The sequence below is a fragment of the Pieris rapae genome, chromosome 11 (assembly GCF_905147795.1).
Source record: "Pieris rapae chromosome 11, ilPieRapa1.1, whole genome shotgun sequence".
NCBI classification, from domain to species: Eukaryota; Metazoa; Arthropoda; class Insecta; order Lepidoptera; family Pieridae; genus Pieris; species Pieris rapae.
This window is the reverse complement of record NC_059519.1, coordinates 8,919,057-9,063,235: the sequence shown is the minus strand read 5'-3', so window position 1 is coordinate 9,063,235 and position 144,179 is coordinate 8,919,057. Positions and strand designations below refer to the sequence as shown.

General features: G+C 32.2%; 1 protein-coding gene across 2 annotated transcripts; it reads left to right on the top strand.

Moving 5' to 3' along the window:
- The first annotated feature begins 55,592 nt into the window (after nucleotides 1-55,592).
- LOC110995364 lies at nucleotides 55,593-125,456 on the top strand. 2 transcript variants are annotated; one of them, XM_022262491.2, is made up of 5 exons: nucleotides 55,593-55,612; nucleotides 97,800-98,352; nucleotides 110,580-110,692; nucleotides 123,431-123,599; nucleotides 123,811-125,456. In XM_022262491.2, the coding sequence occupies exons 2-5, from the start codon at nucleotides 97,819-97,821 to the stop codon at nucleotides 124,432-124,434; spliced, it is 1,440 nt and encodes a 479-aa protein (XP_022118183.2). In that variant the 5' UTR covers nucleotides 55,593-55,612; nucleotides 97,800-97,818; the 3' UTR covers nucleotides 124,435-125,456. The 2 variants fall into 2 exon arrangements, with proteins under 2 accessions (XP_022118183.2, XP_045486144.1); XM_045630188.1 differs by lacking the exon at nucleotides 55,593-55,612 and adding an exon at nucleotides 91,440-91,574.
- The last annotated feature ends 18,723 nt before the right edge of the window (nucleotides 125,457-144,179 follow it).

The following is a 144,179-nucleotide window of genomic DNA, read 5'->3' as shown; positions in this document are numbered from 1 at the left end:
CTATCGAAGTCATTAACTTCGGAGTGATGTTAAATGTACTGCTCTATTTAAGGCAAGTTTATACATCATGATCTGGGAACATCGTGATTACGTAGCACGACGAGGGTAGATATTGACGTCTCTATCATCTATTAAATTTAGATAGAGAGAGTTCTAATGCTTTGTTTCAATCGTAGTCATGAAATCGTTGATGGCTTCTATCAATCAGCGAGTTCTGTTGATTCGTTATTCAATTGTTATCTTAGAAAATATACACCTATTTCAATCGGTATTGCAATACATGAAAGATACACAATTTATTTTATTTATAAGTAATATATACCTACACATATCCATATTATACATGAAAAAATTTAAACAAAACCAAAAAGATATTACATTGATAAACAAAATATATAAACAAGAAGTATATTAATAGATATAAAAAAATAAGTGTAATTTAACATTAGACCAACGATAAAATAATATTTTTGAGGAAAAACCTTAATGATACATATAATATGTAATGTATGATAATAATTACAAACTAAAAATATATCTAATATATAATAATTATATGTTAAATAATAATAATTTTAGTGTATTGCTACCTTATACCTTTTTACCGTACCACAGTTATTAATATTATATATGTTTTGTAAACTACGCAATAATAATTGTTACAAATGTCAAATAACTTCTTCACACGCCAAATGTAAAATGTCGTTCTTCAACTTTAGCTCTAAAGTGAAATGGTACTTTAAAAATATTAATGTATTTTAAGATTTGTTAATTATTGTACCAAGTACAAATACAATAATTGTATGAAATGTTTTTATTTAAACACTCCATTAATTTAAACTAACCACAGATCAGCTCCGTTGATACCGAGTGCCAAATATTATTTAAATATATAATGATTATATCAATTTCAATCACAACATATAAAACCTTTGTAGTTAAAAAACGCCAAAGTAAATTAGAAATAGCTTCTATTAAAATTTTATCGTTTTTTAATTCGGATTCCGATTCAATGATTTCAAAAACATAAGCGGATTTTTTACTATTCAAGTTTCATTGCGCATAAACTGGGGTTGTCACTCGCAAAAAGCTCGATTTACCGTGAAATCCTGAGGATAAAAGTATAAAATTCTACCTGAGTAGTAAAAAGTTAATGCTTTGTAGTTTTGAACAGATTAAAGTTCTTGGGGCGTCTTAAGCCATACAAGATTAGGGTTTTTTTACGAACTATTATTAAACTAGAATTTTATTAGAAAAATTCAAAACATGAGTGAATTTGTATTACAACAATATATTTACACGTATTATTTATGAAATGTCGTAGAGAAAACTTTGTATTGACATATGATTATTATTGCCATCTCAATTGAAATAATCTACAAATTAATAATCTCCTCAATTTTTTCCAGAAGGTTAATATAACAACACAAAGCGCTTATAACATATATGCCGGTCTTTTAGATGGGTTAAAGACCCATCTAAAAGACCGGCATCGCACTCGCGAGTATAAAGTAGTATGGGCGGCGGTAGCACTTAGTATCAGATTAGACTCGTCTGCCTCCTTTTATATAAAAATATCCTATATATTAATTGTCATATAATTTAAAACACCAGCTAAATAGAAATACATATATATAAAGCTTATAATATATTCGTCCATAATAATTAATAAGATAGGGTAAAAACCATTATAAAACATTTCATGCATGCAACGTGGCAGTTGACAGCCCTTAAACTTTCTTTAAAAAAAAAAGAAATTTCAAAGCCACATACTTTCATAACTAAAACAAAAGCGAGAATGGAGAAGGGGTCTGATTCTTGTGTCATATATTTTTACAAGAGAATTGATGAAGGGCCTATAGAAATATCTTGGACCGGTATGAAACATGTAACTCGATTCTTCGGCATCATGATGTTTATTTACCAATGGGACAACACACCGTCTCTTATTCACTTTTCGCAATACGGTCTGCAAAATAATATTTTTAATTTTTAGTCTTGCCACATTTTTGCTTGATCTGTTAAGAATATCCTTTTGATACATACTTCACCAGCTTGCTTCCAGCCATCAAGGTAATCCAGTCTTTCACGTTCCTCTTCACAAGATTCTTTCTTTTGCTAACCGTGGTGTTATTCCCTGGGGCATACGACTTCCAACTGTTTTAAAGATAATACTCCTCAAAGGCCGAACACCGTACCCATTAAAATAGAGTTCTATGACTGCTCTTTTTGGATGTCACAAAGGCTCGCTTACCCCTATTTGCAATAAAAATTCCTAATATTTTACGCAAATTATCTATCGATATAGATTTTGCACAATTCATTACGATCTATAAAAGAAAATCGTTTATTGAGATATATTATGTATGTATTTAGAAAACATACAATTGAAATCCAAAAACTCTTTTAATAAACTAACCAAAAAAAAATCGTGAACCTTTTTTGCCGACGCTATACTTTGAAGCCCTCGCTTAAATATGATACCCTCTGGAGTGGATTGCTAACAAAAGCCTATTCTGATTTTGTTTTGACTAAAATCGAGGCTAGAGGCAGATCACATTACACTAAACTCGTTTGCGATGATACACAATATTTTATTGAAACCTTATTTATTTTAGGGAGCTTTTGGAAGCTTTTCTGTTTGCGAGGTATTTTCAACTTCTAACATCACCTTTATTATAATTCAATCACTGCTTAAGGGACACACAGATTTTAGACATATAGCTTCACGACGTACTATTTACTGATTTTAATTTTTAATGGCATTTAGATTAACTAGATAATTTTCAAACAAAACAATATACTTAATGGGCGGATAGGTGTAACAACTGACAACATAATATGTCTAACTGATATAATTAAAAAACATCCTTTAACGTGTCTATCAGACTGTTAGTAGTAGATCAAAAGGTACTGCTCTATTGCAGTTAAAAAAATACCTAATAATATTTCCTCGACGAAGCGACTCGCCTAGAAAATTTGTACCGTTAGAAAACTATTTCTTCATAATTAATAATACTATGAACACTATTCTTACAGATTTAGCCAATCCGATTTATCCAACACACTCTTAGAACTCCTTGTTTGTGATTTTTTTTAAGTGTAACAGATGTTTGTGGTCCAGTTCCATAGATAAAAAATCTGGTATCTTTAGCAAGAATTAATCACGCCAAACCGGATGGTTTTTGAAAGGTAGATAATGCCCAGAGGTTAGCTAACAATTGTATGAATACTCCGGAAGCAGAGAGATTCACTAGACGACAGTAAATATTGTCTTGCATTGTACAGTACAATAACACGATGTATGAAAGGACTGAGGCAACTTGTGTCGATTTTTTGTCAGGATATACGGTTTTCGTTTTTTATTATCCGTTCCGTATTTATTGATATATTGAAATACCGCCAGTACTTATGTATGTATATATATTTTTTTTAAGATAGTTTGCGTAGAATTCGTAAGAATAAAATGAACCATATGAAATGAAATTGTATGTGTGACGTTGGCATATTTAAAGATTATTATCAAATTTAAAGAAATATATAGTTTTGTAGTTATGTAAACCACACATTTTGTACTGCGACAGTGTAGCGTACTATTGGAAGCGAAACTCGTTATTCCCACGCGCAATAAAATATTAGCTATTGATTATGATTTATTTCTTAGTCACTCCTTAACTAGGGGACCGCACCATATACACCTAAAAATTTCATAGGTTTTTCAAAACTTTCAACTAAATTTAGTTACTTATACATGATAAATTGTATGAAATCTCGTCTTAAATGGCGTTATTAAATCATATTTAATAAATAAAAAAGCCTAAAATAAACATGTTTTAATTAATTTAACCTTTGGACTTCTAAGAATGAAGATAATGAAAGACGAATTCACTGTAATTTCATAAAACTAAAACTTTTCTATGTAATTAAGACACAACGTAATAAACTCGAACGAATATCGTTATTCTGATACATAACGTTATAATAACGTCATAGAAACGTTCTCAAGAACTTAATATAGATCAATACTGAGTGCATTACACCGTTGAAGTAATATTTAAAACTCAATTTCCATAAGCTGGCGTCCATTTAAGAGCTTTTACAGATTAAAAAATCACTTGAGTATGGTCATAAATCATTCGTAAATAGATGCTAGTTACTTCGAGAGGTTAATGTAATATCTGGTGTATTGTTTTTAAGTTATAATACCATCCCATGGGGAGAGGTGTCTTTTGGTTCATTCATGATGGAGTACTATTTGTTTAGAACAATACGAACATTGCTTCATTATTGTGCATTTCAAGTGGCCTAGAATAGTATTATTTATGATATTTTTTTTTTACTGATTCGAAACTTTACACAAAATTATTTAAGAAGTATTTTATTCTTAAAAGTTATATCAGATCAACAAGGTACGTGTGAATTTTTACTTTTCTTTCCTAGTTATTTTTGTTTAGGCTTGGCATTGCTCATTGCTCATCAACTTAGGATCCTTCAAGAAAAGAGCGTACCAATTTTTGAAATGCCGGCAACGCATTCGCGAGCCCTCTGGCATTGAGCGCGTCCATGGGCGGCGGTATCACTTAACATCAGGTGAGCTTCCTCGTTTGCCCCCTGTTCTATAAAAAACGAATCTTTAAGCGATTTAAGTCTTTATTCTGTAACTTCCAATACTGATATGGACAGCGATTCCAATCTCAATAATGGGTGTTCCGCGCGACCCTAAACTTGCGACATATACGGATATTAAAACAAATACAGCCTGCATAAAATAACTAAAGTATCACTATTAAAAGTTACAGAGTAAGGGTGCTGATTTCGATTTTATTATAAGTTGACCTACTACATAATTCACACTGCACATTATAAAGTTACATGGAAATTCGGTTTTGGCCTGACATGATTAAGACATTCAAATCGTTATTCGTTTTAAGAACCGGCTTAAAATTAGAATATATTATAAATAAAACCAAGATAAGTAAGATGTCTCATTCTCAAAGTCGTCACTATTTTATTGGTCACATTTAATTCCTATTTATGCGACTCAACATTGCATTGAGAGCATTATTACGCATATTTAAGCATTAGTTGATACTTGTAACGTAATCTTGTCGTAAAATATCGTTATCAGAATAAGTATGCTACTTATATTAAATAATATTTAGTATTTACGAGTCTGTTATTGGAGTTTATACTTCATTTTAAACTAACTGTAAACGTATATTTGTTGGTTACATTAGGTAAATAAAAATATATATATATATTTATAATAAACATTAACACATGTTATTATAATATTGATGTGTATGTATAAAATTTATGAGGTTATATTTTCTTGTATACTTTAAACAAACAATGTTTTAGGACTTACAAATACATAAAGAAACTGCGTAACTGCGCAATAATTAAAAAAAAAAACATTACGAGACAGAGGGTCTCTAACGCGAAGTCCTCCAGGCAACCTTGTAATCAAAATTCAAAAAAAACTTCAATTCTTAAGCTTATGATTTTTGTTTCAGGTAAGTGGACACTGGACATACATATAAATAAACAACAAACAGTAAGAGAACACCTGCAGCACTAGTACTCGACCTTATTTACAAACGAACCAGCTGAAATTATGACCTAAGTCATCAGACACCCTGACCAAATAACTGGTTGCCCAAGAAAAAATCATTACCAATTATTTGTAATCATCTTGTTTGTCAGAGAATAAGTTTGTATTTATTATATGATACAATTAGTTAAATAACGATTACTCGCGCTTAATGAAACGACAGAGCTAATAACATGTACATATATAAATTAAATATTATTCTCATTCAACATCACATATCAAACACTTTTAGTACGATTATGTTTAAGCAGACCGTATGTATATTAAACATTTTCTCCGTTTTACCTATGCATAACGAATTACGAAAGAATTTTAACCCTCGTAATGTTGACATGTGCCATGCGGTCCATTCGACCAGGTAGCTCACTTCCTACTGTCATGGTTGTTAAATGTGACATGGATGTATGAGATATTTTTGACAATAAGAATTATCAACTGTCATTCCTTTGATGATACGATATTTTATTTATGTTTGCGATAATTCTGTAATATAGTTTTATTCTTTATTGAATATTATTAATACATATAGTAACATATGTTAATACATGAAAATAGTTTAGCTATATACAAATATGTATTACATGAAGACAAAACGAATCATTTAACTTTATAATGATTGAAAATAAATCTTACATGTATACTTAAATATTATATTGTTAAAGAGTTTAGTTAGAAATATCTTACCACTGATTATAATATAAAATTATTTTATGCCCTATGTCAAAGAATATCTCTACAGAACCATTGACAATACCATACATAAGCTTAGGTACGAACAAATTCTGTGAAAATAATACTTTACTTTGATTCATTTTGATACATCTGTAATTAGCATTAATTATCTATAAATAAATAATAACAAACATTCTCCAACTGATACATATTAACGAGACATAAATGAAATTTTATTCGTACTATATAATTTATCATCTAAAAATGGATGTATGTGAAACCGTAGGCGTAGTTCTCGTACTGAAACGTGATAAACTTATGGCTAAATTGTGTAAAGCTCTCAAGGAGCTTTCGTAAGCAATTTTAGAGCAATTTTCAATAAAAGCTTTCTAAATCGTTCCGCATTCATAAGCGCTGATTTTCATACTTTTGAATGCAATTTGAATAAAAAAATAAAAAGTAGGTCAGCATATCCTCAAATATTAATAGCGAAAAATGGGAATGTCGCGGTGTGGGATTGTTATGAATTATGTTTGATTTTACTTGGGTTTTAGTGTATTTTGTATTTATTGCAAGCTCTTTAAGTTAGAAAACTGACTTATATAAAAACAATCTATAATACCTTTGTGCGAAAAATTATATAACTATAGCTTGTATTGAGAGCACAGGAAAGATTTGAGGCTTACGGTAATAATCTTATTTGTATACGGAAATAATATCATGAGCCTTTTGCTATAATATTATTTCTCTTGCTATTCATTTTGGACTTAAAATTTAAAAATTCTAGGCATGAAGAGACTACAAAAAATATACCCTGCACATACTTGAACTCCTAATAGAGTTCAATCAGCATAAAAAGCTTTTAAAAAAGCTGCAGTTGTGTCAACTGATATTTTATTTGCTCAGCTTGTCACTACAAATGTTGGTTCATGCAACTCCATGTATTGGGGTAATGTTCCTTAAATAAATATTTTATATACTAAAATATATATTATTCACTGATAAATACGTGGTTTGTAATAAAATAAAATTCACAAATTGATATATCGCTATTCTCACACAAGGGAACATCTTTGTGGATGCTAATTATTCTGTGGTACATTGCGCATGTAAAACAATTTTAAGAAGAAGTAGTATTAGTGTTACAAGTAAGTAAAGTATAAGACATGAAGTATGCGACTTGCGGAAGACTTGTTGTATGCGTGCGATGACTCTATAAATTTTAGAAGTTATACTTCTTTAATATAATGAGAGTACATCTCAAAAAAACGACACCCTGAAGTTGGCTACAGTCAACATTTTAGGTTTTTCAATTCTTACCTTTTTCTTATTCTAATAAGGCAAAAGATAAAAAAAAATATCTTGTTACGCCAATGAAGTATAACTTCTAACGAGTGTACGTACATAATTTTTTTTGGAACCTCAGTCATACTAGAATACGTAGTAGAATCGAAATTGTATTTATTTCTGTTAACTACTAGTTGCGTAACTTTGCGAATTCGTTCTGGGAATATATAAATATATCGATCTTTTCGGAAGTGTTCAGCCCTCGCAACGCCTTTGTTTACTTTACAAAGTAACAGCAAAAGTACTATTACACAGGTTCTTCTGTTTGTATCGTGTCCAAAAATAAAATTATTTAGCAAGTAGCACCGTATAAGTTTTGTGTAAGTTGTCATGATACTTTGCTAGCTTTGATAGTATATTTTAAAACAAAACGTCATACATTTGGCACCGTCAAGTTTTTTGATTGGTGTGTTATATATTTGTAAATATAATTGTTTGTATGTTTGTATGTATTTTACGTTAATGATTTGCTAACCAAGTAGGTTAGCAAATCCTTGTAAATAAGTTTGTTTACCATACACGTTACATACATTTTTCTTCTCTGAGTATAGGCACAACTACTGCCTACATACCGATACTGCTAATCTTATTGAAACAGTTTTGAGTTAAGCTATATGAAATGCGGCTAAATATAAATTAGCGAAGGTTAGCATTTTCACATAAAATGTATGAATAGAAAAACCTTAACTTCGTGCTGAATTAATTTCTCGTTAAATAAGCTATTAATTAAAATCCAAGCTGAATGTGAACCCTAAGATTGAAATTTCAAATGGCTAAATTACCTTGAAATACACCTAAGATTAATTGTAAACAAATTTACGATTTAAAATTCAATGGCTGACCTCCATATGAAACCTTTTCAGTAATTTTAATTTTTAATTTCATGATATTTATGTCATCACGTATTTGACACGAATTGAAGAAGATTATAAATGCGTTTGGATTGGATAATTTAAACTCTTAATTATAAATTAATATTACATTTTTAAAACGATTTTTTAGACTTTTGACGAAAACCATAAATGGCCATTACATGACATGATTTCAAATAAAATTTGTTCCAACTCATTTCTAGAAAAAATGCACTTTCATGTTTCTGCCTAGTGTTTACCCATGGATATACCCTCACTTTCACACCACACAGCACAGCCGACACAGACATTAAATCATTTTTATAGATTATTTCCTTCAGTATAAAATATTTGAACCTTTTTGTAAATAATTTATGTTAGCCGTAGAAACGAAATAAATAAGTAAAAATACATTCTTCCTCCGTCTTGTCTGTCTGTCAAACTGTATTAACTCTTTGATGTAAAGAAACATTTAGTTATAACAATGTAATGAAATTGATTGTTTTATAAATATCTTTCTAAGTATTAATATAACAGCGACATACCAGCGAGGTCACTTGCATTATTAACAGCCTTTTGCTTTATTATGAATCACTTATAAAAAACAATTGTAAAATTGTAACATGGCTTAAAAAGCTACGACAAAAGTAACCTTTTTCTCTTCTCTATGCCTATTTACATCTTATTAATTATTTGTACTCAGGCTTTTACACTATCAGAGAAAATTTATTCCACTTTTATCGATTGGAAGGGGCATTAAGAGCCTCTTAAAACGTCTTTAAGTGTAATTATTGCCGAGGAACGAGAATTACTAGATTCATTTGACTCAATGAAGATACCTGCTGCCTGCATTTAATTACTAAAGCGAAATATACATCTTAAAGACGCAAAATTGATGCAGTATTCCAATAGGGAACGGGGTTTTGATCCTTGTGTGAAATGTGTTAAGGCCTATAATCCTATACTGTTTTAATAGAAGAATGCAAGTTGCGTAGGCAGTTTCGCTACTTAATAGCAATTACTTGTGGCTTTAAATTCTAGGAAAGTTTCTTTAGTGAGATTAAATTGTCATTAGATTTTATGCTTTTTGTAATGGCTTTGTTAACGTGTGTGATATTGCTAATTTATGGTTTAATTAATACACAAGCTCTAAGTGCATAAATTAAAGATATCTCGTGGTTTCTAATGTCAAATTAATTATATAGATTACTCTCCAGTATTTTTTACCACCACTATGTGGAACCAACTGCCCACAGAAGTATTTCCGAACCTTCGAGTTAGGGAACCTATTTCAAGAATAGTGCGTCAAATTTTTAAAAGGCCGGCAATGCACTTGCGAGCCTGCAGGCATTGTAAGTATCCATGGGCTCCTGCCTGTTTGCCTTCATTTCTATAAGGCAAAGGAGCAAGACGCACATCAGAGGTTAAGTGACACCGCCGCTTTCTATTAAATAAAGAAAATCTCAATAACCATATACAGGATTTGAGTGCCCATGGGCGGCTGTATCTTAACTGGATGATAGTTATATTGCAGCCATAGTTGGTGTTAATACTTAACGGTGTTATGAAATTTAAATACATAAATAATTTTATCGTCCTGTCACGTTCATTACATAATTATCATTTGGTTCTCTAGAGTTTACAAATTGCATGCAATTAATTGAAATTATCAGTTGAAATGTCATTGTCATTTTGTTAAATTAATTAACAAACCATAACGTAACTGTATATATATTAAAATGCATGTAGCAATTACAATTTTAATAAAAACGTCAAACAAACGCCACCTTAGAGACTTTTACACAGAGTTTTTTAAGTCTCATTCAGGCATAAAATTATTATCTGAGCATATTTATATGTATTTTATTATTGGGTATAATTTGACGACTCAAAAAGCTTTTTTTTTTAATTCTTGCTTACATAAATATACTACTTACTGACATAAGGCTGATCTTGAATTAAATTATTATACTTACTTGTTTTTCATGTATTCTGTATCAATTTAGTTTTTTTTTTTCTTAATAACTATATTATGTATGTTTCTATCACGGCTGTCTGGAAGAGATCGCTCGAAAGCGATAAGGCCACCAGCTGCCCTCCTAAGCATTTAAATTTGTTCACTTTTTATATTGTAATGCAACGAAGTGGAATAAATACCTAAACGTAAAAAAATTACCAAACCTAAAAAAATTAGTACAAAAATAACCAAACCTATAGTTGTTAAACCTGAAGGCGTATTTAACAGAAAAAAATATTTTAAATTACAATTTTATTAAAAAACAATCAATAAAAATAATTTGCATGTTGTTTTTTTATTCGTATAGGATATAACATTATTCAAGTTCTGTTTACTAGTATTGTAACAACTCGAGCAAAACATTAATAAGTTTAGAAAAGAAAGTAAATCTGTAGATTCCCTTCAGCATAAAGTAAAAAAAACTTAATCATATTTCTCACTCAAGAGCCACATCTCTGTCAGTTTTTTATTGATAGAAAGGGACAGTAAATACGCTACCATATTTATCAATTTGTAAATATGTCGCGACGTATTTTATTAAGTGGAAGGATGTAATGGATTAGGACACGTGGTTTTTGATAAGGTATGATCGATCGGTTTGTCCAGAAGGTATCCTTGATAACAATCCTTTTCGTTGACAGTGGAATTAATGGATATGGGTTGGGTATTAATTTTAGTTTAAAGGCTACAAGGCTTTTAACTGTAGTTGCAATTTTATACCTAAAACGCATGAAATTGTTTTTAGTCCTAAATACTAAATCAAAAATAGAACATTTGTGCTATAAAATTTTAAGGGCCTGAATCTAATATGTGATGAATAGGCTAATAGGTGATCAGCCTCCCGCGCCTGAACACGCCGACTTTTTGGATCTAAGGCATGCCGGTTTCCTTACGATGTTTTCCTTCACTCTTCGAGGGAATGTGAATGCCGGGGATCGAACCTACGACCTTAGGGATGATAGTCGTATGCTGAAGCCAACGTGCGTCTTCTTGAGATGATACAACTGAATGAAGCCTTGAAAACAACTTTTTAATTTTCAAAACAAAAATGTAATTAATTCTGTTTATCATTCATTTTTGCTGTTTTTTTTTTTGTATATCTTAAAGAGGTCGGGGCGTGGTCACGACAACGTACGCGAAACATCGGAAAAATTTAAAATTATGTAAAATAATTATAAATTTATACATAGGTTCAATCCGTTGGAAACCGTTTTCTGTAAATGTGTAAAAGTTATGTTAATAAAAGACAATACTACCTTTATAATTCGAATTTCAAAAAAAAAAATCTTGTTTTCTTTTTGTGTTGTCTAATTATTAGATGTTTTTTATAATTTTTAAATAATTAGCCTTCAGTTTCTTGCCTGCTATTGTACTTTTATACTATTATAATACATATTATTAATAAACATTATGTATATTGAATTCGTATATTTTATCATATAAATGTTGTAGTAGTCTTAATAAGAAATAAATATTTTACTTTACATAAATGTTTTTGTGTGTCTTCGTAGTTACTCGTAAAAGTTACAACCAAAATTAAATGCAACGAATTAAAATACGTCATAAAGCGCTTTACGCTTCACAATTTCATTTTTAATATCGAGGAGTGTGGCTGGGATTATTTGAACAATGCTGTCAAGGAAATGGCTGAATAACAGCGCTTATGAATGGCAGATATGCCGAGATTTTATAGACGAGAAATGTAAATTATGCTCGATGTTTTTAATATTTCAAATTGTCTTACCTGGTCGGGTATTCTTTGATTAATGTTTGTCTTATTTATACAAATATAACAGAAACATAATATTTTGTATTCAGTATAATACCATCAATATGATTGAACCGTTTAGACTTAGGAACTCATCCGTCTCTTTTCATCAACGTAAACTCAATGTGACAGACAGAGACAGTATTATATGCAATAAACAGTCAAATGAATTAGTGCACTAGTTTTCAATTTCAAAACCGTAAATACTAGTAGTTTGTTTGAAAGACTTAATTTGCTATATTTGTTTTAAAATAAGTATTGTTTGATGATTTGCTTTTTTGAAAGAGTACCGAGAGATTTTTACACCAGCTTTTCTCTCGGCCTACACCCTCTGTCTTCTATGCCGATGAGTAGGGATGCCTACAGGTTCAAATTTAATGACGTGGAATAAGTTATACCTGTCTATCTTATGTTCCATGATAAACGTATTTAATTTTTATTTTTAGACCTAGTAATAGTGGCAAAAAGTAAAAAGACTGATTAACAGTTATGAATTGTAAAATCATAATTTAAAAGTAAGTTTTAACTGTAAAATAAAAATACTTAAAGCATCAAATCACGAGCAATCTATCTAAAGACCGAAGACTATAAAAATATAATTCGTTTCCAATGAAGACGTGGACCAATTTAAAAGCGACAAGCGTGTTTTATTAACAAAATATTTTCACTTTGAAACGACACTTTTCAATGCATTTTTTAAAGTCGTACACAATACAAACAATTAGTAGTAAACTGGTCAGCAAAACAACTTTTCTTAGACTATTTTCAATAGTAGTAGCATTGCAGCCTATAAATACATTGCTTCATTGCAAAATATATTTAAAGAATATTAAAACTTTATTCTTAGTTGTGAAAAATTCATCTAACGCTAGTCCACACAATAGCCCCTGTGTTCTGAGTACACTACTAGTTTGTGTATTACAATTATTCTGTAGTATATGGTGCATGTTAGTGTTAGTGTGACATCCAATCAAACAAGAGTCGTGAAGACCATAAGTATGCCTGAATGTATGAGTATGTATGTGTATAACGCACTCTGTATTTGAGTGTTGCTAAGAGGTTTTAGAGGTGTGCGCTATGTCTCTGTTAGTATTTGGAAAATAGTCACGCCAAAATATCTAGTCAGGCCTCTGTAGAATCGAAATCCAATTTAGCTAGCATAATTTGATGCGTTTTGTGAGATTATTTCTCGGATCTCGATACTTTGATGATTACCCATTGTGAAAGCAAGAAAGCGTTTATTTACTATGAAATACGATATAATTTATATAATATCTAATCTCTACAGCGTTTGACAAGTACCACAGCCCCCGAGATGCCTGAATCAACGGGGTCGACCTAATATCTCAGAAAGGCTACCTAAACTTGTATCATAATGAAATAAAATTACTAAAACAACCAATATGAAACGTAGCTATGAGGAATTTTGATGAGACGGGTTAAAATTTCGATATTAAATTCTGCTAATATTGATAATTAATTTTGATAGCCTGACAAATACTATGAGTTTTTCATTCATCGTGATATTCCTATAATATCGTAATTTTCGTAATATGTGTTAATGACATAGATAAATTCCGCATTTAAATTAGAATTATACATTCACAACTTTAAGTTTATAAAATACATATATTACTTTACAAGAGCAGTGTTGGCCTAGTGGCTGTGGCTAGCGTGGTCGTAGGGTCGATCCCCGGCTGTGCACCAATGGACTTTCTTTCTGTGTGCGCATTTAATATTTGCTCGAACGGTGAAGGACAACATCGTGAGGAAACCGTCTTAGACCCAAAAAGTCCACGACGTGTGTCAGGCACTGGAGGCTGAACACCTACTTGCCTATTAGATTTAAAAATGATTATGAAACAGATTCAGAAATCTGAGACCCAAAGAGGTTGTATCGACACAGATTTATTTATTTTTTATATAACTTTACAGTACTGAACTGTTTTTACTGTACATTTTCAGAAACAAAAGTTACTTCTTAGTGAATTTTGTTTTTATGTACTCTTAGTTTAACAAAACACCCATAACGAAATCATACTGTGTCTTTTAGTGATCAGCTAAGAGAGTGGCGGTACAATCACGCATTTTTCAACGTCCCAACCAACACATCAATCGTTAAATGAACAAACCTGTTCCCTAACGATTAAGTGATCTCCCCGCTAACACCAATTTTACGTTAATCTCTTCATTTTGTTTCCGAGACCGTTTCGGATCGAACGAGCAATTTTTCTAATGGACGACGAAAATGTACCTGTTATTCGAACGCTTTCTTTGTAATTGCCTTACCCGTTTGACAAGTTGAAAAGTTACATGGATGCAAGATGATAGTGGATGTTTTCTGCTTGAATTGATGGGATGGGTTTCATACATATTTAGATCTCGCCCGTTTTACACCAAAAATAACGGACTTTGATGATTAATAACGCTATTTACACATACAAAAAAAATAATATATGTTTAATTATTATATAAAATAATTAAATTTTAAGGGTGTGTTTCACAATGTCCCGATAAGTTCCAAATAAGCTATTTATTAATTATCGGTAAGATAAACAGTATTTTTGCGTTTCACGACTGTCATATAGCGCTATTCGTCATGAAACGCGAAGTATCTTATTCGGAATTTATCTTTCAAATAATGTATGTGTTGCATAGCTATTTGGTACTTTATAAATAAGTAAATTGTGAAAAAGGCCCTTAATAATATTTTGACTTTTGTAAATATTAATTACAAAAATGTTATTGGATTACCAATTTAAAATATCTAAATTTACCTGTTAAAAATACTGTATTACCAAAGAGCTAGATGAAATGAAGCTTAGTAAATTATCCATACATTGTGAAACAGGCCCTAAATGTTGAATATTTATACATAAATATAGAAAAATGGGTCATGTTTTTGATGTTTATAAAGAAAACAATCTAAGACGTTGATACCCCAAATTTGCGGAAACGAGGCAATTACTATACCAAGAACAAAGAGTGATGGGGAAAAAACTAAGTTAGCCAAAAGCTATTCACTCACGGTTCGACACAACTATTTTGGGAAAACGTTTTCGTAGATTGAATAACATACAATTTCTATTTAGGCAACTAAATTTATTGTTGAGAGATTTTATATTGACTTTTTGTATACTTGAGTTTTGTGTAGGATAAAATGTACTACCTTTCCTATAGGTATAAATGACTAATCCTTATAAATCCTTACTACTGACTAATCTTTGTTTTTTGATTTATTTTATTATTATGAATTTCTTAAGATGTCATGTGTGTAAAACAAAAAAAAACTTGGCGATTAAAAATAGTGGCAGAGAGTTTATTTTCAGTTCTCTTCCGTTCTACGCCCTTGGTTTGAGAACTGGCAATAAATATGAAATTCGAAGCATTTAATATAATTAAATTTCTGTTTAGCCGTACATTGTGTCACCTATATGACTTTGAATTAAACGCGTCCAAACGCTCAATGCAAAATTCGATTCGTTTGTTTATTCTCTTTCGATTCAAATCAATTTCGAATCTGTCCTTTTCCTGTTTCGAATTGGCCCCAACATTAATCTTCGACAAGCCGTGACCTTGTCCGCATCTCGTCTTGGATTTCATTCGTGTTCTCGCGATCGAATCGTGATCGAGATGTCATTGTGATGTTTTTATCTACGAGCTCGTGCGTTTTTTGAACGTTTACGTCGATTTAGTTTGTTTGCTCTCGTATTTGTCTGATGGAATACCGATAAATTGTATCGAGTTACGGGTTGAGGTCGGTGATTGACTAGAAAAAACTTCATGGTAGATTTCATTTCGTCTTTAAAATTGTTAGAATTTCCGTAAGATTTATAATTTAAACTGTGTGAGACGCAAGGTTGTGTGTTTTAACTGACTTCAAAAACCAGAGAATTTTATCAAGGTGTATTTTTTTGTTCCATTTATGTGAACAACGAAAACTAAATATTTGCCACAAATATTTACGAAATGCCTAAGATATAAGAAATTGTAGCGTATAAGTTTAAACTTTGGGAATAAGATAACGATACAATAATATATGTTAAGCAACCACTCAACCACAGAGGAAGATTTAAATCATCCTATTAAAATAAGGATATATTAGGTTGGCCTAATTAGTAATTCAATGTGCGACTCTCGTCCCTAGGTTCGATCCCTGGCTGTGCACTAATAACACTTTCCATCTATGTGCACATGCGTTCGAACGATGAAGGATAACATTGTGATGAAACCGGCTTGCCTTAGACCCAAAAAGTGGAAGGTGTGTCAGGCACAAGAGGCTGATCACCTACTAACTCTATTAGATTAACAAACGATCATGAAACAGAAACAAAAATCTGAGGCCCAGACCTAAAAAGGTTATAACGCCACTTATTTATTTTTATTAACATATACTATACGCTGACTTCAAGCCGTGGTCGACGAACCACTACCACACCAAGTAGATAGGTAATTATTATTATATAAGATTTTTTAATATTAACGCCATCTATTGACGCAAACTTGAAAGTTCCACTGGGGTACAAAACTTATTGTGCCTTCTTAGTTACTGTTCATTTCATTTAGTACATTAAACTTCACGAACTCATTAAACGCCAGTGTTTAGGTATAACTTATTTAGTATAACAGTCACATCCCGACTTTTCTCCATCCGTCTGTAGGATCTATGACTAATCAAAAGAAACACCAATTTCAAGTTATAGTATAAACAAAAAAATCATAAACTAACGGTAGATGTCAGAATGAAGAGAATGCCAAAGTACATATGAATCTTGAACAGCATTGTACCAAGCGTATCACAAGATAGACGGGCATCTTAAGAATTCAACGTGCCGTTAAACGAATGAATCAAACGTCAAAGCTAGGGTCAAATATGTTAACGAAGCTATATAAAGTAACAAAATTCAAAAGACTTTAATATCCGTAAAATGAAGCGTTTTATTAACACCAATCGGCTTAGTAATTAGTTGGTTTCTTATGACCTTACCGAACTGTGAAATTGGAAGATAAGCTTTCGAATTTCGAAGTCGGCTCAAATTCATTTGATAAATCTATAATTTTACTAAATGTAGCCGAATTAACAGTTTTTGGTTTTAATATTTATATTATAAATTATATATTTGGTATAATATTTTTGAAGTTACTTACTTCTTTTGGCGCGATGGTGAAAAATGATGAGAGTGAATTTTTACGATGCGCGCACACCGACACCTGAATTCTACATAGTAAAGCTAAGCTAGGTCTAGGTGGCATGAAAATCGATAACTTTGTTCAAGTTGTACATTCTAGTATTTTTATATTTAGAACACGTGTTTCGTAACTGTACAATGAAACAGTGTGAAAAAATATTTTTTTTTACCACAATTGTGTTTTATTATAATTAGAAGTATAGGTAACTTCTCGGTTTATATAGAGAGTATTAGGGAGACGAACCAAGATTGCTTTTAAACATAGGCCAATTTTTTTTAAATAAACATTATAGAGTACAATTTGTCTACTGCTTCGAGTACTCTTACAGGCTGTATTTATAAAATATTATTATTATTATAAATACAAGTATGCAAGTCTAGTAAGTTAGGGAGGACTTATTATGTCACTGACTTTATGTTCTGATTTAGTGATCTTTTTTTTTTAAAAGCAAAGATCTCATCATATATACTATCATTACATTCTTATTCTTTTTGCGACTTAGGCGCAAACTAGCTGCAAGCTGCTGTGGTCTCTGGCAGAACCACCAACGCAGTGGAACACTGTTCCTCAGCATAATGCTGAGCCAATTACAACCACAGCACACAGACATTACATACTTAAAAAATACATACTTTTTTCTTTAAAATTGTCATCTCTTATTCTTTTATTTTATTACCATTTTTTGATCATTGTTATTTTTTATGTTTTTTGTGTGTGTGTTTTGTTAGTAATAAATGTAATGTCTATGTCTATGTATCTATCCATCTTCGGTGCCTGATACACGCCGTTGACTGTTATCTAGCCTACTAGATAATATACTACTGTTCTCCTATTCCACCGTACAAGCGCGTATTAAGTATCCATAGACAAGATGAGAGTAGAACCTTAATCGCATAGGGCATAAGATAAATACAAAAAGAATCCAACAGCGTTGATCGTTCCAAAGTTTCAATCTATTCGAAATCCTGTAAGCTATAAACAAGCTAACAAATGCCGATAAAGGCGATTTTACGATCCGCCACCTCGTTTATTACCAAGTGTCGAAGCTTAACAAAAGTAGAAACAAAATGGACTTAAATATTATTGCAGGTGACTTTATATAAAGTCCATGTCATTAATGTGTCCGACCTTTTACTCCGAATAGATTTATTTATGGCGCCATTCTCTAGATTTATTGTGTTTGTTTTGAATGGAATCGTTCTAGTTAGTAGTTTTAATTAATTTTATTCCTTTGGATTAATAATGAAGGCGATTTTAAAATCGAACGCTCATTACATGGTCCGCCTTATACTTGTATATATGGCGTTGTAAAAATATATTAATATATATAGAAAGATATGTCATTTCTATTCTATATATAATATTCTATATTATAACGATCAATGCATCTCACGATTTTTTTATTAATAGGTAGAACCTGTGATATGTGTTTATATTTGACTGTATATTCCGTTTTTAGATTTTGTGTGTAACGTTAATTTTTTGTGTAGGACACCAAAACAATTATATATACAATTATTAATTTTAACTTTGTTTCTGAAATTATTTGCTAATTTCCTGATATTTTTCTATTATTATTATTATATTTCTATTTATTTTTCTAATATCTGCTAGTTATAAATAATACGAATCAAGAAATTTCTCAATAAGAAAATGTGGGAGTGTAATGATGTAACCTTAATATTCAAATAGCAGTAAAATCTTATATTTTAATCCTTAGCAAATGGTCGAAAACACATGTAAGAAACCGCCTCCATTGATTTCTCAGTTATAATAATTATTGCTTCAAAATTGCCGTTTTGCCTTACTTTTAATAAGAATCTTATTTCCACTGTACAAAGTTGAAATTAGCTGGCACGATAGATATTCGATTAAAACCGTCCACACTCTAGGTTAATTAAGACGTGGATTATCAATCGTTTTGAGGCAGTAAATAAAGTTGTAATCTTTAAGTTTTAGAGTAAAGGCGTTTCTATAATATGCGTTATCGTAAATGTTAAGACTAACGCATAATGTTTTCTTTTGATCCCACCTACACGGTTAACTTAATATCCTTCTACTAATGCACTGTCAATTTTTAATGTACGCGATAAAGGAGATTCTATTGGAGCATCTTTAATGGAGTTTTGACATTGATCCCATTTGTCTCTTCCGGATAATCTGGTGTCCAGTGAATTGTAACGAACCATTGCTTGATACGTCTTGTTTAAAATGTTACAATATATACTAATAATAAAAACCACCTGAGCCCTCAATACTTCCTTAGTTGGCCAAGGCATTCATTCCACGAGATCGGGAACCCTTAGAGTGCTATATTCTCTATAATCGGTAAAATGCTATCCAAACTACAGACTATCAATATTATATGGATTTTAAGTCGAACTTCTTTAGGCGCATGAGGGTAACATTTTACGGATGAAACGTCACGAACATGTGCAGCGTTTCTGTCAAAGAAAAGGGAGAGAGAGTGAGAAAGGGAGATCGAGAAAATATACACGCTATTGCTTGATGCATTCGTTAAGTAATTACATATCAGAACTTTAAATAGCAATTCTGTCGCACAACGTCTTGTGCGGTAAATAGATTTTTCATTTATTTATATTATTAGGACGTATTCAAGGTGTAAACAGTGTGAATATAGATATACAAATACATGGAGTGATCATATACTGGTACATGATCATCTATTGGGGCTTTTACCTAAGTAATAATTAATTTACAAAGAAGTCTCACTTCTGACATGTGTACTTCGTATTTAATTATAGTTCGTCAATCAAATAAAACCTTTAAACCTTTTCCAAGGTTTTATCATTGAAATAAATAAAGCCTCTCTTAAGATGAGGATTCAAATATACGATTGCTAAGAATCGTTATTGTAATCGCATATTGGTTTAAATATATTATTTAGACACCAAGCTGTGAATCATCAAAAATATATATGCTAAGAGGGAAATAACATTGTTGTTTTAGTAAAGTGAGGAGTCCATTTCTTGTCTGATGGGTTTTCAAATATTGACCATTATCAATAAAGGTGGCCGCAGTCCTGTCTTTGATAAAACACATACCGACGCCGTTATTATGTTTATTTTTGTACTCTGGTCGGTCAATACACTATATATTAACGTACTAATTCATTAGCTATCTCAATTTAAATAAAATTTCTTATTCACATGTTTCAGTGCTTTCAGCGATCATGGTCAGCGAGAATCAAATCACGTACCTGCTTGTATGTGTAAGAAATCTGTTAAAATAAATAAATCTAATCAATAAAAAAATATCGATTTTAGTAAGTAACATAACTTTTACACATTTCAAGAAAAACAGACTTTTAACGGTAATGAAATATGAAAATAAAATGAAATTATGTATTATTGTAAACTTATAATTATTTAAACATAATGTTAAATTTAACCGACGTTTCGCGTGCTTTACAGCGTGCGTGGTCACGGTGACAAAAAATAAAATAAAATAATGTTTAAATAATTATAAGTTTACAATAATACATAACATCAATCCGTTAAAAAATGTTTTTCTTTAAATATAGATTTTGTAATTCGTGTATTTAACAATATAGTTAATATTGATTTGTATTATGTAACAAAAGAAATAAGATACGTTTGTATATGAAAATACATTTCAAATAAAATGTATTACGCATTCCATTTAAGGCTAACTTTCACTAAGACTAGTGATTCTTATTAAAATTGTCGTAAAGAGCAGTATAGGCCAAGTAGGTTGATCGTGCATCTCTCATAGCTGAGATCGTTGGAATCAAGGCTGTCTTAGACCAAAAACCAACGGAATTTCAGAAACAGAAGGTGATCACCCAATGGCCTTTAAAAAATAAAGTAATCAATGACAAGAGCAAGGTCGACCAGGGAGTGCTTGGAAGAATTACCTGCTAAATTCCAACACCCGGACGTCAAAGCAGAATGCATAATTCCGTCCTTTCCATCTCGACGCTTGCGTCAGCGTTGCACAGCGGTTACTGCCATTATTGCCTCTTTGTGGATCCAGCTGCCAGTAGAGGTGTTTTCAAACTGATACAACTGTGTGGCCATTAACTGCGTACCATTCCTTAAAACGACCTTTTAAAAGGTATCTGTGCGTCCCGTAGTTTGGCACATGTGCCAACCTATACTTTAAAAAAATACTTTATTCCTTCCTCAATACTTTGCACGTCTACTATGCTTCCCAAAAAAATCACTTTGTCTTTCGATGCGCAGGAGTCGATTTAACCTAATATCCCGTAAAGTTGTCCGAGTGTTGCGGCTGTTACGAAGCTTGATTTCCTGACCTCAGCTTAGCTTGAGAAAATATTATAATGCGTTATTCATGCCGCAAATCCCGCGACCGCAACTTAACTATAATAAAAAAATATAAATGTAATAAATCTGAAAGTTAACTCTCCCATGTGTTGAAACAACGTTCAGTAGTTATTAATTACGCACAGACAGACACCCGAGCCGAGGAGATATATACAGTGAATATTTCAACGGTTAATTAGAAACAAATGTTGAACTTTTTACCATCATTTGTTATGACGTGCAAATAAATAAAATGATAAATAGGAGGACGTTTTTGAAGAATGCGTATGCATAGTTGTCCTTTGCTGGTGGGTTAAAGAGTAACGATTTTGTTTAACTGATTGTCACAGCCGTAGCTTAATTTTGTTTCTTTGGAGTTTCTTGCTGGTTCTTCTTACACAATCCGAGCTGTAGTGATACAAATATATATTGTTAAAGTATTAACCTTAGACTTCAAAAATAGTGCAGCCAGCGATATCCGATGGTTCGGCATCCCATGAAATACAGCCCCAGCAAATTACAGTAAATAGGTACATGTCTATAATAAAGTGTCTCCATCCTTAGGAACAGGTTTTAATAGAAAATAAAATTGTAAGTTATTTACAGGTTTATCATTTGACGAATTAATAAAGTTATAAAAGTTTAATTAGCAGTAATTAATTACTCTATGTACATAAGATAATTTTGAGTAAGATTATTAATCTTTTAATGATTTTATAAGCGAATTTTCTGCATGGTGTGACATTAAAGAACACTAAACACTAATTAACATTACCTAAGTTTAATTTATTCACAATTAAGTCAACATAATATTACTTATTAGCCATAATTATTTTATAGGCTAGATTGTAATTCATGTGAAGTCGCTCACTCTTTGCGAACTTTATTGTAGGAACAAAAATACGGTAGATAACCACCAGGGAACCACAAGTTTCGTAGATATGTTAACATTCAACATCTCTGTACTAAGTACATTTTATATAAAAATTGTAGTACGAATAGCGAAATAAAATGAGAATTTGTTATGAGGAAGTGATATCAACAAGATCAGATTAATGAAATTATGAATGAGGCTGATTGCAAGAACTGTTGTTAGTGCTGCGTATGGAATGTCTGTATGATATTAAAGCTAAGGACAGGTGACAAAAAGTATTATAAATGCCGGGAGCGGATCGTTTTTGTTCAAAACTGGTTCCCGTTCAATACTTGGGAATGTCGGAGATTGCTGATGAGAAATCTTATGATTATGTGGCTATGAAACTGGATGCTCAACCACGATATGTTTTACTAATAATAATATTAATCGCTACAACGTTAAACGTATTGGCCACAGATTACGCTTCTTTGATATTTTTTTATATAAATTAAAATCAATCAAAATTAAAATTCGATTATTTAGTTGAGAATGTCAAAAACGTTTACAAAATTTGCGAACGAGAAGACTACGCCATCCGTTCGCAACACTACAGAGGCCTTGTTCTGAGAAGAATGGGCAAGAAAGCAGTTTAAACCTCCCTCTACATTACAATTATTCAAAGGAAAATTTCTTAAACCACAACGTCATTAAAGCCAGATAAATAAAATAAGCATTTGTTCTGTGATTTACCACATTCATTACACACATATTCACAACACTATGCCTATGTTTTTTTTAAAGACCAGGGGGCAAACAGGCAGGACGCTCACCTGATGTTTTTTTTTTTTTTATGGAACAGGGGGCAAACGGGCAGGAGGCTCACCTGATGTTAAGTGATACCACCGTTTTCCTCACAAAATTTTCCCTCACTATTCGAGGAAATGATTTACTGTTCTATGCGCTTGATGCCCAGTAAGTCTATTGCACATAAACAATAAGTCTATTGGTGCACAGTTGTAAGAGGGACACTCGCTGAAACCACTAGGCCAACACTGCTTGCTCATAGACAATATCTATATTCATTTATGACATTATATTTGATTTTTATTCGAGGATCAAGGTACCTGACCAGCTTATTCAAGTGCTGGAAGGAGTCTCTACAAACATTTTTTTTTATTTATTGTAGGAAGTCAACAGCTTTAGTAAACTTTAGTGCTATAAAGCACTTCATGAAAGTCCCTGTCGAAAGCTGACAAAGACAGAAACTTTCATATATTGACATTACAGTTAGCAGCGACATATTTAAATTGATTGCAAAAAACTTTCCTATCACTATTGTTTCATCATCGGGTTGCGTATATTAATATAATTTTATTATTAAATATTTAATCGTGCGTTTCTTAGCCTGACAAACGTAATAAGATACAATCGGTATTTAAAATGAAACAGAGACATGTAACTTATAAAAACTTGATAATGACACGTACTTGGCGGCTTTAAAGAAATTTAACAATTACTTTTAAAAGAATAGCATCCTGAAATCCTGCCAAACCGCTAACAGTTTGTTTACTCGTACCAGAATTGATTTTAATACATATTAAGCTTTATTACATTACCTCCATAACAGGGCTAGAAGCCTAGCTAGTACTTCTGAGCTCGAAAACTCTATAAAACATTAAAAAAATATATTAAAAGAAATTATTATTGAAGGTTTGATTTTAAATTTAATTATTATTCTTATGATTAATTATAATTATTCATAAGCCGGCAGCGCACTTGAAATTAAAAAGTTATGACTAACCTGTATCAAAGTTTAGCCTTTCTTTAAAAAAGTGAAGTAAACAGTTTTAAACTATATTTTTACTTTCGTTGATTAAACATTGTAATCGTAATTGATCTATAACAAAATATGCAATAAACTACTAAATAAGCAGGTGTTGAAATATTAATCTTGTATGGTTGGATCGATTCAATCCGATTATAACAATGTACTTAATTGGATAGCTATAAACAAGTTTGAATGTTGACTGTTTCAGACACAACTTGGATAAGAAACGACGGATAAGCGAGAAACTTCGTTTTGAAGGTTATTTTTGAACTAAATTATTCATTTAATAAGACTTTTTCATACTTATTATATATAAAAAGAAATTTAGCAAATGGTATTTTGTAGTTAATTAAAAACAGAAAGGAATACAAAAATGTATACATTAAATTCAAATTCAAAAATCATTTATTCATATAGGTAACATAATATACACTTATGAACGTCAAAAAAAGAAATATACATTAAATGCTTCTAATTTTACATTTACTGCCAGATCTCAAATCATGGGCGTAGAGAAGAACTGGCAATAAACTCTCCGCCACTCTTTTTTACTCTTGTTACTATCCTAATACATTGGCTTACTGAGACTAAGAGTCAAGAATTGTGGCACTAGACCTTAATTTCTTTATTGTTATTCTGTATAAAAAAATCGTTTATTAATTTAGTTCGATCCTAAAGCAAATTATTTCATTTCAAAGAATAATGTATTTGTAAGAAATATTACAGGAATCCCTAAAGCCTAGGTAACTAATGTAATAGATCAGAATCTGATGGGAATAAAATCTATGCATAATATTGGAGACAGCGAATCTAATTTACAAGTCAAACAAACATTAGGAACTCAGCACAGACTTCTAAGATTCGATTTCGATTAATCTCACGCTTGTAGTCGAACTTCATATTAGAGCCGCGGTAAGCCGTTCACAATAAGAGGAGGCAGCGATTAAGTACAGTTTTAAATTCAATTTTTGATGTGAAACTACTTTTTCGGCGTTGCTAATTTTTTTTACATACAGTCACATTTTTCTGTTACGCGTCACATTTTAACGTTACACGCCAAGTTTTTCTTGTCTACACGGTTGATTCTAAGGAATTCGAAGCCATTAATAACAAAAATATATAATAACGATAACAATGATAGTAATAATTATATTACAATTAATGAAATTCTGTAATAATATTAGTGGTAATTAGGTAAGATAAAATAATTGAATTATTTGTTTTCATGTCTATGAATAAACCTATTCTTAAAAATTATTTGTTTCGTATTTGTGTATTATGTTAAAATAGATAGATCAAGTATTTGTAACTTTTTGTTAGTCTGTCTTCTATTTATTGTACAGTTGAATATTAACGCCGTAATGTTTTTATTTAACAATATCAAACGCATCCATAAAGTTAAAATATCGTATATCTACATTGAAACATTAGAGCTCATAAAATCGCTGTTGTATATAAAAACGCTTGTCGCTGTTAATGTAACGCTGCCTCTAAACAAGTTTCGCTATGCATTAATGCCTTGCTTGAATTGGTTACATTTCATCGGTTCTCTTTTGATGCTAATCGAAGAATTTAAATATAAATTATTACTGATTGTGTGATTGGAATATGTTATTGTATCCAAGTTATACTTTACGTTTCTAATCAAGACGTTTTATGAGAGCATAAATTATTTATAAACGTCTCGTTAGTAACAACAATACTGTCAGCAGATCAATCATATATTTATCATTTAAACTACGTTGGACGAATATAAAGTACTTTTCAATATTTTGAAAGAATTATTTTAATCAGTAATATTGTTGCATTCATGATGGTGAAAGGGTTTTTAACGCCGATTTTGTAATCAATTATTTATATTTTTCCAGGTACTCTACCAAAATTGTTATTGTAAGTATGAACGAGGTTATTAGTTTTTTTAAATAAAACATAATCAGTTTTAAAGAGAACATTGTTTATATATAACATACATGATCCGCTGTTTTGCTCCGGTATTTTTTTTTGTTTAGGAAGTAGCAAAAAATACTAGTATTTTTATATGTTATATACATATCTTATTACTGTATTCTAATTTCTTGTAACATTTATCTTTTTATTTTATTTTATCAAAATATATAAGATAGGTTGATACATATACTAAACAAAATCTACCAAGAAACCAAAATTATGACAATTAAACAACTGTACGTATATAGCACCTGTATCTTGATAAAAAAAATTTTAAATAACTCAATCCATAGTTGCTTGTCGTTTAAAAAAATCAAACACACAACGACACGCAATACTCGTCGAGCGAGTTAGCTTATCTTACCGAAGCCGCGTACAAATTATTTGAAGAAATCTATTAGGTATGAAGGTGTGCAATTATTTAACCAATTACCATCTCAAATTCGTAATATTGGAGTGTTTGACAAATTCAAAAAGGCATTAAAGATGCATGTTAGAATGAACATAGCTGACTAAAATTGTTACGGCTAATGGCGACGTGTATCTCGCTCGTATATAATATTATATACATATTAATATTAAGTTTCTCATGTAAATAAAATATTTCTGTTTTGTAATGAGAAATAAAGTTCTTTAAACATTATATACCATAGATATAGCATTACGAATGATATGGTAAAATTCATATAAACACTTGTCATTTATAATAGAGTTTCGATCTCTAAAGCAAGATTAATTTATTTTATAGTTTCTAAATTTAAAACATCAGATGATAATAACGAGTATGATTAACAAAAAAATCTGTATGTGAAAAAAAGGGTCGAAATTTTAATTACTAGTATCAATAAACCATAGTTATCAGCCCGTAAACTTTAGAGGCGTCTACTCATTAACCTGAGGTCAAAAAACGTCAGATCTTTAATTATTATATGTAACGTCATAATCGTCCCGATCGTGAGCAATCATCGAACGCATGAATTAATGTGGACGTCCAATTAAATTAGACACTCAAATTACACTTCGAATACACCCAATATTCGTGCTTACGCTAGTCGAGTGCCCTGGATTTGAGATGCAAAGTGTCTTGTTAACATGGTCGGGAGATACTTAGATTATTACGTTAGTAAGATACTAGTTTACTTGTTCGAAACTCCCGCTGGGCTAAATGTGAGGCGTACAGTGCGCCACTTCGTCTGATTCTAAATCAGGTGTCAAATCATTATTAACTTTATGACGCTCGTAATAGATTCTAAAATGTTCAACGCCGCAACTTGCGTTATCCGTTGTACGAGCTGTTCCATTACAAGTTTTACATCATTTATCATACTTTACATTGCTATAATTTATTCTTGATGCCTCTCTTGTTTTATTTCGAGATTTCTTACATGGAGTTCTCGAATTTCTTGGGACGTGATGCGATTCTTGCATATAAAGTTGTTTGTGCCTTTATTATCGATAACAATATTTTACACGTCAACGAGAGCCGGTAAGGTGAAACCACGGCTTATTTATACGTTGTCGGGACCTTATGGATTTCTTTAAAGTGTTGGCGATTAATTATCTGCATATTCATTGAAATAAGAGAATTCAATTTAAACATATACAAACAAATAGCTTTAAATAAGGATCCAATTTTTCATTGACGAATTATAGTATAGTGTGCCTTTTTTTCTTATTTTAATTTTGATTGCGTCAACAAAAATATTGATGTGTTTTTTTAGAAAATTAACTCGTTTTTATATAACCGTTTTGTAATTATATAGTTTAAAAAAGTGTATATTAAAATTTATCTCCACTCATTCAACGTATATATACTATACACTGAGCTGATTTCTGTCCTTTCAGGAGCTACAACGCATTACTTTAATTAAAAAGCCTAAAATAGTACACCATACTCATTTTCAAATCCCCATAAAATTAAAATCGGACTACAACAACTCTTCAGATGGATGACATGCAACCATATTAGTAATGAGATTGTTATTATCAATGATTATCTGTACATAATCTCGCATTATCTCACCTCAATTATTACCTTTAACCATTAATTATAGTTTATTGATGCGGTCACATAAACAGTAATTGGATGATAATGTAAGCATTCGATTTGATCTAGAGATAGTTAATTTAGAACTATCAATACTAATTTCACTAATGTCTTGCTAGATACAGGTTGTAAACGATATGTATGTTGTATGATTACAGTTTAAATCTGATTACAAAGCACTATTTATTACTCATTACTGTATACTATTGTACGATTTCTATATTTGTAAATATGTGAGGAATTAACTAACAATACAATAATAGACATGTATAGTAATTTTATTCTATAGTACATTGTCTTCACATAAAATTATTTAACAAATATATACAAATATTGTAAATTCTATTTTAAAAGTGTAAGTGTGGAGTTTCTTGCTTATTCTTCTTCACACGAAGAGGGAAGAGGCAACAAGAATCATCTTCATATTTTATTTAACGTTCAAATGTGCCATTTAAGCTGGTCTAATTGGAATAAATGATTTGATTTATTCGTGTTATAACTGTCTTTAAGGTAGATATAATACATACATATTCAACAGACTATACCTTATATAAGGTATAAAATAAATAAATCAGTGGCGCTACAACCTCGTCAGGTCTTGGCCCCAGATTTCTGAATATGTTTCGTGATAAATTTTTTTTAAATCTAATAGGCAAGTGGGTGATCAGCCTCCGGTGCCTGACACACATCGTCGACTTTTTGGGTCTGAAACATGTCTGTTTCCTCACAATGTTTTCCTTCACCGTTCGAGCAAATGTTAAATGCGCACTTAGAAAGAAACTTTACAATGATACCTTCTTCTTCCATGGATCAATATTATTACTAAAGATTAAGGCAGCGTTGGCTTCAGCTATGTTACTCTCATTCCTAAGGTCGTAGGTTCGATCCCCGTATGTGCACCACTTCAATTTCTTTCTATGAGGGTATTTCACTAGAATGTTACATTCACTAGAATGTTTAAGACAATCATAGTGAGAAAACCGCCTGAGAGTGCCTGACACTTGCCATAGACCCAATAGTCTAAGGCGTATGTCAGACACAGGAGGCTGATCACCTACTTGCATCTTAGATTGACAAATGATCATGATACATATACAGGAATCTGAGGCCAGCAAACGCAACTGATTTATTTTTTTATTTTATAAGATTTGCGCTTATGATGAGACTAAATATGTTTTCTTTCTTAAAATACCCATGATGATTACTAAATTAAATCTTCATAGTTACTAGCATTCATATGTATTGTATGCTTACATTTAGTTACATGACATCTTTTTTTAAATATAATGTTCTTATCAATAATTGTCAATCTCCAAACAATAAATAAACATTACCATGACAAAAACTTATCGAAGAAGCGTTTCTTCAACCGTGCGATTGTTAAAAAGGGAAAAGATAAGGCATGTTTTACCTTACGGGGTCGGTAAAACCCCTTAATTTAAGTATTGGGATTAATGCTAAGTCATGAACGACTAAGTATTAGTGATCAAAAGCAATGTCCAATTTTAGTATAAACACATTAAACGGAAGAAAAGATTTCGTGATTTCGCTACTCTTTTTAATCGCCAAGTTTTTTTTTTACTTGTATCTTGGACGAATTATGCATATATTAATCATAATCGACATAGAGGACTTTAAATGCTATGTAGATACACACACACACACCTTTATGAACCGGGACATATCGCATTGTTATTACAGCATAAAATACTACATATACATAACGATTAATTTGTTACACCTTAAATTTCTTAAATACATCGAAATAAATTCTTCTACGAATACAATATATTTATAATTTCCCGTACCGTGCCAAGAGAGAACACTGCTTCACGAGTTTTCAGATAAAATTTCTGAGATCACATGTTCCGGAATAAGTTGGAGGTACGAAAACACAATTTTCCACATCAGTTGATTCTGTTAAAAGTATGGGCATACTTGGAACCCGCCCAGTATTATTTACATATTACCCACATATAATTTAGCTAATAAATTCTCATTTATATTGTTTCTGGTTCTACTTATATTTGATTAACTATGTTTGTATATTTCTATTATTTACGTAGTATGAAACTTTTCGTCGTCAAAGAGAAGTATGTATGCCAGAATATCATATAATTAATCATGTGTAATATTGTTATAATAGGCGCTCAAAATCATTTATTCATATAGGTAACACAAACTACACTTGTGAACGTCACAAAATAAATATATATTAAATGCTTCTAATTTTACTTTTACCATTAGTTCTCAAGTCCAGGGCGTAGAATGGAAGAGAAGAACTGGTAATAAACTCTAATAGTTTTGTCAAATTTAAATTCTCAAATATCGACTGTGTGCTTATATTTCATTATTGAAAAAATGTATTATACAAAAAAAATACTGGAAAATTATAAAGACAAAATTATGGTACGTGATGCATCTCTGATCCATATACTAACCATATGGACTAGGAAGAAAAAACTTCTGTAAAGTAGTGTTTGAAGTAGTACTGTTCATATTTTAAATTTAATTTCTACTTTGTTCAAGTGTAGTAAACCACAGAACTATTTTTTATTAGACACTGACTATAATCGCAAATTATTTTCACAATTTAAGTTGAGTTATTCCAAGTTTTACTTAAGATATTCAGTATATAACATATGCACATATATCATAAATAACAATCAGGAGAATAGGCCTTTCTAGCATATTACATCAATCAATGATGTGCCGATCTATTTATCAGTAGCAGCTTTGCATACAATAAATATACCAATATTTTCAATATGCTTAATACTTAATCTTGTTTTCACGATATTAATGAAGACATCATGTTTGCATAAGTGTGCGATAATAATCACTCCTGATACATTAGATGCTTCTAATTTTACATTTACTGCCAGTTTTTAAATCAAGGGCGAAGAACAGAAGAGAAGAATTGGTTACTCTCCGCTAGTCGTTTTAATCGCCAAGTATTTTTTTTACTTTTTTTTTTGTGTACCTACGAATGATGCATATAATAACTCAAGACATAAAAGACATTAAATGCTATTTAAATACGCACACACACCTTTATTCCTGCAGAATTTAATACACTTTTATCCCGCCACTTTTTTTACTTGGGTATCAAGAACTGCGTATCGTCAAAATTATATCACAATAACTGTGCTTACATTGAAATAGATTTTTTTAAATTACATTGCTGATTACGAAGTAGATGTCGTGGGAATCTGCTTTTGCCTTTTACGAATGAATCATTTATTAATATTAATGAATCGAAATTCTATATATCTATAAATTTATACAAACGAAGATTCGGTAATCGAACCATGGCTTTGGCAATTCGAGCCGCTTAAGTTGATCGGAACGTAATGGTGATTTTATTTAAATGAACGAAATATAAGATTTATGTCTTAATAAAGATTCCGGTTTTCGGCCAAGGTTGTTTTAACATATATACTTGCTCTTAGCAACTATTATTTTGCCCAATACATGTTTAATAACAGAAATACAATAATGAAATAGGTAATAAATATAATTTATCTAGTACAGAGGCCTTGGGCCAACACTTCACTACATAGTATAAAACAAAGTAGCTTTCTCTGTCCCTATGTCCCTTTGTATGCTTAAATCTTTGAAACTACGCAACGGATTTTGATGATGTTTTTTTTAATATGAGATTATTATAGACTAATTCAAGAGGAAGGTTTATATGTATAATAACATGCATTAAATAGTGGAGAAATACTGTTATTTTTGAGGTTTCTAATGTGATGTCTTAAATAATTACATTTTTTCCGCTTACATTGCAAACGGAGGCTGAACCCTAAAAGTTTTATCAAAATAATATACTAAGTATTGTACACATTGGAAAGGTCGACAGAAAAAACCGTGATGGTATATGTCTATCTCTTATGGATAACCCACATTTTTATATACAACGTTCACAGATTTTCGGTAGTGTATTTAGTATCAGCATTGCACCCGTGCGAAGCCGGGGCGGGTCGCTAGTTCCAAATAAAATAAACAATTTTTTAAGTCGAGTTTTTCAACTAACAATTTATTGTGAAACCACGTAGATTATTTTAGTGTTTAAGTCTTATAACAATATATTATTATCTAAAGAACGTTGTGTCTAGTGTTTACCAGTCAGAATTTTTTCGAAGTCTCTTTTGTGTGCCCCCGGGCTGTAGCCCCCTTAATCTGCCCTGGTATCAATCATTTACCTACAACTATTATAGGCGGTAGGGCGAAATTTCTATTTAAAAAAAATGTTGTAAGTTCATCTAAACTTTTTTAAAGACTCTAAATGTTGTAACATTTTTTTATTTAGCAAAGGATTCACCAATATTTTGTTACACTAAAATCTGATATCTACGAAAAACATAAGAAATAATACAATCTATTTTGCACCCTTTAAACATTGTAGCATGCTTTATACCTAAAACTGATACTAACTAACAGAATTCATACAAAATTTAAATATGTAATAACTTTGCCAAACTACTGTAAATTTCGAGAGAAAATTTATTAGATAACATCCCAGAAATAGCAGAGTTAGAACCAAGGACGGTTCTACGAAAGTCGTAAACTTCATGTATTAAAATATCAAAATTTTATAGATCTTATATGAACCCTTTAATGAAGAATTTAATATTTATCTACTAAAATTATTTATCTTCTTTAAATCGTTTTGTTTCCGAAAAAACCTTTACCAGCTGGTAAAGTATTCTTCTTCTAGAAAGGAGCGGACTAATTCTTAAAAGGCCGGCAACGCACTCGCGAGCCCTCTGGCATTGGGAGGGTGCATGGGCGGCGGTATTACTTAACATCACGTGAGCCATATTTAAAAGATTTTTTTATAGCACAGGGGGCAACCGGGCAGGAGGCTCACTTGATGAACCTATTCGATTTAGGATCCTTTATGAAAAGAACGTACAAATTCTTAAAGGCTGGCAACATACTCGCGATACCTCTAATTTTCCTGAATTTATTTTTATAGTACAATACATTTTTTCAATACTGAAACTATTCTTGAAGTATTTCCAATCCTTCTCTGGCATTGAGTGTCCATGGGCGTTGGTATCACTTAACATCAGGTGAGCCTCCTGCCTGTTTTAAAAAAAAACACCAGTCTATATCAACCTAAAATTAATGGATTTGTAAACAAGCATAAATCATCGCAAACTGAATATTAACTGTAGTTGCGTGGGCTTTTGCGTTTTTTTATTGGTTCATTAATAATTTTAAATTAATATTAAGGCAATAGGTAATTTGAGAAACTTTGTATAAAATATATTTTTCTCAACCACATCGGTGACAAATTAATCATTCTATTTTAAGCGTGACTTAAGAGATGTTTAAATGTTTCAAAATACATTGTATTTGTATTTTATATTACAACTCTAACAACTTATTTAATCCTGATAGTTCAATCGTTACTGTCTTAATAAACGATTAGATTGATCTTAAGTTTGTTTCCATAGTAACCACTCAATCTTATTTTATATGTCCGTATGTGATTCGTACTATTTTTCTGAATAGGCAAGTAGGTTATCAGCCACACACGCACTGTCGACTTTTGGATCTAAGGCATGCCCCAGTTTCCTCACATTTTTTTCTATAGTATAGAATGGCAAGATTAATACAACAAAGATACCTTAAAAATAATAGAAAAAATCATATAATAATGACGTTAACAGCTGACGCCGTCATCTGGGAGATATGAGGCGTTAACGCATCTCCAAATTACACGCCATTAATTGAAACGTCAGTTTGCGAAACAAAAAAATCATACTAATTTAGATATCAAGAGGCCGACAAATTGTTAGCTATACGTTCGAGGAATAAAGACATCGCTTTGTTGAGTTATTCTGGAATCTCTGTTGCGACTCAACCGCTGATACTAATGATCTATGAGAATAATCGTTGGTTTTGAGTTTCGATAATTATGTCTAGATAACTTTTATTTTACGCAAATCTTTTTTACTAATGAGCTTCAGGTGCGGGCAGATCTAAAGATGAATATATATCTTCTTCTTCTATGACATGCTCAACGAGATATTTCAAATAAACGAAAAAAGCCATGCCTTTATTATTTATTTTTGTGTAAAAATGATAAATTATACATAACAAGAAATAATTATATATTATGTCTTCCATCTTTGGAAGACATCTGCATTCTAATAATGCAGCCAAAGATGGAAGACATAATACATATAAGAATGTCAAATACGAAAGCAAAATAAAGGTAATACTTAATTCGGCTATGTTGTGTATGCGATTGATATGTGTGAGTATGTGTATGTGGGGTATGCTCGTGATGATTACAACTACTTAAACATTACCGCATTATATAGTATTGTAGATCCATCTTATCATTTTAAACAATTGTTACTTATGTGCATGTAATACCATTAATGTACAATATTTCATATAATAGCAATTTTATATGAAGCATATCATCATTATTAAATTGTTAAAAACATTCCTTTAAAACGAGAGGAAGATAAACGAATGTACGCGAATAACCCTGTCGGCTTGTTCAGAGGATATTTTTAGTTCTCGACGTTTCAATCGAGCGGTCAGAGTTTGGCGGTTTTTGTTGTGAAATTGTTGGTCCAATCCACCATTCCAGAGGGCAAGGGTTGAGTGGTCTTCAAAACTTCCAGGCAATTTTCCGCTTTGAGTCGATTGAGTGTTAATATCCGTGTAATACTATTATCTCTGAACAATTTTATTCGAAAAGCATAAATAAGAGGTAGTCTGAATCTCGACTGATGTTTTGGTTCGCTATTCAAGTAGGAATTTTAGAAATGTCGGTAAAGTTTAATTCTATTTTGATACTAGCGCACCCGACAGACGTTCTCCTTCATGGTATTTCAAGCGATTAGGATATTAAACAAAGTGTAAAAGTACTGACTACAGTGCCATCTGCCGGGCTGATTTGTGTATCTGCCCGAATGATTCAAAAAAATCTTTCAAATCGCATATATATTCTTAATATATATTATAAGCTAGCCTATCTTTTAAGTTAGATCAAACTGCACACGGTGTGCAAATTCGATTGAAATCGGTTAAGTAGTTTAGGAGTCCTTAGAGAACAAAGAAGTGAGGTAATACCGGCACTAACATTGGCAGAGTTGCTCGTAAGTATGTTGCAGCACTATTTTTTTAAAGGTTTTTAACCCTTAGTCGAAGTGGTTTGGAAATAACTGAGGCATGAAGTCCTTAGTCATGGAATAAGAAGAGCAGTCTGGGGCCTGGGCGACTACAACGATTCTAAGGGTCCCAGTGGTGTCCAAGAGAGGATTCCACCGCTTAGAGTGGGGGGTGCTCCTCGATAGTACTGGAGCCAGGAATCAGGAGGAGGTTGTCTATGATATTTCTGCACTTTTATATTTCTTAGGGATTGAAGTAAGAACGGGTATTTTTTAATTAACCATAGTAGCATAGTAGTCCTTATCAAAAGCCTTTTGCTTCTAATAAGGATAAAAGAGCTTTAAATATCCCCTACTTCGTGCTTGTTATATTTCTGAAAAATTATTCAAACCGGATTAAGTCGTCCCATATTTTATCATTAATATAGGCGAATACAAAAATACCTCATAAAAGCTTTATTTAAGGAGCGAAGCTTATTCCCCGAGATCTCAAGAATTAATGCAAAATAATACGATTTATTTGGGAATTGTCGTCATGTTCCTAAATCCACCCGCCATCATTGGACAGTATTTATTTTATTCTCTCATTTGAATAAAACAGTACTAAGACCTTTTATTACTTTGTTGAGATTTTTAGACAAATTAGCTTCGCAAAGGCTCTTTGTTGAGCAAATTTACCAACTCTTTGTCAAAAGAGTGGAATTGTAGTTAATTTAAACAACACGCATTTCTAGTCGACCTCTTGACCCTGACAGACCTGACAGACCCTGGAATGCCCAAGAGTCTTGGTTCGGCTGTCAGTTCTAAATAAAGATTCAGAGCGGCACCGTGAAAATAACCCGAACAACTCTGGGTTTCTTCTTTATAGTACAGGGATCTAACCGGAAGGAAGCTCACCCGATGTTAAGTGTTACCGCTGCCCATGGACACTTACACTGCCAGGGAGCTTTACGCAAAACGGACCAATTTCGAGTCTAGTTGCGGAAATTGAGCCCACCTACCTGCCAGGGAGCTTGCAAGTGCGTTGCCGGCCTTTAATTTGCATATTGCGAAATTGGAATTTCGTATTCTATTGACCGATAATGAAACTTAGCTGCAGGTCCGAACAACACCTCCAAACCTCTTCGTGGTAGATGAGGTGGAAGGTGCGGAGAGACTCGATATCTCTACTCAACGCCAAGGGAAGTGACTGGTCGTCGACGATTCTCCTTGCCCGCTCTACGCCCTTGACTTGCAACTCGTAGTAATTGTAAATGTAAATTTACAATTAATTTATTTTTTTGACGTTCATAAGTGTACTTGTTTACCTATATGAATAAAGATATATTGATTTGATTTGATTCGCTCTTAGTTGAATTTGCGCTTTATAGAGTTGCAAGCGGTATGAAGCTCCTCCCTGCTAATTAAGCCTTTCCCTCCAAATCCTCGAAACTAAAACGATCCATATATCAACTCCCAGTACTACGCTAGCTAGAGTGTCTTACCGAAGGGAGGAAAGGCGATGACAGGAGTTTTTGCTATCGTATTTGGATTTATTTGATACAAGCGTGCGTAATAATGAAATATATATCCTACCCTATAATATAGTAACTACTCGACGTTGGGAATATAGGTTAATGAATTTCGCGGTCGTCCCGCGTATTCTGCATCAGTGAACAATAAATCTCTTAAATCCGTCAAACACTGTGGTTTTGCATCTTTGTCTATTAAAATTGCGTATTTGAATTTACATTCTATAATATCCGGTATATCATGAAAGTATGTAATTAATAATGTCGTTTAACGATATTGTATAAAAATCATAATTTACAAATTTATCTTTAGGCGTATCTCTCGATATCTACATATTTAGTTCTTGTACCATCAAATACAGAAAAAACCTTGGAACCAAGGCAACAAACATTTTATAATACCTAAAAATTAAAATGTAATAATTAATCATATTTAAAGACTGTTAATAATATTAATTATAATAATAGCTTATGAAACTGAGCATTGTTGGCCTAGTGGCTTGCGTGCGACTCTCATCCTTGAGGTCGTAGGTTTGATCCCCGGCTGTACAGCAATGGCCTTTCTATGTGCGCATTTAACATTTGCTCGAACGGTGAAGGAAAACATCGTGAGGAAACCAGCTTACCTGAGACCCAAAAAGTCGCCGACGTCAAAAGTCACAGGAGGCTGATCACCTACTTGCCTATTATTTTTACAAATGATCACGAACAGAAATCTGAGGCCCAGTACTAAAAAGGTTGTAACCATCGATTTATTTTTTTCTGTTTTTGCTCTTAAAATTATTTCACTTATTTTGTATCTAGTTATATTTGTACATCTAAATCAAACTTTGAATTTAAACACACAAACACATACACATTTCAATTGTGCAACAAATAATTCACGTTGATAATTTCATAAATATAAATAACAACAACATGAACCGAAAAACTATTGAGTTTAATTTATCTAAAATATTTTCACTGTTTTTACAGTAATTATAGGTAGGTTACATGCCAATAGGCCACTTCATTACTTCAAATGTTAATTCTCCTTTAAAAGCCCTATTAAGCTTGATAAATGGGAAATGTCATTTTAAAACCATAAACGCGTACAAACAAAAATGCGGCAATCCATCATCGCACCGACTAATTATTGTTAGAAGCGTTAATAACTATGTCCATTATTAAACTTGTTTTTAAATAAGTTCGATAAAAATCTTGTTTTTTTATAATTACCTAGCTCTTTTTCTTCCCACAATCTTGATTATCTGTTTGTATGGTATTTTTCTTTTGAGTTAATTTGGTTGTCGGACGACTCTTGGAATGTTTAATTTTGTGATTTAGCGTTTGTTATCTGATAGCCTTTCTCGTATTTCTGGGAAGTCTGGGATAGTTGTGTAATCTTTGCATAGGGCATCAAGTTATTCTGTTCAGTGGGTTTCATATTATAAATACCTACTTCTGACTTCTTTTGAAATTGCATTAAGTATTTTAGAGTAAATAAATGTAGTAACTCATAGAATTTAAAATTATTTTAGAAGAAAACCATTAATATGCTCGCAGTCTGTCAGTACTGGACTTAAATTAATTAATCAATTTTTATTTTTTGCTAAAGATGCTGTTATTTAGCTAGTGTAAAAAGCTCTTCGGCGGATGTGATGCCGGTCGACTCCCGTACGTTCTGCTAGTACGACTTCTTCCGTCTTCCACGTCTCTTGGCTTTGCCCATCATTATAAGCTGCAACAAGTCGTATTATTATCCATCCAGTTATATTATCTATCCATATAGACGAAGTTTTGTGTCATAATTTGAATAGTCTGTATAAAAAAAAAAAGATTCGTCGAAGGACTCTTTAATTTTTCACTCTATAGATCCAGCTAAAGCTAATGCGAAGGTAATATACATCATAAAATATTCAAGGTGTCTTCTTGTGTATTCTGTAATAGTTCATGCCTTCAGCCGTATATAGTGGTTATTTGATTATTCAATTAATGTATGTTAATCTTAATATTTTCAAACCTTCATGTCTTATTATTAAACCGGCAACGCACTCGCGAGCCCTCTGGCATTGAGAGTGTCAATGAGCGGCGGTATCACTTAATATTAGGTGAGTCTAACCGTTTTCCCAGTTCTATAAAAAAATTTAAAGCTTGATTGGCATGTTAATACTTTGATTTTCATTAAAATATTTTAAAATGCACTCACTTCAACCCATTTAAATTTTCATTTTCAGTGCTGTCCAATTTATTCATGAAAATTTACAATTCTATAATACTTACGCAAGTTAGCTCGCACAGGGTAATAAATATTAATCACTCACTAACTCATATTTAAATGTTTCCTGCTACTGTAAGAAATGCCCAAATTAATGAAGCTTCATTAACATACGGTCCAAGCCTACCATGATTACGGCCATTGTTTGGGTTTTTTTGTTTTTGACGTCTTTCTTGTTGTTACATTAAATATGCAAGTTCGGTAGAAATGCAGATACGACATATTATTATAGTCAAATAATACTGTAGTTCTAAAATTTAATTTATAAACTTCAAGCAATTCTTTTTCAAATCACTAATGTTATACATTTAAATTTATAATATAATGGAGTACGCACATCAAAGTATCTAATCGATAAGGAAAGCAAAAAATAATAATTTGAAAAAAATAATTTTTAATCATCACAGAAAAAAATCATCTAATTATAAAAAAGTAAAAATTTGAGCCTAATTCGAATTGGTTCCAAAATACTTCACTGGGCAACAGGTTCCTTGACTTAGCCTCGCAGAGTTCAGTTCAGAAGGCCCTTGGGAATCTGTTGTCCGCCATTCGTTGCACATATTCCATTTGCAATTATCTGTAATATATTCTTTAAAGTATAGATCAAATACCGCGCAGGTGTAAAATTATTAAAAAAAAACAATCAATAAGAAAATTGACGACACAAATTATTACATAACTATACTCTGAAGACCCGTGATCCTTTAACGAGACAATTGTCCAGACACAAATGATAGATATTTTTATGACTATTGCTTAGCTAAACTAATACTTTCGTAATAGAATATAATAGGCATAGCTATACTCCGTGATACTCTAACGAGACAATGGGCCAGACACATATGATATATATTTATTATGGCTGTTGCTAAGCTGAACTAATACTTTCGTAATAGAAAAGGGATATAGAAGAAGCGAGTAACACCTTAATTATACATAAATTTTATTAAAATTCTAATTAAATTTAAATACACCGTCTCCTTACCATATAACTATAACTATGCATTTTAATACCTTATTCATTCGTTAACAACTTAATTGAAAGGATCTAATCTAGAATTATTTTAATTATGTTGCTTATCAGATCCGTCACGCTTTGATCACGTACGCGATAAAACATTTAAGTCGGTTCCAAACTGTTATCTTTACATGGGTACGAACCTACAATAGCAACATTTTGATCAATTGGAAAGACGCATTAGACGTAATCTTTTAATAATGTTCATGCGGATAAATGTGTACACTTCTTCGGTCTTTTTTTGTTTGGATTAAAATGAAAGGGTCTCCAATAGTCTACATATTACTGATGCAGACAAAATCATTAATTACTATTGCTTAAATAGTTTCATAGTTTGTAATGATTTTATTTTATAAAAAAGAGTGTGTGTACTTATAGTAGGGGAGCCCAAGAGGGGATTTCGGGATTTACTCAAGCGCGGCAGATTAATATACAGGGGGATATCTTGTACCCGGTTAAGTACCTCCACCAAATATGAGGCCCATATATAAGGCCGCCCGTGAAGGATACAGGATCAGATTAGTAAAAAAAAATTGATCATCAGACATTCTCGAGCGCGTCAGATTAAGGTAGTGTGAGTTAATCACATCCTAAAAAGTGTGTATTCCACTAATCTGACAATTTGAGAGGGACGTAAAGAGAGGGGAGGGCAGCAAAGTTGTAAAAAAAAAACGTCATCTTGACATTCTCGAGCGAAGCTAATTTTTTTTTAATTTTGAATGAAATAATTCAAGAATATTGAAAAATATATAATCTGACGATTTCCGCAAGCCGAAATAACAAATTTTCGTCGATAAAGTTCGTGCGATAAACGCGTGCAGCTGCGTGATGCCTACATTTCCTTCTCCGCGTTTCCCTCAAAATTAGATTTCATGTGAATTTGAACCGATGGGGACCGATAGATTTTGAGAAATTTTGAAAAATCTAAAAAAATAACAATTTGTTTTTTTGATAGTGTTTTTTTGCAATAACTTTTAAACGGCTTTATCCATCAACTTCAAAAAACTAATCCATCTTTAAGCTTGAAAAACGACGTCGATCGCCACCAAACTGGTCAAAATCGGTTGATTCGTTCGAGAGATATCGTGAACGAAAGAAAACCGAAAAACGTGTTTCTATCACATAACTTCGACATTTCATATCGGATTATCGTTTTTGATGAAATTAAATAATTAGAGCTTAAAAAATGCGTCGATCGCCGTCAACCGCGGGAAAATTGCTTGATCCATTCAAAAGTTATTGGGGTTTGAAAATTTCAAAAATAGTGTTCTATGAAACTTCTATCAGACTTTCGAGCTGGGAGAACTCAAACGCATAGAAATATTATTTCTTTGAACTCAGCGAGCTCATAAGTACAATTTTAAGCGCCCAGGAATGGAATTGCAGGCATGGCCTTTAGGGTGAACCGTTTTTCTAATATTTTTTTTGTCAGATCAGGCAAATCCCTCTAGATAATCGTCAGATTATGAGACAGTACGTTTAGAATATAAATCTGAACCATATATATCTTAATCTGACGCGCTCGAGTATTTCAAAATGGCGATTTTTTTTTGCACATTATAATAATGGCTGCGAGATTGCGTCAGCTCGAAATCGTCAGATTATTGAATGAGAGCTTTTTTTTTGGTGCACTTAACACCCCCTTAGAAAACCTGACGCGCTCGATTAAATTTTTTTTTTTTCATTTTTAACCCTTACGTACAACCACCCCCATCATGCAAATGATCAGATTAACATACGTACATTATTAAAAATACGTAGGACATTGATGCTATCAATATCTGACGCGCTCGAGTATGTCCATGCAACAGTTTTTTTTACATATTTAAACATCTATAGCCGCTTTCCCCACCGATGAAAAGGTATATATCATATAACATTTTTTTCTTCTTATCATCTAAGCTTTGCAACCCAATAGGTCTCCACGACGCTCGAGTAAATCCCCATTTAGCATCGTGGGCTCCCCTACCATTATGTACACGTGTCAGAAGTTATACTTCTTTGGCGTATGGAGAAAATAAAATGCAGTAGTGATTAACGATAAATATTAAAATTAATCAAAAAGATTTTATTTAAATAAATAAATTATTAGTAAATATTACACTGTCGTATATGAAATTGTTTTAAAATAAAAACACCAAAATATTATTTATTTATTCACACTGCTTAATTGTACTGCTAGGAAACACATGTTCTAAATATAAAAATACTAGAATACACTTGAACATTGTTATCGATTTCCATGCTACCTAGACCTAACTTTACGATGTAGAATTCAGGTGTCAGTGTGCGCGCGCATCATTAAAACTCACTCGCATCATTTTCTCCATCGCGCCAATAGAAGTATAACTACAATAAGAGATACATGAGCTGTCTTAAGTTAAGTGAATATGGGGCTCATATAAAGGCAGAATTCGAAAAATAAGATTTTGGGAAATCTCGTTTAAAAATTTGGTTTGGTTCCACATGGGCTAGCTTTTAAATAAAATGTTTTCTATTAATATTCAGGTCATCATCATAAAATAAAGTACTTCTTCTTTCTCAGTCAGCCATAACCGCTGGCTGTGGGTTATAACTATTCTTTGCCTTTTGTTGTACAAAAAATGGTTGGCGACGAGGTATGGAATGTAGTGGTATGTGAGCATGTAATGCTACAGAAGGACAGCAGAACGAAAGAGGGAGCGCTTTAGGGCGAGTCTAGTGGTAGAAGGCGGGGAGTAAATAGGAGAAGATATGTCCATCTTCTACCTCCTATGTAGTGTATACTTCACTGTAGTTTTTTGAGAGTAACATACTGTAGAGGTCCCGGTAGAATCCGACAGCGACCCCGGAGCTATATAACGCGGCTTTGTAGCTACTCGAGGTGGTTTTAGTAAGTATTGTTCACACAATCTTTGAATAGCAGAGATTTTAGTGTAGAGTCCCACATAGCCCTGCTGCTTTTGAGGACAGGGGAAGCAGGGGATAATGATTAGGCACCTTGGATAGAAAAAAAAGCCGTAACCGCTAGGCAATATATTTTGTGCCTTAAACTTAAAATCTCACTTCGTTAGTGAAGATGTCAATCGTAGCAGACAATTATAATTATTTTGTAACATTCGTTTGTTCCTCTAATAAATTATTAAAAGAACAAAATTAACCGCCATTTTGTTAAGCTCGTTACAACTCGACGCACGCCAGTGGGCCTCGTAATTATGATGTTCCTGCGCAGCATGTGTGCTTGTACATGCGAATAAAAGTATTGATGTGTGAGTTGAAACACCGAGCTTTTGTTCACGATCGTTGCATGTGTGCGTGACTTGTAGTTTCTACTGTGTGCGTGGCGGCTCTTTTGAGTATAATAATAATTATTATATACCTTACACCCGCAGGCTGCCTTCAACCATGCCTTGTTTTTGTTTTCCTTTTGATGTTTTAATCATATTACTCTGACTTGACAGACTATCGACTGCTGAATATGAACTTGAAACTGTGATTACTAATTTTCATTCTAGATATTATGCACTTGGAGCAAACTTGCAAAAGGCTCATGGACACTCACATTGCTAGAAGAATTTCTAGAATTGGTACGCTATTGAAGCATTCTAGGTCAAATTGGTTCAGAAATACTTTACTAGATAGTCACAGTCTCCCTAAAAACTCAGTTGTGGAAAACTTGATATCAATTATTTTGATATCGCTTCAAATACAGCTATTATTAATTTCTAATTAACCATATTATTACTCGTCCACCTCCGCGGGGAAATTTGTGTGTGTGCGTGTCACACATAGACATGTTAATATGCATTCTTGCACTGGCAAATTAATAAAAGTATATTTAGACGAACAAACACAGTTTTAAGAAAGCCTGTGTAAAAAAATTACCGCCACATTTGTCGAACAAAACACTAATAAACTTTGAAGTCATAAAATTAGAAATACCAATGACGCTCAATCCTTTGAGGTCTGGATCTCAGATTTCTGTATCTGTTTCGTGATCTATCCTAAGAAACAAGTGATCAATTTTCTGTGCCTTTGTTGTGTTTCTTTTTGTATCTTAGGCATGCCCGTGTCCCTATTGTTTTTCTGCACTATACCAGCGAGTGTTAAATGCGTATAGAAACAATTCGGGAAGATACAGAAAGTCGGACGTTGAATAGTTTCTTATATTTATCGATCTTTGACATTATTAATATAACCGGAGGTTTTAAGTGCTTTTCAGCTATTATGTTCATACATTATTCATATTATAATCTTGGCGTTTAAATCCGTTAAATAAACTTCGTTCACCTTTAAAAATCTATTTCTAATTTAAAAATTATATTGTCATTTGAAAAGCCAAAACGAGAGTGATATTGGCACAGCACTTGCGTAGCGGTTTTTAGGCATTGTTTGTGGTTGTATAAATTGATTTGCATTTGCAAAGTGTTTATTTTGTGGCCACGTCAATGTTTGTACTAAATTTAATTTTGATAAATTGTTTTCGTCAATTAAGTATCGAAACGCGTTGATTTTATCAAAATACAAAATGGCGGTCTACGTATAAAGTAAATAATTAAAGCCAAGTCTGAGTCCAGAAGAAGATATATATGGACAATGAAGTTGCTATATTTGTGATTAATATTTTGTTTTGATTGATATGACTAGAATTATGCCTGATGAAAATTTTCTATAGAAAAAAAAAAGTTTGGGATTCGTATGAAAACTTCCGCAACCCAATATCGCGTGCGCTATGGAGACTGACAGTAGAGCAAAGACTACAGAAGTGTAAAAGACATCGTCTATAATAAATTTAATAAAATAAATAGTCATCCGAAGCCGGCACTAAACGCTACACTAATTTTATCAATCTGAACAGTAAGATGAACGTGCTTATCCCAAGAACAACGAAAAGAAAAAAAGACTATCGAATTCACTAGCCGATAATGAGGTAATACATGAAAACAGAGTGGAAACTTTATTCGATTAACGGTCGTCACACGTCGGTTTCTTGCCTTTTTCCTTATATACCGAAAAGGCCTCATTTTAAAAAGAAAAGAACTTACAACGAGCTCATTTGAGGCTAAGGAAATCTAAAGTTATTGATTATCGTAACTAAGTTTATGGACTGAACGTTAAAAAAATATTATGATGATCATATGTAAAATTGTATCCATGTTCCAAGGAATCAATTTGAAGAAACAATCTCCTTACCGACAATTACAGGACACCGGTAAAGGTAATATAAACATTAAAAATAACTTAAACCTTCTGAGAAGCAGAAAAAATACAAATAAAAGCCTCTCAAGGCGAAACAAAACGATTTAATGACCCTTGAGATCGTACGAACAGAAAAAGTTACAACTCAATCTGTTTTGTACCTGGCAACTTAATTTATGGTCTTACAGTCGTACTCAGAGACGTATGTTATTTCTAATGGTGGATTAAAGTTCAAAAATATTCTGCCTAATTTGAACAATATGTACAGTCTGCAGATATCATGGAATTACATTTGCGGCTAACAATGTTGATATATTCAAAAACCTTCTTACTCAAATAAGGCAGATATTAATTACCTTAGATATTTTATTTTAGTCTCAGATTTAAATTAATGGTTTACTTATAAATAATAGTAATTGATTTAAGTATCCGTTGCTTAATAACAGCTTTAAGTATTTACTTTCCATCTCTGATAATTTATAATAAAGCATTTATAGGTAATATTTAGTTACCACAGAAATTTAGCCGAGTCTTAAATATTTTTTTAAATACCTAAATATTAAAATTTATGACTTGAATTAAGATGTAATTGAGGAAAACTTACTAATATAAACGACGGCTTCATAGCTCAGAAACGATTTATCATCATCATCTACTTTGCGTGATAATTGATGTAATTAAAAATCAAAGATATTAACGTAGTACTTGTATTGTTATTAAATTATAAATGTTTGATAAGGCTTTTAAAATAAATGTAAAATGTATCGCTTTTTTGGTGGTTCGTTTGCCCTTTACAGTCAGGTATAGGAAAGTTCGTAACAAAATCCATTAATTTATTCTATGTAGTTTTATGTGCAATGCCTTCAAATTGGATGGACTTTCTAACGTTTTTATCACTCGAATAACCTTTTTATCAAACGAACCGTTATAGACAAACATTTTAGTTCCGGTATTTTTGCAACAGCTAAAAGTGCAAACAAAAAATCTCCAAAACTAACACGGGACATGAAAACAAAATCGGTTACTGACAGTCTAAATTCGAAAAACACGAATTGTCAAAAACTGAATAAAACCTTTTTTTAATTAGACATCAGGCCAGTAGCAAAGTTGTCACGATCCGATCTTTGGTTGATTGTTCGTTTTTTAAATGTTGGTTTTTGAATAATGTAAAGGAATTATAGTCTACGCCGCCATTCGTCACGGCTAGCCGTTGACGGGATGACGACGCGATTTTTTCCGCTATTAACATTTACTTAAGTAGACAAGTTGGACTGACTCTATTGCGCTGTATTTAAGAGTCATTTTTGCTTGAGTTTTAATCACGTGTTGTAGATTAACATACCATAACTCGTATGCATTTTTAACGCCGTTTCTCAAACTTAAATGAGATTTTAAAACATCATTTTAGTTACACAAATCTTAAGGATTCTGGATTATTAAATGTTTAATAAACAGGTAAATTATGGCATTTTGGCAAAAGTCAGACGGTTCCTCCCCTTCTATCTTCCCTACTCAGTTTAATGTGTTTATTTAAGCGGCTTTTAAATAGAGATCTTCTGAACAGGTGTGCAATGGCCACGTCTTGCTTAGCATCAGGTGGGATTGTGGTCAAACGTCTGTATAAAAAACACACAATTCACAGTCATGAATGGTATACAATATTCCGCAAAGTTTGGAAGCCTCTTGCTGTATCGTTGAGTAGTGATGACTTAATTCCAATCTGCGATGGTTTCTGCATGAGGATTTTTATTTTTTAATTTGATTGTCTCGTTGATTATAATTTATGGAGCGGGATAGTTTGCTCAAGGTTTAACATCGCATACATTATGTCTTCATTATTCTAGATGGTAATTGAGTTATTTTCATTCTTGAATAATGGTCTAAACGTCTCGTCTCGCGTATACAAGATACATCAACGATAATCAACGCAAAATTTATGTAATTTTTAAAGTTATACTTCTTTTAACGAGTTAGGGAAAATGATGAGAGTAATTTTTTTATATGCGCGCGCACTCCATAATTTATACTAGAAACAAATCAATCTGAAAACTGTAACTGTAAACTCTCAAATAATAAACTGTTACTATTTTATGGTGGATTATACAAATAATCATAAGTAATAGATAACATTAAAAAAATTTAAGAACTCTTCGTAATATATGTATTTAACAATATACAAAATGTATATTTTTCTGAGTATAGATAAGATTTAATCTTAGAGATTTTCCTACATATAACAAATTTTATTTTAACTAATCTCTTCAGCTTTCCCATGTTATCAAGTATTATATCACCACCGCTTATAGTAGGTAAAGTCCTTTTTATATAAATTATAACATATTGTTAGGTGGCTGTACACACTCGGCGAGAGCCTCTCGCCGAGAGTCTCGACCGAGAGTCTCGACCGAGAGGACCGAGAGAAGAACGCAGCCTGTACACACTCGTTACGTTATTTGTATTTAAAACACCGTTAATAATGGACGTGGAAACCGCTGCTTTTCCTTTATCTTTTTAAGTGATTGAACGAGAGTGTACAGGTCGCTCTCGTTTTACTCGCGAGACCCTTTGACTCGTGCGCAAAAAACCGACAGGCGACCGAGAGAGGCGAGACCGACTGCGAGGAAGCGAGGCGAGACGAGAGCTCTACTGTACACTCTCGCCCTCGGCCTGTCTCGGGGTGTCTCGCCGAGTGTGTACAGCTACCATAAGAGATTATATGATTTTCAATATACTAGGCCTAGGTAAATTGCCGACGGTACTAGATAACATAAAAAGGCAGTACACATCATTACAGGAATACACCTATATTTATTTCTACCAGTTATTACTGCTTGCTTGTTAGTTCAGCTCAGTACCAGAGCACCATGATAGTGCCCGTTGAAAACGGGTAAATAAACGTAGGTTTTTTTATATAAGCTCTTCTTGTGAAATTTGTGTTGTATTTAAAACTGGCGGCCCGTCCCGGCTTCGAACGAGTGGATGTTTATTTTTAAATCATCTTGGCATAAACGTACAGTAATTGTACATACCTAAATAATAATGTATTTAGTAATAGTGACTTGATGAAAACAGTTAACGTTTATTTTGTAAATGATTTCACAGAATAAATATCCTTATTATTATTGCAATTAAAATAGCCTATATTAGTCAGTGATAATGTAGCATTAAAATATTCATTTTTTTTTTAATTCAGTCCAGTACTTTTTGAGCTAATCCGTTACAAACATACTTACATACAAATCTTTCCTCTTTATAATATTAATATAAATTTCTGCGTTTTAGATATTTAATTGATTGGTTGATGTTTACTTGTATCGTTTTTGCATTATTTATTGCTTTTCTTTTCAATTCTGCCATGTACTTTGACAGGAAGTAAATGTTGTATGAAGCACAGTTGAGCAGTTTACAAGTAAACCGGGAAAACATAAAGATACCCATAAATTATTAACGATCGCATTTCCTTTCGTAACGTTATTATTGAACTGACGCGTCTTATTCGCTTAATGTCTATTACAATATCTAAATAGCGTTTTAAGTTCAAATTCAACAACAAAATGTATGAAAATAATTTATTTACATAGACGTTTTTAATTGTCCGTTGAGTGAACTTGCGAAGATGTGTCATGTCAGTTCCACTAAAGAAATACTTAGTGGTTCTGTCAATATTTTATTAAGAGGAAAAAGAATTTTCGCATTATAGTATATTATAAACTTGTCAACAAATCTCTTTGGCTGTGCTATTTGTATCTGGCTGGTTTTGGTATAAAGAGGAAAATGAAAAAAGGACTAGATATGTATATGAATACTTAAACGCTAATTTATTAATCATTTCGTAGGTGAGAGCCCAGAACACTAGAAACCGCCTGCTTACCTTGAAATTCAGTTCACCTAGATGGAGCTTTAATATTATCTCGCTGATTAATATGCAAAAGCTCTATTAGTGACACAGCGTTAACTAAGCACTCCGAAATTTGCATCAACCATTACCGTGTGTCAAGCAAACAATTATCCCATTGAAATATTAAAGTTTATTTTTTAAAGTTTATTAAATATTTTTAGGTTTTTCGAAGCAAAATGATGAAGGTTTGATGTTGAGTGATAGCGCCGTCCATGGACACTTAATGCCAGGGACTGGCGAGTGCGTTGCCGGCCTTTAAAACGTTAACCAATACCGTACGGATGAATAAAAAATATGTGTGTGTACCACAATACACAGGTAAGAAGTGAAACTTCTTTACGACAAATCATTTTTCTACTATTTGCAACTTCAAGAAAATTGGGTAAATAAGGCTTAAGCCTTAAGAAAAGCAATTTTTTCAGTCATATTTATTAATACTTGCTAATTTTAACAGATTTATATACATTAACTGATACTTACAATCAAAAAGTGAGGTTAACCTCGAATAAATATTAAAATCATGCTCATACTTGTTGAATTTATAAAACGAAATGTATAATCACTCTCACTTTTCTTGTAAAGTCACTTAAATTTGAACAAGTCTTTTTATTATATCACTTTCAAATTAATACATATATTGTTATTCTTATTTCAAACTAAACTTCAAAAGTAATATATTGTTGTTATTATTATCATATATTACATTATATTCTTTACCTCACTATACTAATCTTCGATAAAAAAAGCAACATGGCGCGTAACCGAAAAACGTGACGTTTTCTTACAAAATTTCTCCCATACGTCGATATAGAAGTTTCACTTCAAAAAATGCAAGAATTAAGGGACAAATTTAAGTGTAAAAGAAATCTTCCGCTTGTCATTCCGTCTCAACAGTCCATGTGGTTAAAATGATAATAGCCGATTCATTTTTTGATAACCGAGGCGGAAATACATGGCGCACGCCACTTCCGTTCGCTCGGGTATGTAGGACCCACCAATATCAATTCAGATATTGGGTGTGCAATACCCAAAACCTCCCCGGACCTCTTAACCTGAGACAATTTAATATTAATATAATGTTCCTTTCCAAAACATTTTGAATATGATATTCAGATGCTATTGTTTTTAGAGTTAAAAAAATTATTGAATTTGAAAGTGAAACAAAAAATACGTAATGATATCCGTGTTTTTCCAGTACAGTACTTATAAACTATTCGAATTTCACTTGGAAACCGCGACATACATGACAGTGATAATTAGTCGACATGATAAGCGTATGTAACCCAAACCACATTACTTAATGTTAAGTGAAGTGACTTCACTCATTAGTTCGACGTGGTGGTGTTATGTTGCTAACAAACAACTGTGTAAAGTGGTTTAGTAATGCCAATCTCTATAAAGAATTTCGATGTTAATAATATGTATTTACGGAAGTGATGTAAGGTTAAGATTCATATTCATCTGGGTTCAACTAAGAAATATTTATTTATTTATTTATTTATTCAATTACAGACATGGCTTAACTCATACTAAAAATAGACTATATATAAGTATACAATATTAATTAAAAATAACATAAAACACAGTATATGCTAACCTCTAATACGCTCCAAGTATACCCTCAAATCAGAGTATACTACCGATATATGCTCACCAAATATGTCATTTCAACATTATCTTGACTATTTTATAGACTTAAGTTTTTATATGGCTTTAAAGTGAATGTTAAAGGCGCTGCAGCTGAGTTTCATTATCGGACATCAAGGCAGCATACATAATACTTTCCGTATAACCTTGACGTCCGTCGTTCGACAACTGAGGGTTTTTCAAGGAAGATTTCACCGCAAACCACCACTATGTGAAGCCAGCTGCCCACTGAAGTATTTCAGAACCACTTCGACTTAAGAACCTTCAAAAAGAAACCAATTTTTAAAAGGCCGGCAACGCACTTGAGAGCCTTCCGGCAATGTTAGTGTCCAATATTAAAAACCAGGTTAAACGGCATGTTGGTAGAGGGAAAAATAATGGCTTTGCAATGTTAGGACATGTATTGTGACTGCGAAAGAGTTGCTGCATCTTGACAAGATAATATGCTTTACATAACTAACGGCTAAAAAAATGCAGACAAAGCAAAGAACACACGAAAAGATGGAGATGAATATAACTAAATTCAAATTTAAAATTCAAATAATCATTTATTCATATAGGTTATGAACGTCAAAAAGAAAAATATATATGAAATGCTCTAATGTTATATTTTTTGCCAGTTCTCAAATGAAGGGCGTAGAACGGAAGAGAAGAACTAGCAATAAAACTCTCCGCGGCTCTTTTAATAGAGTTTTTTTGGTTTACACAATGTTTGTAAGGAGCTGCAATCATTACACCATGTTCCACATTACATCTTAAGTATAAAGTTTAAATGCTTCACCCCTGAGTTATCGAAATCATAATTTACTGATCGCTATAAAGTTTACAAAGAAATTTCGAGTACATTAACAACGGCACGCCGTAAATTTGACGTACAAAGGAGAAATTAAACATTAATTTTTAATTCCTCGTTTTTATTATTCGTGCATTGTGCGCTCCCCTCAATACATTCACAGAAAAACAATGTTCATTAAAAACTTATTTGAAACCGGCCTATTTACAATTACTCGCCGGAAACCTGGCTGGTTTGTCGACATGGCACAATCATTTTGGGGTATGTATTCACAGAATTGTGTTATTTTCGTGACATTTTTTCGTGAAATTATGTTTTGTGCGATCGTTGTAAAGAAAAGATCCTAGACTAACCTGTACACCCATTCTAAATTTCTCATTTTATATATTGTAGTGTTTCTGGAAGCTTCTAGAAGGAGCTGGGCTGACCTAATTAGCCAGGACTCTGCGCACAATGAGTGTCTAAATTGATTTCTTTATTTCAATCCAAGAAGTACAAAAAATCGAGAATGCCTTCTTTATAAAAAAAGCAACAATTGAATAAACTAGAATGAAATTAGACAAGAACCAGGATTAACTGCCATAAATACGTAACTTGCAATATTTGCATTCTTCAAAACAAAATTGCTAACAGTTTAAGACTTCATAGTAAACATAATTTCCTTTAACAAGGGAATACACACCATAATTTATTCTACCATGAGGGTGATAATGATCTAAGCTTTTTAATTATACCAATAGACTCCGCCCGTGTTTTAATTTATATGGAAACGTCCAATCATATTACCTGGGTCGCTGGTGGGTGTCTGGTGTCAAACTGACCACGAATTAATCACTTTGTCTTCCAGAATTGTTTTCATAAATGTATTCGATTTGACGGCTCGGTTTTGTGAAAAAATGATATTATATTATATCAAAAGGTAGATAGAAAGATGAAATTAATAAACATACTTCAATGATAGGATATCAAACATAGTGTTTTTATTTAGTTCGTTATTCTATAGTTTCACATTATTACCGAGCGTATGTCATAGTTAAATATGTTGCCAAATTACAGAATTAATAAAATTCAGGTACGTATAATAAAAAAGCCAGTTTAATTATATACTGCCAAAAATTAAAACCGTACAAATAATATTAAAGTATACATGTCGATGTTTAAAACATATCAAATAACTTTTTAATTATTTAAAAAGCTGGTGTAAGTTTAAATCTTAAGATAGGATATTGGCAGAGTTAAACTGTTATTTTCATACAAAGGTCTATCCACATACACCGACCCGACATACTATAGATACCTTGTATAGATAGATGGCTATTACAATCCGTCAATTGGTTATTGGCACACTTTTATCAATATATGGATTAAGATGTCCACCTCAGATGGTCAAAAATAGATTGAGATAGGTTATTGGGTTTGGGCGTTAGTCTACGTTAGCTATTGTTACTTCCGTTACTTTATGCACTGCAGTTTTATGTATAGACCTTCTATATTGCCTGCTCATTTCCATTACAACTGAGCGCGTTATCTTATTTTTCGAGGTATCATCCGAATAAAACGTATATTGGTGTGTTATAAAATTAAAACCCATTTATAACCGAATTAAAACACTTTCCAAATCTCCGTCCAATTCCTAACAGTAAAGCCAAGCGTAACACTCCCAGTAGTACCCCTAATATTCCATTTAAAAATTACCTATATCTAGTGTATAATTTACAGCTGCTCGGCGGATGCCTTCTCACAAATTACAATTCGAAATAACACATTCTCTCGCCGACACGACCGGCCATGGGGATTCGAAATTAACCATAATTGCTTAATTCTGAGCGTATGTTGTTTGCTCAGAGCGCCGCGAAGATCTACGCGAGACGGATATACATAGGCAGAGGGAGGGAAAGGGATGAGAGATGCGCTCGCGCAACCCGCAGGTACATGAAAGCGTGAAGGGTTTGAAAGTGGCATCATTATAGACCGTTTTTATATGGGTAATGATGTGGATGATGAAAAAGTGATCTATCGCGTTATTTTTAAGATTTTTATTGTAGAATTTATCATTAAAGTAATATTGTTATGTCTGTGAAGAATTTAACAACACTTGGTTAGTGTTATGCTTTTTTTAATAATGTTAGATTTTGTACTAAACTGTTAACTGTGTACTTTTTAACGATGTTTAAACAACAATACAAAACCGACTTATACCTATGTGTATGTGCTTTATTCAAGGGTTTGTGAATTATGTTAAGAAGGTCAAGAAGGCGTTTTATTGTAATCACAGGCAGAAAGACAAATAAAGTTATACATCACAAGTGTCTTATTTGAGTAGAGTTCAATAAGAGATGGCTGATGATAACCTGTGTTGGATTGAAGGTAAACGTCATGAGGCCTGTGTGTCAGGCACACATAAAGAAACAGACACATTCCATAACGTGATACAGATAGTCTGTATTTGTTTGTGTAAAGAGATGAAAAACTGAACACTATGTCTGATTTATCCATATATTCATAGAATCCGTTTTTTCAAACTATTATTTTTATGGTCAAAAGAAATGTTAGAAAGTTTAGTCCTTTCCTTAAAGACCATTGGGCAAACGGGCAGTGACACATAACATAGACACTCGCAAAAGCCTCGCAAGTGCATTGCCGGCCTTTTAGGAACCACCGTACCAAACGTTCACAAGAAGAACCTGCAGTCGAATGGTTTCAGAAATACTTTAGTGAAATATTCTTTTCTCTTATTCACATGATTGCTGGAAAACTTTCTGTATTTTCAAATTAATACTGATTGCCTCATTTAAAGTTATAGCAAACAAACAAATGTTTAACACGACCAGCAACACATTTAACTCTGTAAAACTTGCACGTACTCAAACTAGCATAGAATGTTGAACGATAAGAAAACTCAGTTTTGGATCTCGCTTCGGACCAGTTTGTTCAATATGAATTTTAAGATTCTACGTTAAATTATATTAGAAGGGTTCTAGTTATACCTTTCGTTATTTTTCAGTATCAGGGCCCTTTGCCTACCTTCCACTAGCGATACCGATCTCAATTTTAATAATAAATAAATTTTTTTTTTGTTCTCGGAGTTATTAAGAGAACAATGGGTTCTCTATTGCATACAACAATGTCGGGATTTGTTTTGCTGCTGTGTTTTAAGCATGCAAATGAATTTATACACGATATTTTACAAAACTTTATTTACCTATTAATAAACAGGAATGATTTCTATGTAACTATATTTGTAAGGAATTGGCTCCAAAAGTACTGGACCGATTTTAAAAATTCTTTCACCATTATTTAAATGGGCTACATTATCACTAATTAATATAGGCTATTTTAGTTGCACTAATAAAGTAAAAATAACTACTATAATTACAATAATGTTACCCGAGGTGTAAAAAATACGATATTATTTTGTTTTCAATAATTAAGTCCTGTACCCAGAGAGAGAGCCAACACACAATACAAACGTGTATTGTTTGTATTGTGTGTTGTATGGCTAAATACATTATTATTAAAGTATGTCCTGCATTTACTATACGTTTTGCCAAAATATTTATAAAGTAACCACGTGAGAAGCCGGGCCGGACCGCTAGTTATTTATAAACGGTTTGCTTATTTGAAGAGAACTGAATCGTCTTGACAAGATGGTAATGGTATTTAGAGTTTAACTTACAAACGATGTTTTGTTTCAGGTATCGCCCTGGATGAAGTCATTAAAAAGGTTTGTGCAAATTGTTACGAAAATTTGTTTATCGCTAAAAATATTACCGAAGAATTTATGAGCGTAAAATAAGCAAGGCGAGCCCGTAAAATTTTACGTTTTATCACACTTTATTTCTACCTCGGGGTAATAAATTTCACGTTAACATTCCCATATTTGCAAGTAATAAAAATATGGTTTTTGTTTGAGCGTCATTACGGCAAGATGAAAGGTATTTACGATATGATACTTTCATTTAATGGCTCAATCGTAAATGATCGTATTGTAGGTCCTGAATCGGATATTACTGCATAATATAATTTATAAACCGTAGCACCAATTTCATTGAAATATTATTTAAGTATTTATAATTATCTTAACCTCCATAACTATATCACAGACACACAGTAAGCGTATAAAAGATAAAAGATAAAAGTTACTTAGCTACCGCATGTATTTAATAGATATATATATTTTCTACTCGATACCATGGTGAATTCAATATAAAGATTATCGTATACAAATTTAATTAACATATTTATATGTAGTATTTCAGATTATCTATTTAATTGATTTTATTTAATACGTACTCAATAAACATAACAATCAAGTATACATTATTTACAACTCTCTAACTTATTAAATAAAAATTGTCCCTCTTGCGGTGTACCTTTCATGCTGGCGGCATTGACTCGCTGTATTGCGATACTTATTACTTATATATCGCGAGAAAATCAACAGATCTGGGGTCACCGGTACCTCTACCTCTAACTAAAATCTTTGATTAGTGCCTGTGCACTTGAACCCGGTCCAAGAGTCTCTACTCCAAAGGGAACTACGATTTATTCACTTCATTATATACGTATTATTACTATTAACATTATCGCAAAAGCTGAGAAATAATTAAAAATTTTGAACTTAGAATTTCAAACAAAAGAATAAAATTTTTGTCTTGCTTGTCTTTCTCTTAATTGTTGCCTCTTATAACTTACGAATATAGAAGATGCCGCAACGTTCCGATCTGTTGATCCTGCTCATGGTGCAATTAATTTCCTTTTGACGTCGCATTCAGAAGACAAGTGAATTGAAGTTTTGTTTCAGCGTAACGGACACAAATTTCCGTTTCGTATAATTCACATTGCGTTTCAATTGTGAGAAATGAGAATATATTGTGATGCTCCGACTTTTCGAGTATGATTTGTGGATATCTCTTCACATTGTATGAATACGATAATTTATTACTCTGTACATACAGGCCATTTTTGAAATTCCTCAATTTGGCTGTTTTAAGGGTTAGTAGTTAATATTTATATATATGTATGTATAACTCATGTTGTCAGAAGCCTCGCAAGTGCGTTGCCAGCTTTTTAAGTGATACGCACTTTTCTTGAAGAACCCAGGTCGAAATAGTTCGAAAGTACTTCAGTGGGCAGCTGGTTCCACATAGTACTAGTGTGCTCCTGCCCGTTTCTCTCCTATCACATAAAAAGTGACCAAAAAAGTTTCTATGGGAAAATCAAATTATAAGAAAATGTTACTTTTAATAGCTAGATATAATATAAGTATATTACTATAAAATAGTTAAAATTTTCTTATTTGAATATTTCACAATAATGTAAATATTAGTAAATGATTGATAAAATCATGAAATATGTAAACACTTCAACAAGGCTAAGGACTAGGGCCAGCAATATTGCTCATAATAACTTCCGGACAATCCGTGATAAAAGTAAGAGCAACGCAAAGAAGTGCAAAATAAAGCATAAGTGAAGTAAAAATATGAAAGGTATTATTCATCACTAACGAAATTTTTCGCATAAATCATAATTCCCACGCAGTTGCGTAAAGTGTAAACAATGTAAGGGGTAATAAATAGAAGAATTCCAGAATGATCGTCCGACACGCTAACGACTGTTGTAAACAAGCTCAAGTGATGTACAATCAAAGTTTCTCTGCATATTTCTTGGAGTATTTCGGAAATTGCGAACGAACCGTTACCCGGGAGTTTCAGCCCTTTATTCAGTTTAATCTGTCCTATAATTTGTTCTTATAACGTTGATTGAGCATGAGACCCACTCAATCCCTTTTCACTCTGTCACTTATTCTTAATGGCTGTTTAATTCCCTGAAACTCTCATAAAATACTTTTAATGAATAATACGAGTTCAATTGAGTTTAAATATCGAATGAAAAATATGTTGAAGAATGAATTAAAAAGAAACTTTGTTTTTAAACAGATGACATTCGCGCTCCGAACTAAATCACATAATTAAGTGGATACACTTTCCGGGAATCCATAGACAAATGCCAAATAAATCCAACGAGATCTGTCAACGGTTCGACGAAAACGTATTCTAAATTCAAAAGTTTGTGTATGGAACGTTTATTAACTGCCAAGCGGACATGCTAAAACAGATGTTCTGTCTTCACTTGACGGATAGGTCAGGCGAGGTCGGACGCCATCTTGCGAGATTCCCGCCAATCGGCGCGTCCCCGGGGTGCCTGTCAACGGAGCGAGCGAAACAATTACCGGGATCGTGACTTTGTGTATACGGCGGGTTAGCTGCAATCTGAGATGACTTTTTAAAAATCCCTCTGGAACTTCTAAAATTTTGAGGGTTTCTTTAGTGCTTTAGCAGTGATTGGTGTGTCCCTTTAGGGATATCGTGGAGGGGAACTTGTAGCTTATTAGTAGGAAATTTCCTTTATGACTTTGTGAAGGATAAAACAAATCGGGGATTAAGATTTGTTAGCAAATATTGACATGATACGTACTTCTTTACCAAAAATATGATAGGTACATATTTTTGGTAAAGAAGCTGTATAATATTATTTTTTTTTAAGTTTAAAAAAATAGTCGCGTTACAAGATTTCTTTATCTGTTTCATGATTTTAAGTATGATCGTCTGATCATACTTCATTCCTACCTTTTATCCAAAATTCGAAACCTTTTCATCGATTTTTGGGTATAGGCATGCCGACTTCTTTACCATACGAATGCACTTCTAAAAAAAAAAAACTCCAGATTCGAACGCACGTCTTCAGGGTTGAGAGTGCACATCCTAACGCCATAAGACATAATCATTTTGTATGATGATTTGCCATTTAAAAACAGCACAGAGATTTTTTTACGCTGGCTTTTTCTCTCGACCCACACCCTCTGTCTCCTTTGCGGATGAGTAGGGATGTCTACCGATTCAAATTTAATGACGTGTAATAAATGATACCTATACAAATGATTCTATACTAAATATTTTAATTCATATTATCTCATAATTATTCCAGCTCCACATTATCAGCTAAACCATCAAAACCGTTGGCCGGTCTCCTATAATTACAGCGTGATCTGATCTTCATAACAACAGAATTGCAGTATACATTTAACTAGCGGTCTTTCAATCTAAATGCACCTGTTTGGGTTCGCTCGATATAATGAAGACATTTCGGTTCCTCCGCAGGTGTGTGACTTCCAGTCCCAGGCCCAAAATCGACGGCTCATTATGTTGTTTAATTCATTATGCGCTTTGTTTTCTTCAATCGTTTTTTATCTGTCCCGCGAATAACTTTATTGTCTCTACCGCAATTTATTGTTGGACGGGCCTAAATAAATCGTGTTCTGACTTTAACATATGTAGGTAATTAAACTGTTAAGTTTTTCAAATGTTTTATGATTGGCTTTGTTTGAGTTTTATTCCTTTAGTGTTTTTTCGAAGTCACTCGTGGAGATTGTTTTGCGTTTCTATCTCGATTACAAAGTTACTGTATTCGATTCACCGGGGTTGACGATTTAAATCGAACGTGTCATTGAAAATTTCAAATCAAAGTATCTCTTCTGCTCGGTTCATTTTCGTTCGGCTTAACACTTGCTAGGAATGGCCCGTATTAAAGATAATGCGAGGCTACGTTTAAAACTATTCTATTTTACACGAGATTCAACTTTATTCCAAAGACTGTATTTGTTATTTTCCGTTGAAAAAAATTGGATAAAAATAAAAGTTCATCGGTTCCTGATTAGATGATTATCGAAGAAGTTGCATTTGAGAACGATTACATTTTATATGATAATTGAATTGTAATATAAGAGCTAGCTTTCTAGTTCATTATTACTTACAGACTGATCCAGATAAAATCTTTGAAATGATAGGTATATTACGCAGATAATTGGTTAAATAAAAAACGAAGACGGAATAAAATTTATATTTTAAGTTAATAACAAAATTTAATCGCAACTATTCTGTAATTTACACATACTTATACATATGTTATCAAATGGCTCGTATTCCGGCCCTGTACGTGTTTTTGTTTTGTTGTTACATTTGAATGTAATAGCTGTTACAATAATAAATATTTTCTGTTAACATAATAATCTAGTTATCTGTTGCATCGTTTTTATAATACATTTATTATTGTAGTTTTTTTTATTTTACATACGTACATATAGTTATCAATGTATACATAATATTGTAAAACTATTTTAAAAGAGTAGGTATGGAGTTTTCATTTTTCTGATTCATTATTTTTTAATTTGTAATTTTTGACTTTTAAATATGCCTTATTAAAAAATGATTTGATATTCACTTTAAATAAATTAAATTACCTTTCCGTGCTTTTACATTCAAATCAGAGTAGATTAGTTGTGTTGTATCTGTTCCTATTTCAAATTAGCAAGAAACCATAATTAACATTCTTAAAAATACACAAATTTATTACTTAGAGATAACAAACTTCTCAACAATTATGTCATAAGAGTTAATATCTCAACTTTCTAGTCTCTAAACAGGAGATTAAAATCAAAACTGCACGAAATATCCCACATTGAAAGTAAAAAAACAGACAATAGACTGCGGCAGATGCACCCAAGGACTGCACAATTAATTTCTTATATAAAATAACATCTCTATCCCAAGGAAACCATTTCTCCGAATTTGACGTGTTATAAATTTGTTTTTTTTTCGGACGCCATATGCTTGTGATGTTTTATTCAATTCTTGGACCACTTGTTTTAAGGTTTGTGGTTTACGTACAGCTGGTTTGGACAGGAATAGATTGGTGTTACTCATATACATTCTTACATAAATATATGATCCATAGTCCCTTCGGAACCGTGCCTTAAGGGACTCTTTTAATAATATATTTTAGTTATATTCATTATTAATAAAAGAAATATTTTTAAGATAACTATATGATTTATTATATGTTGTGCTGCATTTTGTACTATGGGTATATAGAACTAGCTGACCTGGCAAACGTCGTCTTGCCAAACTACTACCTTTAACTCAGCGCCATCTGTTAGAATTGTATCAAATAATAAACAAAAGTTAATGTTATCGTAATTTTAGTAAGGATGCCTATTTTTTTGAAAATGAAATATAGCCTATGTCACTCAGGAATGATGTAGCTTTCCAACAGTGAAAGAATTTTTCAAATCTGCCAAGTAGTTTCGGAGCCTATTCAATTCATACAAACAAACAAACAAAAAATCAAACCTTTCCTCTTTATAATATTAGTATAGATAATTTAAACACCCTTTTTAAATAAATAGTGTAAATTACATAGAAGAATAATGGCCTTTTTTAAATTAATATTATAATTGTTACCAACGCACATATAATATACAGTTTTCATAATAATATCAACTTATTTTATTTACTTATATAGTGATTATAATTTACTCTCTGTACTGCGATACTCCTTCGTTGAGCGAGGATATCACCAGCTCTGTTGTCACCGGTTCCTAGGCGCCAAGATGAAATGTAAATGTTTGTCCGCCATTTCATGACAGTCTTCAGTAGATGAAAAACAGATTGCTGTTAAGTCTCAAAAGATATATATTAAAAGATTAAAGGCTGGCAAATCAATCTCGAGCCCTCTGGTATTGTGATGGTAAATGGGCACTTAACATCAGGTGAGCCTCCTGCCCGTTTGCCCCCTGTTCTATATTAAAAAAATGGCGTATTATATCAGATCCGCGTCCAGCCAGTTTCTATAAAAAACTAAACTAATTGAATTACATAGATATTATCTCGTCTAAGAAATGTACTTTACAAATGTGTTGAATTTTTGAATATTCACGAACGCAATCAAGATCAAAACCTTTAAACACTACTGCAGCCAAAACTTAATACTAGTTCTAGATATATGATACAAATAAAACTTGCATATTTATTACATATAAAAACAGTTAAACGTAAAAAACCTCAAGGAGATGATCTTGATTTTTCTTTAATATCACTGATGTGAGAAGGCCTTGTCAAAGACACAAGCCCATTTGCCTATTTTCATTAAATATTTGCGGCAATAAAGCCGATAAAGCTAATTTAATATCACCACACATTTAATTAAATACTGGATAAATTCATGTCAATTACTCTTAATTACACAAATTACGCATGTTATATTTTATTGACAATTTATCATTAATATTAATTATTGAATTTATTTTATGCATATTAAATGTTAGTCCATTTAAATGTATGTTAATTCTTTAGCATTCAATCATAATCATCAATAATACTCAATTAGTTAAATAAAAGTTTATTTTGCTTATATATTGTTTATATAATATATATTCTTTTATTCTGTACGAGCTAAGAGTACGCCAAGAATTCGCGCTTGTGGTGTACTTAATAAAGTTGTTACATGGCTAGGACAGCAATTCGGCAGTACTTCAGTACCTTAGCTTCAATGTGCCTGATGGGTACGTCAGAAAACGTCATCGTCCGCCGTTACTTCATCTGCCCACAGCTAGGACTAACCTTCTGCAAAGGGCACATGTTATTCGGCGTGTTACTTAACAAAATACATAAGTTAGCGGAAATTTTTCATTGTCCGTTGAGTGAGCTGGCAAAAGTAATATTATTTCTTAATTCTTAGAGTTAGTAAATTTCTTGTATTTTTTATTTTGTAATTTCATATGTTTTTTTAGTGTTTCGTCTGTAAAGTGTATTATTATTGTTCACTTGTGTCAATTTAGGGTTACCCGTTAAGGCAGTAGTGTTTTTTATAAATAAATAAATAAAAATATAAATAAATCAGTGACCAAATCTTAAAATTATATTTTTTTTGTCTAAGAGGCGAGAAGTGATCAGCCTCCTATACCTGACACACTTCTTACAGAGAGTCTATAGGTGCTGCCGGATATCAAACCTTCGACCTATTAAAACCGCACACTTAAGCCACTAGGTCAAGTCAGTCAAAAATAAAATGAATATAAAACATTTATTTCTTAGACATTCGAAAATCACAAATCTAAAACGAAAGTCTAATCTAAACGAAAATCGTTTAAAATTGTTCAGTGAGGTATTCAAATAAAATTAAAAGTTCAAAAGAAGTTTTAATTATTATACATTGTTTAATGAAGCATAGTAACACTAAAGGGACAGATGGTCAAATCTACCCGACTGATCGATTAAAGAAATCCCTATTCACATCAAATCAACAAATAGGGACGGTTGACAAAGGTATAGGCGAACTTGCCACAATAAAGCGATTTGTGCGTGTAAATTTTTATAGAATTCGCTTGGGGTCGCTGTCATCTGAATAAGACTGGTGTAACAGAATGGAAGAATGTTATGGTGATATTATTATTATGTTACAAATGTCTTGCGTTTATTATTTTTGAGGTTGCATAGGAATAGAATGACGTAACAGAATGGAGGAATGTCATATTATTATTATGTTACAAATGTCTTTGGTTATGGTATTGGAATAGTTAGGAAATATGCTTAAATAATGGTTTTTCCTTGTAGTACATATTTTTATATAACTACCTATCCAATATATACAGAAAGAGCAGAGTTGGCCTAGGCATCATCGTGCCACTCTCATTCTCTGAGGTCGTAGGTTCGATCCCCGGCTGTGCACCAATGGATCTTCTGTCGATGTGTACATTTAACATTCGCTCGAACAGTGAAGGAAAACATCGAGTGGAAACCGTCTTGGCCCTTGTGTAACATTCGTTCAAAAAGTTGACGGCGCGGCGTGTGTAGTGTGCAGGCACAGGAGGCTGACAACCTACTTTCCTATTAGATTGATAAATGAGTATAATACAGAAATCTGAGCTTTGGGCCTCAGAATTTTGTACACCGACACTAAACCCGTTTTAGGTCCAGACCTAAAACGGGTGTAGTGTCAGTGAATATTATTATTATTATGGCTATTACACTGCTAAAAGTTGCCAGTCCATCTCCGATATCTGTCTTTATTCGTTGCCAATTCTTCCTTAAATCCTGCTTATTGCTTAACTAAATCAGAGTAAATCTAAGTAAAAAATAGATACTTCTTGCCATACCATTTCGAATGTATAAACTCACAACTGATTGTCTTATCTTTCTATCTATCTACACTTATTGGCTAATTGAGGTAAATTTTTATACAAAAATAGATTTGCATTTTCTTTTTAATAATTGGGGTTGACTTTTATTATCATATAAAACTAGTAAGTATACATTATTATTGTATGTCCCAAAGCAAGCTGTGTATTTGTATGTAGTGTAAAATAGCGTCAAATAATATCGCAGCAATAATTTCTTTATTATTACCTGTAAGCGGTATTTCCCTATTGTTCGCTGCCTCTAAATTACCTAATAAACATCAGAGAACAGCTCAGCATCAGAGCAATTTATGCACAATTTACACACCAATACACAAAATAACGGACAGAACATTCGTGTCACAGATAACTTAAGTATTTTTACGATGATAGTTAACTTTAACGACACCAAGTCCTGTGGGGAGGTTTATATATAGAGTATTCCGTTCGGCGAAATTCACTTGTCTTTCTTAGTACAAGAAATCAGTATTGATTGTTACGACTGACATGTAATGACTAGTCTATAAAAGTCATCATCGACATGCATGTTAAGTTGCGTATAAGAAACAAATGACAAATGTCAATTTTTATATTTTTTTGTTTGTAGTAGTCTGTATGTGTTCACTTCAACAAAGACCGCCAAAATGAAATAAATTGTAAAAACTTAAGAAAGGTTAAAATCGAAACAAAAAGCTAGTGTAGGCAGAAACTCATCATCACGTCCTGATTTATATCACTTGCTGTCTTGTCTGTATTTTAAATGTCGCTGGACGTCTTTGGGTAACTGGAAAGATACACCAAAACGGTCGGTTTAAAAGATCCAATATCAGTAATCAAAGTCGAAGCTTATTTAAATTAACTTTTAACTTTATTGGGTTATGCCGAGAAGACTTGGCGAACTCGAAGTCGTTAAAGGGAAATATTAAAATGTAAAAATGATTCTAGCTACTAAATAATCAGATTAAAATAAAATTAATGTCATTCTTTTTTTGGTTGAGTTTTATAGCGAATTTATTCTACTATTTCTCTTATAATGTACTTTTTTGCCTTCGTTGCAGCTCCTCCGTCAATGCACCGATGTTTAATGATTTGTATTGGCAAAATCAATATAAATAAACTAAATGACTTACGCCCGAACTCAATAGTTAATCCACAATCTCATATTAAAAGCAATCTGAGATCAGACTGTGACAATCGATCGATCTCCTGTCTGCATCCCGAATTCCAAATAAAGTAAATAAAACCGTACAAATAGTATTAAAATATAAATGTATATTTTTAAAACATATCAATTATTTTGTAAACTGGTGTAAGTAAACATTTTAAAATAGAATATTGATTATTGGCACAGTGAAATATTATAATAATATTATAACAATAACAAATATTGGTATTTAATAAGGGCATCAAATCAAGATGTATTTATGTTAAGCAATAGACACACGTCAGACTCAAAACATTAAAAAAAATAAAAAGATAGCGAACCATCTGACGTGCAAGTCATCACGACAAGTGGGATAAACAAATTTTACGACCCAAAAAGGTTTTACTATTCATTTTTCTGACAATCGTAAACTATTGTTTGGATGAACATATGCTAGGCGCCGCTTTAGTCCTAAAACAACAAAATTTAGCGCCACGTTTATGTTCTGTATCAAGTGCTTTTGTTGAACTGTTAGAAAATAAAGAAGCTTTTGCTTTTTGAAGATTTTGTTGTTTATTAATAGAGAGTTGTATAAGTTTTATTCATTTCAATTTAGAATTGTTTATTTTAAAAATAATAATTGTATAATTACGATTTAATTATGGATGTGTTTCAACCAAATTAAATTCACCGTATTTAAAAAATTATACTAAATAAGGCGCGAAAGTAAACACTTAAAACTATTATATTTATATATATAACTATTATATTTTTATAACACATAAATTACGTCTTGTATTACCAGTTAACTTTATACCTATAAACTAAAACGTATCATGCTCTCACTGACTCACACACGCATTTGCACCCACACACTTACTCGTACACTCAGGCGTGTTGATTACAAATGAAAAAATAAATGAAATAAGGTTAAATAATTCTAAATTCTTTAAAATAATTTAAATTATTTTAAGGAATTTAGAATTAAGTTTGTTTATTGGGACCCTGACAAAGTTATTTTTACTTACCAAACCTTATACCTAGGAATGCAAATGAACTTAAAATGAATAAACAGATTTTTATTTTATTTTAAAAGTACTCTACTATTTCTCTTTAAAATCTTAGGTATATAGAAAACAATTAATTTTCTTTTTAATAATTATGACATCATCAAGCTAACTTTTAGCGTTAAATAAAATTTAAGTCGCAAATTTGGAAGTCGCAAACTTTTACGAAAATGTCAAAAATGTTTTTGACGTGCGAAAGTCACACCTAGCCTTAAGTGTCGACTCAGATAAACTCCTATTACGAGTAAAATCCGCTACAAGTTAGGTTACAGCGTGCAGATAATCCCTAATGCTGCTAATGCTTAGTGCGGACAAGAACAAATAGATTCGCCTCTCGAAGGTAAGCTCGTTATCAAAGCTTAAACGTTACAGTTAACAGCGACAGTTCAAGTTAAGTCGCAAAGTAACTACGCTTCCTAGTACGTTACTTGAAACTAAGCCAAATGGTTAATTATTATATACGATTTTGTGTAATAATAAAGCCTATGTACGCAATTATCATATAGACTAACGATTAAAACGGTTTTATTAATATCACCATTCGTCCCGAAGTAGGCGTGACGTCCCGAGGTCTTATTTAGAATTATGTTATATGATTATAAAATTTTCACTATGCAATTGGGGTGTTAATTATGTTGTAGGTGTCTGTAAGCTATGCAAGCATTTAACATGTACATTGTACAAGTACACTTAAAAACGTCAACAGAAACCATGTTAAATTGATCCTAAGTTTACAATTACTACCAGTTCCCAAGTCCAGGGCGTAGCAAGAAGAACTGGCAAGAAACTTCGCCACTCTTTTTAATCGCTAAGTTTTGAATCATGCAAATTAATTGTAAGGCAGAGCAGCCATAAATATTTGAACTGGAGCAAATCAATCCCAAGGATTACGATGATTTAAATAATCGTCAAATTTATAAAAAAGAAATTTTACTTAATATATCGAAAGCGTTAATATTATTATCACTGTACACAATATATTAAAATCAACACCTAAAGAGATTTTTTAAAAACTCATCGACGCGTTAATCCTCTACTAATTTACTGGATCATCAATCACTTGGAAAAAAGTAAACCATATGCCGAAACCTTTACAAATCTTTACCTGAACGGAGTCTAAGAAAAAAATCTAACAAAAAAAGGTGACAATACAGTAACTATGATATCTCTATCTATGGCCTACAAATCGATATACAGGCTGTACAAGGGACAAGCATCGGTCCGGCTTTATTCAAGGAGGTCAGATATTTTATTTGTCTGAAATATATTAGTATACATTTAGACTGCAATCCCGTGTGTGATTTTGATTTGAAGAGCCGTAATTAATGGGCCATATAAACCTGCGTGTGTTTGAAAATAAAAGCACCTAGAAACAAGTCGAGCTTATAATCAAGCTGTGGAGTCGCGATAAGAAAGGATTGCAGGCAGTTAGCAGACAATATACAATAACAAATATTCTTTCGTATTAGGAGATTATGTAGATATACTTAAAGTTACATGTTAAAACATTACATACCGATAATATGATTTACACGAAATCACGTACACAATTTTGTCCCTTATTTTAATAACACCCTGTATTCTTGCGTTCTGAGAAAACCCGGAGAATTTGTTGCAAATAATTCTGAGCGAGGATTTAATAATGTGTGGACATTATTATATTCTGTCGGCGGACAAAAAAATCTATCTATAAGACATCGTTGCCTTATTAACAAGAAGCTTGTTTGTCTAGTTTCAATAAAACACATCCACTGTCACTAAACGAAATTTAACATTTAAACTTATATTTCTTGTGAATGTTCATGAAATGTTTTAATGGTTATGCATTTTGAAGACTATTAATTAATCTCTATATTTGTAAGTTAATAAATTGATCAAGGGTGGAGTATGTTGTTTTTGCCTTGATTGTGTTCATTGTCTACTTTTATGTTTCTGATTCATTCCATCATCGGCTTCATTTTTCTAGTAATTTGTTGTGTGTAAAATCAATAATATTGTTTGTAATTTCTAGGCCATCCCCAACGCCCTGATCATTACATGCCAGGAAGAACACAGCATCATACAACTATTCATCATCTATCAATGATAATTAATTACACTTGTGAATATGTGTGGTAAACGAATTTTAAACTGAATATTAAAAAAAGTTTCGTATATTGTAGGGAAAAAAATGGACTAATGGCATAATGTAATAATATTATTATGAAACTTGAAAATACAAAATTTTCAAATTCGTGCGGCATATCGATAGATAGCCTTAAATAAATTATTAGGATTGTTATTGTGGGTTTATTATTTTCACGCTTGAATTGACACAAACACGATATCATTATACCAAATTATAATTTATTTTATCACCATTTGGCAACGCCCCATTGACTGGGTATCTTCAAAATTCTTGCATTCAAAATAAGCCAAAAGACGTTATCTCAACCTCAAAGGTAAACTTGACAACTTATTTCCGTCTAAATTTTATTTAGGGTTGTGAAAATATTTTGCATTGTATTTATTAGTATAATATGTTTTTAGTAAAGAGTAAATCAGTGGCGCTACAACCTCTTTAGGTCTTGGCCTAAGATTTCTAAATCGGTTTTATGATCATTTTCAAATCTAATTGGCAAGCAGGTGATCAGCCTCCAGTGCCTGACACACATCATCGACTTTTGGATTTAAGACATGTCGGTTTCCTCACGATGTTTTCCTTCACCCTTTGAGAAAATGTTAAATGCGCACATAGAAAGAAAGTCCATTAGTGCCCAGCCGGGGATCGAACCTACGACCTCAGGTATGAGAGTCGCACGCCACTAGGTCAACACTGCTTATATGTTTTTAGTTCTACAAATAAATAATAGACACATAATAAAATCAAGATTACTCACACCTAATTAAAAAGTTGATTTTTCTTACAACTTGCTATAAAATATTTATTGCGGTAACAAAACGGCGAAGGTAAACATGGTGATGAAACAGATTACTAAATTAATTTATAAAATTGTAATTGTGACATCCCTTATCGCATGCTCATGAAGTGTGAACACCGAACGGCTACAACGGCAAAACAAATATTTTTATCGGCAGGGCTTCTAGGAATATAGATTCTTATCCTTTAAAGGTTTTAACGATACCTGTATTTTTTTATTCGACACTTGTCAGGGTATAGTTATAGATGACTACTGATGTCTTCTTTGGTCTGCCGCCTTGACCTACGGTTTTGAAATGGCCAGTTGCATAGTGGTAGGTCTCTCGGATCTGGTCATAAAAATAACTAATTGTTTGCAAGGCATTTTTATGTAGATGATATTTTGATAAAATGAAAGATCTTGTACGATTTATATGTAGACTTCTTTTAACCTTATATTAAAGACCTGGTAAGATTCTTAATTTAAAAAGAAAATTGAGAAATTTAGTTTTATATATATACTTAGGTTTATATTTCTAAAAAGCGAAGAGTATATGTAGCATAGCAAAATGCTGTATAATTATAAATAGAATAAAAAAATGTGGCTACTTAAAAGGTAGGCTAAGTAAAAGATCATATTAACGCAAATTCGTTGGGGCATCTAGGAATTTATTAGTAAGAATCGCTGGCCACTACTGAAATTAAAACATTGACATTTACATTATACATTGGCGTTTATCCATCAATTTCTTTTATTTACTGTCAAGTACTTGGGCAAAGAAGCGTAAAATAACAAAACTAAATTAACGAACATTCAAGTATTCCAAATAAAATTATCAAAATACTGTTCCAGTATATATCTATCACCTGCCATAGTTGTGTATGGAGGCACAAACATAATGAAATTAAAACTACTTTATATTTATAATACATATTGTATTCTTGTCAAAAAAGTCTTTTCAGTCTTAACTTTCTCTAAACTGCAACGTGTGACTCATGTCAAGATGACACTCAAGTATGCGTCGAACGAGCTATCTTGCATTACCTAAAATACGTACAAACTACGAAAAAAAATGTTTACCTACGAAGGCGCACAGCTGTGTAATAAACTACCCACAAATATAAAAATATTACTTCTATTAACTTCATTCAAATCGAAGCAAAGTTATGTTAGACAAAAATACTTTTAATTTAATTTCTTATAATTAATTTTTTTTCATATGTTTTTGGTTTCTCTTGCTTTTGATGTTGATCTAAAGTATTATTCTCATGTAGGCAAGTGACGTTTTTGTCTTTTTCGAGAAATAAAATCTTTAAACCTATAAATTGAAACTGATGTGTGCATCAAGGGCTGAAGACATGTTTAACAATGTCTGAATCATCGCTTGACATTCCGATGACAGCCCTGGGAGAACTATTTGCAAAGTATGAGTAATCCTGTCACTATCAATGCGATAAGAGGTTTTTGCTCTTTTTACCTGCAGACCGTAATATCCGTTTTACTAACAATATGAACTTGGAACTTGAATATAATTCTAAATATAACGAAAAGCAATCTTCAATTTAAAAATGCTTTGTAATAGATTTTTAAATAAGTATTACAGTTTCGGTTATATATTTACTAATTTATTTGTAATAGTTTAGCTTTCAGTCGTTTTCATTTCGATTTGAGTTGACTGTGTCAATTGCACGCCAATTGACCCAAAATTTCACTGTTTATTTGTGTTTTCCTTTAATTAGGAAATAATATAACAATGTTAAAGCTGTGTTATTCCATTGCGTTTTTTCATAAAAAAATAGCTTAGTTTAACCAATGATGTTTTCGTATGTTAACGTCACGAAGGAAATATCAGGTATATATGATCAATGATATTTTTAATAGGAGGCGAAGATCCAAAGGAGTTGTCACTGAATTATTATTGTGTTATTTTTAAACTGAATTCTACGTTGTATTTTTACGCCTTAATTAGTGCAATACAGGAAATGTTATCCATTTGGTTGTTATCAAATACATGCGTTATACTACCAAATGCCCAGTTTGGACATATATATTCGTGAGTAAAAGCTGGAATATGCAGATCATCAAAGTGAAGTTTTTTAACAGATAATAGAAATTACAGTGTTCCAATTTCAAACAATTCTGCGTATCCAATCAACGTTTCTAAAACTGATTTGGACAGTGTTAGTTCTGCGCTTTGTTTGCGATGACAGATGTCATAACACGTCACTAAAGTTTGTATTCTTCCGTTAACCTATTTCCGGTGCGACGAGATATAAATTTCAATTTGGAATTTGGAACAATTTTGTTTAAGTAAACGAAATCACATGTATTACTCCTTTTACGTAGTATCGCGATCACAACTATTCAAGATAAAAGTAAAATCATATTTAATTTTCCTTGCAGTAGGTACTTTAGTTTATATAGTTAACTGATAGATTAATTGCCTATTTGTATAATTAAATGTCTGACACTACTTTGAAATCGATTTTTTTAATGAATAATTTCTACACACAATTTTAACCTGAATAAATTTTCGATTTGATCGTATGTATTGGTTTTGCTTATTAAGTGTAACTATAGACCATATATAAAAAAATCTAACTAAAATTTGGTTTAAAACTTATACTAACTTAACTATCTTAACCAATTTTTAAGGAATGTCAACTATCCAATTGTATGGATGAATAAAGCTTTAATAATAATAATAAACTATATGCCCCCAAAATTAAAGCCTAGTTTTGCATATCCGAATTTGTAATAATTGTTACTAGCTCTAATCAGCATAGCGTTCGATAATTATTGTATATACCAGTCATTCAACTCGTAAAGCTATGCTAATGTCTGCCAGAATAGCGACCGATAATTTCATTGTCAAATGGAACTTAATTATAATAAACTCATAAACGCAAAACGTAGAATACCAGCGAGAAAATGATGTCGCTCTTTGTTTGATTGTGATTGGTCGAGAACGATAGACCAATGACAGACACACGATATGACGTGCGATTGACCAATGACAATCGAACAATATTCATCCATGTCCATTTACATTCTCACATTCGTTTTGTTGATTAAGGCATAAAGAAAGAAAGAATTGTAAACTAAACAGATAAATAAGTAAAGACAAAATAACGCACTGCTTAGTCCACAATCATCAACTCCCAATGTTACCTTAAATAATAAGTAGTTAATAGAATTTAGATGTGTTTTTTTAGTAATTAAATTTCCAACGTATTATGAAAACAGAAAAAGTACTTTCTAGAACACACTAGTCCGGACCAACAATTACAGACCGTTAAGATTTATCTAAAATAAATGAAAAGCAATTGTAATTAGTGGGATATTGCCACATCAAGTTTATAATAGACATATAAAGATTACAGCCTCAATGTTGCCATATTAACGCAGTTATGTTGAACTTTGGCAAAACAAAGACAAAAGCTCAAAATTAATGAAAACGAAATACCCAGAAGATTTAAAAAAATGTTTATATTTATTAAATTTTCCCATAGGGGCACAGGAAGTGCCAATTGGGTTACTAAAAACAGAAACTTCCGGCTTATTTTAATTTGATTGGATTACAATCAACATGAATGAATGGAATAAAGCTTAGAACCCTTCGTTGTTGTCTTAAACAACGTTAGAGTTGTAAAGTCACATTTCATTCATTTTCATTCGTTCTTAAAAGCAACTAAGTGATCGGCCTTATGTCACAAAACAATGTTTTTGCCGGGAACCGAAGCTAGAATTACTTAACTGTTGAAACAAATGTAGTATCTGTAGTCTCTTTCCGTGGAATTGTTTTAACGCTGTTATGAAAAGAGATAAACATACATACATAAACTCACCTTCATACAGCATCAGCGGCGTTTCAACGTCTACGCCTCAGATATCTGTATCTGTTTGATGATGTTTAGTGCCGTAAACGCAGATTTTTTATTTATTTATATTATCATTAGCATACAGTGTGTAAACCGTATTATTATAGATATACAAATACATGCAGTGATCATATACTGGGACATGATTATCTATTGGGGCTTTTACTTTAGTACTAATTAATTTACAAAGAAGTTTCACTTTTTCATGTCAAGTGGAGTATGCATTTAAAAAAAGCTGTGGAGAAGAGAAAAAGGAGAAGGAAAGATGTGGAGTTAACCTATAATTTTTAAAGATTTTATAAATCGCTTCTACGTAACATATGTATATAAAAGATTACAGAACTATTAAGATATTCACCACTATCAAACAATACTGAGTGGGTGTTAAATCTGGTAATGTTCTAACGTAGCGATAAAAAGCGTGATTTTATGATAGTGTTGTCGAAACATTGTTCATCTTGGGTGGTCACTGGCAGGCCTAATGGGATCATAAACACTGATTTCCCGTTTTATCCTTTATTTCCTTATCAATAAAGGAAATATTGACGTCATAATGAAGGCATATCTGCTGCAATCTCAGCTTATTATATTATTTTTGGATAGGTTTTATATGGCAATGCGATTGTGTTTCAAAAGTTATATGTCAAACTCAAACTCAAAATATCTTTATTCGATATTCAAACAAGTACACTTATGAACGTCAAAAAAATTTTTTTTTATAGAACAGGGGGCCAAACGGGCAGGGCTCACCTGATATTAAGCGATACCGCCGCCCATGGACACTCTCAATGCCAGAGGGCTCGCGAGTGCGTTGCTGGCCTTTTAAGAATTGGTACGCTCTTTTCTTGAAGGACCCTAAGTCGAATTGGTTTTATAATTGTAAAAAGTATCTTATTCATGTCATCCTTATGTATCACTGATTCACTTATCTATGGGACGATACATAAGTCGCACGTTGATAAAAATTACAGTAATTTGGGTCAGATTTTGTGAGTTGTTTTTCCTAATTATACCTTTACTGGTTTCTTTACTACTTACTTACAAGTAAATCCGAATGACATGAGAAATTCTGTAATTACGTACAATTAAACGAAGGCTAACGGTGATATCACTAGCTTCAGGATGTCGTCACACCGTCGGATCGTTAAAAATTATATAATAGAAATAAGTTCACATGCATAATATTGAGGACCAGAATTAACATATATCGTAAGCTCATTGTGTAACTGACAGCCACCGACTAGGAGTCCATAAGATTATTCAAGTAGAGCGAATGAAAAAGAATTACTCCTGTCAATAACTTATCGATATAACATGGGGTGACAAATTACAAGTCTCCTAATGTAATTGTTCCCAATTGTATTCAAGATCGATTGTGGGATGTCATGTCCATTGACTGTGTGAAAATGTTACATTTGTTTGATAAAAGAAAATGTATTATGCCAATTAGACGGTGTTCTGTGATACATGTGCAACGTCGATAATGTATGTGTTTATAGTTCTAGGTGATTTTAAAGAAATAAATATAGAATTTAGACCATACCTAATGCTCCTTTATTCTTTAACTCAATTGATGACTGTGATGATCAAATTGTGTATTTTATTTTTAATTCATATTATGTAAATTAAAATCAATTTGAAATTCTATTCAGTTAAACCATTGCATCTTACTTTGCCGGGCACCGTTTCCCCATTTTTAAAGGAAAGTACAAAAGAGTTAACAAAGCGAAAGTTCTCAGAAAAGGTGGAACTCCACTAACAATTAAGGTCTTTAGTGCGCAACTTTCAACTGAGACAAAATCTAGGCCCTTTACTTAAACAAAGAGAACTTAGTTTCATAGTCTTAACTTGATTTTCTTTGCAGTTAAATATAAGCTTTTGTGCATACGGAATATATTTAAAAATATATCTTATTAATAAATTTATTGCTTATCCGTACGTAGATAAATTTATGGAATATATATATGGTGGTTCAATAAAAAAAAAGTGCATGCATATAAAGTACACATGTCAGAAGTGAAACTTTGTTGTAAATTTATTATTTTTAAGGGAAAGGCCCCAATAAATGATCATGTATCAGTATATGATAACTCCATGTATTTGTATATTAATATTCACTCTGTTAACCCACTGAATACGTGCTTATCTTAATATATATATTTCTTGTGTGCGTGTGTATGTGACTGAACTCCTCCTAAACGACTGGACCGATTTAGACGAAATTTTTTGTGTGTGTTCAACCATTCCCAGATCCCCGGGAATGGTTTAGATTCACAATTTTGTCCGCTGGACAATGTTTTTTTAATTAATTTTCAATTTATTAGTTGTTGTTGATTTTGGAATGTTTTACATTGGATCCGACAGACGGCGCTACCATCGCAGTGTCAAATTTTAAATAATATTCGAATTTTAATTTTAGTCTGTCCCGAAATTTAAAAAGAGTTTTGTTGTCATTGTGTTATATCGTGTGTGACCATGTGCTGGATCGTTAGATATTTTCATAACATTTGAAAAATAATTTTCATCAAAATGGCTTATTAAAAATTGAAATTTTGAAATTAAAGACGTGTAGACAGGACAACGTCTGTCGGATCCGCTAGTAATAATATAAATAAATAAAAAATCTGCGTTTACTGCACAAGACGTTAAGCGACAGATTTGTCATCTAAAGTTCTAATATGTAACTAGTAAACTCTCTCAATCGTTCTCTCCCTTTTCTTCGACAAAAGCGCTGCACATGTTCGTGACGTTACATCCGTAGAAATACCCTAATTTTCATATTAAGACATGTGGTCTAAGATAGGAATCTTTCGCAGTTGAAAGATAACAGTGTAATCATTATGTATTAGGCATTTATATCGGAGCAGTTTTAGCCTGAAGACGTGCGTACCAATAGTCTTTTACGCCTTTAGGCAATACATTTTCTGTATGCGGAATTGTCTTGGAAGCCAAAAATCCTCGAAATAATTGTTTATAAACATAAAAATGATTAAAACAGACGGTGTTTCTGTTTACTGTGTATGTTCACATGACTCAAAAGAGCTTTATAACAAAACAATTTGCACTAGCAATGCACCTTGTTAAAAGCAAACATAATAGCGGAGAAACCGAAATCAAAGAACATTTTCTCTACGAAGTTGCACAGAACCACCAACGCTGACAATGACTTGTTTTACTTATAAAAAGGCGCATACATTTTAATGATCGAGTTTTTGCTCCCTCGGCCTGTTGCTTTGCCCTAAGTTTTTGCGACAACTTGCTGTGATTCGCGAATAATTACCTCATTATTGTACTGTGCTGAATAAACTTGACGTTTTTATTGCTTGACGTTTCAATTAGTTTTTATTGTATTTGAAAATCGAACGCAATTTGACGAGAAATTTATAGCATGCGGACTGATTATCTTACGCCCAAACCGTCTCCCTCCATTTTTGAACATCGAGGATAGACAAATATTGATAAAAGTTTTCCAATAACCAATCGACGGATTGTAATAGTCATCTGTCGATACATATCATAGGCGGGATCGGTCTATGTGGATAGACCGTTGTATGAAAATGACAGTTTAACTGTGCCAATATAGTCAATTAGTGGTCTTCAAGAAAAGCTGCCGGCAACGCACTCGCGAGCCGTTGCCATTGAGAGTGTCCATGGGCGGCAGTATCACTTAACATAATGTGAGCCAGCAATAAATAAATAAATTTAAAAAAAAACAAGAATCTCCTATAGACATACTCCATGATATGCGCCAACGTTTTAAGATATGCATGTTCTTTGTTTTCAACACATTCAGGCTACCTTTGGTGCTATGCCTATGATGCATCAAGGCCATCCTTTCCTTATGATGGCTAAAATCGTTGTTATCTCGACCAACATACCTGACTGATTTTGTATCAAGTGGACCTTACTATGAGTCACACCAATTGTTTGTTTTCCAGGATCTAAACAGATTTTTGGGGTTATTTTCGTTAAAGAAAATGTTATATAATAAAACTTGTAAAGTAATAAATCAGTAACAAAATTATTTCGAGTTGAGATCCAACCTCTTATTAAAACCTTCGTCGACTTTAAAAAAACAAAAACAAACAGCTTAAGACAAATCCAATTGAAGAATTTCAGGATAATTACGTCATAAATTCCAACTAACTTCGTTAAAAAGGGACACAAAATCTGCCATTCAGTAATTGGCTGCCATCCAAATTAGTCGAACGTCTCAGGGCGAAATAACTTATCATAACAAAAACATGGGAGCGAAAATGAACTGTCAAGAGGGAAGTCCAAAACCAATTACTCTTTGTATAACAAATGCACGGATTTGAATTAGTGTTCGCAGATTTACAAGACGTAACGAGATTTAGTTAAGATGCCCACAACTGAGTAGGATTAAATTAATTTGTAAACACAGGATCGATTGTTTTTGTTTGATTATGGTTATGTAATGATTTGTGATACAGTTTTACGCATGATGTAATTAACCTGTTTGAATTATAATTAATGAATCATTAATATTTTATCGATGTAATGAAGTGTATTACTATGTATAAGTTTGATAGGATTTTATACAGGTAACAGTTTTTTATGTAATAATAGCTTCTTTTTGTATTATTGCAATGACTAAGGATAGTTAAAGTTTTGTATACACAGCTATATATGTCTGAGCAGTTTATACATAACAAACAAAATAAAATAATTCATATAGGTAAACAAGTAAACTTATAAACGTCAAAAAATTTTTTTTATTAATTGTGAATTTACATTTACTGTCAGTTCTCAAATCAAGGGCGTAGAACGGAAGAAAAGAAGTGGCAATAAACTCTCCGCCACTGTTTTTAATCGCCGAGTTTTTTTTACAGAACGTTTGTAAGGCTGCAAACAAATTTATATATTGTTAAAGGTTTAATTTCAGTTTTCTTATTGTCTATTAATTTAAATTAATAATTTCTGTGTAATTTTTAGGCTATCAATGAAATCTGTTTTGGTGGTTTGTTTTATAATATGGATATGTGTTAGCTATAAGATTACTAATAAATAAATACTGTAGATTTGTGTATCATGAATTGTAATCTAATACCACATATATACAAGTCAAAATTATTTATTTATTCTGTTTCAGAATATGTTTAATAAGCTTTTTAGACGTAAAATCTAGACAGCATAGTACCTATATTAGATCTAGATATATAGTTCATACTAAAATTTCATTTACCAGAAAGCTACGAGTTTACGACTCACCATTTTATAGATGTTTATAATTCTCGAGTTCTAAATTAATTAGCCATTAAAAAGATAATAAACATTTTACGAACTTTGATATTAGCACCTATTTTATAGAGTCTTTAGTATTATACCTCTGTTTTATGATAGAGCATCGACGATATTTTGATAAGACCGTGTTATATTTACATTATAACATATTTATTTCCTATAACAGTCTGTTCTTTTCTGCATATTACTTTTAAAAAAATAATATCGATGTTTCACATCTGCCAGGCGGCTCACATTTTTGATATTTTAATCATAGTTTCAATAGTGTTTTTTATATACAACGTTCACAGATTTTCTGTAGTGTATTTAGTATCAGCATTGCACCCGTGCGAAGCCGGGGCGGGTCGCTAGTTTTTAATATAAATAACGTTAGCGCAAAACTACATAATATCTAACTGTGTGTACTCAGATATCAAAAGAAAGCGTACCAATTCTTAAAAGGCCGGCAGCGCGCTTGCAAGCCTTCTGGTAGTGCGAGTGTCCATGGGCAGCGGTATCACTTAAAATTAGGTGAGCCTCCTGCCTGTAAAATACAAAAAAATAATGGAATAAAACATATTGGCACATGAATTTCGAATTATTATCAAAATTTTATTACAATACTGCAAATACTAAAAGCAAGCAAATTTTATACATAATATAAAACTACATTATGGTTGAAACATGGGCGGCGAGCGCCCATCTGGTCATTGTCATACAAAAACTGCTACACAATTTTCTCGTAAAGACGTAAAATTCTGCTAAAAAGCTGGATCGTTGAACCTTTAGCCGAGTTGTAAATCAAGGTTTTTCTCCAGCCTTTGCAAACTTTGAATAAGGATCACTTGCACCTGCTGCAGCGAAATGTAGGCTTTAGCGACTCTGAATTTATTTTTCAAATCGGCTGTAAAGTAACGATTTATAGGTCAAAAACTAAAATTGTACTTAAACAATTTTAATACTAGTTTTATATATATGGACGAATTCCATATATAAAACTATTATGGCATAATAAGGCGAATATTTTGACAACGTCTTATGATTCGATGCACGACTGCACGCAAGAAAAAACATGACTCGTGCAGCGTTACCTCGCGGCGCGTCGTTACCTCTGATGCGTTCTCTCCTTTCATCATCGAAGAGATGAAAGGATAGAAAGAATAGAGATAGATCTAGATGAAGAAGTTACAACGGTGCAGTTATCAAGAATAAACTTGGTGTAAAAGTACTTGAGAAACCGATAATGAAATAATTAATGAAATGATTTCTCGAACAAAGCCTAATTGTACCAACTTCAGGCAAGGGAATGGAGAGCTAATCAATCAAGGAGGGAATCAAACGTTGGATAAACGACTAGTGACAAATGCTACGGTAATTGCCCCGGATTTGGGAAGATTTTTTCCCAAGCAAAATTCGGAGAATACGATTGATGAGATGTTGAAAAAAGAAAATCAGGGTAAGCGTTGATTACGAGACTAGATTTCGAAATTCGCTCCAGGTATTCATTTGCATACTAGTTTTTGGAGTTCGCCGGCCAGAATTTAGAGAGGTTCAATTTGCTAAAGTCGTAGCGAATCATGTGTTCTTAATTAAATATAGAGCAATGTATGCTACAGATATTTCCAACATTACTTTAAATTGATGCATGCAACATGAAACGCAAATAAATATATTTTTTTGGCTTGAGTATTTAATTTTTAACGACCTTCATGTTTTTGTTTCAATACCATAACAACTTACGAGTCTTATGTTCTATGAATTATATTAATATGAGAAAAATCTACGTAGCAATTACCATTTATATTTTATACATACAGTATTAATACAGACTATGATAGTGAAACAAATGAAAAAAAAATAAACATTGAATTGGCTGGCTAAATATCTTGTGAAACGAAAAGGTAAAAGCTACTTTCATTTTCCAATATGCAATAAACTAAGGTCAATATTGTTTATTGAAACGAAGTTTATAACCCACAGAGTAACCGGGAGATAAAATCAGGAACCTCAAACTTCTATGCTTACCATAAATTCGATTTTGAAACCGAAAAAACTGGTGGCGCCCCTTCACAATTTACGATCCATTTCGCTTCTGTTTTTGCGGAATAACCAACGGTTCGAGAATACATTTGTTGGTAAAAACTTTTCGCTTGTTTTATGTGATTATCCTTAAACTCTATATTAAATGCATTTTCCGTGTTTTGCGGTTTATTTAACCTATTACGATGTGTTGTATTGCGAATGTTTTCAGTTTAATTATTGAAGGATTTAATATTGAGTTTTGCGTATTAAAACATCAAAGTACCAGGGAATTTCATTAAGTAAATTGCCCATGTGCCTGATATTGCTTATTTTTATAAAATATTGGCATAAATAATTGTATTAATATTAAAGGTGATTTTATCTAGTTAAAACTTGCAAAAATCAGGTTAATTATGTTTAAATTGTATAATGATATATGTATCTACTTATTATATGTCTATCATGAGGCTAACCTCATCATTTTTTATAAATTATATAATTATAAATTGTATAATTACATTGTTGTAATCCTACTTAGGTATGATTACAACAATGGTTTCTAACCATTTTTGTACAACATCCCAAAAATCCTTATTTCTCTCCCTTAAGACGTCTCCTAACTCTTACTCACTCTCTTGTTAAATGTTAAACAACTGAAATTCTAATTTCAAATAAATAAAAGAAAATTCAAATCAAACTGCCCCCTGAGGAACACTGGTTTAGATACTTAAAGTACGCCGAAAATGATATATTTTTTTAACAAAAAAGAATCTATTCCAGAAATAATATTTAAGCTTTAATTAGTAATGGCGTCCCGTCAAAGACACAAAATTGAAGCTTACGCCTACCTAACACAATAATGTTGCTATCAAAGGGGCTCGGTTAATTTAATGTATATCGTTTTAATTAATTCTCCTTGTTTGTTACTTCGCTTTCGTTCACATGGGAAACGATAAGTGGGTTTCTGTTAAACTTTTAACTGATAATCCGGGTATCTATGCAAATATACAGAGGAATTATTTTTATTTGAGGCACGCATACTAATCAATTTGTTAATAAAAACATATCCGTACGAACACGGGAGAGGTTCGCTAGTACCAAGTTGATTATTATTCTGCCAATAGAATGTTATATTATCGCTGAGTAACGATACGTACGAACGTAAAAAACTATATCAAGTACACTTTTAAGTATTATTACACGTTCATTGACATATTTTTAGTAATAAGTATAATTGGAGTACGTTAATTCGTTTTTATTTACGTATTGGTAACTGAGAGTATTAGGTTTAGGCCTATGTCGACAGACAACCTGACCAAAGTGGTTGATAATAAATTATTATTTTCGCTATGTAAATTAGATTTAAGAATACTACTGTTTAATAAGAATAGCATGTAAGTTAAAAAGGTCAGCGAATGAAGGGCTTTTATTATTATTATTAACTGTAAGTATTACAACTATTCACTAACACTGGAAGAATAATAATGAAATAGAAACAAAAAATGTACATTAGGTTTAGATGTACCGAAAAATAACAAGATACTGTTCCTAATTTAAATGATAGTTTAAAAACTGCGAGTATTGTAAGCCCAACACGTGCTATAACAATAAACCCTCATGAACTGTATTCTCTTTTATATTCATTTTATTTGACACAAGGGACAAAGCGTTTGTCAGACTTCATATTTTTGATGTCAAAGGCATTTGCTTGTAGAGTTATTACTATAGTCCTATTGATGTGTTTTTAAATGGATTTATATGTGGATTACATTGAAAATGTTTAGAACTGGCCAGTTAGAAACATTGCTAATGAAAACCTTTTTTGAATTTCAATTTTAGAACTCTTGGTAACCTAATGTCACTTATTATTATTATTACATATTTGTTTTGCATTCATTTGTTTTTGTAAATTGGCGGCAAATCTAAAAGTATTGTTACCTGTGAACATGAAGCTAACACGAGACTTTTTTTGGTAAATAATTTATTTTGACTTTAGTTGTGGGCTTACTCAGTGAGTATACTGGAACCTCTGCCTGGGCCGTCGCAGGGTGGTCAATCGCCAGAAGGGCAAGACGGAAGCTCACTGGAGTGAGCGAAGTACGCTAATCTGATGTTTGTCGAATAGTCTGTCCTTTCTATAAAGGCTTATAAGGTGCTTGCTGCAAGCTGCTTCAACTGGCAAAGGCAAGGCATAAAAGGCAAACAGAGACCTGGCTGTAGACGCACGTCATGGTTGAAAAACCTTAGACAGTGGTTTGGTCAAATCACCAAGTTGTTGTCTAGACGCGCAGCATACAAAAGCCATGATGATCGTCAACATTCGAAAGGACTTATTAGTAGTAGTGGTATTGTACTTTCCATATAAAACTTTCGTCGAAGATAAAATTTAACACAAGAATATAATTATAACGATACAAACTTTATTCATAGGTTTTGACAAAATTCACGTATCGCTAGTCCGACATTAAGGAGTCTCTGTGTTGTAGGTAACAATTAGTCATGGTACAAATTTAAAATAGTTTTTTGAAAAAAGAATGTTTAATTTTACATCAAACACAAGCCTTTTAGGACGTTGATTATGTGCAAATGTGTGAGTGTGTGTGATTGGTTATGTGTGCGCAAGTATTTGGGGGTGTAGGCAATAGTCATTATAAGATATTTTTGCTATCGATTCGTAGGATGAGCCAGCAGTTATGCGAATTAAATGCTACATCCAATTTACTTACGTATGAAGTGCAATAAATTAAATGAGTGAAGTTAAAATATAGCCGTCGGCTGCAATTTCCATTCCTGGCTATATTTATTGAGCTACTTTTGTTACATTTTGTGCTGTCATCTTTGATCTTGTTAATAGGTAACGTATGTAATTTCATACGTCGGCTATTTGGTTGTGAACGGACAACACATTTCAGAGCATAATTGTTAATATTATTTTAGCTTTCATTAGGAATATCTTTACCGTACCGTTTGACGATTAAAAAGAGTGGCGGAGAGTTTATTGCCAGTTCTTTTCTTTCGTTCTACGCCCCTGATTTGAGAACTGGCAGTAAATGTAAAATTAGAAGCATTTAATGAATATTTCTTTTTTTGACGTTCATAAGTGTACATGTTATCGACATGAATAAATGTTTTTTTTGAAAGCGTTTAAGCCTACTTGTTTTAATTGTACTGTAATTGCATGTGGTTCTGATAGTATATTTGTGAGCGAAATCATGAGTACGATACAAAAATAAATTTCGTACATCCACTGAGTAATAAGTCTCCTTGAATTTCAAGTTGTGTGTATAAAAATTTGTATTTCAGTGTTATTAGTGTGTTCTCATTCATGTTTAGACTTCCCGTGCGACAAACTGTCAAGTACTGACGATATATGTGCTGGCATGGAGATAGACGCAGACTAAAAGTAAATAGACTATACTGTTATCAATAGACAATTTCTATACTTACATATCTTTAACTGACTTCAAAAATATCGAAGAGGTTTGCAATTTAAGTGTAATAAGTATAGTGTCACCTTCTCCATCTACACGACACTGGCGAAGTACGTAGTGCCCAGTTGGCACAAATTAAAGCAATAAAAAAAAAGTATAGTGTCAAATTATGGTCGGCTATACGCTTGTTGGATTTGTATAATACATAATTGTCTATATAGTTTTATACTATAATTTTGTTGAAATTATTTTCAAAGCTTTGAAAGCTATTTAGATATAGATGCCCTCACTAAACTTCCACTCAAATTCGCTTCAAAGTTATCGATTCTCCTTAATCTAAATTTAAGAACCCATCAACATAACGTTATCGAACTAAATTTGAATTTGAACTAATAATTTCTACGGAAGTTCTAAGCGTATTCCAATTTTAATTACAATGATATGCACCCTAAATTCGAAATTTGAAATGGAGGCACGTGCCTGCAATTAGAACGTGTGGATTTCATATAAATAAAATGTTTTATTGGAGAATTGCATTCGCAATTATGGTATTGCCCGTGTTTCATATTTCGAGCAGGTTTCTTCGTTGTGTTCCATTTTCAAATGCAGCGCGCAAGTTACATTTTGTAATTTCACATTTTATATATTTTGTAAAGCTGGGTGATTTTTTTAAAACCATTGCGATATATAATCTCTTGTTCAAGTGTTTTTACTTTGTAATCATTATCGATTATATAAATCTTATAAAATTTAACTTTTAATCTCAATTTGATTTATTACTAGGTTTACGACTACTTAAAAAAACGAGAGCTTTCTCCGATATTTTTGATATTTAGACTTGCATTGTATTTGACTATACGATTATATATAAGTAATTCAAACGAATGATGCCAACTGTGAAAATTAACTTTAATTAAAAATTATCATTGTATTGCTTGATTTAATACGATGCTTTTATTTTTGACTCTATAGTCTATTTATTATAAGTCTACGCTCATGCAGAATTTCTCGTAAATTGACGTCGTTCGAGTTAATTAAGACATCACTTTTTAGACTTGCGTCGTGGTCGCTAGTCGTGAGGAGACCGCCCATTGCTCAGCTCACTAACTGTTTTAAAGTAATTATGTACCGGGTACTAATATGGATTCAAGAAATACTACAGTTTATGCATGATAAGTTAAACTTACCAAATTATCTTCAGTAAACAAAACACTTACCAAATTACCTTCTCTTAAAATTATTTATACTACTTACAGTTGGCCGTACTGAAAGTTTTGAGGGGTTGGCAACCCAAGTGTACTCCAAGAACTGGGTACCTATGGGATATCCGCGCCGGCGAAGGTCTAGGTTATTAGCCAAGTTTAAGTCCAAAACAACGTGTCAGAAATAATTATACTAGAAAATATGATATCACAAATTTTACTCACATACTATTTAAATAAACAAGACAAAATTAAAGAAGCAAACACAAAAAATTGTAATAATTAAAACTAAATAGAAACTTAAACCCTATTAAGAGTATGATAAACAAAGTAACTTTGTTGGTGGTAAGTTGGAAGATTGTGTAACATATATCAGTATTTAATATTTATTTTAATATCAGTTCTACATGCACTTCGAGATCTTCTATCTGCCTGAGGTGATCATTTACTACCTTCTTCTTAAGGTACTGCGTAATAGCTGTACCTACACATTAATACGTAGGTTGTGCAAAGACAAATTTATTATTATTACAGTATTGAAACAAAACAAATGGTTGCTGTCTACTGTACTAAAGCTTATTATTCCTGGGACTTGTCTTAATTTAAATGTTAACTATCCCATATCAACATGATATAATTGGACAAGACAGATACAGCTTATGATTTGTAGTCAAAGAAGTATATTCGTTGACGAGTTACACCAAATTTCGTAAACTGAAAACCATGAATGTGAATGTTTCTTTCGTTAAGTCTTTTATAAAACATTAAGGATCTGTTTCACAATGTATGGATAAAGTACCAAATAGCTATGCAACACATAAATTATTCGAAAGATATAGTTCCAAATAAGATACTTCGCGTTTCATGACGAATAGCGCTATCTGACAGTCGTGAAACACAAAAATACTGTTTATCCTACCAATAAGTATTAATAGCTTATTTTGAAGTTATCCGGACATTCTAAAACAGACCCTACGTGTTTAATTTATTTTTTATTGCCAAAGTATATTAAATGTTGTCTTTATATTATCTTGTTATATCATGCATTCTTATATATCTATTTATCTCGGACTCACGAGTTCTCAATCTCTGTAATGTAAATAATATTAAACAATACTATTAAAGAAACTTTACGAATCAGAAAGCTCTCAATCAACAAAATGTACCGAAATTTCCGATCCAATATTTATATTCCATCAAACAATGAAAAGAGATTCATCGGGTTTTAAAACAAACTGTATAAAATCAATTCCAAAAATTGATAAAGTTTACAAATTGTTTATTTGCTAAATACTGAATAGTTGTACTGTATTTTTGATTAAATATACAATAAAAATAATAGTTACAGAGTTCTGCGGAGTAATAACCCTTAGGTAGTGAGTTGAAATTCTGGCTGTGCAATTATGATATGATAGGAAATAACATGGTGTTGGTAGAAGGAAGAAGTAAGGAACCGAATTCCTAAGATACTAAAACCAGTCAGGTCAGAAGGTTGTTAATATGATACTCGTACGTAGATCACTATACATCTCAATATATATCTCAAAAACTACCTAAGGGATTATTGCTTATTGTATTGAAATCATAATATGGACTATATTTCATTTACATTCTCCACCTAAGTAAAGGGAGGGTGAAGAAATTTTTAAGACTGACTTTATTTACAGATAATTTGTTTTTCTTTAAAGTTGTAGTGTGTAAAGATTAATTTCAATTTCATTCTTTATGATCCATTCAAGTAATAAATTGGCGTATATTTTGTTTCATGTAAATAAATCTGTATTCTGTATTGGATTTTATATCGTCTACTTGTTTTTTTTATAATACTTATGTATACGTGTAGTAATATTATGAGGAAAAAACATTTTTATATAATCCAGACGATGCTTCAGTCGGAAGCTGGTATTTTAAAGAGCATCGTAAAAAATATGCATTTGGCTCTCAAGTTTGAGCCTTCACTTCCTATTGCCAAAATCATAGACAAGACATCGCTAACGGATGGACTGTCTTGGCAATGTCGCTTGGCAGATGATATCTCTGTATATGGAGCGGCTGTTTAACCTACATCCAGAGAATAGAAGGGAAATTAGGTTATAAAATTGTTTTTCACACATCTGCGTTACAGTGGGATATTCCTAATAGTATTCTTATATTGTTTAGTCGCATTCTTTTCTGAAGGTCGGGTTAGTGGCGACGCATAACTTCCTCCATCCTGCCCTCCCTTCGCCAAGCCTCTGCATCTGGTTGATGGTAATGCCTGTAAGGTCCTTTATTTGAGCAGCTGGGGTATAGGCCTTGTAGTTTACTTTAAAGTGTTGAAGTCTGGAACGGACCGGATGCACGCCGCTTTTACGCTACGTCAGCGATCTCGTATAGTCATCGTGTGTTAGATTTTTTTCGTTACGGAATTTCTTGATTCGGCCGCCGCGCTCAAAGCCCACGATAAACTTTATGCAATAGCTGCAATAAACTTTATCCACAACAGAAATAAGGTTATACAAAAATGTTGTGGATAACTAGATGACAATATTAAAAATACAATCACATTATTTAACAAAAAACCTTTCTCTACATTTCTCAATTCTAACATTGCTTAGATTTCAACCGGCTTATTGACCGTTCTTATTAGCATTGAATTATTGATTTTTGCTTGTAACTAGGTAATCTTTGTAAATATGATTAGGAAGTTACGTAACTCAGAAGTTTGCTATTTATGTAATGAATATTGACGTGAAAATCGACGCATGTATAGAGTAAGCCATTTGTTATGATATAGAGACGTCAATATAAGTGGCAAATACCTTTTCATCAGCGCAAAGGTTTTTTGTTTATATCAAAGGGGGCAAATGGGCTGAAGGCTCATTTTATGTTAAGTGATGCCGCCGCCTAAATACACTTACCAGTGGGCTCGCAAGTATGAATTGAATTAGAATAATACATCCTAGCTACGTTTTTAAAGTCTATCTATGGATAAAGTATTAATCACAGAAAACGACAAGAATTTAAAATAAAATCTTACATTATCTAAAATTTAAATTTTTGTATTTAAGATGTGTGTTTGTCGGGTCTGTTAGTACAAAATTAATGAATCAATAAAATTATTTATTTATTAAAAAATGAGTACATAATTATTTCTTTGACAAATACAATCTGCGTTCATGAAATAAACATAAACGTAATAATTTATTTATAATCACTGATGTAAAGCATATTCTATAATTTATTGTTTACCATAGATTATATTATCGTAATGTATGAATTTCCTCTGTTTATGGATCGTCTGTGGACGAGCAAACGTTTTAGCTATGAGAGGGTAAGACGTGTTTTCTTGTTTGTTCTCGTGTTAGCCGCTCGGCTAATGGTCGCGGCGTCGCCTTTGGTTTTATGCTTGGGGCGTGTACGCACTGTAGTTTTATACTTACCTTCATATTTAAGTGTAAGTTAAAAAAGTAGTTTGTGCATTACACTACCACCATGTCTATGTTTATATGTACGTAGTAGAGTTACATAGTATTACTGGATACAAGTAATTAGTACCTAATTAATTAAGAGCCGGCAACGCACCACCGAGCCCCCTGGCAATGTGTGTCTATGGACATAAGTATTATTTAGCATAAGGTGAGCCTCGTCCTTTTTTGAAGTGAAACTTCTTAAGGCGGATGAGGTTATTTTTTATGTCACGAGATCTGCAGTGTGTTTGTCGAAGAAAAGAGAGAGAGAGCGATTGAGACCGATTGAGAGAAATGAGAATGGGATATCGAGAAAAAATACACACTTTTAGTTGATGTATTCGTATAGTAGTTACATATATATTTTAGAACTTTAAATGGCAAATCTGCACAACGTCTTTTTCATGTATTTATATTATCCTTAGCACGGATACAGTGTGAATATAGGTTTACAAATACATATAGGTACTGATAAATGATCACCTATTGGGGCTTTTACCTTAGTTATAATTAATTTACAAAGAAGTTTCACTTCTGATATGTGCACGTTGTACGCACGCACTTTTTTATGTAATAGGAAGCCCAAATGGTCGGTTGGACTTCCATTACATAAAGAAACATGTTTATTATGTTAATTTCATATAAAAGGGGACAAGTACCGTACTTTTATCGCGTTTTATTAGAAGACCTTAGTATATACAATATTAAATTATTTGGTAGTGTGGGTATACCACAATCCAGAGCCTACTACTTTATCCCTTGTGCTAACTGTGAACACTCGGCGGGTTACGCCAACTTTTATTTTCGACCACCAACAGTTTTAAGATTTACATTACATAAATATAAATAAATGTAAGTAAATAAAAATAGTTTTTTTTTATATCCAGGGATTGTTTTATAAAAATTAATAGAAATGGCACTAAAACTTTTTAAAGTCTGGGCGTCAAAGTCAAAAGAACTTTATTGATATAGGTAAAAAAGTACATTTATAAACGTCAGAAAAGAAGTTAAATACTATTCTGAATTAATCTACTATCAATTCGCAAGTCAAGGGCGTAGAGCGAGCAAGAAGAACTGCCAAGAAACTCTTCGCCACTCTTTTAATCGCTTTTGACTCATACAAATTATTTGAATTTGCGCAAATCAATCCCAATGATTTAAAATATATTCGTCAAATTTAAAAAAAGCTTTATTGGTTACATGATTATTTGTCAATTTACCTAATAGACAAGTAGTTTATCAGCCTCCTATGCCTGACACGTGCCATCGACTTTTTGTATCTAAGACAAGCCAGTCCTCACTATGCTTTCCTTCACTGTTCGAACGAATGTTAAATGCGCACAGAAAGTCCATTGGTGCACAGCGGGGAATCGAACCTATGACCCTAGGGATGAGAGTTACACATTGAAGCCATTAGACCAACACTGCTCATACGCCAAACAATTAGTAATAGCATAGCAAACTATCGTGAGAAAATTATTTCAATCGTTCGGTCAATCGGCATTGACATGCTTTGAACACCAAAATCCCTCAACACATCAATGACAGAATAAAGTTATTGTATCATTCTTAATATTTGTGTGTTGTTTTTCAGGTATATGTCTACGAAGACATATCCTACACCAATAGAAAATGAGTCCGAAAATTTCGTTTCACACTCTTATATATATTCTGTATCAAATTAAAAGAGTACTTTGACTGAAGATTCTTTTGTTTATTACAGATAGAAAGCCCCAAATCCACTAATTAGATGATATTTGCCAACGCAACTCCCATCTACAACTTACATTAGTTAATTACGAAATCTCAGAACAAGAAACTTATTTATATCACGAAAACAAATCTAAGACGAAACTAATTAACTGGTTGGGAACATGGCAGCCTTATTTACGCGATTACTTTAACACAACCACTATTTTCCGAGAATATTGCAGGGAGGTAACATTTTCATAATTAGCTACGACTTTCGGGAAATGCAGCCGGGAATTGAGTTTGTTAAATTGCACCTTTTCAATGTATTTTTAAAGTGATGCTTGCACACTGTTTATATGGGTCTATCTAGTAAATATTATATAGACAAAATATTTTTAGTACTACTATAATAATTACAAAATCTTCACCGTGTCTCATTATCACAGCGTAACACAGACTCTATCTTATTTAGGATTCACTTTATTTTAAATGGCGACTTCTATGTAAATCACAATTCCGCCAATGTCGCGTTCCAAGTCTTAACACGGTGAGGATAGATTTGATTGATTGAATTTAATCTAAGCAGAGTTACCCAAAACAAAAATGACTTTACAAAAAAAGACAACAGTTATAGATATATGATAATATATACAAGAGGTAACATTATGCTACAATTTATGGAGGGGAGGATCTTATTTATAAGATTAATTTATTAACAGAAAAATATTTCCCTAAAATTTTGACGATATATTATTTATTCCAAAAAAAAAAACTTGTAAAAAATCATAACAAAACAAAAACGGTCACAGATTAGTCGAGATGGTGCAGCATGCTTTGCGAAAATTGTAAGAATGATAAGATGAATCAATTATGCGACGCCATCTGACGCGTTTTGGCGGTTTATTTAATGGAGATGCCAAATTTTGTTTTCGAATTGATTCCTACAATACTACAATATCTTGTATCAATAAATGTTTGCTGTGTATTCGATTCCAGGTAAACGTGGCCAAAAAAACACACTAATCAATCATACCATACTATCGGATAATATTTCGTTTTGAAGTCTAGAAATAGTATTTAAAACCATTGCTTAAAGAACATGAAAACCACGGCAATAAATACTAAACTTGATTGTTGCATGGAGTTGTGTCGTATGATCCTATCTAAGCCCCTAAGACATAATTTTACGATAGCGACGTCATAAATTAATTATACGTCGATTGAGCACTTTAATAAAACATAATGGAATGCTAAACAAAAACATCTATTCAAATATCAATGCTAGAAGCAACAAAATCAACCCTTCAATGCTGGCTATAAAACTAAAATGCATAAAGAATTAAAGATCAACTTGGCTCTAACAATACTTGAAAAACTCTACCTGAATATTTTATTCAACCAATCACACGTCTGAGCGGCCGTCGCCGCGGGAGGAATACATTCAAATTTCGAATTCGAACAGCGAACTTTGAATCTCCCAGTTCCCACTCATTCAGGTTCGAGCGCGCGTGGCGGTTGCACGTCGCACTGCACGATTAACGAGTTACGAAGTGAAGTGTTTGTGGCAGTGGTTTAATAAAAAAAATCAATGTGTGCAAATCATGTGTTGGATAAGTGCTTATGAATTGGATTTTAAAACAAGTTAGTATATTTTGTTTTTTTTTGTGTTAGTATATTGCCGCTTGCAGAAATATTGTAGTACGTCTTATAAAATTTTGAGGAAAACATTTTTTTGTTTATTACTTGCAACGTACACAATTACATTATATATATAAATGTATAAATAAATATTTAAATTTCTTAAAATACGATTCATGTTTGTGCACCTACCAAAGAGAAATGTAAATAAACATTTGATTTTTAGTTATAACATTACGATTTTACCTCTAGACAGTACACAGCGGAAACAATAACTGAAACAATAAAATTCAAAACACAATTACCTACTCTTACTTCATCAGATCGCGCAAAAATACTGCTTGCTAACATAATCGAATTGATCAATAAGTTCCACCAGAGATAGAGCCGTTAATACAATAAACTAATTCTATTACGGTATGTTTATTGTGTTAGTTATATTGCTGACATGTTTACTCTAAGTCAGCATTTGTGTAATTCCTATTGTTGCTAACGTAGGATTACTATTATTCTACTATTATTGCTATTTTTTGTTCCAAATTAAAAATCGATATGTTCGTATATTAATAATTGATGGGCCTTTATGATTTGTAGTTTTATATTGTTTTGCTTATATCAAGTTTTAGGACATATAAAGCTAATATTGCGTCTTATTAAAAACTAATATTTACCTAAATTTCTTCTCGTAGATATTTTAAGATATGTTCATGTGTTGTGTACGTTTACGATTAATATATTTATCAATATGATGTAGCTTAGTAAAGAATTTAATCAACCAACATCGTTATTATGCTAGAATTCATTGGTTTTAGTTTTTAATCTGTGAAATTGACCGCCGACGTGCCTGACGCTGTCGCTAGTGGTTTAAGTACCGAAAAGTGTATAAATATAAATAGATTTTAAAATATTGTGTTTCATGACATTAATTTGTATATTATATATTATATGCTTCGCTGTTCTGCCAAGAGGCAAATGTGTCAATACGGCATGATTTATTTTATTTTATTGTGACGAATAATAAATATGCATTTACCTATCCAAATTTAAAGAAAATATATTTGTTCAAAGGTACAGAATATAGGGTTTCAGAATATACGTGCCATAGTTAAATGTAGTTTCACGTACCGCATAAGTAATTAAGCAAGGTCAATCGTGTTGTCAGAGAATATATTATTCAGTTAAATTAACTTTATTGCCGCAAGTCCATGAAAATAATCCGTTCTTGAAAACTGAACTAGTAGCGCCATCTCTGAGCGATAAAGTGAACTAAACATGCGAAGCAGGAACTTGCTTCGATATGACGTTCTACTGTTTCCTATGATTAATTTGAATGTAAATACATTACAAGTAATAAAATTATCTGTACTTTTTGTTTATTTATACATTTACCTTATAATTCGCATATTTTTAAAACAGCACATAAAAAACTTTTAAATTACTCTACAAGACTTATTGTTTCAAAGATCAACATTGATGTATCGTAAATGATAAGTAAGATAAATAGTTTTTTTTTATTATGAATATTCATTCAAAAGCGTTTTAATTTATTAAATTTAAGTCAAACTATTTACTGGTAAAGTAATATGTACTTGTTCAATATTATATAAGTAATGTCTACCTAAGTCAACTGTGGACTGTTTTGTCACACAATTAGATACATATTTAAATAATCATGGTTAGACATTAATCTGATTTTGCTCAGTGTTTGCACCCAGTATTTTTGGCAATCAGTTGATATTAATCTCAAATCGTTTCCTTAAATAGTATTTATATACATAATCTGTAATGGCATATACAAATTATAATTAAAATAATCATGTATAAACTTCATACTACTAAACAAATATTTATTTAGTATAAATGCATAGACTATAGACTAAAAACTATTAAAACTAACATTAATAATCCCGCATAAGAAAATGTGCCAAATGCGACTATTTCAATAAACGTATCTATACAACTTCCGGTAAAAATAAAATACAACTACGACCCAGAAACCAACAATCGTATCAAATTGTACCGTCCACAATATTGCATTTTTATGACATCAACCCATGTTCACTAAGTCCATATGTATGTTAAATTGGCAAGTAAAATAATATTTTTTGGAAACATTTTTGCAGAATTCAAATATAATTTAATATATTTTCGTAAATTGATTGTTTTATTCCAACGAGAATGTAAAAGCAAGCTACTATTTCACCATACCTACCGATAGAGGACAAATCTTTAAGTAAAGATGTCATGTGGAATATGGTGTAATGGTTGCACCTTCAAACATTTTGTAAATCAAAAAAAGTTGGCGATTTAAGGAGTGGCGTAGAGTTTTCACTAACAGTTGTAGATTTGGTAAGAAATTAACTTGTTTATTTTTATTATAATGTGTCTATGACATATTACAGATTATGTACCTATAATTAAAAATAATATTCAAGGTAACGATTTGTGTTAAAATATCAACGGATTTTAATGAATAATTGGTGCTTAAAACGTGTTTAAGTGGTCACATAAATCAAATAAATATTAACAACCCCGTCGATTTTCCAACTTTGATTATATAAAATCAAATTATTTTTTATATCTGAAATGATATTACATAAGATCTCTAGGCACATGGGAATGTGTATTATTTGTAGGTCAGGTGAAACTGATATTTCTTGAGAAAGAAAATAATATTGTGTGAGAAATATGGCTATCATATTTGTTATTGGTGATATATTTCTTAAATAATTTATTCATATTTTGTTTAATTTGTGGTGTGATGTAATCAATGTTTATTTATGAAAATTCATTTAACATGATGCTTTCTACTATATTTTACACGCTATCTTTTCTAAAATATATGACAATTATGAGAAAAATATATTTGAAATAAAATGCAACAAAAATTACTAGCAAAACAGTGGATTAGGTATCAAGTCAATTCTTTCTATTCGAGATAGATTATAATATAAATATTTGTACCTATTACAATTATAATATTTAATTTTAATATAGCATTTCTGTAAAATATATTGAAATATCCGCTTCATTCTGTGTTATTCTATTATATATTATTATTTATTGTTACTAAGTATATATTTCTTACGCGGTGGTGACAAATAGCCCGCATACATAGATAATTCTAAAACTTAGATGTTCCTAAATTTGTACTGAATAAAATCAATGAATAAATTATTCGTTACAAGTATTGATAATTGGTTAAATATATTAGTAATTTATCTGTGTCATGTTCAACAGCCGTCCGACATCTGTCAAACTACCGAATCATAGTCAAGAATACTCAAACGATCGCATTGAACTCTTGACCATAGATACGCTATTCATGTAAAACCTCGATTCATGCGATCTTGATACAAATCAACCTCTGCGTAACCTCGGATTAAGATTTCAAGAGGGATGACCGTTATTGGGTAGGGCTGCCAAATTATTTAAGCCAAGATACTAATAATTATTTTATTGTTATTCAATTATTTATAAATATAATTTACTAAATGGGAGTCTGCGTGTAGCACCAAACTGTGTGTTAAACCAGAATTAGAAGAAAAATTAATTAGATACCGTATATTAAATAAATATACTGTATTCATACGGTTTCTGGTGTATAAAATAAGTGCAATTGCAGTGTAATGATGTTACCTTCAAATATAAAATAAAGAGTTCTTCACAACAGGCAACCCTAGCCCTGACAATAATTCACGTGAGAAAACCAACAGAATAGCTTCGTTATGAGGTTCGAGGGCTCTCCAGTATTGTGCTGATGTCAGGTCCTTCCCGCCAAAATGCTAATGAGCTCAGCCTATATGGCAACATTGATTTGACGTATAATGTGCAATGGCTTTGAAGAGCTTGATTTTTTAAATGTTTTATTCAGAATGTCAAATGTATTGATTAATTTTATTGTAGTACAGTTATTCCTCTATAACGCGGAGATTTGTCAAGTCCATAATTTATTTTTGCGTAACTTTGCACCTGTTTCAATGCTGTTGTTATAAACAAAATAACTTGATCGTGTTACTAGTTTAAAATTTTTAAACACGGTTTTACGAGAATACTCCTACAATGCGATAACTACAACGCGGTCCGAATCTCCGCGTTATAGGCTTTTACTGTACTTCTACATAAAATACATTTTGGTCGACATTTCGACCATGATACAAAGTATGTATGGAAATATTAAATTAATTTCTTTGGAAATATGATTACAGTTTGATATTAAACAATGCCCAAAATTACAAGTATTCCATACACTTTAAAGCGAAAAAATTAGTTAGATACTAAAGAAATTTCTATTAAATTTAACTCATAGCCCAGAGCATGGTATAACAATACATACTATAAGAAATATAAAATACAAAATTTATATTTGTTATAGTATTTATTGTTTGTCACTGTTAGTGCAATATTTCCCTAAGTGCGGCCCTTGCCCCAGTTGGGCAATTTGAGGCATGGCACAAAGGGTTTTAAAAATACTGGCCTAGTGGCTTCAGTAGGTTGGTAGGTTAAGTCGTAGGTTCAAACCCTGATTGAGTACCAATATACTTTCTGTGTGATAACACTCGGTCGTACGACAAAATACAACATTGTGAAGATACCTCTATGCCCTAAACCCAAAGAGTCAGTGTATCAGCAGACCTATCCTGACTGTTAAAAACAACAAACAGTCAACAGATTCGGAACACTGAGGCCTATACCTAATAATAATAAAATTTCACACAATCAGCCATACAAAAATAGGCATGCAACATAGTTAACATACATTTTGAGCTGTGAACTAAATACTATTCATGTTTGTTAGTTCTTTATCAAAAACAATACACCGTATAGGTTTCAAAGGCTGTTTATAAATTGTGTATACAATAACACAAAAGAGTTTTACTAGACAAAGCTGAAAATAATTATGCTAAATAATTTAGGTTCATTACTCACTGTTAAAGCTAAAAATGTTTTAAATGACAATTATCTTGACAATGTCGCCTTTGACCGTTTGACCTAACGACCTGACTTTCACGTTACAGCTGTTTATTTTTATATTGTTCTCTCATAAATATACCGTAATAACTGTTGATTATTTTGAAGTTGAGAGAAATTATAAATCGTAGGAACGTACATTTTTATATTACTTGAAATTTAGCCCGCATGTGTAAGAAAGAATTAACATCTAATTAGATTCTTTATCGTACGAGCCGAATACTAAATTTCACCGATTGATGATGATTGATGTTTCACAAGGCATTTTGTTTTGCAAACTATCGAATTGTGGAATCGACTACCGGCGGGGGTCTTCCCTGACAGATACGACCTCCAACAATTCAAAATTCGAGCGTACTCGTCCCTTAAAGGTCGGCAACTCACCCCGTAAAAATAGGTGTCTATGGGCTGCGATGTCTGCCTTTTATCCTGCAGGCTCGTTTGCCCCCCTATTACTTATATATATAAAAAAGATCTCTACATTGAATTAAAGTTGTTTCACTGAATTTACATAAAGCCATAATTAAGTATACAACTATATTATTTAAAAGCTGACATTAATAAGCTGTTCCTATGGAAATAAAAAATAGATTTTGAATAATACGCTCCAACAAAAAGACGCGGCCGAAGGATTTCAATACCAAACATGTTAGGACTATAACAACAACGTAACCAAAAATACCATTTATTTATAATTGTTTATGTGAACCGCTCTTCAGTTTGGTTATATTGGCTTCAGTATCATTGATCAAACAACTCAAATGCAAACAAATATTGAGATAACTTTTCTGATTTAAATAAACTTTATATATACAATAAGCATATATAAGTATATATTTACCGTTCTACGACCCCATCTCAACCGACCGTATAAATAATAATCATACTTTGAATCCAAATGTCTGTCAATCAAAACAATTGAGAACTTAAAACAGCAATCTAAATAAAAAACATTGGACTTCAATCTGTAGAATCGACATCCCGAGCCGCTAGAAAAGCATCCACTCAAATTGATGTGATAAAAAATAAATTAAAATAACTCGTGAGGCCATATGATATCGACACTAACGCATCCATTGTGCCTTCGGATCTGGTAGTCTCTAATTGCGGCGTCTTTGTAATACAAAATGAGGTGTTACTCTTCTATTAAATAATAAGTGGTTCGATTCTTGACGAGAATCGTTACATTCGCTGTCAGATTTCAAATTGGTTGCCGTATCGTTTGTTATTTATTTAACATTGTCTTTCTTTTTACAGATAACGAGGAACGCCGCGCATGGAAAGGTATACAGGAGGTCCAAATAGAGCGTCACCGTACGCTTCTTGGACAAGTTATACCTGGAGCAAACATGCTAGCGAAAAGCTTTTGCGTAACGCAGACGTAGATGCGGCAGAAGATAATGATCTGCGCAGTGATATTGATCAATTACAATCTAATATCATCGATGCAGTTATAGCAACAGAGCCGGAAGAAAATGACTTCGAAGAAGTCAGAAAGAACGTATGGAGCGACGTTGATGACGAACTTTACATAGCTAATATAATAAAAGAAAGGACTACAAATGAAGTGAAACGCGTCATACGTGATACTAGTTGGAGTGTTAGTGATTACAGTGAGGTTGTGAATAGTGTTAAGTTAGATAAATCCGATATGTGGGACCTGGAGCCCACGGACCTAAAGGAGTGTGATTGTCTTGGACCACCTCCAGAATTCCTGTTGCCTCCTCCACCTCGGCCGCCTTTTCTACAGGCGGAATACTATTGTGGGGACGATCCGATATCGGATCTAGAGACCTGCGATACGGAACCAGTAAGTTTACTTTTTTTTTCTAATGCTATAACTTTCTTACTTCGCTGCGCTTAATAGGAACTTCTAGGCCTGCTATCTAGAGTATGAACCTTCGACCTTAAAACTATCAATGTAAAATTACATTAGTAGATTGATGCATCGCGATGTTAAAACTAGACAAATCGAATTTAAAAATTGCGTATGCATTTTTATATGGTTTCGATTTCGTTCATATTTTGTTACTATTGTAAGGAAAATTAAACACAAAACCCTTTTTTATGTATACACTTTTATGCAAGCATAGGTAAATCTGTAAATATCAAGCTTAATGTTAATTCTAATTGGAATGTCGCTTCAATCTAGCAACGATCTGGACAAAGCGTTTGAGCTAGTGACACGTACTCATTATTTAGATTTTAAATGAGTCACGTTTCAAATTATACTTAGACCGTTTGTGATAAAAGTATTCGTGACATTCAAAATATAAGTTAAATTTTCTCTTTAGTCATCAGTTCTAAAGTCATTAGTGTACTATGCGATTTACGACAATGCGAAAATCTACAGAATTTGATACTAACATTTAGATTAAATATTGAGAATATTTGCTCATTTAAGTATACACATATTATATCAAAAAACTATATTGAACTACATTCCTAAATTATAATAGTTAAATAATGTTTTACACTTATCGAATTAGTTCATTAATAAATATATGTGTTTGAAAATATTTATTGGTTTAGTCCAATAGTCCAATAAGACACCATTTCGAATTTCAATTTGACAATTTTTTACAAAATTGTGTATTTATTATTTTATTTCTCTATCGCAAGTCTATATTTTATGTGTATTACTTTGCGTACTTTAAACTACAAAAAACGCTTCGTAGTTTTTTTTAATTGTTCAACTGCAAGCAAATTTTGCTTAGCTTATATATACGCTACCTATACGTCCACGTTAAATGCATTATCTGTAGCATCTTCAACAGCCGTCACTTAAGCACGATAAAACTTTTTATTAATAGGTGTTTTTGATAAACCGTAGTTTGTTTTTACGTTTGAATCAGATAACGGTTATTGTTTAATGCCGTTTCGAAATGCTTCCTTTCTCCTATTGTCCCTTACTAAACAGTGACGTATCGCTCAATCTTATCTCTTCCATGTTTTGTCCTAGAATGGTAATGAATAAGCGGTTTCGAGTAACTAAGTAAATATTTAGTATAATGCACTTAATGAAGGCGCGGCTACAATACATTTTATCTTGAGATCTCAAAGTTTTTTACGATGTCTATAAAGCTTTCCTTTAACTTGGATTAAATGTGTGTAGAGTACGGACGCCGCTTATTACACTCGAATTTCCACCAAAGCTAATACGAACTATTGTATCATTTGATGCAATTTTGAGACAAAACATAGTTCTTATCTACACATTACAATGTTTAGCCTACGTTAAAAAAAACACTGATTTAAAATCCTAGTAACACTATGTACATACCATATATTATAATCATAAAATGCATCACTTCTTTCTATCCTATAAATTGGCGTAATTTATAGGATAGAAAGAATATTGGTTTCCTGAGACTCAATAAGTACTACAGTATATAGTATTAGAGATATATTTAAACAATAATTATCATGAAACATACAAAAATCTGATTTGCTACTGGTATATACTATGTAGGGTCATATGCCTATTTAAAGAAAACGTATGTTAACGTATCTTAACCTATACAGTAATAATAATAAATATATACAATTAAAAATTTTTTTACGTACTTTTAACTTTAAGTATTTTCTCGCTGTATTACGATACTCATTAGTTAAACAATAATAAGATATCATTGCGAATGATTCATTGAAATATTTTGTATCCAAAATTATATCATTTCATATCACCGCGCTCTAGTAGTCGAAAGGTGCTTTCTATTTGGAGTTATGGAAGTCTGAGGTAACGGTTTATTGCTCAGATTTCGTAAGTACACGAAATGCTAACATTGATACAGTGTGTTTACTTACTTCATTCTCGCCCTAAAACCTGGCATTAAGAACAGTAATCTTAGAATTAGACGCAGCGTTAGTCATCATATTTGTATACTTTTAAATCAACCATCAATTTCTCTTTATGAAGCTATACTTAGTTACCTATATGTACTTTTAGTAGCGTCTAGAGCCTAGTAGCTTCAGTTTGCGACTCTCATCTCTGTGGTCGTAGGTTCGATCCCCGGCTGTTCACAAATGGACTTTTTTATAAGTTTTTAACATTCGCTTGAACGGTAAAGGAAACAGTGAGGTAATAAGTATTGCTTTAGACGCAAAAAGTCAACGGCGTGTGTCAGGTATATAAGGCTGATTACATATAGACAAAATATCATGAAACAGATAAAGAAATCTGATAACCAGATGGTATATATATTATCTAAAGTTTAATTATGAAACAGATCTATTCGGAGCAAAAATTTAAACGTTCAGTATAATTAGTAATCTTCAAATCACATTTTCGCGTCACGTTCTGAACTTCAATTTAATATATATATATTTTAAATTGAAGAATCCATTTAATTACATATACGAGAAATTAACTGAATCAACGCGAGCTGGTTTCGAATTCCTTAAATAACCAAGATATCGTTTAAGCTCCCTCTTAAACAAAAACTTACACAAAACCCGTCAATCCGATTAGGACCTGCGATACACGTCAAAGTTCTTACCTTTTTTTGCGGTAAATGGCTTAAAACCCTTTTAAACCTTGTAGGGCCCATGCTAGTAACGTTTTAACGGCTATTTTAGTTGAATAAAAATATTTAAAGTATGTATTTTTTTAATTGATCTTTAATATCGTTAAAGCGAGTGGAAATATAATATTAAAGGGCTTAATTAGTACTGTTCATAGGAGCAGTGTTGGGGTAGTGGCTAACTCGTTCTTGCGGTGAAGGAAAACATCGTGAGGAAACTTAGCCCCGAAAAGTCGTATTGTGGTATATTTTTTTAGTTATAGTTGCATGTTATTTTAAGTTTATTTTTGTTAATTACTTATGCACTTCTCCTACTTTACCCTCTGTAGGTGCTTATATATTTTTTTTATTGTTCCATATTGGGGTTGTCTGGAAGAAATTGCTTGTTTAAGCGCCCGTTGCTATACTTATGTAACCTACTTACTTTTTGTTTTTATAATTAAGTATGTATATTATGGTAACGAAGTATAAATAAATAAATAAAAATATTGTTTTTATAGCACAAGGGTCAAACGGGCAGAAGGCTTACCTGATTAGTGATACCGCCGCCCATGGACACTCAAGTCTCAATGCCAAAGATAAACGCTTACTTGAAGGACCTTAAGTCGAATTGGCTATTAATTGCCTATTACGAAAAATAATTACTTACTATGAAACAGATACAGATATATTTCAAAAACGCCACTGGTAAACATTGCCTGAATGTTAGGAAACGAGACGTTTTTGTCGTTCAAAATGGTTATCACGAAAACACTTGTATACATAGGTATTTATTGGTGTCCCTGGAATAAAGCTACCCTCTCTATCTATGATTCAAATAAAACCTGCTTTTACCAGAATAAAAACTGTAATTAAGTCATTATAAGTTGATAAACTAGTCTATTGAAATCAATATAATATAATATCTTGTTTTTTTTTTATTGAAAAAAATTGAGAGATATAAAAAGGTCCCTAGACACAATGGCGTATGGTGAGTAGAGTATTATTAATAAAAAAACTATATATAAATTGATTAAAATTATAACTGTCTTTTGCTGGCGGCGGCTACGGCGTTTCGCCTGACTGATTGCAGGCCCAGTCGAGTCAATTTCTCCAAAATTTCCTGCGGTTCCTGTCCTTTACCATTTACCGCCAATTGCTGGCTTTCAACTGAACCAGGCCTTCCCCCCCTCTGCTGATCTAGAGGCACCTCTTCTCCGACTACAACTGCGACTCTTTCGATTGTAATAAGTCAACGATTCGTGACAATTAGATGTGTGTCGTGTAAATCTAACCGTTTTCAAAGTAAACAAATTCTTACGAATTAAAAATGACACGCTCGTTAGGTGTCCAAAGACATAATTTTCCCTAATTGGCCTTTAAATTGTTGCGGTCTAGCGAATTGAGTTGTTGAAATTAATAAGACCAATTTCTTAGAGTCGCCGAGTTGATTCACACTTCGAGGAATCCTCGGGTGGCCTACGGGTGGCACAGATTTAATTAAACAGTTGTATCAAGCCTCTTAATGAATTAGTTTTGCTCAAATTGCACGATATTTTAGCTATTTATTATAAAGTCAAAAATCAACGTTTTATCATTTTTTAAGAATTATAAATGGAAATTATCAGAAGAATATACACGTTAATGATAGTATAAAGCTATACGAATATAGTATAAACGTAGCTCAAAAGGCCTAATTAGGCATAAGATAATATACAATCTATTTTATCGTAAATATATTAACTCGGTAGTAATATTTGCGTATTTCTTATATTATATTGTCTTATTAGCAAGCAAGTAGATTCCTTTCAGTGCCTCACGCGTAGGTGACGTTTTGCCTAAATGCATGCCGGCTTCCTCACGATATTTTTCCTTCACCACATGCGCACATAGAAATAACAATCCATTTGTGCACAGGCTGGGTTCGAACCTACAACCTCAGAGATAAGAGTAGGTACCTAGCTGGGGTAGTGCACTGCTCCTTATCTTAACTATATGACTACTATTTTTATCATTCTGTGCACACTTAGCTGGGATTAAGTTTAAGCTTCATATAAATTTGTAGGTGGTATAATGTTTTTATCTGTGACCAGTTGAGCTTATAATTCGCTATAAAGAATTTATTATCTAGATTTTAATCCCAGGGTAATATAAATAGAGATAAGTTTATAACATTCGCTTTGTTCAAAGAAAACCGTCTGTGATATTTTAAGAAAATTTACTTAATTTGTACTTGAATTTAAACTGACATTTTTTAATACTTTAATAATTAAGGAGACAGTTTTAAAAATAATATATTAACAAACTATTATTATTATAGTTTTATCTCATAAAAAATTCTTACCATTTCTGCCAAAACTAGTCAGTGATGTTATTATAGTATAAGGATGCAAACGAGGCTACATCACACCAAATAAGCGCAGTCATCGCAGCCCATGGACTCCCACTTTATGGATGCGTTGCCGGCCTTTAAGGGAAGAGTACGTACTCTCTCTAACTCGTTCTTTGAAGGACGAACCCCACCGGTAGTCGATTCCACAGTTCGCTAGTTCGCAATAGAAGTGTTTGACGAAAGGAAGGAAGGCCTTCACGATATATAATTTATCTTATTTCTACTTTCTATATACTACTTATACTTATTAACGAAATTGAATTAAAATGTAAATGTAATATAAATATTATCATATTATTTCTTTTCTGTATATAATATATAGAAGTATATATATTGAAATGTATGAAATGTTTTAAACAGTTACCTTTGAAAATAAGGTTTTGTGAGCCTACCGCATGGATGTATGAATAAATATAGTATAAATGTATCCTATTGTTTAAACGCATCTTTCCGTGTTGTCTGTCACGCCCACAGAAACGAATGAAAACAGACAATTAAAAAACTCAAGCGCCCATGTTATTTAGGAATAATATTATTCGTTAAGGACCTCACACACGCTAAGAGACCGTTTTAATTTTGTTAAAAAAAATCATTATGTAAGTATATAAATTTGGAAAACACACCCAACCCACTTTAAGCTGTTATATATTTTTGTAGTTGTAGCGAACATTTTAACGAAAAAAAATGTTCTTTTTGTGCAGTCTGTCAATTTGTTTTCTTTAACAATACAGAAATATTGTATTAAAAATTGGTCAAATTTTAAATTTTTGTAGCTTTTGATATGTTCTTTAATTTTGAGGAACATTTTTTTGTTCTGTCATCAGGTTTAAAAAATGCCCAGTAAAATATATTTCATCACAGGCGCTGCGGAAACTATTTCGAGTCAATTGCTTACAAATATACTTACACACCAATCTTTCCTCTTTATAATAATAGTATAGATAGATAGTATAGATTTCGATTAAAATAAATCGTTTTAGGATGTGTGATGATGCCTTAAACACTTGGCGATCAACGTCGTTCATGTTCACTCGCTTAATTGACTAAAATGATATAGCAAGTTTGTCTAAATATGCACATAATATTATAGCTCTTTTATTATGTAGATACCTTTGAGTAATGATTATGGGGGCAAATAATAACAATAATGTACTGAATAAACATATAAGACTGGATATCGGAAAGTAGATTATTTAGTATAGTTAACTAGAAAAGTACGAGTTCTCTCAACTCTCTATGGGGTAGGTAGACAAATTTTTGCGTTTAAACATTTTTTTAGCTAATGCAGTCTGTCTTCAGTGCGTCTTACGTTGATTTTTAGTATATCTTTTAATTTTTAAAAGGCCGGCAACGCACTCGCGTGCCCTCTAGTATCGAGTGTCCATGGGCGGTGGTATCACTTAACATTAGGTAAGCTTCCTGCCCGTTTGCCCCCTGTTCTATAAAAAAAACTGTTTATTTTTTGAAATACCTATCTCCTAATATTTCGGAAAATCTAGGATATAATATATTATGTTTAAAGTATTGGATACAGATTCTGATTCTCTGAGATATCGGACACACGATTTCTTTTTGTGTATTAACACGTATTTAATAATTTAATAATATGCAAAATCTATGAAATATCAAAATCAGGTCGGCACAATTTGGAATGAAATAAAGAATATTTATTTGACAAGAGCAAATCACAAACAAAAAATACTTTAATTTAAAAGGCATAGCTCAGCTTAAGGTTACCAGCTAGCACAGCCGCAGTGATTTAAAAGCTTTCGGTGACTTCATAACTCATTATCCTTACGTATTCGTAGTCCATACTACCAAAACTCCCAGTCCCGCAACCCTATTTTTACGCAAAATTAACGCATGAATAATATAAACGTAATATGAACTCTTGGCATATAAAATGCTTCATTTCCAAGATAATATTCGTTAAAATTTTCATAAAAAGAATCCATTACGCATAATGCCACTTCCGGTTCCGCAAATTGTCTAAATTCCAATGTGACCCTCAAAGTTTGGGGTAGGATGATCATAATTTATGAAAAACTTCACAAAGACGCTGGAAATTAATTAAAGCCTTATTCAATTCTTTTTCTAAGAGTTTTTATTAATTAAGGAGGGTGCATTGACTAATCGCTACCGGCAAGATCGTGCGATAGCCAGGGTGACCATCCGTTTTACTTTTACGGGTGAATAATTTTTCAATTTATTCAAAGAGCTTTATTATCTTTGGCTGTGAATTAAATCGGAAAGCATTTAGTTTCAAACGGCACTTTATTATCATTTTGGTTGTTGTATATGATCTATAAAAATGATTATAGCTTAAATAATTAGTGAGGATCGAATGAAGCACGCTATTTACGATAAAACAATCATACTGTATAGATTTTACTAATGTATGAAAATATTTTTAGCTATAAAGGTATTTGCATGGTAGTAAAGCCAGGACCGTATTTAAGTGACTTTCAAATAATTTCCTCAAAATCCGAAATCAACGTTTAGTTAGAGTATGAACTAATCTTTTTCTTCTGATGGAAAGCTGGTGATCCATTACCTTCTGTAGTCATAGGCACCTCACACATGTCAACACCTGCAGCGAGTAAACCTGTAAAATGCAATTGTGAAAAGGCATTTACAGTACTGCAACATCCCAAATTCAAACTTTTCCATTCGAGCTACTCATGATCGATATCATTAGAATAGAAGTTAAATCTTTACCTCGATGACGGATGCTTCGAATTGGGACATGACAAATGGTCCCTCCGTCCCCGGGGACCGTGTTTGATCTTATCTGTTTTTATGAAAGTCTTATCTTTGACCGTTGGGATTTAAGAAATATTGGAGTTATGCGCCGAACTTGATATGTTAGGGATAAATCATTTTGTGTGGTATTTGTTTTGTATTTTAGGCTTGTTGTTATTTTGTGATCCTCATTCTGGGGTCAGGCGTCAAATTTATTTTTACTTTATTACTAGTGAATTAAGATTTGATCTGAACTTTTCTGGCGCAGCAACACATATCCTATCATAGAACAAGGAGACAATCAGACATAATCTTCATTTTATTCTTATTGGAATATAAGAATACATCGTGTATAAGAATGAGAATTCTCGTCAAGAACAGCTTTCTTGCATCGGCTATGGAGCGTCAATGTTTCAATTGGTTTATGACGTTTTACGTGCAATTATATAATGTTATACGTACCTACAGTACGTCACTGGCCTTAGCATATAATTTAATTATTTAAATTTCTTAGACGTCTTGGTCGACAGAAAAACTGTGTCCAGTTTGTGTGACTACTACACCAACTTCTTTTCTATTTAAGACTATTATGTACACAATTAAGAAATAAATAACTAAAAGTAAAATATTTTTTTTAAAATATCCATTAATTTCCTACAAAAACCGAACAATATGACTAACAATTGTACAAACAAATAAATACAAAGATTTTGCTAGTAACATATATCACATTATAAGTTACAATTTTAATTTTAATTGAACCCACTCCATACCATCGGATACCATATACCCCCTTCCATGAATTACCATTTTTTTTAAATCGTCCACCCATCGCATTTGTAGTTGTCTTTAGATCCGTTCTATGAATTAAAAATCTGATCTGATGTTGCATGCCTGATTAATAATAGTAATTATTTTAATTATTTTTGCACACATAATATTAGAATTATGATGTAATTCAACAATTTTAATTTAGAATAAAGATTTACTGTAAGTAATAGTTTTATCTTAAATATTACAATGACAACTAAGTATTGATGCAATTCTCGTAGTGTGTTTTGACAATAAAAATAAACTGTCAATCATACGACGCTCACAAAAACGATTGTTGTTACGAACATTTTAGAATACGTTAATAATATCAAAGTGATTATCTGAATAGTATTCCCCTTACCTTTTAAGTAATTGGAACGATTTCCATTCGGCTGAAACCATACGTTTAAAACTGTCACGCACTTTAGACATATTTCTCCGTCTATTTCACATTTTTACATAGATTTTGTTCGCTTTGTTTATTTTTTGAGACAGTAAAACAGTAATATTGAAATTTACTCAGTACAGAAGTAGTTTTTAAAAATCTGAAATGCTTTGCCTACAGATTTTACGATGGCATAGACCTTTATTAATTTCTAAAGGAAATTATAGATTGGCCTGGACTGGAATTCTTACCATTGGAAGCATTAATTGAGAGTTGCTGTATGCTTAATTAGGCATAAACATAGCTAAAATGATTAACTTCTATTCATCTGTGATAGTCACACTTCAGTGGTACCATTGCTAGCATTGTCTGTAATTCGAATTTAGAATTTCGAGTTAATAACAGCCAGTGTCATATTAACTGAGCTACAAAATATGTGTTTTGTTTCATTTTCACATATCAACTTTGACGATGCAAAAAATCAGTTTTGTATCGCGCACTTCGGACATAGAACCAATATTTAAGTCTTGGCTTGTTAAAGCTATCGCGGAATATCGTTATTAAGAATATCCATAGTGCAGTCACCTGCATCATGAGCATACCCCACATACACATCTTCACATACATACCCAGTTTGTGTAACCATCACCATCATCATCACACAACAGCCGAATTAGGTATTACTTAGTTAAATGTATTGGATATTTTTCATTGATTTTTCCTTTTGTAAATGTTGAAACCTTTTTGTAAATATTAAGTATGCCATCTTTGACCATATTAGTGTGATTGTTTCATTGTACACATAATTGTTGTTAGTTGTATGATTACGAAATATATAAATATTAAGGGTCTGTTTCACAATGTCCGGATACGTTCCAAATAAGCTATTTATTACTTATTGGTAGGATAAACAGTATTTTTGAGTTTCACGACTGTCAGTTAGCACTATTCGTCATGAAACGCAAAGTATCTTATTTGAATATTTCGAATAATTTATGTGTTGCTTAGCTGTTTTGTACTTTATCCATACATTGTGAAACAGGCCCTAAGTGTTAATAAAATTGATTGTACCGTCTAAACTATAATGACAGATGTGTTTTATTATGATACAGCTGTTATGATAATATCGAAATGAAAACAAAAATTACATTGTTTAATGGGTGATAATAAAACATATACAAGGGGAGATATGTCAAATATTGGTCTGGCACAATTGGTTTGGGGCTGTAGTTGTAAATTAATATAATAGATCTTAATACAACGCAATAGTGCTGGTTTAGATATAATTTGAAAATCGCAGTATGCTATTAATAGCAACAATAAATTTTCAAGCGCCGTTTTAATAAACAAAATGCGTTTATTATGAATCATAAGATATACAGGTATCACTTATTCCAGGTCATTAAATTTGGACCTATAGGCATCCCTACTCATCGGTAAAGAAGACCGAGGGTGTAGGCCGAGAGAAGTTGGCGTAAAAAACTCTCGTTACTCTTTTAAAAAAGCAGATCATCAAACAACACACATCTCAAAACAAATACAGCAAATTAATTAGAAGTAAGAATATCGTTATAGTTACATATAATAATTAAACAAAAAAAAACACGAATTAATTCAAATATGCAATTTACCATTTACTTAATGTTTTTTCAAAGTAATTGTTACTTACGCCTTAAGACATGGAGACTTAGACAATGGATGCATATTAATAGTATTTGTGTTCCTAGTTAATCAAATAAATCCGTCTGAACTTCCAGATATATATTTAGGTACCTATATACCCAAAGTATTTATATTTTTCAAGAAATATAACATTATATATAATTACTTCCTTACATTTTTCCACAAGAGAAGCATTTACACGCCACAAACAGCGCTTTTCTTAATTATCACATGAAATTGTAATTATAAGCACATTTCCGGTATAATGGCGAAATTACTTGAATACAGAATAATTATATTCAGCAGATGTTTTTGGACATTGTTCTTAAATATATTAAAAGTCATTTTTTTTTCGCATTAAATAAATAACTGGCATATCGATATGTATGAACATATATTAATATTGCTTTACTGTACTTTGAGTTTAATCAAAATAAATATTTGTAAGGTCGTATTTTAAGTAAATTATTAATATAAAAAATATTCATGTTCAAGCGCACTGTGTGTGCGCTTATTTTATAAGAGTCGGCCGCACAAATAAGATCTTTAGCTAACCAGTGTTAAGTGTGAGTTTATTATATTATTTCTGTATATTACTATAGTATTTTCTACACACACATGTCTTGCATAAGTATTTAAGTTAAAATACTATATAAGACTATCTAAAGTACATACAAAACACCTAATGGTACACAAAAATATAATTATTTCTAATAAAAGCCACCGCCCGGCCCGTCAATCATCTAACGCCACGTAATAAAGCAATTTTCAACCCCTCAAAAGCCCCTAAAAAATGACCCATTGTATTGGTTGCGTGTGAAACTTCCAAAAAAATAATAATATAGAAGAGAGACAATTATTGCAGTATGGCGTGCTTGGTAGAATTCACTTTGGTGTGAAAATGGCAACTTATTACGAATTTTGATTAACGAACAAAGTAATTTATTTTATTAATGAAAAAAGGCTGTATAAAACATTCGCAAACTCGTGATTTGTGGAATACGAAGATGATACAACCTCTATTGTTCAATGAAAATTCTCATATCTGAAAGGCCGATTCCTGCGTGTCTGTGTGTGTGTCTGTTTGCTGCCTCTAAAGTTTGACCCTTTAAAAAACATATATTTTACGGGCAAATTCTAAAATAAAACAGCTTATTAATATTTTAGTTCTGTCCAAGCGTTATGTAAATATTAAACCTTTTGTTTTTAAATATCCGAGGTGGAAAAAGAATGTTGCAATACTGACGACTTGTAATTCCCACCAATTCTATTTTCTAGAAAGTATTGCTAAACCTTCAGTCTCCTTTCTATAGTTCGATGCCCTCATACTATAGAACTTCAATCGTGCCTGCGATGTATGGTTTAAGCACTGTATGAGCACCGTACAACGCTACCAAAGGCCGAGAGCAAATTTAAATTTAATTAAATCTTGCACTCGAACCGGGAATCGAACCCTGTACCCCTCACCATAACAGCTACATACAAACACCGCTAGGCTATAATCCTTGTCATTATTAACCCTATTTTTTTTGTATTTTCAGAAGATTGACGCGTACAACCACAGCGGGCCTTCACTACAGACTTCAGCAGTGATCGCCCTTTGCTCCATAGTCCTTGTTCTTGGCATTTTCATAGGAGCCATCCTAGTTTGGAAGTAAGTACCTACATGATGCTACCTTTTACTTCGTAAAATAGTGGTAGGTTTATACAGCAGATACCGTTAAACATTTCGCCACTTGTGCGATGCCTTTACTCTATTTTATTTCCGCGTTTTCTAAGGTACAATACAGAACTGTACTGAATTAAAATTGGATGCCTTTAACAACCAAATTTCTAAATTCACGTATCAAAATATTACAAAAATCTGTAACAAAGAGTTTCTATATTAATGTTTTTTTAAAGAGTTCGTTCAAAACATGCCTAGGTACAATATTTTGAATTTCGATCAAAACTGAGCCGCGCAAACGTGATTTGAATACCATTCTTTTTAAATCAAATTTATATTCCCACCTCCATGTGATTTCCCGTTTTCATCTAAGATATTTCGCCGTAACTGTATTCATATAAGCCTCACTACGGGGAACGTAATAGGTCTTAAAACCGTCATCACTCGGAGGCAATGGCTCGAAAGTTGATTAGAGTAGCTGTCACCTATACGAGATTTAATCTTTTTGAGTGTGTGGTATGCATGTGAAGAGTATAAGCGTATTTTTCATTGCAACAATGTTCTTGTCTGGTCCAGGATGTGTAACCATTTAATTACTTTCGTAATTAAAATTTCGGTAATACACATTCGGTAATTACAATTACGGTAATATAAGTATCGGTAGTTATACATGTAATTTGAATGCATAGGAACTGAAAACTCCCAATTATAATCACATATCCTGCCGCTTAACTGTATATTATAATGTTTATAGACGTAATCGGTATGTATGACCAATTATGTTTGAAGATATTATATTAGAAGTTAACATTAATTCATCACATCGCTTCATCGTATTTCCTAAACCAAACTACTTAAAGTTAATTATACGTTTCACAGTCACAATACGCACGTCTTCGAGTTAGAAGCTGTTTGACAGTTGAATATAGGAACACTTGACGTTATATTACTATTTAAAACTAATATTAGTTTAATTAGGTGTCAGTATAGTAATCAGCTTGTGTGCCTTTTATTTTGGTTTGAGTCTATAATAATACGGTCGGTATATATGAACGATAGAATAGCGAGGGAAGAGAGTAATTTTTGACTGAATCTTTGATAAAAAGGTACAACGCTATCTTTGACTGGTCTTTGTCGCTTGCAAATATTTTCGATAACAGACCAATAATTTTTGAGTTCAAAATTACAAATTAAATATTTATTTAATTTGTATTTACATATACGTTCATATAATATTAATGAAGTATTTTCCACTTAGTAATGTTTCAGTGTTGACGCCATCAGCTTGTTTTAAGTGTTTTTATAATAGCATATAGTTCTGAGCAAGCCACTTTATAGATATTGTTGACATAAATAAATTTTGCTTTTATCTATCAACGGTCAGGATTACAAAATCCAAGTTGCCTTTGCGCATTGAATTACCGAAACACGAGCGATTTTAAAGGTAATTAAATTAATATAAGTTATTTACTTCTATTATTCCTAATTTTCGTATTTACTAATGTAAATTTATAATGCTATCAAGACAAGGGTTGTTGTAGTGTTAGCAATATAAATTTACCACTTTAAATAAACACAGATACTGAATGTCTAACTGTTTATTATAAATTTAATATCTATTAAGACGCCTGTAAACATTTTAAAATTTATACTTTAAATTCTCGACTAAAATAATAGGATTTAAATCTTGCCATCAACTCAAATAAAAGTATACATACTTCTAGAAAAATTGAACGTGAATATTTGTGCAGTTACACAACACAACCGAATAAGTTTAACCTAGTTGTATGTTATATATAAATAATTTTATAGATTTGTTCCTTCTATATATGTTTGCACCTTTTATTTCTTTAATATAATGTATGTTAGCTGATTACGAAATTAAAAAATCTAAAAATATTCATATCTCATCTATATATAACTGTTGTTTGATATAATTTGATCGCTTCTACTGTCTAAATATTTGCTTGAACTTCGAAACTATAAGTAAACTCGACTATTAACGTTCCAAGTTATTTCAAAACAATATGGCGCCATATTGCGTTGTTTATTATTCATAAATCATTTCTTGTCAATCGCTAAGCTGTGGAGTTGCTTCCTGTTCGGAGTTGAAGCTGAAGTGAACTGATAAATGAAACTTTAAAATCATTCATCCACTACGAGCTCTTTAGACTGAAAATTATATTATTAAGACATTTTTTTAAATAATATATACAGAATAGATGACCTGATGAACGTATATTTGTGTCAAAACATAAGACAGTTTTTCTACAACAGACCAAAGACTTCAGCTAAGAAAACGGAATTTCTGATGTCATCTAATGACGACCATGTGTTTATTTCTAAAAACACAGAGAGAAATAGATTTAATTGGAAAATATAATTTGGCACAAGATATCTTTTGACCAATACGATTTACAGTGATCTTTGTTGTAAAGCACAAAATTAGTTTCACGTTAAAATAACGTTGTGTGAACTCGTAAAATCCTCTTTGAACTTTAACATAAAATAAGGCCAATTTTCCCCCTAACAATATGAACACGTACGAAAATAATTCTATCCAATAGTTACTTCGATGCGTGACTAATTATGCCAAAATTACACTCTACTCGCCGCCATGGCGCGATTGGTTGATATCAAAATGGCGGGCCAATCGCGAGCGAGGGCGTTGCGTCTGCGCATGTTTTTAGTATGAATATTCAGTCTTCACTGTCAGTCAACCACCTGTCTAGCAGATGTATTTTGATACTAGGTGGGATTTCGATGTTATAGTGTGATTGTTCTGTGATTGTTGTAGATATGATGTACAGATATGTCAAAATGTTACCATCATAAGTTAGGTGCATATTTAAAAATCATAAGTGGAGTAGCATCAATAATAATTGTAGCTCATTGCAAAGATTTTGTAAAAAAAAACTTGGCGTTTGATTCGAGAATTTAAATGTGGTCATAATGATGAATGTACTGTATGAATAATAATATCAATACGAGTAAAAAAATCGGTTGTCTGTAAAGTCGGCTTACTGACGATAGTTGAACGTGACAACGTCATAAGAAAATACTGATCTAATGGTTGCATTTTTCATAAGAAAATTTTAATTTTATTTGTTTAATAGATATTTTTTACGGAAATAGAGGAGGTAAATGGAAATCACAATTGAATTGATCAAGTTACATTTGTTCGTACGCATAAATACAATTATGTTAATTTTTTACCTAATGAACGCTTTCTCGCTCGTCGCGGTCTCGCTTGCACTTCAAACCTTAAATGGAACGCCTCAGAGCGAGGTAACTTGACCTAAACCTAAAACAGAGGTCACCAGCTATCAACACTTTACTTAATTACTCTTAATAGTTAGCATTTGAAACAGTAGAACTTGCTATGTTTCCCACTTAAGGAATCTTCGAGTACCTAGTGTATTCAACCGTCATGTACTTGTGAGAACATTTTAATCTTATATATAAAATTCTCGTGTCGCGGTGTTTGTGGTTAAACTCCTCCGAAACGGCTTTCCCGATTCTCATGAAATTTTGTGTGCATACCCATGCCTGAGAATCGGACAACATCTTTTTTTCATCCCCCTAAATGTTAAAGGTAGTCCACCCCTTAATTTTTTTTTTAATTTTTAGATAAATTTTTATTTTTTTATCAACTGTATCAACAGCATTAAAAAATACATACAACCCTAAATTTTCAACCCTCTACGATTAACCCCTTTTTTAATTATAAATAATATATATGGCAAAACGACGTTTGCTGGGTCAGCTAGTACTATATAAACATGCAACTATTCAAAATGACTTCTCTGTTATTTATTCTATACACTCGCTGCAATCAGAGTTGTATGAAAACAAAATTATGTATGGTACATTTTATGTTGAACTCATAAAATCGAAATTAAAAAGTGCTTTTAAGTATTCGACAAAAACTTATAAGAGTTTTTCACTTCTAAACCCGCATAGCTCTCAAGTTGAACGTTGGGGGTCCTTACAATGGTCTATTTAAATACCTTTTGTCTTAGTAAGAGGTACTCGGGTGCGTTAGACCTCCAGGTGAGGTTTTTAACCCATACTTTAAGGCACTTGGACTTTTTCTTGGGAGAATAAAAACGTTAATAGGTTTCCTATTTGGTTTAAAAATTAAAAATATTATAACAAAATGAGTTCGAAAAACTATAGTTTTGAAAAATTTTTCCGTTTATATACTCACACAGAACGATCTTTCGCTTATTACTAAAGATTTCCGTGAAGAGGAACACTCTAATGAGTCTTACTCAATTTTTGAATGCCTCACACGGAGGTTAGTGGTATATAAACATTTATACTTTTACATACAGTTTCCGGATCAGAGTAAATACAAAAATCTAAATATTTAATACTGAATGAAGATTATATCCTCATGTAAACCTTAGTCATAAAGATATACATAACTGTCTTCAAATATTATATTGTAAGTGGATTTCTCCTCTTTTATTAATGCTATCCATCAATATGTTAATAATTAAACGATTGTGCACTTACATAATTTGTTTTCCTCTAATTTAATTTTAATACAAAAATTTAATTATTAAATTTTAAGTTATTGGGTATATTTTTATGTATTATGTTATTTGTTTTGAATACAGAAGAACAACTTAATACATTATAAGTATATATCAAGATAAAAAAAATTGTTTTATACTGTATTGCAACGAAGTGTAAATAAATAAAATTATTCATAAAACGAATCGAAAATACTCTATTGCATCAGCGTGCTTTGGATTTATCTAAGCGATTGATCTAATGCTAATAAAACAGTGGCTTCTCTTGTTATTTGGCCATACAAGCCGCCTACGTCTAACATTTGAAATTAAGCTTAGCATTGTCTTGCTATTACACTTATGTTCGTTACGGACAATCTACATACAATAAGTTATTTGCATGATATCTCAATTCGCTGCAATCATTTGAATACGCTATTACATTTCACGCATGGTTGCATATGAAAATGGGGCATGTGCATATGCTTTATATAACTAAAGTATTTATTCAAATAATAATATGTCAATGTAATCAAATCTGTAAGGTTTGACAATGCTTTTATCTTGCCTTGCTTGTCTGTTATGAATTCATTACGTTGTAAGTCGTTGTGGTTTATATAATACGGTACTTACAATACTCATAACCTACATTGTAATAATAATTACAAAAAATTCAAAGAAATTTAAAGTTAGTTAGTGGTGGCAGTGTATCTTTAATACTGGTATCATTTCCTCGCTGTATTACGATACTTATTCGTTGAGCGAGGAAACTATCTACCAGGCGACTACAAAACGGAATAAAATAAAAGTTGAAGAGTATAGTTGAGCCTTTTATGACTCTTCATACATCGATTCACGTTCCCATAATCTAGATACAATCCTTTCTAGGGAAGTCATTGGCCAGAAGTATATTATTATAAATAAATGAATCAGTGATGCTACAACTTCTTTAGGTCTTGGCCTCAGATTTCTGAATCTGTTCCATGATAATTTTTAAATCAAATAGGCAAGTAGGTGATGAGCCTCCAGTGCCTGACACACGACGTCGACTTTTTGGGTCTAAGACATGTCGGTTTCCTCACGATGTTTTCCTTCACCGTTCGAGCAAAATGTTAAATGCGCACATAGAAAGTAAGTCCATTGGTGCACAGCCGGGGACGAGAGTCGCACACTGAAGCCACTAGGCCAACACTGCTCCCGGGGAAAGCTAGTTAAAATATAAACTAAGTTAATCATGGATTTACCTTTTGTTTATCAATATTAAATAATGTCATACAACTCAAACAAGTTGTTTAGAGCAATGTTTTGATTAAGATATTGCCCGACTCATAAATCTTAAGTTATTATTCACTCTCAAGTTCGCAATCTAATTCCAAGCAATTCCCTGCTTTGATTTATGTTCGAATAAGTTGAGATTAGTTTCAATTTAAGTTTAAGCTTACCTCAATTTGCAAATCAAGAAATGCATCTTATCTTTCTTTAAACTAAAGTTTACGAAAAGTTATTCAATAGGACTAATTGGATTTGTAAATATAATTATACAGTTATCGCCAATGACGTATGTTCATATTAAAACTTAATTAAACTATTAACATTACTTACTACAAACTAATAGTGTCCTTGTATAAATATAGATTTTTTTTTTCTCGTCCTCTGTCCTCTACATTTTGGCTAAAAAACGATGTAATTTATGAATAATATATTTAATTTAATTAATTATTTAATTTCGCAAGTAAATTATATATATTCCATTACGTATTAAATTTTCGCCGTTGTTTCTATCCAGATTCTTTGATTTTGGCAATACTCTAATAATATCAGTATGTTGACTTAAAATTATTGCTAGTTTTATTCTTTTGGTCATATAGAAAAATCCATTAATAACAAGGCTATCTATGGAGATTTATTTGAGTTTGAAAAATCTTAATTAATAGAAAATACTTCGCAATGTAACGAAAAAGTTTTATAAACTTTCTTCCAACCGGAAAACGTTGGAAAATAACGAAATTATAATGTATTGCAAGTAAATTGGAAAGTGAAGCTCTAAAAGGCGAGTTAGGAACTTGGATATGCCAATTCTATTCAGAAACTTCACAGACGAAGACAAGTTTTATATTCTGCTAGTTTGCCGTAGGGAAATGCCATTATATTTATAGAGATGAATTTCTATTTATTTTGTAATTTACTGAAGGATTCCTCAACTATTTCGAATCCTTGCAGAACAAGTAAACAAATGTTTTAACTGGTAACAATTTCTGTTTATTTAATAAATATTTTACAAACAATTTTGAAAATATTCACGTGCATAGATCAGTGTTGGTTCACTGAACGCAAGTACTTTCAGGTAACGGTTTGAATTTTAAGATTGATTATCCGGTATACAGGGTATAAAATATTTAGGGTCTGTTTCACAATGTATGGATAAAGTGCCAAATAGCTATGCAACACATAAATTATTCGAAAGATAAAAGATCCAAATAAGATACTTGGCATTACATGACAAATAGCGCTATCTGACAGTCGTGAAACGCAAAAATACTATTTTGCCTACCAATAAGTAATAAATAGCTTATTTGGAACTTATCCGGACATTGTGAAACAGGCCCTTAGGGTCTTTTTCACAGTGTATGGATAAAGTACCAAATAGCTATGCAACACATAAATTATTTGAATGATAAAAGTCCTTATCCGGACATTGTGAAACAGACCCTTAGTTAACTAAAGTTTAAATCAACATAAACCTTTGAAACTAGACAATTTTTTTATATCTGCTCTAAAAAAAATTACATTAGGTACATGTATTAGGCAGACACTATCAGATAGAATTTTAATATTTCCACACATATTTAGCAGCTAGTCTCGATACTTGAACAAAAGCAGAAGATAGCACGTGGAAAGATTATCCTCTTTGAGTTTTTAATGTCGATAAAAAATATTTATTTCGTGTTTCCGTATAAGTATCCGATATAGTGTTTTGGTAAATGGACTCTATTGCAGTAACAGTGTTCTACCTAGTTATAAATTACTAAACAACATATAAAGAAGAATCAGTGGCGCTATAACCTCTTTAGGTCTTGGCCTCAGATTTCTGAATCTGTTACATGATCATGAAATCTAAAAGGCATGAAGGTGATCAGCCTCCAGTGCCTGACACACGTCGTCGACTTTTTGGATCTAAGACATGTCGGTTTCCTCACGATGTTTTCCTTCACCGTTCGAGCAAATGTTTAATACGCACATAGAAAGTCCATTGGTGCACAGCCGGGGATCGAACCTACGACCTTACGTATGAGAATCGCACGCTCAAGCCACTAGGCCAACACTGCTCGAGTAACATATAAGAAAAACAAAACATAAGAAAAAACTTATTATATAACGTAAATGAAAATTAAACGAAATTAATTTTAACGAAACATATCGGTCAACGAATACAATAAGGTGTCGCCTTTCAATTATAATTTCGAATCCGGGTAAACGGGTAAACCAATTTCAACCGGATTAAACCGGCTCTTAAATTATGCTCAAGTTTGGTAAACTACTTTTACTTAATAGTTTCGGGATTGTTTAGACAGTCATAACTTGATATCTTTAGTACATAATTGTGACAGGGATGAAAATATTTAGTTTAAGATCTTAGTTTATATTGATTTTAATCTTTTTTGTCAACTAATAAAATATAAGGTAATTTTATATTTCATCAAAACCGATAGAAATAAAAAACGAACCTACTATCGTCATAACTTTGATATTTTAGTACCAATTAGTTCATCTGACAGAATTGAGACCACTATCGGTCTCAACAAGCCTAATGCACTGAGGACAGAGGTATGTATGGAGGCAGCAATACAACGTATGCGTTGACTTGCTGCCTCCATACCTGGACTTCAAACACGATGGCAGTATGATGGGGAGTAGAGTATAATATTTAAAAAAATTACAACGCCGGTACTAAAAAACACTACCGACCCTGGCTTGAATTTAATATTACGACTTCAGTGCCAGAAATATCGAAATTGGGCGCAAATATCATCTATTAAAAAACTTAATGGTTCAGAAGTGTTACTTCTATACCACAAATACACTCACAAATGTTTGTTTAAATACAGCATATTTGTGTTTAGAGGATATTAAGCTCACACAGGAAATGTCTATCTACTACAGAGCCTTTGTAGGAAATCCAATGAGATAGAGCGCGGACGAAATAATACCTTCAAAGCAACACTAATAGGCCGACTCGGCTTGCAACAGATTTCCACACAGGGAAATATACTGATGTGCATGATTCATGTATACAATACGCAAGTATATATTTCAATACTTATTGGATTTTTGGGTATTTTTAAGTTGTTTATTTTATATTATTACTAAAAATATATACATTAATATAAATGAATAATTTAATCCTGGTATTTTAATAATAATATAGTATGTCAGTATTTTTCTCATATAAGTGACACTTTTTTTTTGAGGATTGAAAGAACTGAAAGACTTTTCAACCTAAAATGGAAGAAATCGCTTGTAAGCGATAAGGCCGCCCTTTGCCTTATATCTTTTTACTAATTTGTTATGTGTGTTTAATAATAATGTTATGTGTGTATAAGGCGATAAAGTATAAATAAATATTTAATAATCCTTTTAACTCTACAATATATAATTGTGACTAAAATAAAATAGTAAAATATATTACAATAACTTCTTTTAATTTATCTACCAGCTTAGGAGCTTTTCAACTTGAAAAACATTCTTGGGTCAAAATAAATTGTTTTGACTTATGAAATCGGATCTTTAGGCGCCGGCCGAGACGTGTTCACTCGCCTGTATTAATTAGTATCTGTAATCAGACCACCGTCTGTGGTGTACCGTATTATTATCACATCTATTGATTAAAATTGGACCTGTGTTTGGCGAAATCGTATATAGGTATTATACCTATCGAGTTGGTATTTAAGTAATCTGTGTAAAACATGCTTTAAAAATGTTTTACAGTAAAATACCTTGTTAATAATATAAAAATCAAAAAAATATATGTAAGTGCGTCCTCCTGATAGAGGACAAATCTTTGTTTTTAATTTATTTTATTATTCTTTATTCTCTACTGACTCTACTGACTCAAGATGTCATATGGAACATAGTGTTGTGGTTGCTTACCAACGTCGTGTAAACGAAAAAACTTGGCGATTAAAAAGAGTGGCGGAGAGTTTATCTCCAGTTTTTCTCTTCCGTTCTACGCCCTTGATTTGAGAACTGGCAGTAAATGTAAAATTAGAAGCATTTAATGTTTTTTTTCTTTTTGACGTTCATAAGTGTACATTAAGGTACATAAAATATTAAAATTACTTTGAATTTGAGTCGAATGACACAATTTTAATTTTGTAGAAGACTGTTTTTGGTATAAATTTACTATAACTTAACGCGATCTTAACTAAAGAAGACTTTAAGAACTAAAATTTAATAATAATATTAACGTAACGTAACGTAGTTTATTAAATGGTTTTTAAAATATTGTCAAACAGCCTATTGGAATGACAACTTGTAATATTAATTAATAAGTCAGTTACGAAGCCTTCGGAAACGTAATTAATTATTAAACACATTAATAATTTAGAAGTCGAATCACATATTTTGAGTTAACGCGCTTCACAAAAATAAAAATAATTTTCAGCAAAGATTTCTTTAAATGAGTCCTTTCGGTATATACAGCTTAGGTATGTAGTAAAGTTAGTATAATGTACTTTAGAATTCAAACCTATTAAAAAGCAGGCAACGCACGGTCAACTGGTACTGTACCTTTAATAGGCCATTTTGTTTGATATATCATAATCTAACACCGTATAGAAAAAGGGACCTTTTTGAAACCAAAAGTGCCATTCGAAATGCGTCACATCAGTAGCAATAAAAAGAAACGCCAATCAATCTCAACATCTGTCCTCTTGATTAGTGATGCACCACTTATCGAGTAACTTGATACCTGTCTATCGACAGTGCGATGTCGATAACGTCTCGAATGTTTGCATGTTTGTTTACACTTGATTAACCTTAACGGACGCAACAAATTGATCGTTATTTGTAACGATTTGGTGATTTTTCAAAGCGTTTTATTTTTTGATTAAAACTAATAATCTACGCGGTTAAATATGTAAAAGATAGTGTTCGTTGATATAAATTGAAAATATTTTAGAATTGGCTATGTTTGGATTTGTTTTGTATCGAGCGAAGTTATTTAATCGTGTGTAATCGATCTTTCATAATGGATACATAAACTACTCAACTCCACCATATAATATATTTTTAATTTAATAAACTATAGCAAAAAATGCAAAGAAACAATGTTTTGTTTGAAGTTTGGCAACCGGATAGGTTCTTAAGGGTAAACACTTAAATACACGATCTAGTATATTCTTCGATGTATACCGGTAAAAGTTTAAAATCAAAAGAATGTTAAAAGAATTTGTTATTGATTCGCTGTCACACCCACTATAAAAAACATAATCTATATCTATAAAATAAATGAGGAACTTTCAAATCAGATAAGTAGAAGCTCAGTGTGTGCCCATGTTGATTGTGTATTGAAAAATGTACGTTTTATCTTTAAAAATTAGATAACAGATAAGGAATCGACATTGGACTGATTCAAAACAGGTCCAGTTGACGAAATGAAAGTTTAAGAAGTAATAATAAATTATTATTAAGTATTTTATATGCATTTTTACTTTTCAATTGAACATTTTTGTTTTCCATGTCATAAATGTTATAAGAGATAGCTTGTTATGTAGATACAGAAATATATATAGCACATACCACTTGGTGGTAAGTATATAAAAAACTGTACTTACATAGTAAAGCTGAAGGAGGTTGTTTGATGAAAATAAATATTGTTTTGTGTTTGAACAATACTCTAAGACAAAAATAACGCTGCTTGAACTATATATGAATTACAAAAAAAACTTGTCATTATTAATAGTGGAAACGTAACTCTTTAAATAATTATCCTTAATACATAAGATGTAATTGATTACTTTGACGAGCAGTGTAGTACAAGTGGCTGTAGCGCTCCTATCCCTGAGGTTCGAACCCAAGCTGTGCGCCAATGAATATTCTTTCTATGCGGTTTAACATTCGCTCGAACGGTGAAGGAAAACATCATGAGGGAACCGGCTTGCCTTGGACCAAAAAGAAAACGGCGTGTAGACACAGGATGGTGATGATCTACTGGCCTATTAGATTGACAATTAATCACGAAGAAGATTCAAATATCTGAGTCCCAGGCCCCTTAAGACGCCATTGATTAATTTTTTATTTTGAAATAAACCCAAATTTATTTTCCAAGTTCAAGTTTTCTATTTCAAAGAGAGAGTTGTTTATTTAATTTGTTAATATAAGATTTTCTACAAACGTAAATACAGTTAACAAGGTAGTGACATTTTTACTGCGCCGCGCCTTAACTGTGGGTGGTCAACTCGTGCGCATCTAACTTCCGAACTTATCTTCCATATAAATATACTGATGACGATTTGATAAGCATTCTCTGAGAGAGATTTAGATTTAGAAAACTATATTAATCTTTTAGTATCTACTTTAGTTTGAAAAAAATGTCTGAAGCGTTAATGTCAAAGTAGTGGTTGTCATAAGTCAATTGTAATATCAAAATGTATCGTATGTCAAAATTAATACATACACATAAATTGTTACAATTTTGTCTCCTGACATACAATTTACATTAACATAATAATTATTGATGTGTACAATATACACTTTGTATGCGTAGGAGTATCAATGCGTGTGACATATTGTTTTCATCGTCCATTTGATTTCTGTAATAACTTTGAAATAGATATACATTAAAAAACCGTATACAACGCCATCGTTTAGAAGAACATACCGGTTATATTGACCAAAATCAAAAGTCTGGGCTGAATTATATTGTATTAAGTAAATAAATAAATATAATAAAAAAGTGTTTATTCATTTTAATTACTATTTAGGAACTTTTAAGTGAAAAATACCTGTGTCAGGGTTCCCAGCTTTTCCATAACAAACATTATTCTAAATTCCTTAAAAAAATTACATCTTTTTAACAACGTCATCGGCTATTACGACTATCGGTCGTAAAGACCAAATATGACTATACCCTTTGATGTCGTTATAACAGATTTTGACAGTATTTCATATTAACTTTTTATTAATTAACTTTGTTTATTGTCTCCAGGCATAAAAGAAAAGTGACCAACCTCCTGCCATCGAAGTTTACAGCGCCGAGCCAAAGTTCCGGATCGCAGAGAAGAGCACCGCCTCCTGCTCCTTTATACGAGGACCTGCAAGACCTGCCTAGAAGACCGCCTTTGCCACAGAGACCCGAAATCGAACCTCAATTAGAGGTAGGTTCAGAATAGTAGTAGAATTAGTTTGTTAAAAAGTGTATGATAACAATTTGCGTAATAATATTACATTTATAATATTTTCTCCTGGAATTCCCAGATTCCAAGCATTTTATTGCCTGTATAATATAGATTATATATAATACACTGATGTGTAAGGACGATCTGTAAGACTTCAAAAGTTAAGTTATTGATTTTTAATAATTTGCAGATGGTGGAGACAAAGAGGCCGAATTGTCAAGGAAGAGTGTTCGTTTGTGGTACCGGCGGTTCTTGGAGAAGTGGGAACCCGTGCGGCAATAATTGCAACGCACCAGTTTACGAAGAACTCCCTCACAGATCAGATGACTCAGTCCACAGTGATGATCATTTTGCTGAAGACGAACTAAGTCTAGTTGGTGATGTTCTTCCTTGCCGGACCTGCGCTAGACCACCACAATCTCTCCCCCATCGACCTCGACAGCAACGGCTGGATCGCCGACCAAAATCGCTGGAAAGACGTCGAGCACATCGAATGCCCAGACATGTCCACCCACCGGACCCCTCGGAATTCCACGAAGGAGTTCTTCTAGATGCCTTGCTAAGGTTATATCCTCAAGTGGGAACAGTAGGCGCCAGACCACCTGGTCCGATGCCTATGAGCGCTGGCGGTGCTTGGCCTGGAGGTGAACTACCTGGCATTGCCTGCTGGAGAGGACCTAGAGCGTCCCCCAAGCCCCCCAGTGGAGACTCTTCCTTCGGATCAGATTCAGGTTACAGCAATAACACATGTGGAACCTGTGGTACCAGGGCCTCATCTAAACATAGATTATCAGCGGAAATACCGTTATCATGAGGTGACATTGCCATAACTCGAGTGTTTACTTCTTGGCCTATAAAGATGGCCTCGCCTTCTTCAATAATAGTGATACTATGATTCCTTAAATGGTTGCCAATGCACTGACTCAGCCCATTAGCCCATTTAGACTTTCCATTGACGTAGTATAACTAAGGTCGTCATTTCCCTCTTCCAGTTGAATTACGAGGAACCTTCGCATGACCTATTAAGTTCGGCTATAGGGGCTTGGTTTGCTAGTCAGTGTGGGCGTGGTAATATTTCTATGAATCTGTACAAAAGAGGTATTAGAAAACTTAAGTAGATTTCCTTTTTTAAATTGCTTTGTAAATTGTTTCCAAGTTAGTTATTTTTGTAAAAATATGTAAGTTAGTTATAGTTTTGATCTTGTAAGTTATTTCGAGCTAGTCCTAAATTAATTGCAATGATAAAACTATTAAATTTTATTTAAATGGATGCCGAAGGGAAATTGTAGATATTGTAAAAATAATTAAAGATAGATTAGTGAGTTGAATTTTATAATCATATCACAATTAAAATTACGTCGCATGGTCACGATTTCCTGTATATTTCCTATGATCTGTCAAGTAGGAATTTATATTACTGGTGCTAAAAGCATATGTGTAATTATTGTTTGATTCTGCCATTCTAGTTGATTATAAATAAAATTTCTAAGGATTTATCTTAGCATATTAACTACTTTATTACGGTATTACATTTCAGTTCTATTTCAATATCAGTAACGCATAATATAAATATTTTTCGTTAACCGTGAAAAGCATACCGTAGACAAGTATATTTTTTTTTATTTTGTTCCCAATGGTAATTTTGTTTTAATGTTGGCATTTGAAAACTAAAATTGTTGTATTTTGTTTAATTTTAATGTAAGCGATATTTATTTTTTTATTATGTTTGTTTCGCATTGTATAGTTTCGAATTTTCATGAATAATGTAATAAATTTCGGGTCTCAGAAACCCCCTTTATAAATATGGAGAGCACAATAAATGAAAAATAAATACATTTCTAATGAATTTTTTGCTTTTTATTTGTACCTTCAGGTACTATGTACCACGTGGCGAAAAGGCATTCGCCTCGTTGATCAAGTGACTATATCTAAGTAGGAGGATCTTTTTCATGTACCTCAATTATTGGGTCAAATATGCCACGCTTTTCCGATGTAGAGGTTAGTGATAGCTTTTGTTTATAGAACAAACGGGCAGTAGGCTTACCACATATTAATATACACATCCCATGGACAAAGTCATGTTTTTTTATGGAATGGACAAACGATCAAAGTTTTGATCTGTTCTCAGAAGGTCAGGAACCTGATATTTAGTGTAACCATGGATAATCTCATGCCAGAGGGGTCACTTACGGCCTTTTAAAGGTTTACAAGCTAAGCTTACTTAACTAAGCTCTTCAAGAAAAGAGCGTTTGGTACGCTCCTTTGAAGAGCTGTAATTGATTTGGAAATATTTCAGTAGGCAGCTGGTTGCACATAGTTTTGGTGCGGGGAAAAAACCTCCTTAAAAGCACTCCGTTTCGATTTTGTACTTTACTTGATGAATGCTTATGAAACACAGTTCCTGGGAGGTCTATAAAGAAACAATGCAATATTGTATAACTGCTTTATTGTGACGTATCGTTACTTGAATATTAGATATAACTGAGGCTTTATTTAATGAAATAAAAATATCACAAGCAATATTTAATAGAAATCTTTTACATAATAAACAATCGTAATTTAAATAATTTCCACTTTTGTTTCAAGTGATCTAGATATGAACTAGATTCCTGCTCGGGGGACTCTTAAATATCCCATTATTCTTGGAACAAAGCCGTCATGTTGCAATTTATATGGAAAATTACTGGGGATTTAATAGCCTATTTAATTTATTAGAGAATTTAATCTTGATTATTTTATTTACTGTGTTTTCTAACAGTGCCGTTCTGTAAACTATGGAGCAAAGAGAATTCTGTTTTGTTATTTTTTCTTTAGATACGTAAAATATCATGCTCCAAGACATGGTGCTTACTTCATTAGTTGTGTATATGTGTGTGTTTATATGTAGGAAGACTGTATACGCTACCGGAATAAACGTTGTACTTGAGAAATCTACGTTTATTCCATTCCTTTATTTTTATAGTTTTTTTTATATAGAACAGGGGGCAAACGGGCAGGAGGCTCGCCTGATGTTAAGTGATACCGATATGGACACTCTCAATGCCAGAGGATGTGCGTTGCCGGCCGTTTAAGAATCGGCACGCTCTTTTCTTGAAGGACTTAAAGTCGAATTATAATTTTATTTATTTTATTTTTACATTTAGGTACAAAAACAGAAAACAGATTGATTACATACATACAATTATTACACACTAAACAACATTTGAAAATCTGATTTCCAATTATATCTGTACACAGTATTTACACTAAATATCAACTAAACAACATACACATATCAAACTGAATGACAAAAAAAAGAAAAGAAAAAATATATATATACATACACACACACATGTATATATATATATATATATACGGTTTAGATAATAACCACCAGATAGACACAATCTACACAGACTTTCAGAAGGCATTTGATAAAGTTGACCATATGATGCTTTTACAAAAGCTGTCTTTTAATGGTATTAAGGGCAATCTTTTAAGATGTTTTACAGCATACCTACATAATCGTGTTCAATCGGTGGTTATAAATGGGTTTACTTCTTCTCAAATAGTAGTGACATCCGGCGTCCCCCAGGGCTCCATTCTTGGGCCGTTGCTCTTTTCCTTATATATTAATGACATATCCAAATGTTTCTTACACTGCAATTACTTGCTCTACGCAGACGATTTAAAGTTATACAGAAAGGTAGTTACACTATCTGACGTGAAACTTATCCAGGAGGATCTCGATAGGCTTGATGACTACTGCCAAATAAACAAATTATTCTTGAAATATAGTATGTGTCAGCATATCGTGTTTACAAGAAAAACACATAACACAATCACCGCCAACTTCACGCTTGGATACCATGCCCTCGAACGTGTGCGGTCTGTAAGGGATCTTGGTGTCCTTTTTGACTCCAAATTAACCCTAGATAAGCACATAGGCTTAATTATTAATAAAGCCTACCGCATGTTAGGTTTCATAACACGAGTCACCAGACCCTTCAAAGACAAAACCAACAACAACCTTTATAGGACGCTCGTGCAATCCCAGTTGGAGTACGCCTGTCCAATCTGGAATCCGCATTACGCTATATATGTCGCACAACTGGAGGCTGTACAAAAGAAATTTTTACGCATTTTAAATTATCGGATGAATAGTGGTAGGGCTAATTACAAGGAACTTTTAAAAATATATAAATTACCTTCTCTGAGTACTAGGCGTAATCTAATAGATTGTGTCACAGTGAGAAAAATATGCGTAAGTGAAATAAGTTGTTCAGATCTTCTTGATCTCATACCATTTAATGTTCCTGCCAGGTCTCTACGCTTACATAGAACTTTTAATTTTCAGACTCCCAGAACCAACATTGGGTTCCGCGAGCCTCTTCACAGGATGTGTTCTTCCTTAGATTCAATCAAAAACATTGACCCTTTTTCGCACTCCACTACTGCCTTGTTTAAGAATAGAATAAAGCAACTCTTAATGTCATAACTTTATATTACTATTATGTCTGTTTTTGTCATGTTTTATTTTTTGTATCATATATAAGTGTAACCTGTTGTGGAGGCATCCAGTGTGTTTGTATTTGTTTTATTTTTGACTTTGTTTTTATTAAGGATGTCTCTGTTTGGTTTCCCAATAAATAAATAAATAAATAAATAAATATATATACATTAATCAATTAAATTAGTAATTAAGGTTGCAAGTATTTACCATCTTTAAATTTACAAATATTATTGTGAAAAATATCAACCTCAGTACACACAGCATTATAATATTTGCACATTCTTACGAGCGGAGCATTCTGGGACACATTGTTATCAGTCATAGGTATTACAAATAATTCCTGGATGCGCACAAAACGCGTCGGTACCCTGATCTCCAAAAGGCAGGTGTCAAATGAGCCATTTGCTATTTTATGCAAAGTGCACAGGAAAATATTTCTTAGTTTTCGCTTAGTGCTTAGCATTATAAGAATTGCATTCTTAATATTACATTTATTTATAAGGTAAGATTTCAACTTTCATTTTTTATAATAATATTATGATTACCATCCATTTTTGTCATAAGATTTGCCTTTTGTCAATAGTTCGACGCTTGTGAATTGTATAGTAAAGAGATAAGCGAAGTGCGTTTTTAATAATAACCCACCGCCTTGCATTCTGCTGAGACAAATACAAATAGACTTGTTTCGTACAGTCAGCAAAAAAGCTTAATTCGCAGACGTCTTTATTACCGTCATTTCGGTGACATTGTTATTTAGGAGATAACTTTTTTGGTTCAATTATTTCGTAGCTTTCGCTATTAGACCAAAAACCATCTTAAAGAAAAAGCCGGCGGTAAAATCTCTCGGTACTCTTTTAAAAAAGCAAATCATCAAATAATACTACAATATTTTAAATAAGTATACTTAACAAATTAAAATCCGCCCGTGCGGCCAATAATAAAAATAGCCAAAATCAGATTAGGGTAAAAATCCACCTACGCCAGGAAAGGCGAGGATCTTTACTGCGTACTTCACTTACTCCAGTGAGCTTTCGTCTTGCCCTTCAGGCTTTAACACCCCACGAAGGCCTATGCCAAGGTTCGAGTCTCACAGGAGACGCCCTTGGACAAGCCAATTCAAGCCAAGTAAAAACCGCTTGAGCTGAGCTATAAAAGCCTTTAAGGCCAACAGTGAAACCCCATTTTAAAAAATGGCCTCAAAGCGCTTCATATACTTATGCATGAACAACGATTGTTCTTCAATATAATGTTATTAAATATGAAAATTTAATAAGCGATTAAAAGCATCCAAGTGTTAATCTAAATAACTTTTAATGTACGTATACATTTCCCAAATGAATTACAAGTAGGGTTTGAACTTTTATACCTGAATAGTTAAAGATAAGAAATTATCGTTCATAAATTATTATTAATGTTAATTAATGCTGATGCACATACAAATCGACAAACATGTTTTATACATACAAATTGAAACAAGGAATAAAATAAAGTACTGGATTATTATTTACTAAAACAGCATTATTAATACTGTAATTTTGAATAAAACTTCAATGAGTGGTACCCGCGAATACCAAAATATTGTTATATTTATTTATTTTATACATAATCTAAAAAATAACAAAAACACGTGTGGTACTTGGGGACTGCCGTGGTGATACTATTGTATAGGACTTTTTATCATGTTATGCACACATATCATTATTTTTTTATTTATGAATAAATTTAAAAAAAATAGGAATTAATATCAAAGATATACAAAATACTTGTATCTATAAATATCTTTGATATAAATTCCATCTACCTCTCTACCAGACTATTGCATATTGGCCGCATCTATAGAACGCCATCGTGTGTTAGGTTTGTATTTTCGTTACGAAATATCTTGATTCGGTCGCCACGCTCAAAGCCTGCGAAAACTATGCAATAGGTTAAAGTAAATTTATAACAGTGGTAGAAACACAAACTAAACACCGTTTTCCTGTCCACCACGACAACGAAGTTTAAATAATTAACTACGGCCAATGATACACATATTAACAATGTTAAATAAGCTTACTTATCACGACAAGCTTAGCATGGGAGCTTAGGTGTGGTAATACTATAAAATATTAAGCTCAGATAGAGAACTTACATTTTTATAATTAAAGGAAACGTACATGCGTGATCCTATATGACAGGCAGGTGCTTTCTGTCCGCAAATTATTAAAAAAACATATTTAAATTGGAAAAGACACCTGTCCGAAGAAACAGGTAGAACAAAACATTAAACATTATAGCATTTTTTTATTAAACTTCCTTGACAGATTTTAATATTTTTTTAACTTAAATAGCTTGAGTAAGTGCTTACCTATTTTAAAGCAGTCGTAGTCAGTGACAATATTAGAGGTTTATAATTATTTTGACAGCCCTAATTACAGGGTAACTCGTGCAAGTTTAATTCGAGTTATTGAAATAATTGATTGCGGTACAAAATGGTTAAATGTGGTTATTAATTTGTCAATATCGACATGTCACAATATGCACTATACTATATGTGTACAGTACGTAAGTACTTTAATAATTAAGTATGACAAAAGAACTTTCAAACCAATTGTTTGAGCCCTGACTACAAACTTTCCTTTCGAACGCCATTGAAAACCCAAACAGCGATGTACAACTTGGATCAGAATCCAAAGAATGCTTATTTCTTGTTAGTCATTTGAGTGTGTGTAATAAAGGGACTCTGAACATTTAGCCGTTTATTTAAGCCCTGGGTGCATACTTTCCTTTCGTACGCCATTGGAAACCCATGTGGCGATGGACAACTGTCTTGGACCAGAATCTTACGACGCGAGAATGCTTATCTCCTGTTAGTCATTTGATTGTATGTAATAAAGTGACTCTGAACCTTTAGCCGTTAATTAAGCCCTGGGTGCATCTTTTCGTACGCAACTGGAAAATCATACGGCGAAGGAAAACTGTCTTGGAACCAATTTGACGACGTCAAGCACAGAATGCTCATCTCCGGCTAGTAATTTGAGAGTGTGACTGAAATATTACGCCGTTTATTTCAGACGTGGGGTACATACTTTCCTTTCGTACGCAAATGCATACGGCGAAAGAAATGTCTTCCCAGTTCAGTGATGTGAAGTGGAAAAGATCAGCCTCCAGAAAAATATCCAATTAAACAGATGCGGGTCTGCTCCAGCACAGAATACTAATTTTTTTGTATCATTGACCGTATCTGTAAAATAAAACTACACATTTCTAAAACGAAAACAAACATTTTCTCCTATCGCTTCATGTTCATAATTAATAAGGCTTTTTGCTATCTGTACAAATAAAAGCTTGCATCTCTTTCCCGGTAAGCTCAACAATACACAGATAGAATCTCACTTATTACCTACAAGTGTATAAGTGCTATGTGACTTACCGTTGCGAACACTGATATCGGTGACTAGATATACTTAGGAATTGCGTTAATTTGTACACTTGTGCTCTCCGGTGTTTTACTCAATATAACTTGATTAATAAAAATTAATTGTAAATAAAATAAAATAAATTACATGATTAATTTAATTAATTATTTGTAGCAAAAAGCCTTATTAATTATGAGCGATAGGAGAAAACGTTTCGCATTAGAAATGTGTAGTTTTATTTTGTATGTACAATTAACAATTGCCATTAAAGGTCGCAGGACGGCCCACTCAAAATTTGACAGCTATATACGGTTTTTTCACACCCTTTATTAGGTCAAATTTTTTGTTATGTGTTGAAGTTGTCCTTTTAATAAAACAATAAAATTCTTTGGTGTACTAATATTAAATTCATGATATAAGCCGTATCCAGCAAATTTGTATCTCTCCCGGCAAATATTAATAAGCCGCCTAAGGCAGTGTTGATTTATGCGCTTAGACTTGTGCAAATGAATACATTTTAACATACACACAAACATACCACGAGGATGGATTGTACCGAAACTTAGTCCGCCTTTGAGGCCCTGGATTTTTATGAAAAAAAACTAATTATTCGAACTCGCTGCTTGTCGTCAATAATATAGTACTTTTTTTATTTCATTCATATAATAATAACACGATACGTACGTAACTTGTAATTTAAATGTGACAACCCGAAAAATGTGTCCTACCTACAGATACTTATATGTATATAAGTATACTGAAACCTATGACAACCGAACTTGCATTTGAATGTTTGTGGCCTTACAGTAGTGGGTACGTCTCTGTCCTTTGATGCTCGAGTCATATCGCTAAACGAGGACGTTATTTATCGAGAGGACTGTACTGAAGACGAAAATGGATTATTATAACATGACAATTTTGTCTTGTCCTACACTAATAACTGGGGGTAGAACTGTAGAACTGTGTTTGGTTTGTGTCAAGAAAGTCTCGCAATGTATATTGCGACATATATCTGCAAGCCAATGTTCTTATGGCAGATGACCACGTGATATAATATGATATAAAAAGTAGTTATGTAGTTAATTATGGTTAGGGATCGCCATCTACTAATGATTATATCAGAAGATGGCGCCTATGGCGATTTATAAGCCCTATATGGGGAGAGATGGCGTCGTCACCATCGCCTTCGGTCATGACCCTTTTATTTCAACTAGCTCCCAGTCAACCTCTATTTTGATTTGCCAGCTTTACCCAGGAGACAACAAAATATTATTAGTTATGCTCCGTAACTTAAGTAACTTAAAAACTAAAACGATTTTCATGCGGTTTTACCTACTCCAGTCCTAAGTCCAGTAAATAATAACTTATATTGAGTGCCGCTAATACGGTCATCGGACGGACTAAGTGAGTTATAATAATCGGTTTTAATATTGTATAGAAGATTTCGCAGCACTTTCTAAATTGCATTCAGTTTATCATGACGTCATACAAAACATGGCAATTGTAACTTCCCCATTCCCTAACACGTCTAATCAACTGATGGGTGTCTGGAATCGAAAGAGTTTTTATGTTACCAATATCCAACCCCTATAGTTTCCCTTTAAATACACAGTTAACGCCATTATATTTTGACGTTTAAGTATATATATATAGAGTCGAATATTGTTTACGGTGTTCACAAAGGCTATTAAGAAAATGGCTGCTATTTTCACACATAAACAAAGCCTTTGTTTTCTAAGCGTTTTAAATAAAATTGCTAGAACCGTCAGTTTTAGAAAATATACCTTTTATGGTATGGGACAGAGAAAGTAGGTTTGTCTTAAAGTGGGATATATGATGGATGTACAAAGAACTGACAAATTTGACGATTAGCGTCAAAAATATAATTATTTATTAATAACACCTACTTTTACTATATGATTAAAGTTTATATTAGTTATATAGTCTATATTAGTTAAAGATTCAGTTAATAATATAAGAATATTATTAACTGAATCTTTAACTAATATATATTAATTTATTTGAAGAATATTATTAATAAATATTATTATTATTAATATATATTATACTGGCAGAAATAAAAGCCTGCAAATACAGGGGTCTAGGCTCTGAATATGATTTTGTCCCATTCGGTGTCGAGACCCTTGGTCCGTGGGATCCTAGCGCGTTAAGGCTTTTTAGGGAATTATCAAATAGGTTAGTCGACATCAGAGGAGAACGAAGAGCTGGCAGCTACCTCGCACAAAGAATTAGTCTAGCTATTAAAAAGGAGGAACGCTGCCAATATCTTCGGAACCTTGCCTAAAGAGACCCCTTTTAATAATATTTTTTAATTATTTAATATAATATAATAACTTTATATGATCACAAACGTATAAGTTCTTGACTTGAACACGACTATGTGACCCCCTCCAGGCGCCAAACCTGGATCCGCCCTTGATACTGATAGCTCTTATCAAAATTTTACAGAAACGTTTAAATGTAGCAGAAAACCTTACATTTTAAATTAAAGAGAATTTATATTAACTAATAACACATACAAAAAAATATAATAGCTTTAATTGATGAATATTAAAATATAATTTTTAGATATTATTATTACAGAAGCACCTGTTAAATTTCATACATAATTATAAACCACAAACAAAATTATTGTTTCTTTGTTTGGTGTTGCGATTTCAATACTTTTCCGTAATTTACAGGTGGTATGAAATTTCAATTCAAATTTCAATTTAGACATCTAAACTCATCAGACGCATCTCAACTGAGTCGTTTTAACAGAGCCTATTTATATTATTAATTTTGCTTGCATAAAAGATGGTCGGTGGCTTTACAAATACTCTAGATTATTCAGTGGTATTCTATAGGTGTTCATAGGTGGAGATGAAACCTAATTCTAATTTCCACTTCGACCTGGAAGTGAATTCCCACGAGTCGTGGTCTCCTCACATCGCTGGCTTACTACATAATATATTTTTTCTTCATAATAATGCAGGAGGATTGCACATATTTGAGATAAAATGCAGTCGTGTCGGACGGGAAAGTGAGCATGACAGCTCACTTTACTTTAGGTAAGTGAATTAATGTAGGAACTAATAGATAAGTGTGAACACCCATTGGCAACGAAATAGCAACAAGAAGTATTTAGGGCAATATTTTCGGCAGCGGATGGCCTGAGCAGGGTGTAAATGTGGTATTAAAAGCTTTAGTAGCTACATTAACAATTTGCTTATATAATTTTTTTTACAATTAAAGTAATTTCCTATATGTATTATTCTATACTTTTGTAATACATCGTAATTCATGAAACCTTCTCGCGGTCTTTATAGTTTAAGGTTAAGGTAGGTACTTCTTGCACTTGACCCTAATAATTTTAGGTTATTATATACACATTACGAAATCTACTGATAATTTTATAAAATCTTCTATCATACTGACATAAATGTAAACATAAGTTTTGCTAAAAATAGAAATTAAAAAAAAATACATACAAAAAAATACAGTTACAAGTTATTTCTTTGTTAGGGTTGCCTGGAAGAGATCACTAGTTAGCGATAAAACTTCCCGTTGCATCTCTTATAATTTGAATGTTATTTGTTTTTCTTTAAATGCAACGAAGTGTAAATAATGAAATTGAGGAATATGGAGGAAGTATATTGTTCTTCTTCCGACCATAAGGGAGGCTCCAGTGGTTACAACAAGATGTTTATATTGTGTGTCCAAAACACTTTGTTAGCGCGGCTAATATCCTAGACTATACCTAGGTAATACTGAAAATCTTTAGAAAATTAAAAACGGCTAAATGTCGAAACATGTAACAAGAGTTATAGATTTGCCGCCAATTCACAAAAACAAATGACAAATGAATGCAATATACTAAATTAGGTTACCAAAGAGTTCTAAAATTGAAATTTTCAGTGTTACCCACGTACCTTCATTTCCTTATAACAACTACAATAAACCTTAATAAGTTCTTGTCCAAACATTGTCATGAATTTATATCACGTTTATTTGATTTAGTGTATATTTCTCATAATTTAAATGCTACGAAAATAACGCTTTAAATATGAGCTCCAGTGAGCAAGATCCATAAGCAATGAGTCACCAGAGATAGCAACGGACCATAGTGGATAGAGCACAGAATAGATGAAAGTAAAAGTTATGACAGGCGATCGATTTTCCATACATGTTCATTTGTCCTAGATTAATTCTATTCGCTCGCTCGAGCGTTTCTATGTTCTATGAATAAAATCTATTTATACACTTTATAGTAATGTCAATATGTAATTGAATTTTTGATTTACGTTTAATGTTCGATACAAATTGTTTCCGAATCAAAGTTCATGCTAATCGAAAAATTTCGATATTTCACTTGCGACATCTATTAGTAGTTTTATGATCATTTTGATAGTTCAAATTAAACTGGTAACTCAAACGCATGTCTGGCGTCATCGGAAGCGACAGACGACTATAATTCTTGGAGGACGCCGGAATGCAATTTATAAAAGACAAGTTTAACACAATTCAGCGGGTACATACGTGATCTTAACGGCGATTAAAAATAACTGGGCGTTTATTCTTGAGTTTTCGAAATTTAAATAATTCTTATATTGTAATGATACACTGCAGTCGAGGTCTGAGTGAAATTGTACTACGTAATTAATTTTAATGACTGTTGAGTTTTTTAAATTATTACTTACTTACGCGACCTAAAAAGTGTCTTGGCCACCAAAATGAAAATTTTCCAGCACTTCCTGTCCTGTACTACCCTGCCAATGCCTGTCTTTCAGTAGGAACTCCTCCACTGATCTCCGACCTCTACGCCGGCTAAGGTCTTTTATTTCGGCATTTTTTCGAACTCTTCATTCTTCTAAACTTTCTACTATGCTTTTTGTTTCAATTCGGTAAAATAAACGCAATCTTTCACTATACAATAGACCACAAATCATTTTGTTACAACCAAAGTGAGTAAAAAATTATTCAAAGTAAATTTTAAAGGAAGTTGTAAGTTTAAAAATAAAATTGAAAAAATGTTGGCAGGTAATTGACAGTCTGTTAAATACAAAAGAAAATGCAGTGGGCAAAGTAGAAAAATGTAGGAGCTTTTGTAATGTAACGAGATGCGTCTTCTTTCTTTCACGTTAAGAGATTTGGCTTGTGTAATATTTTCAAATTCACAATGATTTATTCATGTAGGTAACATAATGTACACTTATGAATGAAAATTAATATATATTAAATGCTTCTAAGTTTACATATACTGCCAGAGAAGAGAAGAACTGGCAATAAACTCTCCGTTACCTTATCATTTTACTAATAGTTAAAAATAATTATAATTACGATTTAATATCAACTTTCTCGAGATATTGGGTATTTAATAAATATGTTATTTAATTGATTACCTGTTTAAGTATTTAAGTAGCAATATTGTTTTGTTTTCTAAGAACTTTGTTAAATAAATTAAGTATAAGCATATAGGAAAGAGCGTTCATCCCTAACACAGGTTCTCGACCCTAAAAGGGATATACAAAAATGTAGATTTAAGACTTTTTATTAAATAAAGAAAAAAAAATTTGTTTTTTTTTAATTTGATTAGAATTATCATCTGTTATATTTTCTGATATGAAGACCTTTATTTTTGAACAGCAATATAATTATTGTAATAAGATTTGGTTTAGACAAAAATCGATAACCTAAATATTATTGCTTATTTATCGATCAAATTAAAAAGCTTTAAATTATTTTATTATAAAATATATTAAATTGCCAGTAAATTCGTGTAAAATTATTGTAACCGAGTTAAGAATAGCTCCCCTTGATTGAGGATTTCTCGTTTTAATTTTAGCTAAGCGTTTACGATGTTTGTCACCTCCTTTGTGAACAAGTTAGCGCCACGCTTCGTTTCATACCTTTGATACTATTTCCGTAGCTATACTTAAAAACCCCTAAAATCCCAGATTAAAAACTGCATAGTTAATATTAAGATGTCATATATTTCAAACAGTCCGAACACTTGTCGGCTCTGGGATACAGGTGGTTTATTTATTTACCTTTTTATGTAATGTACTAAAATTAGTTAATAAAAAAAATAAACTGTAAGTAAACCCTAAATGTATCTTTGAAAGCATTTAATTTGATTTGAGAATCTATAAGCTGTAGATTGCGATTAATTAAGTGAAAGTTCTTATGAATAATATTCAGTTATAACTTTGTTTTTTTTTATTATTTTTTTAATAAATTGTTTTAAATACGACTTGTTAAAACTTTGTATATTTTAAGAAGAGCGAAGCTTTCCTGTCACAGGTCTGTGACTTACTAGGGAGGTCTTAATCTGAATCCTATTGTACATATTGCTAAAGAAATAAAGAAATTTGATTTTTTGATTTTGAACTAAACCAATTAAGTACAAACAATTCTAAGCGTTCACGTTTTAAAGACATATAATTAACACAACACACAAATACATAGTATTTACAATATTCTTAACCTAAATGGTAATTATGTTATTAAAAAAAATATAAACAGAAAATTAAAAAAAATGACTTAAGCATTTTTGACGCAAAAAAACGAATTAATCACATAATAAATTACAGTCTCCTGATGATTATTACTGTAGAGCACTACAAACGTTAGGTAAATGTTATAAATTGCTATATAATCCGTGAATGATGCTTTAGTTATTTCAACATCTTACTTATTGGGATAGTATTTTTTTTCCGGTAACGTCTATCATAGCTAATTCAGTCTTTCCACTAAAACCCCTAACATAACCTATCATTAAGAGCACCTAACATCGTTTGTAAATACCCTAAAAGGCATTTAGCCAAAGACAAAGTAACACTAACATTAAAATTAAGGTAAGATTTACACGCTGTACACATTTCATACAAAGTATAACGGTCGCACCTTCTATATTGCATTTATCACATGACATTACCACTGAACAAATATTTAATAAACCATTTTTCCTTTTCAACTATACATATCCTACTCAACGTTGGATAACATATGGACATAATAATGTCATGCAATATCTATAGACAAAAGCTAAATTGTTTGTACTAGGGATTAGTATGCAATTAGTGTACGCTCATAAAAGTACTCCAATCTGTTAATGGTTATAGCGGTCTAATTTGGCTAGTATTGCGTGCTGTCATCCGCCAATCCGTGTAGATTATAATTAATAGGCTTTCCCGCCATGATATACCCTAATTATGATATTATTTATTTATTTATTAACACTTTGTTGCATTACATAAAAGGAAAATATTAAACACTAAATAAAACAATAATAAAAACAGACAACCACTGTTAGTAAAGGAAAAAACCACTATGAGTATATTAGATAAGGTAGGCAAGAAGTGCAAAAATAAAAAAGGGAAAAAAAACATACTTAACAGAAACAAAAAGAAATAAAAATAAACTAAACTGATACAAGTTACATAAAACAAAACAAAAAGTAAACAGTGCACATGAATCATGACAATCTAATTCAAGATCGGTCTCAAGTCAGTTAGTAGTTAGTGATATGACATGGACAGGTATTATGAGAGAACTTTCGGAGATTTATTTCAAATTCGTTCTGTTACTCGTAGGTTAATGGTAATAATTAACTATTTATTTGCGAAAATAGTGTTTATATTATAAAGACGACAGAATCGTATTTTTGCATCGAAAAACGCAAAGAGTAATGAACTTGAATCAGCACTTGTACATTAGAAACTACGTGATCCAAACGCACTGTTTTTCCTAATTAGATTTAGAAAAGGACTTTTATAACTCATTGAATGCTTAAACAATGGATACAAAGTAATAGCCGGAAAGCAAAACTTTTTATAGCGAATTTTGATTAACATTTTTCGGATCCGAGTGGTCAGCATACACATTTAGTGCCGAATACTCGGTACGCTATGGATGGCAATGGTTAAAAAAAATTAACGGGACGCTCGCACGGATCCGAGTGGGCGGCACCGTTACTACGACCAATCGGATCTGAGAAAAGAGCACTTAATGTGTTTAAAAATAGTTTTATGTAGTTTTTACAAAAAAAACTGTATATTTGCGATAACGTATCTACAAAAATATGACACCTGTGTTAAATGCACAAATTCATCAATTAAACTAAAAAAAACATTTGATAACTGTCATCAGAAAGCCATTGTAGGCCCAGTCAATATATTCCTTCTACACCCCAAAGGACACAGAATTTCACTATAAAATATCTAATTTTACGCTCTAGTTCATAATGAATCTAGTATTTCAAATTCAAGTCCGTTTATTCGACGGCAACATTTAATTTACATAATGTATTGTTGGCGGTCGATTCCGCACGTAGTCGATAATTACGTACGAATTGTAATTGGTGTTGCCAGCTTATTGCTTCCGATATTGCCACTTAGATTTTCCATTTGGAACAGTCCACATGGCCCGATAAACGTGAACCAATAATAATAGTCGATTTAATTTTGGGAACTGTGACTTGAGTGATTTCAAATTGGCAGAAAGTTGAAACATTAAGACACTGTCTTGAACCCAATAATTAATCCACAGTCTCAGATTCAAAACAATCTTAGATCAGATCGCGACAATCAATCGATCTGCATCATAATAACCAAACCCTACGAACACAATCCATTTTTGACGACGGATAGAATGCAATCTCTTCGCTCTTTACACTCCTATTTGATTATCAATATATTAAACCAAATTAAGTAAATAAATCCGTACAAATAATATTAAAATATTCATGTCTATGTTTTAAACATATCAAATAGCTTTTTAATTATTTTAAAAACCGGTGTAAGATAAAATCTTAAGATAGGATATTGACACAGTTGAACTGTCATATTCATACAAGGGCTACACACATACACCAGTATGTGTGATGGTAAAAATGGCTTGAGGTAGGTTATTGGGTTTGGGCGTAAGATATTTGAAGACATGTAGAAATATTCACAAGCTTCTCAATATAAGTCATCATTGGAAGCCAGATATTAATTTCTTTATGTTTTTCACTACCTGCCCCAAGCTGACTTTTGTCCATTTTTTTTGGGAATTATAAATGTATGACATACTGTCGCATTATGAAGCTTTTCCACTTCTCTTTATTGAATTCTTTATGAGCTCAGAAATATATATCTCATCGTTAATAGAATTTGTAAGAAACGTTGGCGTTGGAGTGTTTTTAGTCCTATAAACGTTGCAAATCTACCTTAAAACAGCCTCTTTGAGTGTTATCTAATAATGTGGCTTTCTATTGGCAAAAGAAGTTTCTAAATCACTTTAGTGGATTCACAGATTACCCTCTACAACCGCACATAAACTTTAAATTTCTATACCATAATATAAATAAATTTAATGACGATAACTTGTTTTCCGTTGCATACAGACAGAAAATTTTGATTTTTTATAACATATATTATATTATATTAATTTGCTTGTATATTATAAAATTGAAGTATCTTGTTAATATGCTCAAAGGTTGGTGTCAATTAGTTTTAGTTAATAGTTTCTTTTAGTTTATACGATTGTGTAAATAATAATTTTATTTATAACTTGTTTTCAGTGAAAGACATAAATATTAAAGATTTAATTAAGTTATGATTATGGTATAATCTTCGCATCATCTACAGTTCTATAACTACTAGTGACGTGGTAGCATTTAGATTAAAAGGATTTTTATTAATAACGTATAAAAAAACTTTACATAAATTATATTTTATTTCAATTATTAATCAGTTCAAATTAAAATAAAAAGAGGAACATACCGGTTTACAATTTTCGTTATAATTTAGTTAAAACTCTTAAACGACACGATAATTAGATCTAATATAATAAATAATTATAACTTTACACTTTATATATCTATGAGGTAAGATTATTTACTGGATTTTGCATTAGCATTTGTAACTAGTATCTATGATTATTTCTGTGTCGTACATACTAAAAACTTTTTGTATTATATAATAATATCGAAGTTTTAAATTCTTTCATCCCTAATTTACATTTCAAATGTTTTTGTATTTATGTTAGTAAGAGATGTTTGTCACCCACCGTTTTTGTCTTTGCAAATAGTCTTCCAGGATTTTCCTGCTACTTCTTTTAAGTCATCAGCCGACCATCTTTTTGGCTTGTCCACTCTTTGTTCTTTTCATGCGTGGCACCTTCCATTGCATTGTCTTTAACCCTAGAAAGATAGTCTGCGTAAAATTTACGCATGCGTTTTCGAAAAATTGCTCTCACTTTCTAATTAGCGTGAATCCATAGCTGTGCGTTTAGGACATTTCATTCGTCGTAGGGTGCAGCCACGTGCCGTAAGAGTCAATGAGGTAAGTGCCACCGATTTTGAAATTAAAGGACCGCGTGAGTCAAAATTACGCATGATTATCTTTATCGTGACTTTTATGATTTTGGCATATATGACAGTTTTATTGTGTTTCGTAACTTTTAATACTTTATATCATAACTTATATTGTTATTTCATTTTTAAAGATATTGAGGCAAATATATAACACAATGGGGAGTACCAATTTAAACGATCACGAAATCCTGGCCGCTCATATGCAAAGTGATGATGCTTCCGTGTGAGGACACCGACAGTAAAGTAGCGGACCTCGACAGTGAAGATGAAGTGCAGAGTGATACAGAAGAAGGGTTTGTAGACGAGATACAAGAAGAACAGCCGACGCCAAGCGGAAGTAATATCTTAGAAGAGCAAAGCTGTACTGAGCAGCCAGTCTCCACATCGGCCTTTCGTAGGATCGTAGCCTTGCAACAGAGGACAATTGGTTTACCTCAATCCCTTTGGCAACAAGCTTGCTCCAAGAACCTTATAAGTTAACCATTGTGGGAACCATACGATCAAACAAACGTGAGATACCGGAAGAGCTACAAAACAGTCGCTCCAGGCTAGTGGGGACATCGATGTTTTGTTTTGACGGACCCCTTACTCTCGTCTCCGACAAACCGAAACCGGCAAAAATGGTTTATTTGTTATTATCTTGTGAGGAGAATGCTACTATCAACGAACCTATTGGCAAACCAGAAATGATAAAATATTATAATCAAACAAAAGGTGGTGTTGACACGCTAGACCACATGCGTTCTCTGATGTCCTGTAGTAGAAAGACAAATAGATGGCCTATGGCTTTATTCTATGGAATTTGCCTGCCTGAACATTGCCTGCATTAATGCATATGTAAGTTACAGCCATAATGTTAATCGTAAAGGAGAAAAGCCTCTGAGTCGCAAAAGATTTATGAAAAATCTTAGCTTGGGACTGTCTTTTTTGTTTATGCGTAGACGTTTAGAAGTTCCTACTTTGAAGAGATATTTGCGAGATAAAATCTCTAATATGTTGCCAATTAAAGTGCCTGTTACATCCGAAGACTATAGCAATGAGCCAGAAGCAAAAAAAAGGATTTATTATTCTTTTTGCCCTTCTAAAAAAAGGAGAAAGGCAAATTCGTCTTGCAAAAAATGTAAAAAAGTTATATGTTGTGAGCATAATACTGATATGTGCCAAAGCTGTTTGTAACTTACTTTTATGTAAATGTATGTTCCTAAATTATAAGAAAAGCTTACTGTTGATTTTCTACTTAAAATGAGTCTGATTATTAGAATAAAAAATAAGTTTTCATTAGGAAGAGTAAGTGTTATACTATTTTATTGACTTATAGAAGACGTTTAAAGTTTTGTTTATTTTTTAAATACAAATAAAGAAGTTTAACAAATTATCTGCATTATTAATTAATTTAATAAATGAGTATATATAATAACATAGAGTTCATTAAAATAAACTATTAAACATAAACCTACAACTAATTCAAATTCATGCGTAAATTTTACGCATGATTATCTTTTCCGTATTACAAAATATGATTATCTTTCTAGGGTTAAAGTCCATCTATTGTCCACCTATCTTGTATTTCATTTAAAGTATTCTTCTGATTTCCATTCCTATAATTTGTACGGTGTTGTACCTTTCGTATCATCTCTTCAGCTTCAAGGATAGCCTGCCTTTGTTTAACTTTAAATCTGTGAATATTAAACTACGATATTTAGACTAAGATTATCTTAATATCGTTTGACAGTAAATGTAAAATTAGAAGCATTTAATGTCTTTTTTTGACGTTAAAAAGTGTACATTGTGTAACCTAAATGAATAATTGAGTTTGATTTGAGAGTACAACGAAAAACGAGTTATTTAAATTAAATTATTAAACAATTATGGTCATAATATTGCAACCAAGTTATATTTAAAAATTCATCCCAATGCCGATTTATCGATACGCCAACATCACTACAACTAGCGCGTATTTTCGTCGTCCATCGTCGCACGCGCAGCTGTTCTGAAACATCTAATAAATGACAAGTCGAGTTTCACGAACGACGCGCAAACTGCGGGCTTGTTAACAACTTTGTTTTGACAACCGATGTGTTTTCGAAATAAGGACAAGTTTTTTTTTCGTTGAAAAATTTGAAAGAATTAGTTTTGTATTTCGGTGTTACACAACTCAAATAATATTCACTATCTCTCTCTTCAGTTGGTAGCTCATGCTCATGATTGAGAGATGTGGACGAGGTTACAGCCTTTTTTCTGTCTAGCGCCTCTCTTATAATAATTTATCAATATCAACAATGCGTGATTGTAATGAGTATTTTGAGAAT

Coding starts and splice junctions, on each gene's coding strand:
- LOC110995364 (XM_022262491.2), top strand. CDS start 97,819: ATGGAAAGGTATACAGGAGGTCCAAATAGAGCGTCACCGTACGCTTCT. Junction 98,353..110,579: donor AGACCTGCGATACGGAACCA/GTAAGTTTACTT, acceptor TTGTATTTTCAG/AAGATTGACGCGTACAACCA. Junction 123,600..123,810: donor AAATCGAACCTCAATTAGAG/GTAGGTTCAGAA, acceptor AATAATTTGCAG/ATGGTGGAGACAAAGAGGCC.